General features: G+C 48.6%; 4 protein-coding genes across 10 annotated transcripts; all 4 read right to left on the bottom strand.

Annotated features, from left to right (window-relative positions):
• Positions 1-9,320: 9,320 nt before the first annotated feature.
• On the bottom strand, positions 9,321-21,276 carry LOC128845040 (uncharacterized). 5 transcript variants are annotated; one of them, XM_054043234.1, is made up of 8 exons: positions 21,183-21,276; positions 20,469-20,647; positions 19,594-19,717; positions 19,227-19,308; positions 18,542-18,642; positions 18,050-18,199; positions 11,952-12,121; positions 9,321-10,362 (listed from the first exon to the last, which is right to left on the bottom strand). In XM_054043234.1, the coding sequence occupies exons 4-8, from the start codon at positions 19,299-19,301 to the stop codon at positions 10,220-10,222; spliced, it is 639 nt and encodes a 212-aa protein (XP_053899209.1). In that variant the 5' UTR covers positions 19,302-19,308; positions 19,594-19,717; positions 20,469-20,647; positions 21,183-21,276; the 3' UTR covers positions 9,321-10,219. The 5 variants fall into 5 exon arrangements, with proteins under 5 accessions (XP_053899209.1, XP_053899207.1, XP_053899208.1 ...); XM_054043232.1 differs by lacking the exon at positions 19,594-19,717; XM_054043233.1 differs by lacking the exon at positions 19,594-19,717 and having other exon boundaries at positions 20,473-20,647.
• A 10,151-nt stretch (positions 21,277-31,427) lies between these two features.
• On the bottom strand, positions 31,428-37,635 carry RPL37A (ribosomal protein L37a). The gene is made up of 4 exons (XM_054044571.1): positions 37,546-37,635; positions 36,122-36,250; positions 33,524-33,606; positions 31,428-31,588 (listed from the first exon to the last, which is right to left on the bottom strand). The coding sequence occupies exons 1-4, from the start codon at positions 37,546-37,548 to the stop codon at positions 31,525-31,527; spliced, it is 279 nt and encodes a 92-aa protein (XP_053900546.1). The 5' UTR covers positions 37,549-37,635; the 3' UTR covers positions 31,428-31,524.
• Positions 37,636-57,945: 20,310 nt separating this feature from the next.
• LOC128845676 (serine/threonine-protein kinase pim-1-like) lies at positions 57,946-60,711 on the bottom strand. The gene is made up of 5 exons (XM_054044570.1): positions 60,081-60,711; positions 59,627-59,724; positions 59,346-59,396; positions 58,309-58,536; positions 57,946-58,061 (listed from the first exon to the last, which is right to left on the bottom strand). Exons 1-4 carry the CDS (start codon positions 60,160-60,162, stop codon positions 58,333-58,335), a joined length of 435 nt encoding a protein of 144 aa, XP_053900545.1. The 5' UTR covers positions 60,163-60,711; the 3' UTR covers positions 57,946-58,061; positions 58,309-58,332.
• A 15,645-nt stretch (positions 60,712-76,356) lies between these two features.
• SMARCAL1 (SWI/SNF related, matrix associated, actin dependent regulator of chromatin, subfamily a like 1) lies at positions 76,357-137,882 on the bottom strand. 3 transcript variants are annotated; one of them, XM_054044535.1, is made up of 17 exons: positions 137,804-137,882; positions 135,259-136,254; positions 132,136-132,186; positions 129,749-130,009; positions 128,136-128,186; positions 122,581-122,764; positions 120,190-120,340; positions 116,021-116,179; positions 113,961-114,026; positions 100,984-101,124; positions 91,472-91,690; positions 89,648-89,718; positions 85,406-85,508; positions 84,156-84,338; positions 82,238-82,338; positions 77,572-77,668; positions 76,357-76,666 (listed from the first exon to the last, which is right to left on the bottom strand). In XM_054044535.1, exons 2-17 carry the CDS (start codon positions 136,163-136,165, stop codon positions 76,457-76,459), a joined length of 2,955 nt encoding a protein of 984 aa, XP_053900510.1. In that variant the 5' UTR covers positions 136,166-136,254; positions 137,804-137,882; the 3' UTR covers positions 76,357-76,456. The 3 variants fall into 3 exon arrangements, with proteins under 3 accessions (XP_053900510.1, XP_053900512.1, XP_053900511.1); XM_054044537.1 differs by lacking the exon at positions 100,984-101,124; XM_054044536.1 differs by lacking the exon at positions 113,961-114,026.
• Between the last annotated feature and the right edge of the window lie 4,182 nt (positions 137,883-142,064).

The raw sequence follows: 142,064 nt of genomic DNA, 5'->3' as shown, positions 1-142,064 counted from the left end.
GGCCGCCCCTTCCTGCAGCTCCCATTGGCCAGGAACAGCAAACTGCAGCCACTGGGAGCTGCAGGTGGCCATGCAAATAAAACAAACTGTCTGGCAGCCCGCCAGTGGATTACCCTTATGGGCCGTGTGCAGTCTGCGGACCACAGGTTGCCCACCACTGTTATAAGCAATTTGGGGCAGAGACCATCTTATTCTGTATTTGTACAGCACCTCACACAACAGGGCCACGGTCCATGACTGGGGCAAATAGGCACTACCTCAATACAAATTATAAAATGGTTGAGGAGGATGACACACTTAAAAATCTCAATTTGCTAGGAGGAGTTGAATTATTTCTTTATTGTTGTTACACCATGTTTTGTATGCCTGTAATATGATTCTTTGTTGACCAGGGATAATATGGTTTCAGCTGTTTAAGATCTATGAATTCTCTATTGTTGATGCCTACGGTGTTTTTCCCACTTTTCCCCCCACCTAACTGGGATTCAGCCTACATGTGCAGTTTTTCTTTTTTCTGAGCATTTCCTTAAGAGGTTTATTCTTTATATCTCAAATTCAAAAACTGCTCATGCAAAATCATCACAACCAGCAGCCTCAGTGAAGATCAAATGGATCACAGAGACCAAACTGCCTTCTCTACAGATTACCTAAGTTCACATCCATTGCCAAGGTGTCTAAGCACCAATCTGCCCCATAACTAACCTTTCTAGCTCCAGGGTGAGGGATATCAGCCGGTGGTGGTTTGGAAGATAGCTATGCCTTGGAAAAATGAAGGCCTCTCTTTCTCCAGGGCTGGCAGCATAGCATTTTTGTCTGACACCTCTAACATAGTGTTTGTTTTGGGGACAGAGGTTCCCCTTTAATATAGTGCGTTCTCTGACTCCGCAGCCCTGAAATTGTTCCAATTCCGAACTGGAGCGCAAGAAGGTGACTAGCAGGTTGCTTGTTCCTGGAAGGGCAAGGGATACAGAATAAAATGTTCTTCTCCTAATAATATTAGATTTAATCAAAGGAATGGAGAAGGGTCATGGAGCAAATTCCTGAAATCAAAGTCATCTGTTATAAATAAATATTCCTTGGTGAGGCTGGAGGCCCCTTTGGAAAAGTCCAGAGTGAAAATATTTCATTTCATTGGACACAATAAAAATCCTTCCTGTTAACACAAAGGATATGAGAACAAGCCTTACCACACTATGGGTTCCCCCATCGGGGCTGATGCATTCTTTTTCTACTGCATGCAAAGGGCCAACAAGAGAGGACCCGGCCAACGTGAATGTCCCAAAGAGGGGAGACATTACTTAACATGGGCTACAATCTATTCTTTGGCTCATTTTCTGTCTTGTTCTATTTCTGTACAGAAGAGCTGCCTCCTTGGTGTTTTCACACCCCTTCCTCTTGCCTCAATTCTGCTAACTTGGTGAATAACTGAGCATGGACTCCACTCTACCAACCAGTTTAGTTACATCAATTAATGCTGCGCCTGTAGCCTCAGTGCTTAATTTGTTCCAGGGCTTGCCAGGGCTTAGCCCCGGCACCTCTAGGCTTGGCAGTTCATAGCCCGGCACCTCTGGGCTTGCCATGTCAATTATGAAAGTAAAAAAACTGCTTGAGCCCCAGAACTTCTTTCATTACAAATTAAGCACTGCATGCCCCCCCCCCCCCCCGCCCCCGCCACTGCCCTTTTGTTCATAAACATCACGTAGGTCTTTAGATCCAGCAGAAAGAGGATTGTGCTTTGCCACAGGTCCTGAGGATTATTTGGTTCCTGACTGGACATATTTTTCAAATGTGTGATATCACATAGGATAAACAGGGTGAATGGGTGTGCGCAGAACACGCCCAGGATCTAAGTTATAGGGCTCTGACATAAAAATCGCGGGCCAGCTCCTCAGCCGTTGTGAATCAGCATAGCTCCAGCTCAGGTTCTGGCCCTGTCTTTGTATAAAAATGATAAAGCAAGTCCAGCCCGAACCCTTAATGGCACTCTAGTGAAGGGGACCCAAGATGAGATCCAAAGCGCTTTAGACCAGCCCCACCCCCGTTAACAGCAGAGCTGTTAAAGATGAAAGCGGCTCCAATCGGCTCCACCGCCTGAAAATTAGAGGCATCCCTCAGGTCTCTGGCAAGTTGCCAGTCAAACTCTGAGCACATGTCAGAGTGAGGTGCATTGGCAGAGCTGGGTCAGGCTCAGGGTTAGACTAGCCGGAGGTGCAGCAGGCCAAGATTGAGGGGCACCGGCAGAGCTGGGGGAGGGCTATCGGGGGAATTCCAGAGGGCACTGTAGTTCAGGCATCAAAACTTTTTCCACCTCAAAAAAAGGGTCATTTTGAGCGTGAGTCAAGTTCTGAGTAAGGGCTGAGGTTGGCTGGAAAACCACTTGTATGCTACTGAGAAACATTGCGCTCCCAAAAGCAAGCTACTCTGGCCTATGGCTTCAGCACTGGAAGAAGGGTGGTCTGCGAGTACCAGATGCAAGACGGTGGCTTCCCCCTGCCTGCCCTAGCTCCCCGTTTGTGCAGTTGGAGGATCACCAGCACAGTTCAATTTTCATGCTGTAATTGTATTCGGTAGCACACAGAACGGGAGAAAGCTGTGGCTGACGTTGAGGCTTTTGAGATGTAAATTTGGATTAAGTGGCCATACTTATGGCTTCTTCATGGCTCAAGTCACGGCAGCCATTGAGTGCCCTCTCTGCCAATAATTAACCCAGAAGAGAAAAATGAAGCACATCAACTTTATTTACGTGCTAACTGGCCCTCCAATGGGGAGGACATTGGATCTGCCATTCCCAAACGCTGGTGATGGGACCGTACACCTCACCAGTGGCAGAGAGAAGGGAAGGCCAGAGTGAGTGATGAAAAGATTTTGGGCTTTCAGCAGTGTTGAACACTCACAATTCCAGCTGAACTCAATGGGAGCAACAGGTACTCAGCACCTCTGAAAATGAGTCCCATGAAGCTCCTGGGAATAACTTTCTCCGCCCCTAAAAGAGAAACCGGCTTCCTCCTTGGATGTGCTCAGCGTTCATATCAACACGGAACTGAAGGGGAGGGAGGCCAGTGTGGGTTCTTTGCTGTAGAAGAAGGAGAACACAGACTCTGTGCTGGGAAAGCCACACCAATGAGCTTGTTAACATTTAAAGAGACAGTTTGGCATGAGACCACACACTGATTCCTGCCAAGTATTCACAAGAGGAGAGTATATTTAGCAACCAGTGGAATGCCAAAGCCTTGTCAAGGGAAAACACTTCGAATACGTGGAATAGCAATCAGACATTTTCGAAGAAACAATTTTCATAATGCATCCATCCATCTAACCACTTGGGCACCTGAAGTATATCAGCAACTTAACTATACTTAAATCTCAAAGGTCAGGAGTTAATGATCAAATATATGGAGCAAGAATACATTACTGACGGTGACTGCCCATTTTCAAAGAGTTGTGGCCAGTTTTAGGTGTGTGATTCCCAGAAAAGTCAATGGGGCTAATGTCTCCACAGGACACTTGAAGACTCGGCCTAGGTATTCCTGTGCCACAGAGCAAGCTCCTAGGAAATGCCACTTTCCAATATGCTTTCAGGCTCTGTCTCTCCTTAGTGAAACATCCAGGCATCCTGAAAAGTGGGGAAGCCAGAAGGGAACACATACTGCAGCAAAGCATATCTGGTGGAAGTTATATGCCTCCTCCTACAATTCATTGTTAAACCATTCTCCGCTGGGGACTCGATAGCTCAGGAGACTAGACTGGAATACGGAGCATTTCACTGCAAGGGCACGGGCCATCCAGCCCGGACTGGTAGTGGCTGGAAGCTATTCCCATCTGAAGCCTGTTTGGTAACATGGGAAATCAGAAGGTGGATGATAGCTTAGTAGTTACCACATCTGACTTTGAATGACTTCCCCACTGGCCAACAATCTTAGCAGAAAACCAAGGCTTCACTAGGCCCTGGAGGCACAGCTCCTTCCCTCCTTAGAAAGCGGTCTATAAGTTTCCTGGGAGAGGGGAACCTGCCCCAGCCCTTCTAGGAGCACCGCTGGCGTGCAGGGAGGGAAGATTATTTTAAATGATCATCACTAGTGGTATCTTTGCCTCAGGTGCCACTCACCACCACGCAACATTGGGGACACAGCATGAAAACCCTGGGCACATGAAGGTCCCCTGTCCTTAGTGGGCTGCAGTTCTAAAGCAGAAGCTGCTGTGGGCCTGTGTGATCTGCTCCTATTTTTGATTAAGCCTGAGGAAGCGCCAGAAATCATCCATCCACCAAAGGAGGTGTGGCACCCTGGAAGGATGGATCAGGCAAGCAGCGGTGGAACGGTTGGTCATGCAGCAGGAAGATCGCGCAATAAGGCTTCAGGTATGGAATCAGGATGCTTGTTTATGTAAATAAGGAATCAGATATTAAAATATGCCAGTTAGGGCATTACACAATTTGCATAAACTCTCCAGATTTCAGCCTTCTCAGGTAAGAATAAGTTAGCACAAAACAAGCTCCCCAACTTGGGACTCTTCCCTCACCTAAAGGTATTTTCTTGCACTCTGTCTTCTAAGCAGACCCCTCAGAAGCCTTCCCCTGATTGCGGGTGCAGCAGAGCTGCTGTTAACCCCTTGTTTACCAGGCAATACCCCTGCACTCCCCTGGTCAGGACAGAGACCTGTTGGTGAGCAATGTTGGGAAGTTTGCCCTGCCGGTGCCCCTGCTCTACCCTTTCTGGGGCTTCCATCCCAGGGCTGTTCATCCAGCACCTGAAATATTTGAAAACAAAAACTGGCCTACCTGACTCCTACACACTTAAAGATGCAATGGTGTGTGATTCACTGCCCCAGACACGTGACCCACCCGGGCGCTTGTCCTGGATGTGCATGCCTGCAAGGGATTGTGTGGGCCAGCGTGTGTCTGTCATGTCACTGTGAGGTTGCTAGGAGTGCAACATGCATGGTAACAAGTGCCTGGGACAAACAGTGCCCCGAGGCTTTGTACTCTGATTCCCATTCAGTCGTTCAATATCTCCTTACAAGCTGCACATGCCATCACCGCAAGGCTGTACCAAGAACAGTCAAGAATGGATGAGCTGGAACAGGCAGAACGCATCTCATTTCACCGAATGAAGAAAATGCCTGAGTGCTGAAAAACAGAATCCTGACGGATTGTGATGGGACATGCCCCCAGCCCTCTGGTGGACAGGCTAACAAGCATTCCCAATTAGGCACGCCTGCAGAACATGCTCCACCTGGAAAAGTGGAGTTTAAAAGGATGAAACCGGCCACAGGGGGAAAGGATTTCTAGGAACAGGGAAACCGCCAGAGCCTGTGAGTGAGCTCCAGTCACAAGAGGAGCTCGGCCTGAGGCAGTTGCTAACCTTTTCCTTTATACCCCTCACTTGAAGCAGAGACACTATAACAGGAGTGGCCAACCTGAGCCTGAGAAGGAGCCAGAATTTACCAATGTACATTGCCAAAGAGCCACAGTAATACGTCAGCAGCCCCCCATCAGCTCCCCCACCCCACTCCCAGCACCTCCCACCCACCGGCAGCCCTGCCAATCAGTGCCTCCCCCTCTCTCCCCGCACCTCCAGATCAGCTGTTTCGTGGCATGCAGGAGGCTCTGGGGGGGGGGGGGCGGTGTGGAGGAGCGAGAGCACGGCAGGCTCAGGGGAGGGGGCGGGAAGGGGTGGAGTGGGGGCAGGGCCTGTAGCAGAGCCAGAGGTTGAGCAGTGAGCACCCCTTGGGACAATGGAAAGTTGGCACCTGTAGCTCCAGCCCTGGAGTCGGCGCCTATACAAGGAGCCGCATATTAACTTCTGAAGAGCCGCATGTGGCTCCGGAGCCACAGGTTGGCCACCCCTGCACTATAAACTTGGTATACGTGAAGGCCACGGAGGTCTGCTTCCAGCCATTGGCCTGTGGCGGGTCGGGGGCTAGAGACAAGGGGACTGTAACTCAGGCTCTGAAAAGACCCCAGGAGCGAGCTGAACTTCCGCTGGGAACCGCATGAGTGCCCAGGACTGGGAGCTCCTATAAGGGACTTAGGGGCAAGAGACTCAAAGATACTACGGCTCGAGCCCAAGCTGAGGGTCAGCCAACTACACAGCCCCAGTGAGCTGGTTCCACCTTCAGCTTCACAGCATCACTACCCTGACACACACACCACAGGCAATCACTGCACCTTGACGTTAGTTAACTGCTGCCCCTTGGGTTAGTGTGGCCGGTCGACAATGCCTTGTGGGAGGTAAAGGATCACAACCTGGCAGCTGTGCTGCCCTAACTTGTTCTCTTTCAAAGCAGTTCCAACGTGCGGCTTTTATTTAGCCAGATCTGCAGAATCCCGACATTCAAAGTCTGATTCTTTTCCCCCAGGGGGACAGCGGCCATTATTTCAAAAGCTGCATCGGTGCAACAAGGCGATAAGACTCCACTTACTTGAACGTAAGCTCTCGGGGGCAGGACCTGTCTGTGTCCGTACAGTCGTCAGCTCAGTGGGGTCTTGCTCCACGACTAGGGCTCCTGGGAGCTACAGCAATACAAATAATAAAACACTTTCCATCTAAAGTTCTCATTGCCCTTTTACAACATCAACGTATTAACCCTTGCACGGCCTTTTGGGGACCCAAGTGAACGGAGCTTAGAGCTGTGGCAGAGTTTAGCAAAGTACAACCCCTAATTCTTTCCAGTGTAATCCCTCAGATGGATGCTAAGAAGATTCCTACTTATAAAGGACTGAGATCCCTGGATGAAATAAAGCTCTGTGGTGGTCAATTAGCCAAATCCTGCAGTCCTTAAGGAGGCAAGTCTTCCAGTGAAGTCAGTGGATGTTTTGGTGGTGCAAAAAATATAGGGTTAGCTTCTTAACATGTAAGCAGAACTCTGCAAGGACTGCAAGTCATAACAGTGTGCTCAGACTCCTGGGTTTCCATACCTCTTTTTGAAACAAATGGCTGTTCTAATCTACAAAGCACCACAGCATTATAAGTTTTTTAAAAGGGAAACATACTGAGCTAAGAAACTAAATGGTAGATGTTCAGGCAAACAAAGTGCTATCGCTATACAGAAGGGAAGTTTAAAGATGTGGTGTTTAAACACTGGATTTCAGTAGAGCTGCAGTGCTCCCCAAGAGGCCGCTTGTAGTAGCGCAGACTAAAATTAATGCTCTAGCACCAGTAAGGATGAGAAAGTTAACACACACTCATCCTTCCTTTTTGAAAAAAAATATTTTTGCATTCATGAAGTGTGCTGGATTGGCGCACCTGCAGACTGAAATACAATTACCACCAATACAGAACTTTTCCGCTTCAAAGCTCTTGACAAACAGGACTAGACTCCTCTAAGCACAAAAAATGCAGTATGGCAAGTCTCCCACCACTGCTCACCCCATCCATGGGCCTCAACACCGCCCTGGAGGGACGCTTGTAAGGAGGCAGAGTTTAGTCTCCATCGCCCATTCAGTCTGGGCCACTCTGCTGGGGCTACCGATAACAGGCTCAATAGGGATGTTTGGATGGACCCAAGAGGGCACCAGGCAGGAAGCAGGTACGAGGAAGGACAGGAACTGGTCTGTAAAGCACATTAAGGTGGGCACTGTTGCTCTATCAGGGGAAAGGACAGTCATTCATTTCAAGTAAAGCAAAAACCAAAGCTCATTCTGTACTGTATTACTCTCCCACTCCTCCCTATCCCCAACAAGTAAAATATGCCATCTTCAAAGCATCAGGTTAACGAGAGAATGAATTGCCTTCTCCCAGAGAACGGCAGTTACATTATGGTACAGTAGGATCAGTGCAATCTCCCCAAGTCATTAAGTAAGCAAACAAAGGTTTCTTCCCTCCTATTAATATCAGAAATTAGTTCAAGTTGGGTTTTTATCAAAAACCCATAACTGATTCTACCTGATCTACATTCCCAATGTTATTTATGAAATTATAGACGACTGCAGCGTAATTTCCAATACCTACAGCTAACATAGCAATGATGCCATTTCTCACAACTTTATCACAAGGCTCATGCTATAGGCCTTGGCTACACGGGCGCTGTACAGCACTGCAACTTGCTGCGCTCAGGAGTGTGAAAACGCCCCCCCCCCCCGAGCGCAGCGAGTGCAGCGCTGTAAAGCACCAGTGTAATCAGCGCCTGCAGCGCTGTATGCTCCCTCGCAGCGCTGCTACTCCCCTCGGATAGGTGGAGTACTTACAGCGCTGCGAGAAAGCTCTCGCAGCGCGACTACACTCGTGAATCCCCAAGTATAGCCAAGGCCATAGGATGTGTTACTTAAAAGCCCCAGGTCTTGGAGACCAGTGATTAGATAAGAATCTCAGCTTTCATTTGAAACAAAAAGAAGAACATTTCTAGCCCTCAAGATATCAAAGAAAAGTTTGAAAAAGTGCACTCTGAAGGCTCAAAATCTGGATGGCGAAGGGTGAAAAAAAAAAAAAAAAACCCAACAGAATTTAGCATCTCATGATTGTGGGGGGTCTGGTGTGATTTCTGAACAGTCCATCATCTATTTATGACCAGCTGTATGCACTCACAGCTTGGGGGACAGTTGATTACTTTATAGGCAGGCTCTGCAGCCATCTCACCTCGGGCTGTGATTTAATCAAGTCTCATACTTAAAGCAGGGTTGGGGCTGGGGCAGCAGTTGCATTGCTAGGGAAAATCCATGTATTTCAAGGAGTGAGTGGTATCCTCTTCTTGGAGTTACAACATTGGGTCAATACTCAAGAATGTTATTGGGGAGGGGAGGCTTGAAACTGTGTATTATATGAGAGATGGATGCACAGTCCTGACCACAACTGGTCATTAGAGATCCCATGGCAGTTTCTACTACAGCAGGGATACGAAATCCCTGGGGCAGGACCATCTTTTTGCCCTGTGTTTGTACAGCAGCTAACACACTGTGGTCCTAGACTATGACTGAGGTTTATAGGCCCTACAATAATACAAATAATATGGCCAGGTCACTTCTTAATGTGAGCAATTACATTGTGCCTGCCTAAAGATTACCCTGTAGCTTCACTAAAAATAGTGATTTCACTTCCTGTTTATAAACCTGTTGTACAGTGTTCCTGGCTACTGTTAAACTGCTACCATATTCCATAGGGTGGCTGCTGTGATCCCTGCATAGCAATATGTGGAGTGCTCTGAGGTCCCTGATGGATGCTGCTGCATTTATATAGCATCCTCAGTGCACAGCGTCAGTCACCTTACTGAGCATCACCCATGCTGCTTATTGACGACAGGACAAAAGGTCATGGGCATGCAGGGCTTTTGAGCACTTTCAGGCAACAAAAGGATTGAATTAAAAAGAAGCTGCTTATGGAAGAAAGTTGACTTTATTTCGAAGTTCTGCAAAAACATGTCTCTGCTCAGAGCTTTCTAGAAATCCAGCCGCACTGCATTACAATTACACCTAGCCACCATTTTGTACATTGTCTCCCATGAGCTGACCAGCTTCCAGATCAGCAAATGGCTTCCGTCTCCAGTTGTGTTTCACATACACCTGATGATCTCCACAGATTGCCTGGAGATACCCTACTTTCAACATGGAGAAACTTCAAGGCAATCCAGTGGAAAGAATGGCGATAGGTCCGTGTGAAGTGGAATCAGACAGCAACAGAAGTGCATCAACGCAGTGGATATGGCCTATCTAAACAAGGAAATTAGACTACTAGCTGGAAAGGGAAATCTATTGCTGGATGGGAAGCAGCCACACAACCCAGGGTGAGCGGACATGGAAATGGCTGATGCCAGGAGAGTTTGGCTGAAATGGGCCCTTCTTAAACCATTGGTTTCCTTTAGTCTCTGCATCCCTGACACCAATGACAACAAACCATTGGACTAGTCTCAATATTTATGAAAATAAAACCCTGCATACATGAAACAGAGAGTAGCAGAATTCATCATACAGCAGGTTTTGCTTCATGTCCCCCATGCAGCATCCAGAGAAGACGAGACTGGGGAAGAACAATCAAATATTTTGCTGCTATGTCCTGGTGGACAGCTGGAAGGTGAATGAAGTGAAGTAAAATGAAATCAAATTGGGGAGCGGTCAGGCTGCTTAACCTGGTACAGGTACGCTCCAGATGGTGTCTCTTCCCATGCCTCCTACAAGAGGGGCTCAGCATACTGGTGGCCACACACCTCCTACTTGCCTACATCTTCTGCAAGTGGAATTCGGAACTTCAGGTCTGCTGATTAACACATATCCCCTGCTGGAGACAGAAGTTCACTTCTTCCTAGCGAGGAGGTTTAACACTCCCAGCTGTCTGATGCAGGCATCCAGCTGTCTGTCGGTTTCATTATCCCCCAAAGACTTCACATGAGCTTGCTCAGTACATTCCTTCTGCAAGCGAAGCAGCTCCTGATCAGCTGTGGAGATGAAAGCCAGTCATTAGGTCCTTCCTCGTTCAGACAAATTGGTAGGGGTAACTATCAGAGTAATTAGGGTAGGGGAATGTTCACTGAGGCAATCTGGGAGAGTGCACAGAGCTGGAAATCGTCATGGCTTGGGTACCCTTTCTGGCAAGAGGCTGAAGGACAACTGCCACAGCCACTCAAGGAATGGCAAGAGCTCCACACACACACCCCTACTGAGATTACAAAATAGCAACTCATGAAGGTGTGAGCTGAACCCCACGCAGCAGCCCTAATGATGTCACAGGAGGCTGCACACCAAGGGTAGCTGCTTTGATAGCAAGTATCTCGCTAGATGAACGAGCCCTAAATTGATAAGAAGACTGGATGCAGTGTCTTTTCCTCCCAGAAATGGCTTGATCTTTGGATTTTTCTCCGATGGCCACAAACAGCCTGTTCTACCTTCTAAATTGAAAAATTATTAGTAGCTAATGACTCTTGACATGCATATCCAAGACTCCCCAGGACACCTATGGGTCTCTGGGGCAAATCACAGATAGTGATTTAAACAGAGATGAAAATTCAATATAATTTCAGTCAGAAACTTGGGCGAGTGCCTATCTATTACTTTGCCTATGTGGAAAATGGTAAAACGTGATTAGCCATAAAGACTCTCATGGCTGACTTGTCCACTAAGAGCAAGACCTTTCATGAGAAGGGGTACAGAAAGCAGAGCCCTATGTGCTCAAAAGAGTCTTTCTGTGAGTTTGGTTGACCCATGGATCAATAAGCTCCTAGCTGGGAGGGTACAAGGTTGCCAGTCTTTTTAAAAATTGCTTTGCTGGGGACAGACCTTGACTTTTGGAGAAGACACCATCATGGCCAGATCGTGAACCACTGCTTTGTATATCCGACTCAGCCAACCTTGCACACCACACATCTCTGGCTTTGAAGAGGAGGTGACAAAGGTGTAGACTGCCATCAAGTTTAACACTCAAATGCAGAACTTCAATGGGCCTTCCAGTCTGGACCTGGCTAAGTCCACTATCTCAAGGAGATCCTGAAACCATTTTATTGTTATTCCAAAGTACATTGAGATCCTTGGAGGAATCACTTTCAAGTTCCATCAGGGAAGGATCCATACGGGATTCTTCTATAGAGGCTCAATATAGAAGATGATTAATCACACCCAAACTCCTCAGATCTTTGGGGAAGTTTTGATGTGGATCCAAACTCTGTGCATCTTTATTATTATCCACAGAAGTTAAGAAGGTAAGGGGACACTTCAAGTTTAAAAAAAAAAAAAAAAGGAGAATACTTAGATGTGTGATTAAGTGTTGTTACCAGCAATCTCCAAGAGTCCATTTGTGGGAGTCCTTCAGGCAGCAACAAGGGAGAGAAATTATTTTTTAAAAGAAAATGCTATTGTGAAACCACAGAAATTGACAGAGGGACTCAGGGATGGGCACCATGCTTGAACCTACTTTCAATTCATTTTTTGAAAGTGACTAGGTTTCAAGGTGACAGTGTCTGTTTCAGAAATGCCTAGAGTTCAAGACAGCACATCTGCTTTAATTTATCCAAGCAAAGGAAAAGTCAATTACCTGCATGGCTTTCTGCCTGTGCCTCGGAAAGCGTATTTTGGGTGGTCTCCAGTACCTTAGTCAGATGAATTTTCTCGCTTTTAAACATACGCTGTTTCTGATGGAGAGAGGTTATCATGGTTTCTGATTCAGCTATCAACTGTTCTAATTTGGCCGCATCTGGCTGCTCACTAAAAAGGTAACCAGAAATAGAATGATCTTAAATTGGCGCCTAAAGTCTCCATTGACCCTAGTATTTAAATTAGGCACTACAAAAATCCTAGTAGGAAAACAGAAACATAGGAATTGCCAGACTGGATCCTTCTAGCCCAGTATCCTGTCTCCAATAGGGGCCAGTCCAGATTCATCAGAGGAAGGTCTAAGAATCCCACAGTAGATTATGTGGGATAATCTGCCCCACATGTAGGTCTCATCCTGATCTGTCATAGTTAAGAGATTATCTCAAGCCCTTGAAGCATGTGGTCTAATGTCCCTTCCAGAAAATTTGTTATCAATAATTACAACTGTGGATATCCCAGATACCCATAAGTGTCCAATCAAAGTATCCAGCCTGTCTTTCAAGAGCAAAAGTCTCACTGTAAAGGTAAATCATAGGATTAGTGGAGCTGCAACTCCCCCAATAGGCCATTTGCAATACTGCAGCATAAAGTTCATGCCACAACAGCAACAAGAATAAGCTTAACAGCTCTAACAAAAGTTCCATTCATGTTCTTTTCCATTTTTTTCTGTGTGAATTTAATGCTTGTGAGACGTGATGGAAGACAGCCCCTACACACTGAATATCAACAACATGAAGCACTTGTATAGCACTTCCCACTTCAAAGCTCTTTACAAACATTAACTAGCTAAAGACTGAAGTCCTCTATGCAGCCATAGAGCCAGTACGTCTCACCCTCCTTACCTATAGGAGCCTCCTATAGGTGAGAGGAGATATTTCAGAAGAAGTTATTTTCATTCCAGTAGCATCATTGGAGTCTCCAGTCAGGGCTCAGGGCCCCATCGTGCTAGGGGCTGTACAAACAAATAGGAAAATGACAGTTCCTGAGTTGAAGAGCTTCTTGATTAATGATGAGATGCAACAGATGGATGAAACTAACAGGTGGCGGTGGTGGAGCAGCAACAATCTTTTTGTGCTGTGTTTGTACAGCACCTAGCACAATGGGGTCTTGGTTCATGCCTGGGGCCCTTAGGTGCTACAAGAACAATAATATGCTGGCTTTCATTCAGACTAGCTGTGCACACAACACAGTTTGCCACGTCTTGCTGTTACCAACTGGCAACATTCTGCAGGCATCACAGCAGACATGAGTCTCTAAGAGGGATGTGAAGGAGCATAAGAGAGTGACCTTTAGAATTTGGGGGGGAGGGTATGCAAGGGATAGCATGGGAGAAAGCACTGAGGTGCTTGTGGGAGAAGTTGACTAATGGGCCTGTCCTAGGAATGGGTTCTGAGATAAGCGGGACTGGGCAGGTGTCACTCATCTGAAGGGCAATTCCATGGATTGGAAGCAACTTTTAAAGGGATCATTTCACATACAGCTATGTTTTTCTAAAGCACTCCGGGAAGGCTTGCCATCGCCCATGTGAGTCAGATGTAGCATAGTTAAGTCAGCAAGGGAAAATTAAGAGGACTTCCAGTGGTTAGGGTGCTAGCCTGGGACTCAGAAATACCATGTTCAATTCCTATTTCGCCAAATTCCCTGTATGACCTTAGGCAAGTCACTTAGTCTCTCTGTGCCTCAGTTTCCTCCCTCCATCTGTAACATAGATATGACAGCACTTCAAAGGGAGGCTGTGAGGATAAATACAGTAAAGAGAAATGTTCAGATACTACACTAAAGGCAGTGGGAGCAGATAAATATCATAGACAGATTATTTATATTGCAGTAGTGCCTACAAGACCAGTCAAGATCAGGGTCAGACCTACTCACTGGACACACACACACACAAAGCCAGTCCCAACCTCACAGAGCTTACAATACAAGTACAATCACACTTTCATGTGAACAGCATCATGCCGGACATTTGGGGGTTTTATATATAGCCAGATTACATTAAAAGCACAGAGTGCCACACACTACACTAGGAATGTCTATCACTGAAGTGATCATCTGAATGTGCAATTTTACTCTAAAATATGAATGCAAAAATGGCACTGTGGGGCTCTGTGTGTATTGTTTCTAATGGACAGCAGATCAAATGCACTCAGTTTATAAGCTAAAGGATTTTTTTTCCTGTCAGCCCAACATACTCAGTCTGGGCTCTGACACTCATGGTTGGGTGGTTGTGAGGGGAGGGGTGGTTGGGGTCTTTCCACCCCAAACATCATGTCTGGTAAAAGAGGTTCTATAGGTCAAACTAGGCCATCGGTGACACCTATGCCACCCACTGCATTCAGTGTGGCTGCTCAGGTGTAATTAAGTGCAACTTTGTAAACAATTCTGATGATGAATAAGATGGAAGAATCCAGCTCTCCCTCTCCTAAGTGTGCTGACTTGGCAAAACTAAGAGGAGTTAAGACTTATTTTTGTCACTCATCTGAGGAAAGACAATTCTGTAAACACGCAAGGAGCGGACGTGAACAACGGGAATGTACCATTTGTACAGTCACTTTTCAGAAGACAGTAGGTCACAGGTTAGCTTTGATACCTGATTGGACAAGAGAGCTAAGAAGTATTAACCTAATGGGTTGAACCCTCAGCTGAACCGTCCTTATGTCTGGCACAGCTGGGGAGAGAGGATGGCAAGGTCGCACTAAACCATCTTTCCGTCTCCCAAATCACGGGTATACAAAATGGCCCCCAGCATAACTTAGAGCCTGCTCAAAATCATGCTGGCAGTAGCGCTCTCTTAGCGACCAGTGTGCAGACAGAGAAACCTGTGTTCCAGCCCTAGCTCTCCTACCACAGCCCACATCTCTGCACCCTGACATACCTCCTTCACGTGTTGGGGGAAGGTGGGAGAGAAGTGGGTTGTGTACAGCCAGCTGGCACCTCCTTTATGCCATTGGAAGATTCCCCTACACTGGGGGAATCCTTGTCTGACTCTTTAGGACAGCTTTCCTGCCACTTTGTGAGCAGGGCAAAGCTGATGCACTAGGAAACAAGGATCAAACGCAGCATCTTCTAAAAGTAATATAGGGAGCCAAAATGTTGTACAGCATATTTTGGAGGCAAGTTCCCTTACTTGAAATGGCAATCAACCCAGCAAGCAGACTCCCTCTGCATTTGAGGGAGAGTAAAGAGGAGGGATCTCCTGGTCTTAGATGAAAGTTTGTTACCATTGCTGCAAGTGGAATAGCACATCAGTGCTCTGTCTCAGACATTTCTAATGTGCCCATCACCGTATTATTTTGATATATGAATCTACAAAGAATCACTGAGGTCTAAGTGAATCTGATTGTTGCCATACATCAAGCTTCAAAACTGTTGAAGAATGGAAGATTTTTAAGGGACATTGCATTATTAGTAGTCACTTAGGGATCTAGGGCAAAATCAGTACTTGGTCCTGATAGTGAAGGCAGGGGGCTGGACTCGATGACTTTTCAAGGTCCCTTCCAGTTCTAGGAGATAGGACATCTCCATTTGCTTATGCTAACCCATGTGGACTTGCTGTGTTTATACTGTGGATAGTGAAAGACACACCTAGCCAAAGGAATCAAACCTAGTCCGGATCAAGGGACAGCTGGTATGTAATGCAGAAGGACAAGCAATAGGCCCCACAGAGTCCACCTCATAGAATCATAGAATATCAGGGTTGGAAGGGACCTCAGGAGGTCATCTAGTCCAACCCCCTGCTCGAAGCAGGACCAATTCCCAACTAAATCATCCCTGCCAGGGTTTTGTCAAGCCGGGCCTTAAAAACCTCCAAAAAAGGAGATTCGACCACCTCCCTAGGTAACGCATTCCAGTGTTTCACCACACTCCTAGTGAAATAGTGTTTCCTAATATCCAACCCAAACCTCCCCCATTGCAACTTGAGACCATTGCTCCTTGTTCTGTCATCTGCAACTACTAAGAACAGCCGAGCTCCATCCTCTTTGGAACCCCCCTTCAGGTAGTTGAAAGCAGCTATCAAATCCCCCCTCATTCTTCTCTTCTGAAGACTAAACAATCCCAGTTCCCTCAGCCTCTCCTCATAACTCATGTGCTCCAGACCCCTAATCATTTTTGTTGCCCTCCGCTGGACTCTTTCCAATTTTTCCACATCCTTCTTGTAGTGTGGGCCCCAAAACTGGACACAGTACTCCAGATGAGGCCTCACCAATGTCGAATAAAGGGGAACGATCATGTTCCTCGATCTGCTGGCAATGCCCCTACTTATACAGCCCAAAATGCCGTCAGCCTTCTTGGCAACAAGAGCACACTGTTGACTCATATCCAGCTTCTCGTCCACTGTGACCCCTAGGTCCTTTTCTGCAAAACTGCTACCTAGCCATTCGGTCCCTAGTCTGTAGCAGTGCATGGGATTCTTTTGTCCTAAGTGCAGGACTCTGCATTTGTCCTTGTTGAACCTCATCAGGTTTTTTTTTGGCCCAATCCTCTAATTTGTCTAGGTCCCTATGTATCCGATCCCTACCCTCTAGTGTATCTACCACGCCTCCCAGTTTAGTGTCATCTGCAAACTTGCTGAGAGTGCAGTCCACACCACCCTCCAGATCATTAATAAAGATATTAAACAAAACCGGCCCCAGGACCGACCCTTGGGGCACTCCGCTTGAAACCGGCTGCCAACTAGACATGGAGCCATTGATCACTACCCGTTGAGCCCGACGATCTAGCCAGCTTTCTGTCCACCTTACAGTCCATTCATCCAGCCCATACTTCTTTAACTTGGCGGCAAGAATACTGTGGGAGACCGTATCAAAGCTTTGCTAAAGTCAAGGAATAACACATCCACTGCTTTCCCCTCATCCACAGAGCCAGTTATCTCATCATAGAAGGCAATTAGGTTAGTCAGGCACGACTTCCCCTTGGTGAATCCATGCTGACTGTTCCTGATCACTTTCCTCTCCTCTAAGTGTTTCATAATTGATTCCTTGAGGACCTGCTCCATGATTTTTCCAGGGACTGAGGTGAGGCTGACTGGCCTGTAGTTCCCCGGATCCTCCTTCTTCCCTTTTTTTAAAGATGGGCACTACATTAGCCTTTTTCCAGTCATCCGGGACCTCCCCCAATCTCCATGAGTTTTCAAAAATAATGGCTAATGGTTCTGCAATCTCATCCACCAACTCCTTTAGCACCCTCGGATGCAGCGCATCCGGCCCCATGGACTTGTGCACGTCCAGTTTTTCTAAATAGTCCCGAACCACTTCTTTCTCCACAGAGGACTGGTCACCTTCTCCCCATACTGTACTGCCCAGTGCAGCAGTCTGGGAGCTGACCTTGTTCGTGAAGACAGAGGCAAAAAAATCATTGATTACATTAGCTTTTTCCACATCCTCGGTCACTAGGTTGCCTCCCTCATTCAGTAAGGGGCCCACACTTTCCTTGACTTTCTTCTTGTTGCTAATATACCTGAAGAAACCCTTCTCGTTATTCTTAACATCTCTTGCTAGTTGCAACTCCAAGTGTGATTTGGCCTTCCTGATTTCACTCCTGCATGCCTGAGCAATATTTTTATACTCCTCCCTCGTCATTTGTCCAATCTTCCACTTCTTGTAAGCTTTTTTCTTTTTTTTCTTGCTTGCACCTGGCAATGTCCCCTCTTTACCCAAGCAGAGAGCACATCACATACCTGCAGCTTCAACCCCATCCCATAATTGAATCAATCAGGTACATAAGGGGCAGCCCTTGGGCTCCTGGCAGTTCACCAGCCAGCCTACCCCTCTGATTATTCTCTATTACTCCCAGGAAACTAACTGCTCAAATGCTATTATTTGATTTCACATAATGAACAATCTTAAGCATACAGCGTATGTACAGTCTCTGTATCAATAATATAAACAGTTCTGTTGTGGTACATGTGCCTGTTTAATCAGTTTCTTTGAAGAGGCCATGGTAGCATCCTGCTAATTACCCCAAGATCATAATTAAAAGTATATTGCAAGCCATATATTTTTCTCAAACATCCTCTGCTCTAACCGGAAGGATCTATACCTGGTATCTTGAGCAATATCCTTTTTCAGCCTTTTCAGCTCAGCTGCAACAACTTGAAGTTGTTCTCGAGTCTTGAATTCCTCTTCCAATACTGGATGCAAATGCACAATCTGTGCTGCCAGTGACAGACAGTTGTCTCTTTCTGTGACGCTACAAAATGAGAGTACAAAAGCATTATTTCTCTTCCCAGTCACTGTTCTAGTGACTACAATTTGTGTTGGTTATATACAGCAGAAGTGCTTTATACAACATACCAGCATCAAAATTCAACCATTGAGTGGTCTGTAAAAAGCCCTTTCACGTTCATTTACAGAAAGTTTCCTGCCAACCAAAGACCTTGTGATACGGCAGTGACATTAAATCCACATACATAGGTTTCTGACTTAATAATGCAGTCTGCAAGTACTATTAAAATGTAGTCGTGATTAAAACATAAAGCTAAACACGATGCTAATTAATTAGTAATATTAAAAGATTTATTAGGAGACGTACTATTGTGCTCTTTCTGTCTCAAGTCTCATGATCTCATCCTTCTCTGTGCTCACTCTCACTTCGATTTCATGTACCTTACCCACCAGGAATGATAGCAACATCTGGAAAGGCAAAATAGGGAAAAGAATTCAAGTAAACACAAAACAAGCCAGACACCACGGTGAGATGGGAAGATTTATTTTTAAAACAGATGTAACACTGGTTGGGTTGTCAGCAGCAGGGACTGAACCTTCCAGCTTGGTTTCTGAAAGCCTCTAGTGCCCGAGATAGAAGAGCCAGCTCTGTTAGCCAAAGCTCTAGGAGGCTCATCAACCTCTACATGTGACCCAGCCACCACCAGAGGAGGGACAGAGCGCCACACTGAGTGCGTGTTAGTCCTGGGATGTTTTATTTCAATGAATATTTTTATGATAACATTAACTGTCATTAGACCAGGAGATGTCTATCTATTGGAGTTAGCACAGGCCTGCGAGCAAGGAACCATGAGACCACTAAGCAAACCCAGGTCACACCAACATTGCCAACAGGCAAGCTGGGGTGACACTAGTTTTTAAGCATACTCATCAGCCTGATGCTATTTCAACAGTCAAGAGCCTGTTTAAACCACTAAAAATAGATTTGTAATGAAAGCCCCCCACACACAGAGACGATAATGAAATACATCCCCTCATGCACAGAAGTTTACCTCTAGGTCCCCACTGCTTAGGTCAGAGAGCAAGTCATCTTCATCCAACGTTAAATAGGACTGTACCTTTTCCATCTTTGACCTTGTAAAAAGAGATGCATTCAATGGTGTGTAGGAGGAGCCCCTAATGACATTTCAGCCACTTCAATGAAAGGTACATTGGGCTGATTTCCCCTGGTTCCAAGGGAGCTCAAAACTCTGGGTCCTGGCAAATCATCCCTGCCAGAAATGACTTATCCCTGAAGCTCATGGAAAGAACTTCTGAAGAGCAGATTTTTTGGCTTTTGAAATTAACCAGATTACACCAAGAGTCAGATATTTAAAATAATTCCCATGGAAGGATACAACAAGAGTGGTCTTCACCCACAAGGATCCCACTTAGCCATGTCCTCAATGTACTCTGCATATTTTCCAGGTGTAAAGTCTACGTATTTTTGGCAAAGTGCATCATGTTTGTTCACCAGGTGGCATGGCCTCTCTTCACTCAGTTACTGTTATAAGAAAGTGTTGGTGTTCAAACCGGAAAAATAAATGAATAGAATCATAGAATATCAGGGTTGGAAGGGACCTCAGGAGGTCATTTAGTCCAACCCCCAGCTCAAAGCAGGACCAATCCCCAGACAGATTTTTGCCCCAGATCCCTAAATGGCCCCATCGATTCCTCAGCCTCTCTTTTGCAAGAGCAAAATCCCCTAAAATCAAGGAGTTTATTCCAGACTAAGGGAGAGAATTTGTCAGAAACCCTTGGTAAATAGTGGTGGCACATCACTGAGTAAACTAAGTCCATTCAGATAACACTGAGCTTTTAGGGCCTGCTCCTATTGAGATGACTCTAGACCAGGGGTCGGCAACCTTTCAGAAGTGAAGTGATGTGCCGAGTCTTCATTTATTCATTCTAATTTAAGGTTTCGCGTGCCAGTAATACGTTTTAACGTTTTTAGAAGGTCTCTTTCTATAAGTCTATAATATATAACTAAACTATTGTTGCATGTAAAGTAAATAAGGTTTTTAAAATGTTTAATAAGCTTCATTTAAACTTAAATTAAAATGCAGAGCCCCCCAGACCAGTGGCCAGGACCTGAGCAGTCTGAGTGCCACTGAAAATCAGCTCGTGTGCCGCCTTTGGCACGCGTGCCGTAGGTTGCCTACCCCGCTCTAGACTGTTGCTACTGATTTCAAGGGGAACAAAGCCTTTGTCAAGAACCTCTGTAGAAAACACATCATCGTCTCTCCTCTACAAACCTGCCTGTAAATCCTTCTTGAATCACCAGTAAAATGAGCAGGCCAGGCTCAACTTGGTCTCTAGTGGGCCACCATTAAATCCCTTCAAAATCTGTCAGCCAAGCAGCCCCTGTCTCACTGTGCCCCCGGCCGGACCAGAGCATGGGAAGAACTGCAGTGAGGAGCAGGCAAGTGGGATGCTAGAAAGAGGAATAAGTCAGTGGCAGGGAGGGACAGATGTTGGGGACCCCAGCCCACTCCACCAGCTGTAACCCATCTTCCTCCAGCAACTCCGAAGCTTCCCCTGCCTCAGCCACCCCCCCCAAACCCAGCTTCCCTTAGCTACTTCCTGCCCCCCCAAACCCCTCCATCCAGACCGGCCAACCCCCCCCCCCCCCATCTTCAGCCCCTCCACCCCAACCACCATTCTTTGGCCCCCTTTGCTATAGGCAGCCCTCCCCTGCCTTCCCCCCACACATGCCCCCCCAAGGCCCCAGCCCTCCCCCACTTCAGCCCCCCCTGCCCCAACCCCCCACTCCTCCCCCACTTCAGCCTCTCTGCCCCAGCCCTCTCCAGCTCCTCCACTTCAGCCCCCCCCAACCACCCCCACTTCAGCCCCTGCCCTCCCCCACTTCAGCCCCCCTGCCCCAACCCCCCCACTCCTCCCCCACTTCAGTCCCTGCCCCAACCGCCCTCCTTCGGCCCCCCCCTTGATGGCGCGCGGGCTGCACTGACCTCGCACTGCTGTCAATCATCACATGCAAATGATCACACGGGCTAATTTGCATATTCTCTCCCCTCCCCCACAGGAGCCGGCCGGGTCTGCCGCGCGCCGCCCCCTCTCCCGCTTTCAAACCCGCCGCTTGCGGTGAGCTCATCACCCTGCGCCGCAGCCGCAACCATCGAGCTGGGGCGCGGCTGCCGCTCTATGGTCCCCGGTCCGGTGGCACGCACGCCCCCTGCTGGGCGGAGGGCCAGCCACAGGCCGCCGGCTGAAACCCCAGCTCCAGGAGCCCTGCGACCCGGGGCGAGCGCGGCTCGCGGGCAGTGTCTAGCCCTGGCCATCGCCAGGAGCAGCCTGAAAACCCCAAACCTGGACGGCCCCACAGCCAGGTGGCCACTGCACAGAGTAACGGCCATGCTGGTCAGAGCAATGGCCCATCTGGCCCGGTAGCCTGCCCCCGACAGCGGCCGGGCAATGATCAGAGCAGGGCCATTTATGGGGCGTGATCCCTCCCCTGCCGTCCGCTCCCAGCACCTGGCAGTCAAAGGTTTAGTGACACCCAGCGCATGGGGTTGCATCCCTGCCCATCCTGGCTAATAGCCATTGATGGACCTATCCTAGGGCGACCAGACAGCAAGTGTGAAAAATCGGGGCAGGGGGTGGGGGGTAATAGGCGCCTATATAAGAAAAAGACCCCAAAATCGGGACTGTCCCTATAAAATTGGGACATGTGGTCACCCTAATCTTCCAGGAACTTATCTAGTTCTTTTTTTTTTTGAACCCAGATGTAGTTTTGGCCTTCACAACATCCCCTAGCAACGAGCGAGCGCCACAGGTTGTGTGAAGAAGTAGTTCCTTCTGTTTGTTTTAAACCTGCTGCCTATACATTTCCTTGGGTGACCCCTGGTTCTTGTGTTATGTGAAAAGGTAAATAACACTTCCTTATTCACTTTCTCCACACTGTGACTGAAGGTAGCCCTGTACTCACACAGCATTGTAATAATCCTTGTACAGAGTATGTCTTGTGAGGTATCAGTTGAAAACTCATAATTTGCTGCCCCTTGTCCTGGTAAAATCTGTGTGGCCAGATCGTATTTGAAGTTATAAGATTCCCCTGTATGGTGTTATTAACACGTTCCAAACTGAGGTTGGAAAACAGGTCTGTCCTAAATAAAGGAGTGTGTGCTCTGCTTAATTTGCATTTAAGCAGTAAACAGAGTCATCAAGCAGAAAGGGGAGATAAAGAAAGCTCAAACAGGTGAGGGAAAGCAGGGAACATCTTTCTCCATAGATCTTTTGTCTCCTAGTACCAGTTGGAAAAAATTTTCAACATTAGGACTGAACTAAATTCCTTGTAAGTTGTGCGGTTGCTCAGCAGGCTATCAAGTGCCACGCAGTTCTGGTGTCCCTCCCCCCACTGCCATGTGCTGCTCCTGCCCTCTGCCTTGGAGCTGCTCCCGGGAGCCTCCTGCTTGCTGTGCAAGGGGTGGGTAGGGTTACCATATTTCAGCAAGCAAAAAAGAGGACGGGAGGAGCCCCGCCCTAGCCCCGCCCCTGCCCCTCCCACTTCCCGCCCCCCCAGAACCCCCAACCCTCCCCCCGTTCCTTGTCCCCTGACTGCCCCCTCCTGGGACCCCTGCCCCTAACTGCCCCCCAGCACTCCACTCCCTATCTAAGCCTCCCTGCCTCTTGTCCCCTGACTGCCCCAACCCTTATCCACACCCCCACCCCCAGACAGACCCCTGGGACTCCCACGCCCCATCCAACCACTCCCCACCCCCTGACAGCCCCCCCCGAACTCCCAACCCATCTAAACCCCTCTGCTCCCTGTCCCCTGACTGCTCCGATCCCTCTCCGCACTCCTGCCCCCTGACAGCCCCCCCCAGAACTCCCAACCCATCTAAACCTCTCTGCTCCCTGTCCCCTGACTGCTCCGATCCCTCTCCCCACTCCTGCCCCCTGACAGCCCCCCCCCAGAACTCCCAGCCCATCTAAACCTCTCTGCTCCCTGTCCCCTTACTGCTCCGATCCCTCTCCCCACTCCTGCCCCCTGACAGCCCCCCCCAGAACTCCCAACCCATCTAAACCTCTCTGCTCCCTGTCCCCTGACTGCTCCGATCCCTCTCCCCACTCCTGCCCCCTGACAGCCCCCCCCCAGAACTCCCAGCCCATCTAAACCTCTCTGCTCCCTGTCCCCTGACTGCTCCGATCCCTCTCCCCACTCCTGCCCCCTGACAGCCCCCCCCCAGAACTCCCAGCTCCCCACCCCCCTGCTCCTTGTCCCCTGACTGCCCCTTCCTGGGACCCCTGCTCCTAACTGCCCTCCAGAACCCCACCCCTAAGCCTCCCTGTTCCTTGTCCCCTAACTGCCTCCTCCTAAGACCCCCCCCAACTGCCCCCCAGGACCCTACCCCCTACCTGTACCCTGACTGCCCAAAACTTTCTCCACCCCCCCCCCAAAAGCCCCCCCCCGTTTCTTGACTGCCCCCTCCAGAACCTTCCTGCCCCCGGTCCTCCTTACCCTGCTGCTCAGAACAGAGTGTTGGGCTCTGTGCGAGCCGAGCCGGACACCTGGCTGCGCTCCCCAGCACAACAAAACCCGGTCCCTGGCCCTGCACAACAAAACCCGGTCCCTGGCCCTGCACAGTGCTGCCGGACCGGGTTGCAGGAGAGGCCAACTCAGAATGCAGGGCGGCTCCGGCTCCTCTACAGCTGCTCAGGAGTCCAGCCCGGGATTTTTCTGCAGCCCTCCCAGCTGCTCGCTCTGCTGGGGGAGGGGGAAATCCCGGACATTGTGAGTGCTTTACAAATTCCCCCCGGACGCTATTTTTAGCGCGAAAAGGAGGACATGTCCGGGTAAATCCGGACGAATGGTAACCCTAGGGGTGGGGGGGAGAAGAGGGCACTGATGTCAGGGTGTCCCTCTCCCCTAGGGTTACCATTCGTCCGGATTTACCCGGACATGTCCTCCTTTTCGCGCTAAAAATAGCGTCCGGGGGGAATTTGTAAAGCACTCACAATGTCCGGGATTTCCCCCTCCCCCGGCAGAGCGAGCAGCTGGGAGGGCTGCAGAAAAATCCCGGGCTGGACTCCTGAGCAGCTGTAGAGGAGCCGGAGCCGCCCTGCATTCTGAGTTGGCCTCTCCTGCAACCCGGTCCGGCAGCACTGTGCAGGGCCAGGGACCGGGTTTTGTTGTGCAGGGCCAGGGACCGGGTTTTGTTGTGCTGGGGAGCGCAGCCACGTGTCCGGCTCCGCTGCACAGAGCCCAACACTCTGTTCTGAGCAGCAGGGTAAGGGGGACCGGGGGCAGGAAGGTTCTGGAGGGGGCAGTCAAGAAACGGGGGGGGCTTTTGGGGGGGGGGGTGGAGAAAGTTTTGGGCAGTCAGGGTACAGGTAGGGGGTAGGGTCCTGGGGGGCAGTTGGGGGGGGTCTTAGGAGGGGGCAGTTAGGGGACAAGGAACAGGGAGGCTTAGGGGTGGGGTTCTGGAGGGCAGTTAGGAGCAGGGGTCCCAGGAAGGGGCAGTCAGGGGACAAGGAGCAGGGGGGTGGGGAGCTGGGAGTTCTGGGGGGGGGCTGTCAGGGGGCAGGAGTGGGGAGAGGGATCGGAGCAGTCAGGGGACAGGGAGCAGAGAGGTTTAGATGGGCTGGGAGTTCTGGGGGGGGGCTGTCAGGGGGCAGGAGTGGGGAGAGGGATCGGAGCAGTCAGGGGACAGGGAGCAGAGAGGTTTAGATGGGTTGGGAGTTCTGGGGGGGGCTGTCAGGGGGCAGGAGTGGGGAGAGGGATCGAAGCAGTCAGGGGACAGGGAGCAGAGAGGTTTAGATGGGTTGGGAGTTCTGGGGGGGGCTGTCAGGGGGCAGGAGTGCGGAGAGGGATCGGAGCAGTCAGGGGACAGGGAGCAGAGGGGTTTAGATGGGTTGGGAGTTCGGGGGGGGCTGTCAGGGGGTGGGGAGTGGTTGGATGGGGCGTGGGAGTCCCAGGGGTCTGTCTGGGGGTGGGGGTGTGGATAAGGGTTGGGGCAGTCAGGGGACAAGAGGCAGGGAGGCTTAGATAGGGAGTGGAGTCCTGGGGGGCAGTTAGGGGCAGGGGTCCCAGGAGGGGGCAGTCAGGGGACAAGGAACGGGGGGAGGGTTGGGGGTTCTGGGGGGGCGGGAAGTGGGAGGGGCAGGGGCGGGGCTAGGGCGGGGCTCCTCCGGTCCTCTTTTTTGCTTGCTGAAATATGGTAACCCTACTCTCCCCCCACCCCTGTACCCCATCTCCACATACCAGGGATGGGTACATGACAGGGCTCAGGAGGGAGGGAGCTTGCTAGCAGCTGCTGCTGTGTCTGAACTTGCTGATCTATTTAAAAGGGCAGTGTACTTAAAGTGGAGTCAATGTACTTAAAGTGGCAACACATGTCTTTGTCACGCACACACAGTGTGTGTCTTTGTCACAACACACACACACAGTGTGTGTCTGTCTCTCACATGCACAGTGTGTGTCTCTGTCACACACACACCTCCCAACACACACTTATATTGTTGTTGTTACTTCTTGATACTTCTTTCAAAGTGAGTTATTTTAGTTTTTTGGCTGGTCTATGCATTTAATAATTTTTATTTCTCTCTTACACTTAAATTTAATTCTTTGAGTAGTGAGTTTTAAAATGCCTAACCTGTCCTGGCTGAAGTAATTATCCTTATGGTAACTTTTAAAATATATATATTATATCTAGGTTTTTGGTTTCTACTGGTGGTGCACATCCATCTCGATATGGTTCTCATAACAAAATTCATTCCACACACGGATACAAAAAAATTTGAGGGAACACTGGCTGACACTATAAAAAGGAGAGACAAACATGCCAAGGGATCCCCTCTTTCTCTTTCCCTGCCCATCACATGATTGGCACCAGAAGCAAAAAAGGAAGCATTCATTTAACTCAGGGAGAAAAGGTTCTGACCTAAGACATTTGGTCAGTAAAACTGCTGAAAGCATATGGAGAGAAATTTTGCTTGTATCTGAGATTGTTAAGTAAGGCATGACTTTACACCAAATAAGTAGCATTTTAACTTCATTTTCTTGTAACCATTTCTGATTTTTATGCCTCATTACTTGTACTCACTTAAAATCTATCCCCTTGTGGTCAATAAACTTGTTTTATTGTTATATCTAATCCAGTGTGATTAAATTGAAGTGTTTGGGAAACTCCATTTGGGGTGGCAAGTTGTGTGCATATTATTTCTTTTAAAGAAATAATGCACTTTATATAAACTTGTTTTGTCCAGAAGAGGGCTGGGCAGTACAGGACATACATTTCTGGGGGGAAATCTAAGATTGGGAGTGTGTTGGGGTCACTCTGCAGTATAACCAAGGCTGGTAAGAGCCAAGGTCTGACTGGCTGCAGCTTGTACACAGATATAGTTGGGAGTGACTTGCATGCTGGAGGTTGTCTGTGAGCAGTCCAAGCTGGAGGCTACAGCAGCAAAGCAGTGTAAAGGGAACCCCAGGTTAGAGGGCAGGAGGGACACAGCTACTCAATAATCTGGATTGTACCCTAGTATGTCATACACACCATTCATGATTGTATAGACTTCTATCACAGGGGTTTTCAACCTATGGTCCACAGACCCCTGCCTAAGGGGTCCATGAAAGATTGTCATTACCACAGAGCAGTGGTATCTGAGGATCTGCAGACTATGTCTAAGATTTCCAAAGGGGTCTGCACTTCCATTAAATTTTTTTTAGGGGTTCACAAATGAAAAAAGGTTGAAAATCACTGCTCTATCATATCCCCTCTATTCATCTCCTTTCCCATCTGAATAGTCCCAGTCTTTTTAATCTCTCCTCATATGGAAGCTGTTCCATACCTTTAATCATTTTTATTGCCCTTCTCTGTACCTTTTCCATTTCTAATATATTTTTTAAGATGGGGTGACTACAACTGCATGCAGTATTCAAGGTGTGGCCATACCATGGATTTATATAGTGGCATTAATGATATTCAATGTCATATGATCTATTCCTTTCCTAATGGTTCCTGTTGGGTTTTTTGACTGCCGCTGCACATTGAGTGGATGTTTTCAGAGAACTATTCACAATGGCTCCAAGATCTTTCTTGAGTGGTAACAGCTCATTTAGACCTCATTATTTTGTTAAGTATAGTTGGGATTATGTTTTCCAATATGCATTTCTTAGCATTTATCAACATAGAATTTCATCTGCCATTTGTTGCCCAGTCACCCAGTTTTGTGAGATCCCCTTGTAACTCTCCTCAGTCTGCTTTGGTCTTTAACTCTTTTGAGCAATTTTATATCATCTGCAAACTTTGCCTCCTCACTGTTCACTTTTTCCAGATTATTTATGAATATATTGAACAGTACTGGTCCCAGTACAGATCCCTCGGGGACACCGCTATTTACCTCTCTCCATTCTAAAAAGTGACCATTTATTTCTACCCTCTTTCCTGTCCTTTAACCAGTTCTGATCCAGGAGACGAGCTTCCCTCTTATGCCATGGCTGCTTAATTTGCTTAAGAGTCTTTGGTGAGGGACCTTGTAAGACTTTGTGAAAGTCCAAGTACACTAATATCAACTGGATTACCTATGTCCACGTATGTTGTCTCCCTCAAATAATTCTAATAGAGGGGTGAGGCATGATTTCCCTTTACAAAAGAACCATACATGTGTATAGTATCAGAGGGGTAGCCGTGTTAGTCTGAATCTGTAAAAAGCAACAGAGGGTCCTGGGGCACCTTTAAGACTAACAGAAGTATTGGGAGTATAAGCTTTCGTGGGTAAGAACCTCACTTCTTCAGATGCAACTTCTATATATGCGTATAGAAGTTCTCAGGATATTCAAAGCCAATCACATGATTTTTTCAAGATGTGATTTTGGAACAATTGGTATTGGCAATACTGGGAAAGAGGCATGAGAGCAGGGAATTCCCCGCTAATATTGAACTGAGCCTCAGTGGGCCAGATTTATTAAAGGGATGATTTCAAAGGGAGGTATCCATTCAGGTGCTTTTGAAAACTCCACTAGGCACCTCTTTACATCATTAGGCACCTAAATACCTTTACAATTTTGGCCCTATGACTAAGATCATACACACTTAGGAGTAATACAGCAACTGCACTGGCCAGGGGAAAGGGCAGCAGATGCAAGCAAGACACAACCAGGCATAGTGCCTAATCGTGCACCTTTGTAGTCAGTGGGAGCGCTGCCATCAACTTCAAGAGGCGCAGAATCAAACCCTCGGTTCTTGGCAAAGGGTTAGCTAGTTTCCTTCAGGGGTAGCAGTCTTTGTGCACTTAATTTTATGCTTATGAGCAGCAGTGCAAAGATTGACGGTTGCCCGCTTTGGCTGAATTTTGTCATCCTGCTGCTTGCTGAACAGCTGTCCTTGGAGAACAGAGCCCACGGCTTTTATGTACCTGAACCTTATTCAGTTAACACCCTCGGAACCAGCTGTGGGATCTCGCACCCATAGCATATAGCAGAATCAGAGGGGGTTAAGAGACAGGAGATGAGAATGATTAGAAGCCTGGAGAGACTTCCATCTGAGGAGCGTGAAAACACTGGGATTGTTTAGCTGACGGAACGTTAGGGATACACAAAATATTGCCTGATATAAAGATGATACGTCAGGCACTGCCATTCACCTTCCCATAATAGAAGCACCCAGGGGCGTTCAATGAAATTGAAAAAAACATGTCAATAATAAAAGGAAATACTTTTTACACAATGTATAATTAGCCTGTGGAACTCACTGACACAAGATATTGTTCAGGGCAAAAACACAGGAGTTGGAGGATTATATGTGTATATGACTAAGGAGAAGAGCTTATTACACTGGACAGGATAAAAGGATAAAACCCCTCCTATTTCAGGGCACAAACCAGGCACTAAGGCCCAGATCCTCAAAAGGTATGTAAGCACCTACCTCCCATTGAAATCAATAGATCAGCACCTATAGCTCTGTCTGGGAAGAAATTTCCCTATGGGCAGGCTATTCCATTGCTGCCTGCTGCAGTCTCTCTTGCTTCTTCCTCTGAAGCAGTTGGTACTGGCCACCCCCAGTGATGGGATTCTGGGCAAGATGGCCCTCCGTGCTGTTCCAGGGTGGCAATTCCTATGCTCTGTTGAAACAGATGGCCTTGTAGTTAAAGCACTGGACCAGGACTCAGAAGACCTGGGTTCAATTCCCAGCTCAGCCTATGGGACCTTTAGACTTTATCGCTGTACCTCAGAAATACATAGATAAGATGATGGGGTTTAAGAGTTACCTTGTTGTCAGAGAGCCCACAGCCGGGCCAAGCTGACAGACTCATCTAAGAATCTTTGCTAGGGTCTAAATGGTGACAGGGTTTGCATTTCTCAATGGGGGCATGAGCGGGGGGAGGGAAGAGTTCTGAGGCAGGTAAACAGCAGAAGAGGTTGTCTGATTCTGATGACAGCAGGCAGTATTGGGTGTTTCATAAAACAACTTTTTCTGAAGCTATCTTTCTATGAGATATGCTCTAGCTCCACAAAAAGTTACAGGCTTGATGCAGGAGTTACTGGGTGCCATTCTCTGGCCTGTTATGCAGAAGCTCAGCATACCTAATCATAATATATTTCTTCAGGCCTTAAAAATCTATTAAAAGTACAGTAGAACCTCAGAATTACAAACCACTCGGGAACGGAGGCTGTAACTCTGAAATGTTTGCAACTAAACAAAACAGTATGGTTGTGCTTTCGAAACTTTGTAACTGAACATTGACTCACTACAGCTTTGAAACTTTACTGTGCAGAAAATGCTTCTTTTAACCATCTTAATTTAAATGAAACAAGCACAGAAACAGTTTCCTCACCATGTCAAATCTTTTCTTTAAACTTTTTTTTATTCAACACAGTACTGTACTGGCTTTTTATTTATTTTTTTGGGGGGGTCGGGTCTCTGCTGCAGTCTGGTTGCGTACTTCCAGTTCCAAATGAGGTGTGTGTTTGACCAGTCAGTCTGTAACTCTGAGGTTCTACTGTATCTGAATTTAATTCTCCAAACCCTTGGGGCCCTGCCTCCATCTGGACCACTGCTCTTAAGGAGACTGGGGTCTCACAGACTCCTGAACTACAGCCCCAGCAGTCATGGTTACACAACGAAGTCTTTGGGACTAGGGTCACAAGGTAACCTCAAACTGGGAAATAAATACCTCTTCAAAATTACACAAAAACAGGACAGTGATTGTCCTGTGTGACTATAAGCACCTTGGTTTCATCAGATAATCATTTCCTTATTTGTATGTCCACCCAAATACAGAGAGATGGTGCAGGTATCCAGTCTATTAGTGGTGACTGAAAGATGGTTCAAACACATGTGCCAGCTGGTCCCAGGTACCAAAATGTTAAAGTCTGATCATCCAGAAAGAAATTATTTGGCAGCGACTCTTCTTGGCTCTAGAAACCGGAACTTTGTTTTCCTTGCCAGGAAGACGGATCTTTAAACTGACTTAGCATGAAACTTTTAGTATTTAATTTTCATTATAGCTATTTATATGATTTGGGAAGATTTGACTAACATTTTGCAGCTCACAGGGCCTACTGCCAACCAGGAATGGCAGCCCAAATAGAAAGGCACCAGAGGTGGCCAATACTGGAGACAGTCACACAGAAAAAGACGCAGCATGGGCAGTAGTAGCCAGTTGTCTGTGGTCAGTGGGATCCAGAACCAGAGTCAGAGAGTGTGGGAGGACAGCTGCTCTTCATGATTTCAATCCCTACTCCAACTCCAGAGGGAGTCTGTCAACAGGGCTGGTTCCCCCTCCATGCTACGGAATGTGTCCCCCCGCAAAAGCAGCAGCTGGGTTGGGGTGGAGACACAGAACCTACATTCAGATGTTCACGGCACTTGAGATCTGCCCCTTCTCGCCCCCCTCTCATTTAAGATTTCCCCCGAGACACAAGTTACTGATTACTGCTATGTCACAACTGCCATAGGACCCCATTAGAACCTGCCTAGGCTTTTCTTTAGAGCGCTTATAAAAAGACGGACAACCCACTGATTCGTTCAACTAATAGAACTGCAGCACGCAAATTAACTGCAGTGGAATGGTACTGATTGATTGAGCTACTTCTGATGTTACAGTGTCATTAAGAATGACCCGTCCATGACCATAACAAATAGATACAGCATTTGCTATCAGTGCCACCATAATAATAGAATCGACAGCTAAGCAGATTCACAACCATAGCGTGGCAGACCAGATATAATTTTGTACAGAAGAGGAAAAAAGGGTTCTGTTCCACTACACCCTTTTTATTGACAAAAGAATGGTAGAGATTTTCAGACTCTGGAGAAGGAAGGTATGAATCATGGGAACAGGTAGAAGCTTCTACTGGTCTTTCAATTCCTTCAGTCTTCTGATGGCAGATTTGACTGTCACTGCAGAGGTGGTGCTGGAAGAAAAACCATAGTGTCACTCCTACACTGAAGCAACCAGCAACGCTCATCAGTTGCACTCAATTTATCAGCTGAAGTGAAGCAGTTATAACTTAGTGCAAATCCACTTCAATATCTCATGACCCTGAGAACACAGATCTGAGTCTGAGCAGGTGTATGCAGTTGTGTGTCTTGTATCTCAACCTGAACTGTGCTGTAGTGACATCATACAGTAATTAAAGGATTATTGCATTTTAGCACCTGTGGTCCTAGCTCCCCCAAAGCACTAATAATTCTGAATTTGACGAGTCTGAGGTTAAATTTAAAAAACCCAAACATGTTCAGTTATGAAGTGTTAAAACACCCAAACAATCTGAATGCTGCCCTGCAGTGATGCCAAAAAAGGGAAAAAGAGAGAAACCTACTATTTTATTATAAGGCAGTGGTCGGTCCTCAAACTTTTTACCTTGCATCCCTCCCTTACCTCTGTCCACCCTCCTGCCCCCCCGGAGCCAAGGCTGCGGCTCTGGGAGAGGGGGATGATGACAAAGGTAAGGGCGCCAAGGCTGGAGCAACAGCAGGGGTCAGGTTGGCAGCCGGGGCCAGGAGCGCAGCCAGGTGGTGCTCCCTCCCCACCCCCCATGGGGCTGGCCCAGGCCCCAACCATGCCCCCCCAAACAGTCCTCTGCACCCCACTAGGGGGCACACCCCAGTTTGAGGACCTCAGTACTAAGGTCATGTCTACAAAAACGTTGTACCACTTGCACAGCTCTCTTTGTAGGGAAGAAGTATAAGCCATATGGGGAAAGCACCTTCACTGCATGGGTTGTGACAATTTACTATTTTGATTAATGGTGTGATTTTTCTACTAAAATAGTTAAATACTGGTACAAAACCCGTATGTAGACAAAGTCTTGATCATACAGTTGTTGGGGAACTCAGAATGCAGGCAGTATGCATAGCCCCTAGAAGGTTCCCAATTTAAAAATCCTGACTGAACAAATACCGTAAGGAAGGCAATCATGCTACATCATTGAGACAGTTGTATAAATGGTGGCAAACAATCAGTGAATAAAAGGCACTGTTCGTGAACATTTAGATCCTATTTATAACTGGTGTCAAACATACATATAGACCTCTACCCCGATATAACGCGACCCGATATAACATGAATTTGGATATAACGCGGTAAAGCAGTGCTCCAAGGGGGCGGGGCTGCGCATTCCGGCAGATCAACGCAAGTTCAATATAACGCGGTATAGATTTCACCTATAACACGGTAAAATGTTTTGGCTCCCGAGGACAGCGTTATATCGGGGTAGAGGTGTATGTACACACATACTGCAACATTCTCAATATTTAAAACTATTGCTCCCATGGCTGCAGATAATGAAGGGAAGGAAGGATGGTAGTGATATGAACACTATGCCAGAGACAGCCAAGCTGAAATTCTTAGGACCTCCAGATGAAAAGGAAAAAGTTCAAGGCTGGTATTAAGACTGGGGCAGAATTATGATTGCTAGGGGACCTTAAAAACTACTGTATGTATTTCCATACTTTCAGATATTTGCATTTCTTTTAAGTTTAAACTTATTTAAAAAATATTGGAAGCCCTGGAATTTCTATTAACTATGACTCAAAGAACTTTGTTTTGTTAAGACCAGAGGAGACTGTGAGGAACTCCAGGGGGACTTAACAAAAGTAGGGAAAGAGCAGCGCAACAGACAAGATTCAATAGTCACAAAAGCAAGCTAATTACACGATGAACAGAATAATATGAACTTTTCAAACTCTCAATTAACTTTAACCATGCAGGGAAAAAGCCGGGGTTCCACTGCAGCTAGCTCAAGGAAGAGACCTGCTTAAATAAGTGGCTGTCATCAGAAAAGCAACAAAAATGTTGAACTTTGCTTCAACTACCAGACAGAGCCAATTATTATTAATTTCCTTACTTATAGGTCCAGGCGCCACCAGCTACTGTCTTCATACAGGATCCACAATGCCAGATACCTACAGCTTTCCTCTTCATTTTGGTCTGTAACACAAAGTATTTATATACTTTCAGTTGAAGAAACCAAGAAATCTAGACATCTTTGCTCAGTAAAGACATGCGACCTTTCAGCCTTACTCCAAAAACAACACAATGGAAATAGGATTTAAATGTCAAGGTTTCACAACAACAACGTTTGCAACCAGGGCCAGAAGAAATATGAAGACATCAGACTTTCTACAGGTCTCGACAAAGGCCAAAGAACTTCGGTAATGGCATTAACTCGGGCAGATAGTTATCACTGTTGTAAATACTGTCTATGTAAAAAAACCCTTCAGCTGTTCTCCCTCCCTCCCCCCCTCCCCCAAAAGAATAAAACAGAGGAACTGAATTGGCTTTAGTTCCTATCTATAGCTAGTCATTTACTCTACAAGTTGTTTTAGCAAGCCGTTTTACTATTGTGTTCTGCTCATATGGTCGTAAAACCATTTTAGCTTAAACTGATATATTAGCCTAAGTACCTAAATCCATAGTGTAGGAAAGTGCTCCAGTATCAATCCAGCTCTGAATGGACATTTACAGTAGTGGCTTTTTATGATGTAGGTAACTGGAACCCTTTTGGAGTCTCAACAAAATAACCAAGGTTGAATGGGTCTGGGCTACTAAACTGCTCTCCCTTCAGGTGAAGGCTGAAACGTATTGGCGGGACAGCTCACAGAACTGCAGCCCATGCTGTATCTACTCAATGCCTTCAAAGCTATCAAACAGGCACATTTCATAAGCACTAAATTCACACAAAGAATGACCTCAGCTTTCAATTAGCTTTTAAAGTCCAACACTTAAGCTTGGATACCTATAGCTAAATACCTAAATCCGTAGTCAGCCATTGAAGGTAGAAATCATTAGTAAGTATGGGTGCTCAGCACACCTGAAAATGAGGTCACTTTAACTGTAGGCATCTGAATATTTTGGCTAAATTATTAGGGCAAAGAGTGAGTGGCCTTTCAAATTTCTGAGACCCAAATTCAATTTTTTTTGGGTCACATACAAGATCTACTCCAGGGGGGAATTCTATGCCATTGCACGTGCATAATTAATGAGCCGTGCAAATTTTTAATTTTTTGCACAGAAAAAAGCTTCTGCTGGAAAGTTGCTGCAGTTATGCCTTTTGCACACCAGAGGGCGTTTCGACAATAGAACAGAGCAGCAGCTCCTGGCAGCTAGGGAAAAGAAAGAGCCAGTCTTCTTCACAGTGCCTGTGGGGCCAGGTCAGGAGACATGGTGAGACAGACAGCGTGGGGCTGCTGGGGGGTGTCAGAGAGGGGCTCATAAGGGCTAGTTGGGGAGGACATATTGGGCCAAAGGCTGAATGGGTGAGGAGGCACAGGACCACAGGGGGAGGGAGGTGCAGGGCCACATGGGGATGGGGGAGTTGGACCACATATGGATAGGGGGTGGCTGAGTGGCGGCACAGAGACACATAGGGATGAGAGGAGGGGGGGGTATCTGAGTGGGTGTGGAGGGACACATGTGGGTGCAGAGACATGTGCCTGACTGAATGGGAAAGGCTAGGAGTCAGCCAGGGTCTGCATGGTGGAAGCTTCCTAACAATCTCTCCCAGCCCCCTGCAAAACACCTGTTCCATACTTTTCCCACCCATACTCAACAACCCTCCATGTTCACACCCAAGCTCCTTCCCAGCAATTACTTCCCTCTCCCTCAGCCCCTCCTTTACCCCAAATCCCCCAAGCCCTTGCACTGCTTCCGAGGGGTGCAGGAAATATGGCTCTGTATAGTAGTTTAAATGAATTATTACTCAGAGTTCTGTATTAATATGCCTAATAAGGGATCTTTTTGTCAAAAAAGATTTCCTGAATCTTTTTTGTTGTTTGCATTGTTACAGACATACTTGCTGACAGGTATTTTGAAATAAATGACCAAAAATAATTGGAACTAGTGTGATTATATTGTATTATTTTGACAAATAAAATATGCAGAATTTGAAAATAATGTGTGCAGAACTTTTCATTTTTTGTTGCAGAATTCCCACAGGCGTAAAGATCAATTAGATGGTTTCACTCCCTCCTCCCCAAAATATATAATGCACACAACTGGAAGTCTCACTCAAGAGATACATACTAGAAAAACTTGAGAATTATTGGGCAAAACAAATTAATATAATGTTTTAATAACCAGTGATACATGAAAAGTGTATATTTTTACCTTATGACCCTTTATTCGATGCCTAACATTTTCTGCCCATCAGCATCACTATTTAGTGTAGTGAAAAACAACTTGAGACCACATTAACTGAATTACCACCAAAATATGTAACTTAAAACATGGTGAATCTTATTTTGAGATAATATGAAAAGGTAGGAAAGGGATTTTGCAAGGTGTAATCTTACACCTCTGAAAGTTGTGGACAATTCAAACCATGCTTAGGCAGACCGTAATTAACCTGCTATATATTAAGAAGTAGAGAAATCTGAAGCAGTCCCATTTCTATTCACTGTAAGACTTTGAGAACTTGCTGGGGTGAATCAAAAAGGGCTCCTACCTTGCCACAGAAGGAGCAGGTATACTTGGCATGCTGGCTAATTTCAATTTTCTTTACCATTTTCCTGAGGGAAGCACCATAACGGGTACCATATTTTCCCACAATCCCAACTTTCTTGGTGCGCTTAGCCTGTCAGGATATAAATCACCACACACATTAGCTTAATTAAAACCAGAGACTGGTTAGCAGTTTACTTAGCAGCAGCCAAAGAATTAAAGCAAAGTTATCTGCACACTGCTTGAATCTATTTTCATCAATTATGTAACAGTATTTTTTAAAGTACAGTTTCCACCAAAATGCTGTCCAAAATAAAGTTGTACTGCACTGGAAATTCAAGCCTATATGAATTATTCCATAGCCACAGCTCCATGAGTCCTGCTCTGGTATGTAGTGTTTTTAGGATCACAAACGTGCAATGATTGCATACAGGCACATCAGTGTACCTGAATGCAGTCATAGACAGGATTGGGGCCTAAATGAGGATTGCATCATTGCATATCTACAGAGCCTTTCACCAGATATTCTCAGGATCACACTGACAATCAAATTAAGTCTTGCAAAAGTATTTTTATGCCTAAATCAGAAATAGGGAGAAAACTAGACAAAGATTAAATGACGTGCTCATATTCACATAGCAAGTGGGGGTTGACTAGCCTTGCCATCACCCATCATCCCACATTTAAACTTCAAGCCCTTGCCTATGCTTGAGGTCTCTTCTCCCTCTACACCTGTTCCTCATCAATGCAATCGTGCTAGCTTTGATTCCCACGTTATTTCCTTCTGCAACAGTCTTAAGTCATTTTTACTGCCCTGGGCTCAACATGTCCTCCCAAACTTTAGTACACCAGGGCCCAGGTTTTGTCCTTCAAATCTCTCCTGGAGACTGACCCTCTTTTCCTCTGCGAGGCCCACAAAACATGGGTAGAAATCAGAATACGGAGAGAGGAATGTGTTAGCTTCTCCCAGGGCTACCCGTTTCTGTCCCTCTTCCAGACCCTAAACCCCACAGATCCCACGGACTGGCACCCCGACTCCGGCAGAGGGGTGCCGCCCAGCAATGGGGCGGGGAGGAGGGGGCTGCAGGGAACGCCCCCAACACCCCCCCTCGGGCCTGCAGGAAAAGGAAAGCACCCGCTCCCCCTCCCCCCAGCTCTTACCTCCCAGACCCGCTCGGCCCAGGACCTGCTTCCGACACCAGGCCCGGGTCTCCCCCCTCCCCCCAAGGCCCCCGGCTCTGCCCCACCGCCCGCTCCCGCCCACAGTCAGCAGGCCCCAGCTGCCCCCCCAATACCCGGCGCCCCGGGGAGCGCAGGCCCCGCGGCACTAGCTCCGGCCTCCGCCTGCGCGGATGAGGCGGCCGGCAGGGCGGATGGCGGCGGATTGAGCCGTGAGAGAGAAGCCGGCGGCCCCTCAGCCACACTCACCATCTTCCTGCCGGGCCTGGACGCAAAGAAGGAGGTACTTCCTGCGCATGCGCGATAGCCTGGCCCTGGCCGGAAGGAAGGAGGGATCGGACCACAGAGAGGACGGGACTCGGAGTGGGACTGTCTGGGCTCGGGGGGGTGTGGGACTCTATCGTCGCCTTTGCGGCACTCTGCAGCAGAGATAGGGCTGTAGGTGTTGCGTGTAAGGGTTTAGCCCGAATGCCTGGGAGTGGGTGAGGGACGGTGGGGTCAGAAATGAGGGGTTCTGGGTGCGGGAGGGGGCTCCAGGCTGGTGCAGGGGGCTGGGGCGTGGGAGGGGTGCAGGCTCTGGGGTGGGGCCAGAAATGAGGGGTTCTGGGTGCGGGAGGGGGCTCAGAGCTGGTGCAGGGGGTTGGGATGTGGCCTCCTTCCACACAAGTGCGGGATTAGCTGTATGGTGTATGGATTTCCCCCCTCGGTATGTGTTAACCTGTGCAGCCAGCAGGTCTGATGGCTCAACTGGCTGCTCTGATCCATCAGATCCTGTTTATACAGGAGATTGGTTATATGCATGGCAGACAAGAGGATGGATGACAGGCTGTTAAGAAGGAACAAAAGGAAAAAGTGAACAGTAGAGTTCAAATAAGACCATTCAACAGGAGATGGGTTCATTCCATCAATGATGTTACATCATAAATAAATTTAGCCTAATTATACATCTATGATCTAAATCTAGGTGGAGTTAACAGTACAGGATATAACATTTACAGCAGGTATATTGGATGAAAAGATGTTTAAATATTTATCTTTCTTAGCCTAACAAAAGGTATGGGGGGGGAGGGGAAATCAGGATATGCAACTAGTACCACAGAAGTGAAGTTCTGCTTCCATGGTACCCTGCTGACAATCACAGGGTTCAATTGTTGCAAAGATACCCATGACACGCTTTCAGAGTTCCCTTCCCTCACAGACTTTGAGTCCCACACAAAGCATTCAGTCATTCTTTTTAGTCTTACACAGCTTAATTCTGTAAATCTGTCCAGCAATAACAGGGTTATCTAAAGCCTTCAAACTCACAAAATGGAATTTATTTGCAGCTTGAGTTGGAACGATCCATCATTTGGAAAATATTGTAGAAATGTATTCATGCAGGCATACAGCAAATATCCAGGCAGTAAAATTGATCTATATCACCATGGATTTTATTGGATTGGAGATTTAGCCACAGAATGCAGATTTCTGACTTCATATCCAAAGAACCCATAAAAAGAAAATGGATAGAGTGGTTAGCTGGTTTTATTTTTAAGAAAATCAAAGAACACAGTAAATACTAGAACAATAAAAAGGGAACAGCAAACGCAGTTTTAAGAGACAAAAAGTCAATGATAATTTATAACAACTCTTATGTTACCCCTCCCTCTTCCTTAAAACCAGATTTTTTTTTTAAACATTCTTTGCATCCCATTGATCATCAAATCTGTATGAAGGCAAACAGGCATAAGACCCTTGTGTCCCTCGCTCTGATCAAAAATGAGTGCCCGGGGCTCAGAAAGCATGCCACAAATAATTGGGAAATTAACATGGAATTTCTCTCCAACATAAAAATCAGTGATAAAAGAAAAACAATCCAATACCAGCGCTGTTGAGTTCTGTCAATACTCATAATAGGATAATCCTATTTGTTTTAATTAAGTAATGATCGTGATCTGGATCATCTCGTAAACTGGGTGCAAGCAAACAATGAATTTTCACCCCTGCTGGCCTCCCTCTTCTCCCCCCTCACCAACCCCCCCCCCCAAAAAAAAACAAAAACACAGGCCATATGTACAGGCTGGGGGACTCTATCCTAGAAGGAGTGACTCTGAAAAGGACTTGGGCATCCAGGTGGATAATCAAATGAGCAAGAGTTCCCAGTGCAAAGCTGTTGGCAAAAGGACTAATGTAATCCTTGGATGCGTAAAGAGGGGAATCTTCAAGTTGGAATCAGGATTATTTTACCTCAGTATTTGGCAGTAGAGCAACCATTGCAGGAATACTGTGTCCAGTTCTGGTTTCCACAGTTCAAGAAGGGTGTTGATACATTGGAGAGGGGTCAGAGAAGAGCCATGAGAATGATTAAAAGATTAGAAGACATGCCCTATCATGATAGACTCCAAGGGCTCAACCTGAGAGTTTAACAAAGAGAAGCCTAAGGGATGACTTAATCACAGTCTGTGTGTATTAGGGATGTAAATATTTTAAAAGGTATCCATTGAAACTATTAAAATATCAGTTAACAGTTTTGTTGGTGTCACTAGGCATAGCTACCAGGTAACTCGGGAGAGTGGAAGGCCAAAAGTGCCGACGAAGCTCTTCTGCTCTGGGCCTACGTGAACCACAGAACTCCATCTTGAGAACTCTCACCTACTTCTGTGCTAACGGCTGACATGCTGAAGCGGAAATGGAAGGGTCGGCTTTTCTAGCAGGCAGCTGCTGTAAACAGGCCTTGCAAGCCCAAAAGATAAGCAGACGAATGGGAACTTTTCTAATTGTAACTGCTCGAGAAAAGAAGAGAAAGAGAAGTAAGAGAGAGGAACAGAACAAAGGCTTGCACAGAAACTGCTTAAAATATAAAAGAGAAAATTAGTTTGTATTTGTGGCACTTGATTTGAGACACGCTGGTCTCCTAGTGCCATTTCAGAGCTCTGAAATAAACTTGGCTTGCTTTCTCTCCTCGGTGTCTTTATTGGTGCCAAGCGCACCGGGCAACGAACCCCTGTTTGCCATCTCGGGGCCCAGTTCTAGGCAAGCAACAGTTTTGGCGCCCAACGTGGGGCTCGAGGCTGAAATTTAGCCTTGCCCGGATCCCTCCTGGCGGCCGACGGATTACAGCGACGACCGACGCCCAGTGTGCACCGGTGACTTCATTGGGGGCCTTGGCGGAGACGTGGTTTGCTCGACCCCGGAGGGCACAATGGTGCAACGCACTCAGACAGTGGAGAAGCAGCCCCTTGTGTTACTTCGCATTCGTGCTCTCCCTAAGGATATGCATCCGAAGAAGTGGGCTGTAGTCCACGAAAGCTTATGCTCTAATAAATTTGTTAGTCTCTAAGGTGCCACAAGTACTCCTGTTCTTCTTTTTGCGGATACAGACTAACACGGCTGTTACTCTGAAACTTGTCCCTAAGGATAGGATAGGGCTTAGTCCCTTCGAGATTATGTTTGGAAGAGCATGGCCTATGAATGGTACCCCAGTTCTGGCAGGGGAATGGGAAGTGGGGTGTGGTTTCTTGTCTCAGTACATGTGCTCTCTGTCTGCTGCTCTTTCTTCTCTTCACAGGTACACCAAAGATCCACAGCTTCTTCTGCTGGATACTCCGGTCCACTCCCTGCAACCTGATGACTCTGTTCTCGTGCGGACCTGGAAGGACGAGCCTCTCCAAGAGAAGTGGAAGGGACCCCACACCGTCCTGCTTGTCACCCATACAGCGGCAAAGGTCGAAGGACACAAGAACTGGATTCATCACTCTCGACTGAAAGCAGTGCCCGCTCCTAAACAGTGGACTGTCCAACCTGCTAAGAAAGCTTCCAGCGACGATTTGGGACTTACGCTGTTATTCAAAAGACAGTAAGGGTCTCTGGGAATGCTTTGTGATCTCTCAGCATAAGCCCCGCGAGAACCCTGAGCATTGGTTTTATTTTCTTACAGAAGGCCGACCTGGTCTATGTATTTGGTCTTGTTATTTTTTGACTTGTTTAGTGTCAACAATTCTTATTATCTTCTGGGCATTTTGGGTTTGTGGTACTAATGCCTACAAATGGCTTCCTAATGGTTGGCATGGTAGCTGTTACAAAGGCTATCTTGCTCCTCCCCTCCGCGTTCTACCTAAGGCTCCCTCAGGTCGTCCCAGGTACTATCGGTCCTTGAGAGCTACCCTAGAACCCATCAGTGAAGGAGACAGGTTTGGAATGATATCCTTCCCTTCCTATGGGGTGGGACAGCTAACCCAACTCTACAGAAGACTGTCTAAATTTCTCACCCAGTTTGCCAGTGATACCCTAGCCATAGAGAAAAGTATACATTCTGAGCTTTACCAACTCCGATTATTATCCCTGCAGAATCGTCAGGCCCTAGATTATGTGTTAGCCTCACGGGGCGGGGTCTGTGCCCTTATTGGAGAAGAGTGTTGTACCTATGTCCCAGAGTTTTCACAGGACATTAACAAGCACATCTTGTCAGCTGAACGGGCCTTTAACCAGTGGAAGGCCCAGGAAAGAGAACCCACTATTTTGGATTCCCTTTGGGGTTGGATACCTGGTTTAGGGGAACTAGGAGGTATAGGGGGAAGCATTGTTCGCATCTTGCTCACAGGTGTGGTGATATGTTTTGTTCTTTTTCTTTTGCTCATTTGCTGTAAAGTGCTCATATGTAAGATTTGTACCTCCCATACCCCAGACGTTCCCATATACCCTCTCATTGATAATCCTGATTGCATGGAGCTTAATCGCATTTTGTCGTTAGAGTATGAGAAAACTCTGACAAAGGTTTGTTGAGTGTTCTCAAAGGAGGGATTGTTGGTGCCACTAGCCATAGCTACCAGGTAACTCGGGAGAGTGGAAGGCCAAAAGTGCCGATAAAGCTCTTCTGCTCTGGGCCTACCTGAACCACAGAACTCCATCTTGTGAACTCTCACCTACTTTCATGCTAATTGCCTTAATGCTGAAGCAGAATATGTAATGGTCAGCTTTTCTAGCACATGGCTGCAGTTTCACTCACACTAGCAGAAATAGTAGAGATAAAGAAGTGAGGGAAGGGAGGGGGTAGTTAGTTTGCAGGCATGTAAACCCAAGGTAACAGATATGCATAAGACTGGGAAAGTTTTCTCACAAGCTTATGTAGAGTTTATTGTAACTGTTGTCAGAAAGGGAGGAGTAAGGGGGAAAAGCCAGACAAAGAGATGTATGCAAACAGTTTGGAGTACAAAAGGTAAAATTTGTTTGTATTTGTGGCACTTGATTTGAGACGTGCTGGTCTCCTAGTACCATTTCAGAGCTCTGAAATAAACTTGGCTTGCTTTCTCCCCTCGGTGTCTTTATTGGTGCCAAGCACACCGGGCGACGAACCACTGTTGTCCCCTCGAGCCCTTTGGGCTGGCAACACTTATGTTGTCCATGAATGCCCCAGGAAGCCCTTGACTGGGCTGCAACAAAGCGTTATCAGGCCGTCTTATGTTGGATCAGTGCCACAGTGGTGTCGGTGCTTCAAGGAGCTCATCTCTCCTGTGATAGTAGGGTTACCATCTGCCCGGCATTTCCCGAACATGTCCGTCTTTCTTAGCATTAAATGGCCATCCGGGGGGGGGGGGGGAGCGGGGGATTTCTAATAAGGTAGAAATCTCCGGAATTTCCCCATTCCCCTCATGCAGAGTGCGGCGCGGCTGATTGGACGGCCGGGCCTGATTGAAAGCCACTCGCAGCCACTGGGGCCTCGAGCAGCCAGAGTCCCTCCCCCTCCCCTGCTCCCTCCTCCCCCCGCAGAGCAGCACCAGTGTTTGGCTGCACGTGGAGCTCGCAGCTCTGCCTCGGCCGGGTGGGTGGGGGGCAAGGGACAGGGAACGGGGGGGTTAGATTGGTCAGGAGTTCTGGGGGGGCTGTCGGGAGAAGGGGGTGTAGAGAGCGGTTGGGGCAGGCAAGGCACAGGGAATGGGGGGGTTAGATTGGTCAGAGGTTCTGGGGGGGCTGTCAGGAGAAGGGGGTGTAGAGAGCGGTTGGGGCAGGCAAGGGACAGGGAACGGGGGGGTTAGATTGGTCGGGGGTTCTGGGGGGGCTGTCAGGAGAAGGGGGTGTAGAGAGCGGTTGGGGCAGGCAAGGCACAGGGAATGGGCGGGTTAGATTGGTCAGAGGTTCTGGGGGGGCTGTCAGGAGAAGGGGGTGTAGAGAGCGGTTGGGGCAGGTAAGGGACAGGGAACGGGGGGGTTAGATTGGTCGGGGGTTCGGGTGGGGCTGTCAGGAGAAGGGGGTGTAGAGAGCGGTTGGGGCAGGCAAGGGACAGGGAACAGGGGGGGTTAGATTGGTCGGGGGTTCTGGGGGGGCTGTCAGGAGAAGGGGGTGTAGAGAGCGGTTGGGGCAGGCAAGGCACAGGGAATAGGGGGGTTAGATTGGTCGGGGGTTCTGGGGGGGCTGTCAGGAGAAGGGGGTGTAGAGAGCAGTTGGGGCAGGCAAGGGACAGGAAACGGGGGGGTTAGATTGGTCAGAGGTTCTGGGGGGGCTGTCAGGAGAAGGGGGTGTAGAGAGCGGTTGGGGCAGGCAAGGCACAGGGAACGGGGGGGGTTAGATTGGTCGGAGGTTCTGGGGGGGCTGTCGGGAGAAGGGGGTGTAGAGAGCGGTTGGGGCAGGTAAGGGATAGGGAACGGGGGGGGTTAGATTGGTCGGGGGTTCCGGGGGGGCTGTCGGGAGAAGGGGGTATAGAGAGCGGTTGGGGCAGGCAAGGCACAGGGAATGGGGGGTTAGATTGATCAGAGGTTCTGGGGGGGCTGTCAGGAGAAGTGGGTGTAGAGAGCGGTTGGGGCAGGTAAGGGACAGGGAACGGGGGGGTTAGATTGGTCGGAGGTTCTGGGGGGGCTGTCAGGAGAAGGGGTTGTAGAGAGCGGTTGGGACAGGCAAGGGACAGGGAACGGGGGGGTTAGATTGGTCGGAGGTTCTGGGGGGGCTGTCAGGAGAAGGGGTTGTAGAGAGCGGTTGGGACAGGCAAGGGACAGGGAACGGGGGGTTAGATTGGTCGGGGGTTCTGGGGGGGGCTGTCAGGAGAAGGGGGTGTAGAGAGCGGTTGGGGCAGGCAAGGCACAGGGAACAGGGGGGTTAGATTGGTCGGGGGTTCTGCGGGGGCTGTCAGGAGAAGGGGGTGTAGAGAGCGGTTGGGGCAGGCAAGGCACAGGGAACGGGGGGGTTAGATTGGTCAGAGGTTCTGGGGGGGCTGTCAGGAGAAGGGGGTGTAGAGAGCGGTTGGGGCAGGTAAGGGACAGGGAACGGGGGGGTTAGATTGGTCGGTGTTCTGGGGGGGCTGTCAGGAGAAGGGGGTGTAGAGAGCGGTTGGGGCAGGCAAGGGACAGGGAACGGGGGTTAGATTGGTCGGGGGTTCTGGGGGGGCTGTCAGGAGAAGGGGGTGTAGAGAGCGGTTGGGGCAAGTAAGGGACAGGGATCGGGGGGGTTAGATTGGTCGGGGGTTCTGGGGGGGCTGTCGGGAGAAGGGGGTGTAGAGAGCGGTTGGGGCAAGTAAGGGACAGGGAACGGGGGGGTTAGATTGGTCGGGGGTTCTGGGGGGGCTGTCGGGAGAAGGGGGTGTAGAGAGCGGTTGGGGCAGGCAAGGCACAGGGAATGGGGGGGTTAGATTGGTCAGGAGTTCTGGGGGGGCTGTCAGGAGAAGGGGGTGTAGAGAGCGGTTGGGGCAGGCAAGGCACAGGGAACGGGGGGGTTAGATTGGTCGGTGGTTCTGGGGGGGCTGTCAGGAGAAGGGGTTGTAGAGAGCGGTTGGGGCAGGCAAGGGACAGGGAACGGGGGGGTTAGATTGGTCGGAGGTTCTGGGGGGTCTGTCAGGAGAAGGGGGTGTAGAGAGCGGTTGGGGCAGGCCAGGGACAGGGAACGGGGGGGGTTAGATTGGTTGGGGGTTCGGGGGGGGCTGTCAGGAGAAGGGGGTGTAGAGAGCGGTTGGGGCAGGCAAGGCACAGGGAACGGGGGGTTAGATTGGTCGGGGGTTCTGGGGGGGCTGTCAGGAGAAGGGGGTGTAGAGAGCGGTTGGGGCAGGCAAGGGACAGGGAACAGGGGGGGTTAGATTGGTCAGGAGTTCTGGGGGGGCTGTCAGGAGACGGGGGTGTAGAGAGCGGTTGGGGCAGGCAAGGGACAGGGAATGGGGGGGTTAGATTGGTCGGGGGTTCTGGGGGGGCTGTCGGGAGAAGGGGGTGTAGAGAGCGGTTGGGGCAGGCAAGGCACAGGGAACGGGGGGGTTAGATTGGTCGGGGGTTCTGGGGGGGCTGTCGGGAGAAGGGGGTGTAGAGAGCGGTTGGGGCAGGCAAGGGACGGAACGGGGGGGGTTAGATTGGTCGGGGGTTCTGGGGGGGCTGTCGGGAGAAGGGGGTGTAGAGAGCGGTTGGGGCAGGCAAGCACAGGGAACGGGGGGGGTTAGATTGATCGGGAGTTCTGGGGGGGCTGTCAGGAGAAGGGGGTGTAGAGAGCGGTTGGGGCAGGCAAGGCACAGGGAACGGGGGGGTTAGATTGGTCGGAGGTTCTGGGGGGGCTGTCGGGAGAAGGGTTGTAGAGAGCGGTTGGGGCAGGCAAGGGACAGGGAACGGGGGGTTAGATTGGTCGGGGGTTCTGGGGGGGCTGTCGGGAGACGGGGGTGTAGAGAGCGGTTGGGGCAGGTAAGGGACAGGGAACGGGGGGGTTAGATTGGTCGGAGGTTCTGGGGGGGCTGTCGGGAGACGGGGGTGTAGAGAGCGGTTGGGGCAGGTAAGGGATAGGGAACGGGGGGCTTAGATTGGTTGGGGGTTCGGGTGGGGCTGTCAGGAGAAGGGGTTGTAGAGAGCGGTTGGGGCAGGCAAGGGACAGGGAACGGGGGGTTAGATTGGTTGGGGGTTCGGGTGGGGCTGTCAGGAGAAGGGGGTGTAGAGAGCGGTTGGGGCAGGCGGGGGACAGGGAACGGGGGGTTAGATTGGTCGGGGGTTCTGGGGGGGCTGTCAGGAGAAGGGGGTGTAGAGAGCGGTTGGGGCAGGCAAGGCACAGGGAATGGGGGGGTTAGATTGGTCAGAGGTTCTGGGGGGGCTGTCAGGAGAAGGGGGTGTAGAGAGCGGTTGGGGCAGGCAAGGCACAGGGAATGGGGGGGTTAGATTGGTCGGAGTTCTGGGGGGGCTGTCAGGAGAAGGGGGTGTAGAGAGCGGTTGGGGCAGGATGGGGACGGAACGGGGGGTTAGATTGGTCGGGGGTTCTGGGGGGGCTGTCAGGAGAAGGGGGTGTAGAGAGCGGTTGGGGCAGGCAAGGCACAGGGAACGGGGGGTTAGATTGGTCAGAGGTTCTGGGGGGGCTGTCAGGAGAAGGGGGTGTAGAGAGCGGTTGGGGCAGGTAAGGGACAGGGAACGGGGGGGTTAGATTGGTCAGAGGTTCTGGGGGGGCTGTCAGGAGAAGGGGGTGTAGAGAGCGGTTGGGGCAGGTAAGGGACAGGGAACGAGGGGGTTAGATTGGTCAGTGTTCTGGGGGGGCTGTCAGGAGAAGGGGTTGTAGAGAGCGGTTGGGACAGGCAAGGGACAGGGAACGGGGGGTTAGATTGGTCGGTGGTTCTGGGGGGGCTGTCAGGAGAAGGGGGTGTAGAGAGCAGTTGGGGCAGGTAAGGGACAGGGAACGAGGGGGTTAGATTGGTCGGTGTTCTGGGGGGGCTGTCAGGAGAAGGGGTTGTAGAGAGCGGTTGGGACAGGCAAGGGACAGGGAACGGGGGGTTAGATTGGTCGTAGGTTCTGGGGGGGCTGTCAGGAGAAGGGGGTGTAGAGAGCAGTTGGGGCAGGCAAGGGACAGGAAACGGGGGGGTTAGATTGGTCAGAGGTTCTGGGGGGGCTGTCAGGAGAAGGGGGTGTAGAGAGCGTTTGGGGCAGGCAAGGCACAGGGAACGGGGGGGTTAGATTGGTCAGAGGTTCTGGGGGGGCTGTCAGGACAAGAGGGTGTAGAGAGCGGTTGGGGCAGGTAAGGGACAGGGAACGGGGGGGTTAGATTGGTCGGTGTTCTGGGGGGGCTGTCAGGAGAAGGGGGTGTAGAGAGCGGTTGGGGCAGGCAAGGGACAGGGAACGGGGGGGTTAGATTGGTCGGGGGTTCTGGGGGGGCTGTCAGGAGAAGGGGGTGTAGAGAGCGGTTGGGGCAGGCAAGGGACAGGGAATGGGGGGGTTAGATTGGTCGGTGGTTCTGGGGGGGCTGTCAGGAGAAGGGGGTGTAGAGAGCGGTTGGGGCAGGTAAGGGACAGGGAACAGGGGGGTTAGATTGGTCGGGGGTTCTGGGGGGGCTGTCAGGAGAAGGGGGTGTAGAGAGCGGTTGGGGCAGGCAAGGCACAGGGAACGGCGGGGTTAGATTGGTCAGGGGTTCTGGGGGGTCTGTCAGGAGAAGGGGGTGTAGAGAGCGGTTGGGGCAGGCCAGGGACAGGGAACGGGGGGGGTTAGATTGGTTGGGGGTTCGGGGGGGGCTGTCAGGAGAAGGGGGTGTAGAGAGCGGTTGGGGCAGGCAAGGGACAGGGAACGGGGGGTTAGATTGGTCGGTGGTTCTGGGGGGGCTGTCGGGAGAAGGGGGTGTAGAGAGCGGTTGGGGCAGGCAAGGGACAGGGAACGGGGGGTTAGATTGGTTGGGGGTTCGGGTGGGGCTGTCAGGAGAAGGGGGTGTAGAGAGCGGTTGGGGCAGGCAAGGGACAGGGAACGGGGGGGTTAGATTGGTTGGGGGTTCGGGTGGGGCTGTCAGGAGAAGGGGTGTAGAGAGCGGTTGGGGCAGGCGGGGGACAGGGAACGGGGGGTTAGATTGGTCGGGGGTTCTGGGGGGGCTGTCAGGAGAAGGGGGTGTAGAGAGCGGTTGGGGCAGGCAAGGGACAGGGAACGGGGGGGTTAGATTGGTCGGGGGTTCCGGGGGGGGCTGTCAGGAGAAGGGGGTGTAGAGAGCGGTTGGGGCAGGCAAGGGACAGGGAACAGGGGGGGTTAGATTGGTCGGGAGTTCTAGGGGGGCTGTCGGGAGAAGGGGGTGTAGAGAGCGGTTGGGGCAGGCAAGGCACAGGGAACGGGGGGGTTAGATTGGTCGGTGGTTCTGGGGGGGCTGTCAGGAGAAGGGGGTGTAGAGAGCGGTTGGGGCAGGTAAGGGATAGGGAACGGGGGGGGGTTAGATTGGTCGGTGGTTCTGGGGGGGCTGTCAGGAGAAGGGGGTGTAGAGAGCGGTTGGGGCAGGTAAGGGATAGGGAACGGGGGGGGTTAGATTGGTCGGGGGTTCTGCGGGGGCTGTCAGGAGAAGGGGGTGTAGAGAGCGGTTGGGGCAGGTAAGGGACAGGGAACGGGGGGGTTAGATTGGTCGGTGTTCTGGGGGGGCTGTCAGGAGAAGGGGGTGTAGAGAGCGGTTGGGGCAGGCAAGGGACAGGGAACGGGGGTTAGATTGGTCGGGGGTTCTGGGGGGGCTGTCAGGAGAAGGGGGTGTAGAGAGCGGTTGGGGCAAGTAAGGGACAGGGAACGGGGGGGTTAGATTGGTCGGGGGTTCTGGGGGGGCTGTCGGGAGAAGGGGGTGTAGAGAGCGGTTGGGGCAGGCAAGGCACAGGGAATGGGGGGGTTAGATTGGTCAGGAGTTCTGGGGGGGCTGTCAGGAGAAGGGGGTGTAGAGAGCGGTTGGGGCAGGCAAGGCACAGGGAACGGGGGGGTTAGATTGTTCGGGGGTTCTGGGGGGGCTGTCAGGAGAAGGGGTTGTAGAGAGCGGTTGGGGCAGGCAAGGGACAGGGAACGGGGGGTTAGATTGGTCGGTAGTTCTGGGGGGGCTGTCAGGAGAAAGCGGTGTAGAGAGCGGTTGGGGCAGGCAAGGGACAGGGAACGGGGGGGGTTAGATTGGTCGGGGGTTCTGCGGGGGCTGTCGGGAGAAGGGGGTGTAGAGAGCGGTTGGGGCAGGCAAGCACAGGGAACGGGGGGGGTTAGATTGATCGGGAGTTCTGCGGGGGGCTGTCGGGAGAAGGGGGTGTAGAGAGCGGTTGGGGCAGGCAAGGCACAGGGAACGGGGGGTTAGATTGGTCGGGGGTTCTTGGGGGGCTGTCGGGAGAAGGGTTGTAGAGAGCGGTTGGGGCAGGCAAGGGACAGGGAACGGGGGGTTAGATTGGTCGGGGGTTCTTGGGGGGCTGTCAGGAGAAGTGGGTGTAGAGAGCGGTTGGGGCAGGTAAGGGACAGGGAACGGGGGGGTTAGATTGGTCGGAGGTTCTGGGGGGGCTGTCGGGAGAAGGGGGTGTAGAGAGCGGTTGGGGCAGGTAAGGGATAGGGAACGGGGGGCTTAGATTGGTTGGGGGTTCGGGTGGGGCTGTCAGGAGAAGGGGTTGTAGAGAGCGGTTGGGGCAGGCAAGGGACAGGGAACGGTGGGTTAGATTGGTTGGGGGTCGGGTGGGGCTGTCAGGAGAAGGGGGTGTAGAGAGCGGTTGGGGCAGGCGGGGGACAGGGAACGGGGGGTTAGATTGGTCGGGGGTTCTGGGGGGGCTGTCAGGAGAAGGGGGTGTAGAGAGCGGTTGGGGCAGGCAAGGCACAGGGAATGGGGGGGTTAGATTGGTCAGAGGTTCTGGGGGGGCTGTCAGGAGAAGGGGGTGTAGAGAGCGGTTGGGGCAGGCAAGGCACAGGGAATGGGGGGGTTAGATTGGTCAGAGTTCTGGGGGGGCTGTCAGGAGAAGGGGGTGTAGAGAGCGGTTGGGGCAGGATGGGGACGGAACGGGGGGTTAGATTGGTCGGGGGGTCTGGGGGGGGCTGTCAGGAGAAGGGGTTGTAGAGAGCGGTTGGGACAGGCAAGGGACAGGGAACGGGGGGTTAGATTGGTCGGTGGTTCTGGGGGGGCTGTCAGGAGAAGGGGATGTAGAGAGCGGTTGGGGCAGGTAAGGGACAGGGAACGAGGGGGTTAGATTGGTTGGTGTTCTGGGGGGCTGTCAGGAGAAGGGGTTGTAGAGAGCGGTTGGGACAGGCAAGGGACAGGGAACGGGGGGTTAGATTGGTCGTAGGTTCTGGGGGGGCTGTCAGGAGAAGGGGGTGTAGAGAGCAGTTGGGGCAGGCAAGGGACAGGAAACGGGGGGGTTAGATTGGTCAGAGGTTCTGGGGGGGCTGTCAGGAGAAGGGGGTGTAGAGAGCGTTTGGGGCAGGCAAGGCACAGGGAACGGGGGGGTTAGATTGGTCAGAGGTTCTGGGGGGGCTGTCAGGAGAAGGGGGTGTAGAGAGCGGTTGGGGCAAGTAAGGGACAGGGAACGGGGGGGTTAGATTGGTCGGTGTTCTGGGGGGGCTGTCAGGAGAAGGGGGTGTAGAGAGCGGTTGGGGCAGGCAAGGGACAGGGAACGGGGGGGTTAGATTGGTCAGGGGTTCTGGGGGGGCTGTCAGGAGAAGGGGGTGTAGAGAGCGGTTGGGGCAGGCAAGGGACAGGGAATGGGGGGGTTAGATTGGTCGGTGGTTCTGGGGGGGCTGTCAGGAGAAGGGGGTGTAGAGAGCGGTTGGGGCAGGTAAGGGACAGGGAACGGGGGGGTTAGATTGGTCGGTGTTCTGGGGGGGCTGTCAGGAGAAGGGGGTGTAGAGAGCGGTTGGGGCAGGCAAGGGACAGGGAACGGGGGTTAGATTGGTCGGGGGTTCTGGGGGGGCTGTCAGGAGAAGGGGGTGTAGAGAGCGGTTGGGGCAAGTAAGGGACAGGGAACGGGGGGGTTAGATTGGTCGGGGGTTCTGGGGGGGCTGTCGGGAGAAGGGGGTGTAGAGAGCGGTTGTGGCAGGCAAGGCACAGGGAACGGGGGGGTTAGATTGGTCGGGGGTTCTGGGGGGGCTGTCGGGAGAAGGGGGTGTAGAGAGCGGTTGGGGCAAGTAAGGGACAGGGAACGGGGGGGTTAGATTGGTCGGGAGTTCTGGGGGGGCTGTCGGGAGAAGGGGGTGTAGAGAGCGGTTGGGGCAGGCAAGGCACAGGGAATGGGGGGGTTAGATTGGTCAGGAGTTCTGGGGGGGCTGTCAGGAGAAGGGGGTGTAGAGAGCGGTTGGGGCAGGCAAGGCACAGGGAACGGGGGGGTTAGATTGTTCGGGGGTTCTGGGGGGGCTGTCAGGAGAAGGGGTTGTAGAGAGCGGTTGGGGCAGACAAGGGACAGGGAACGGGGGGTTAGATTGGTCGGTAGTTCTGGGGGGGCTGTCAGGAGAAAGCGGTGTAGAGAGCGGTTGGGGCAGGTAAGGGACAGGGAACGGGGGGGTTAGATTGGTCGGTGTTCTGGGGGGGCTGTCAGGAGAAGGGGGTGTAGAGAGCGGTTGGGGCAGGCAAGGGACAGGGAACGGGGGTTAGATTGGTCGGGGGTTCTGGGGGGGCTGTCAGGAGAAGGGGGTGTAGAGAGCGGTTGGGGCAAGTAAGGGACAGGGAACGGGGGGGTTAGATTGGTCGGGGGTTCTGGGGGGGCTGTCGGGAGAAGGGGGTGTAGAGAGCGGTTGTGGCAGGCAAGGCACAGGGAACGGGGGGGTTAGATTGGTCGGGGGTTCTGGGGGGGCTGTCGGGAGAAGGGGGTGTAGAGAGCGGTTGGGGCAAGTAAGGGACAGGGAACGGGGGGGTTAGATTGGTCGGGGGTTCTGGGGGGGCTGTCGGGAGAAGGGGGTGTAGAGAGCGGTTGGGGCAGGCAAGGCACAGGGAATGGGGGGGTTAGATTGGTCAGGAGTTCTGGGGGGGCTGTCAGGAGAAGGGGGTGTAGAGAGCGGTTGGGGCAGGCAAGGCACAGGGAACGGGGGGGTTAGATTGTTCGGGGGTTCTGGGGGGGCTGTCAGGAGAAGGGGTTGTAGAGAGCGGTTGGGGCAGGCAAGGGGCAGGGAACGGGGGGTTAGATTGGTCGGTAGTTCTGGGGGGGCTGTCAGGAGAAAGCGGTGTAGAGAGCGGTTGGGGCAGGCAAGGGACAGGGAACGGGGGGGGTTAGATTGGTCGGGGGTTCTGGGGGGGCTGTCGGGAGAAGGGGGTGTAGAGAGCGGTTGGGGCAGGCAAGCACAGGGAACGGGGGGGGTTAGATTGATCGGGAGTTCTGCGGGGGGCTGTCGGGAGAAGGGGGTGTAGAGAGCGGTTGGGGCAGGCAAGGCACAGGGAACGGGGGGTTAGATTGGTCGGGGGTTCTTGGGGGGCTGTCGGGAGAAGGGTTGTAGAGAGCGGTTGGGGCAGGCAAGGGACAGGGAACGGGGGGTTAGATTGGTCGGAGGTTCTGGGGGGGCTGTCGGGAGAAGGGGGTGTAGAGAGCGGTTGGGGCAGGTAAGGGATAGGGAACGGGGGGCTTAGATTGGTTGGGGGTTCGGGTGGGGCTGTCAGGAGAAGGGGTTGTAGAGAGCGGTTGGGGCAGGCCAGGGACAGGGAACGGTGGGTTAGATTGGTTGGGGGTCGGGTGGGGCTGTCAGGAGAAGGGGGTGTAGAGAGCGGTTGGGGCAGGCGGGGGACAGGGAACGGGGGGTTAGATTGGTCGGGGGTTCTGGGGGGGCTGTCAGGAGAAGGGGGTGTAGAGAGCGGTTGGGGCAGGCAAGGCACAGGGAATGGGGGGGTTAGATTGGTCAGAGGTTCTGGGGGGGCTGTCAGGAGAAGGGGGTGTAGAGAGCGGTTGGGGCAGGCAAGGCACAGGGAACGGGGGGGTTAGATTGGTCAGAGTTCTGGGGGGGCTGTCAGGAGAAGGGGGTGTAGAGAGCGGTTGGGGCAGGATGGGGACGGAACGGGGGGTTAGATTGGTCGGGGGGTCTGGGGGGGGCTGTCAGGAGAAGGGGTTGTAGAGAGCGGTTGGGACAGGCAAGGGACAGGGAACGGGGGGTTAGATTGGTCGGTGGTTCTGGGGGGGCTGTCAGGAGAAGGGGATGTAGAGAGCGGTTGGGGCAGGTAAGGGACAGGGAACGAGGGGGTTAGATTGGTCGGTGTTCTGGGGGGCTGTCAGGAGAAGGGGTTGTAGAGAGCGGTTGGGACAGGCAAGGGACAGGGAACGGGGGGTTAGATTGGTCGTAGGTTCTGGGGGGGCTGTCAGGAGAAGGGGGTGTAGAGAGCAGTTGGGGCAGGCAAGGGACAGGAAACGGGGGGGTTAGATTGGTCAGAGGTTCTGGGGGGGCTGTCAGGAGAAGGGGGTGTAGAGAGCGTTTGGGGCAGGCAAGGCACAGGGAACGGGGGGGTTAGATTGGTCAGAGGTTCTGGGGGGGCTGTCAGGAGAAGGGGGTGTAGAGAGCGGTTGGGGCAGGTAAGGGACAGGGAACGGGGGGGTTAGATTGGTCGGTGTTCTGGGGGGGCTGTCAGGAGAAGGGGGTGTAGAGAGCGGTTGGGGCAGGCAAGGGACAGGGAACGGGGGGGTTAGATTGGTCGGGGGTTCTGGGGGGGCTGTCAGGAGAAGGGGGTGTAGAGAGCGGTTGGGGCAGGCAAGGGACAGGGAATGGGGGGGTTAGATTGGTCGGTGGTTCTGGGGGGGCTGTCAGGAGAAGGGGGTGTAGAGAGCGGTTGGGGCAGGTAAGGGACAGGGAACAGGGGGGTTAGATTGGTCGGGGGTTCTGGGGGGGCTGTCAGGAGAACGGGGTGTAGAGAGCGGTTGGGGCAGGCAAGGCACAGGGAACGGGGGGGTTAGATTGGTCGGGAGTTCTGGGGGGGCTGTCAGGAGAAGGGGTTGTTGAGAGCGGTTGGGGCAGGCAGGGGACAGGGAACGGGGGGGTTAGATTGGTCAGCGGTTCTGGGGGGGCTGTCAGGAGAAGGGGGTGTAGAGAGTGGTTGCGGCAGGCAAGGGACAGGGAACAGGGGGGGTTAGATTGGTCGGGGGTTCTGGGGGGGCTGTCAGGAGAAGGGGGTGTAGAGAGCGGTTGGGGCAGGCAAGGGACAGGGAACGGCGGGGTTAGATTGGTCAGGGGTTCTGGGGGGTCTGTCAGGAGAAGGGGGTGTAGAGAGCGGTTGGGGCAGGCCAGGGACAGGGAACGGGGGGGGTTAGATTGGTTGGGGGTTCGGGGGGGGCTGTCAGGAGAAGGGGGTGTAGAGAGCGGTTGGGGCAGGCAAGGGACAGGGAACGGGGGGTTAGATTGGTCGGTGGTTCTGGGGGGGCTGTCGGGAGAAGGGGGTGTAGAGAGCGGTTGGGGCAGGCAAGGGACAGGGAACGGGGGGTTAGATTGGTTGGGGGTTCGGGTGGGGCTGTCAGGAGAAGGGGGTGTAGAGAGCGGTTGGGGCAGGCAAGGGACAGGGAACGGGGGGGTTAGATTGGTTGGGGGTTCGGGTGGGGCTGTCAGGAGAAGGGGTGTAGAGAGCGGTTGGGGCAGGCGGGGGACAGGGAACGGGGGGTTAGATTGGTCGGGGGTTCTGGGGGGGCTGTCAGGAGAAGGGGGTGTAGAGAGCGGTTGGGGCAGGCAAGGGACAGGGAACGGGGGGGTTAGATTGGTCGGGGGTTCCGGGGGGGGCTGTCAGGAGATGGGGGTGTAGAGAGCGGTTGGGGCAGGCAAGGGACAGGGAACAGGGGGGGTTAGATTGGTCGGGAGTTCTAGGGGGGCTGTCGGGAGAAGGGGGTGTAGAGAGCGGTTGGGGCAGGCAAGGGACAGGGAACAGGGGGGGTTAGATTGGTCGGGAGTTCTAGGGGGGCTGTCGGGAGAAGGGGGTGTAGAGAGCGGTTGGGGCAGGCAAGGCACAGGGAACGGGGGGGTTAGATTGGTCGGTGGTTCTGGGGGGGCTGTCAGGAGAAGGGGGTGTAGAGAGCGGTTGGGGCAGGTAAGGGATAGGGAACGGGGGGGGTTAGATTGGTCGGGGGTTCTGCGGGGGCTGTCAGGAGAAGGGGGTGTAGAGAGCGGTTGGGGCAGGCAAGGGACAGGGAATGTGGGGGTGAGATTGGTCGGGGTTCTGGGGGGGCTGTCGGGAGAAGGGGGTGTAGAGAGCGGTTGGGGCAGGCAAGGGACAGGGAACGGGGGGGTTAGATTGGTCGGGGGTTCTGGGGGGGCTGTCAGGTGAAGGGGGTGTAGAGAGCGGTTGGGGCAGGCAAGGGACAGGGAACAGGGTGGGTTAGATTGGTCGGGGGTTCTGGGGGGGCTGTCAGGAGAAGGGGGTGTAGAGAGCGGTTGGGGCAGGCAAGGCACAGGGAACAGGGGGGTTAGATTGGTCGAAGGTCCTGGGGGGGCTGTCAAGAGAAGGGGGTGTAGAGAGTGGTTGGGGCAGGCAGGGGACAGGGAAGAGGGGGTGGTTAGATTGGTCAGGGGTTCTGGGGGGGGGGCTGTCAGGAGAAGGGGGTGTAGAGAGCGGTTTGGGCAGGTAAGACACAGGGAACGGGGGGGTTAGATTGGTCGGGGGTTCTGGGGGGGCTATCAGGAGAAAGGGGGTGTAGAGAGCGATTGGGGCAGGCAGGGGACAGAAAACGGGGGGGTTAGATTGGTCGGGGGTTCTGGGGGGTGCATAACTTGAGCAGGTGCATAATTTTTGGATTCTTTTAAGGGAGGAAGCCAAATAGAGTCACGCCCCATCCTAAAGTGTAGGATCTAGGGCTGGCAGTAATGCATCCCTGCCCGATGTGGGGTCGGAAATCTCTTCATTGCCCGAACAGGCCAAGGAAGCACTACTGATTTCTTGGCCATGGAGACAAGTCCTCTCCCAGGCCCTTGTCCTAGGTGCTGGTCTCCAGCAGGGGGAAGCAGTCACCTTTTGCTGGCTCTAGGCCGGTGGATAGTTTGCTTTCTGCCAATATCTGGGCCAGGTGTCTTCTGTTTGGCCATAGTTTCTAACTGTTGGAGTAGCCCACTGCTACCTTCTGGTCTTTGTTTGTTTGTCTGCATCTTCCTCTGAAGCATCTGGCACTGACCACTGTTGGAGAAAGGCTCCTGGAATAGATGGAGCTTGGTTTTGATTCCATCTGGCAATTCCTATGTTCCCTTTGCTTTATAGGTTCCTGGTGAGCTGAGGAGTTATTCCTTTAGCAAAGCAGGGTCCCAAGGGGAAGAGCACATGGTCTCTCAGCCATTAGGTCAGTGGCATTGTAGCTAGGCATTACTAGGGTGACCAGATGTCCCGATTTTATAGGGACAGTCCTGATTTTGGGGCTTTTTCTTATATAGGCTCCTATTACCCCCCACCCCTTGTCCTGATTTTTTACACTTACTGTCTGGTCACCCTAGGCATTAGTTCCAGACGGTGCAAAGATATCGCAGCCGATCCATCCACCAGGTCTCCTCCCTTTTCTCTCTCGGAAGGAGGTAAGTTAGCCCTGACGTGCTCACTGAGTCTAACCTTTGAGAGGCTGCAAATGAAAGATGGAGATGGAATATAAAGGGCTACTTCCAGATGTCCCCATTCAAACAAACTTCTCTTGACACTGATGGGAGTTTGCTTGACTAAAGGCCCTTTGAGGTCAGTGGAATTGCTGGCATTCATAGCCTAGAAAACTGGCCAGAGCACCACAATGGGAGCTCTGCTGAGCACTAAGCTAACTTGGTCAACCTGGTCCAGATTGCAGGCCCTGTTGGGCTCTCGTGAATCTGGCCCTGAGCTCTTTGGAAAACGTGGTCTGTGGATTTCCAGGAGAGCTGTGGGCGCTCAGCCCCCCCCTGAGGAGTCAGCCTGCAGGCTTGGCATTGCACCTTTTCTTTTAATTTATTTTATTTTGCAATTTTTTTTTTTAAAACAAAGTTCTGTGGCAGTACAGAGCTGGCTCGAGGGGCCTGCAATCTAGAGCTGAGTGGTTACATTGCAGCAAAGAATTGATTCAACATATATTTGGTGATTTTAATGAAATAATAATAAAGACCTCACTCTAATCTAGCGCTTTTCATCTGTAGTTCTCCAAGTGCTTGGCAAAGCACAGTATCATTATCCCCATTTTACAGGTGGGGAAACTGAGGCACGGAGAGGGACGACGTGACTTGCCCAAGATCACCCAGCAGGTCAGTGGTAGAGGTGGGAATAGAACCCAAATCTCCTAAGTGCTCTATCCACCAGGTTGCACTGAGGACACCAACAGCTGTGAGACTGCTAGACTATGTTATTGAGATTAAAATAATAAGGAGGCTGATCCAAGGGTTTAGGCACCCTAATGTCATTAATTATTCGGTAAACACAATTAAATTTAATCTCACCACCATTAAAATCAGTTCCACGGGAACTCGAGCAATCAACCACCTGTCCCCTTCAGTGTTTCTAAAAGGGGACTAAGGTGGCCCCCCCTTTAAAGCTGGCAGGTCTCTCAATTCAGGAGCTCTGGAGCATGGCCTGTCATTGATTAAGGGGGCTGGGAGCCCTTCTCTGCACTCGAGTGTTGGGAGAGGTGGACCGTGGTGAAGAGCACATAGGATCATGGGGGACAGAACCAAGTTTTGGTTTAGCAGGAATCTTGGTGAGATAGGGTTACAGAGTGTGTGTGTGTGTGTGTGTGTGTGTGTGTGAGAGAGAAAGCGATGGGGCTACAGTGTGTGTGTGAGATGGGGTTACTGTGTGTGTGCATGTGTGTGCGTGAGTGCGAGATGGGGTTAGTGTGTGTGTGTGAGATGGGGTTACAGTGTGTGTGAGATGGGGGTTACAGTGTGTGTGTCAGAGAGAGATGGGGTTACAGTGTGTGTGTGTGTGTGTGTGTGTGTGTGTGTGTGTGTGTGTGTGTGTGTGTGTGAGAGAGAGAGAGAGATGGGGTTACAGAGTGTGCGTGTGCGCACACTGATCAACTCTCCTCCTTAGGCGTTCCACATGATGACCCTCCCCTCCCACCCCCGCCCCACGACGTTTTAACCTGATCCTTTTCTTTTCCAGCGCAGGCTTGAGTTCACTGCACTTAATCCCTAACACAAGCCCTGCCAACGTCTCTCCTACTTTGCCTTTCTACTCTGCGACGCTCCTTCGGTTTCCTTGGCCAGCGACGTTGCCTGTGGAGAAAACATGATGACCATCTTGTGCCCAGTGGGGTTCTGTGGCATAACTCCCAAGGCCGGGGCCACTGTAGCTGCTGTCTACATGATCCTAGTGACCAACAGCTACCTGATCTGTGAGGTTGGCCACTTGGAACGAGCAATGACGGACATGGCACAAATCAAGCCCTTCAACTTAACTGAAGTGGGGAAGATGCTACCGTATTGCTACTATACAGGCATCACGCTGGCTTTCATGACCTACCCGGTGTGTGTCTTCCTCATCTACTCAGTCCAGAAGCGGCTCTACGTGGGCATGTTCGCCTATGTCGCATGGATCACCTTCTATGACCTGGCTAACTGCATCATCGTGGCCCTGGCTTACCAGGTCTCCAAAGAAGCCTGGTTTTCCCTCAGCCCCCTGGAGTGGTTTGGGCTGGCCATCAGGATCCCCATGGATTGGTTCTGGCTCTCCTTCATTGTCACATATGCCCTGAGGATTATTGAAAGAAAAGGGCAAGAAAGGCTGTCACTCGGGATGAGGCGGAGCTCTAGGAACTTGTCAGAACCGCCCAGGTTTAGGTTGGGCTCCAACTACTAGGAAAGGCGTGTGAGGGGAGGTATTGGAGCAGTACGTTGGGCCCCATTTTCACGTGTTTCCTACTGATGGAGATGAGAGACCGTTACCTGAGTAATCTCCTTCCTCTGTTGTGTAATTCAGTGTTTCTCTTGCTGATGCTGCATTTTCCAGGCTCTGAGTTCGAGTCCTGAATAAATACCCCAAAAGCCCATGATTTATATTTGTTTTAGGTTTTATCCCTGGCTTTTATTTTGCATCAGGAAGCCACAGGGCATGGGAGTCAGCAGAACTGGGTCTATCCACAGTTCTGCTACCGAGTCACCAAATGACCTTGAGCGAGTCATGTCATCTCCCCCTACCTCAGTTTTCTCATCTGTAAAATGGAGAGAAAGATATTGTTGTATAGTATATATGTAAGGCACTGGAAGCTCGAGGGATGAAAAGCCTGACATAAGGCCAGATTTTGAAAGATATTTAGGCATTGTGGTGCTCAGTGTTGAAACACCTAACTGATTTAGGAGCCTCACTCTCATTTTCAAAAGGGATTTAGGTGCTTGGGACAGCTGTCAGTTATGATCAGGGTATCGTAAGAGCCCTGTAGCAGATGCTGCTGAGAGGATGCATTCAAGTAGACCATGCTGCATATCTTTGGCATCCAGCCTAACTAAATCATTGCATGGTTGCCATGTAAGAGTAAACAAATACCTGCCCTAGACACTTACCAGCTCTCCCCAGTCAGAAATCCAGTCCCGGGCCACGTGCTTGATGGCTACCTAGAACACAAACAGAACCAGACAGACAATCAGAATCAGGTCAGGCAACCCCAGAAAGAGGGGAGGCAAACAAGGACCAATGGAAGGGATGCAAGATGGTGGTTATGCCAGGGCAAAGCAAAGGAGATGTAACTGGGTAAGGGACGCAAAGGTGGAGATCAATAGAGCAGCGTGCATGGGGAGCCGGCTGCAGGGATGGGGGTGGGGGTCACTGTCCAGACTCTACTCACCGGGGCGCCGTCCGACAGGCGGGTGCCTGAGTAGACAGAACCAAAGCCCAGCAGTGGGCCCACCTGGTACAGCTTCTCCAGGGGCTCCTTGTCCTTCCCTGCAGGCAGAGAGGCACAAGACACCAGGATCAGAACCAGCTGTGTCCTCAAAAGACCCAGCCAACCCTCCAAACCACAGCAACCCCACATCCCTCCTCAGAACGACCTCCCTCCCCGAACTGAACCAGCCTCACATCCCTCCCCAGACCAAACTGGATCAGACCCCCCAAACCGGACCAGACCCACATCCCTCCCCCGAACCAAACCAGACTCCTCTCTGAACCTACCCCTCTCGAACCGAACCTCCCCAATGCCCAGCAGGACAGGACTCCTCCTGAACCGAACCCGGACCACTCTGGGGCACCCTACTCTGGAGCCACCCCCTGCTGTCGATCCGAACCGAACCGGGCCTCACCTGGCTGTAGCTTGGCCAGGTGCAGCTCCCCGCCAGACCTGGAGCACAGGTGGGCCAGCGAGTTGATCTTGGAGAGCAGCATCCCCGCCCCGTCCCCTTGCTCCAGGGCTGGGACCGGAACCGGCACCGCCCGAACCGAACCGGGCGCCAGTGGCTCGGCTCGGCTCGCAGCCCCGCCAGGTCGGAACCAAGGGGGTGGGGTCCGGGCTGGTGCGGGGGGGGCGGAGGCCGGGGGGAAGGGAGGGGACACGAATGGGAGCAAGAGGGGGGAGGGGTCAGGGGAAGGGGAGAATAAAGGCACGGGGCGGGAGCAGAGACTGAGGGGGATGAAACGGGGGGAAGAGGGTGCCGAGAGGATTCCTTCAATACTCTCAAAAGTGCTGTGAGGACCTGAGAAGGAAGGTGTTCTAGGTGGGCAAAATACTATTATTTGTGTAAAAATTCAAGAAGAGAATGGGTCTGATTCTAGATTTCCCTGCACCATGCGTGGTCACTTACACCAGGGCTAAGTGAGCAGAAAGTCAGTATAAACTGCTGGCAGGCTGCTTTGCTTGCATCGTTTGCCCACTGTGCGTGAGTCTGAATGATTTACACAAGGTGTAAGAAGAAGAACAGGAGTACTTGTGGCACCTTAGAGACTAACAAATTTATTAGAGCATAAGCTTTCGTGGACTACAGCCCACTTCTTCGGATGCATATAGAATGGAACATATAATGAGGAGATATATATACACACATACAGAGAGCATAAACAGGTGGGAGTTGTCTTACCAACTCTGAGAGGCCAATTAATTAAGAGAAAAAAAACTTAGATCTACAACCTATCCTGAAAGATGATCCTTTACTCTCACAGATCTTGGGAGACAGACCTGTCCTCGCTTACAGACAACCCCCCAACCTAAAGCAAATACTCACCAGCAACCACACATCACTGAACAAAACCACTAACCCAGGAACCTATCCTTGTAACAAACCCCGATGCCAACTCTGTCCACATATCTATTCAAGTGACATCATCATAGGACCTAATCACATCAGCCATACCATCAGGGGCTCGTTCACCTGCACATCTACCAATGTGATCTATGCCATCATGTGCCAGCAATGCCCCTCTGCCATGTACATTGGCCAAACCGGACAGTCTCTACGCAAAAGAATTAATGGACACAAATCTGACATCAGGAATCATAATACTCAAAAACCAGTGGGAGAACACTTTAACCTGTCTGGTCATTCAGTGACAGACCTGCGGGTGGCTATATTACAACAGAAAAACTTCAAAAACAGACTCCAAAGAGAGACTGCAGAGCTAGAATTGATATGCAAACTAGACACAATCAACTCAGGATTGAATAAGGACTGGGAATGGCTGAGCCATTACAAACATTGACTCTATCTCCCCTTGTAAGTACTCTCACACTTCTTATCACACTGTCTGTACTCGGCTAGCTTGATTATCACTTCAAAAGTTTTTTTTCTCTTAATTAATTGGCCTCTCAGAGTTGGTAAGACAACTCCCACCTGTTTATGCTCTCTGTATGTGTGTATATATATCTCCTCATTATATGTTCCATTCTATATGCATCCGAAGAAGTGGGCTGTAGTCCACGAAAGCTTATGCTCTAATAAATTTGTTAGTCTCTAAGGTGCCACAAGTACTCCTGTTCTTCTTTTTGCGGATACAGACTAACACGGCTGTTACTCTGAAACAAGGTGTGAGGTGAAGGAGAATGGCCCCCAGTGTTTCTCGTTAACATTCAAGTGAGGCGAGGAAGTGTCTTTTTTAAAGTTAGACAGAGATTCCTAGGACCAGATTTTCTAGGGCTCAGCAGACACGACTGGGGTCAGATTTTCAGAAGAGCCAAGCACTGAGCACATGAAAATCTGGCTCTTTGTTTCAGTGCCTAAACGGGACATGCTAACACCAGAGGGCAGTACAATTCTACAGCTGATAAGAAGCCAGGCCACCTACACCACCCTGTGTTATACACCTTACAGAGCCTCTCTTTTCTCCTGAACCAGCCACCCCCTAGGTGCCAGCAGGAGCCTCCCAGCTGGAAGTGGGCCAAAGACAAAGGCCAACTTTCGATTCTGAACAAGACTGAAAGTGAAGGGACAAGAATCAGTTCTCCCTCCTGTGCCCAGCCAAGCAGGGGAAGGAACTTAAAGCCAAGTGAAAGTTGAAAGTTAATTTTGTAGCTCCCAGCTGCAGCGAGATCAGCCCCTCCAAGGCAGGGGCAAAGTGGGGGGCACGCGTGCTGTCTCTTGAGTCCTATTAGAACAGAAAGGTTCAGAGTTTCATACTTCCATAGCCTTTAAAGTCAGAGTGGACCATTAGATTACCCAGTCCAGTGGTTCTCAAACTTTTGTACCAGTGACCCCTTTCAGATAGCAAGTCTCTGAGTGTGACCCCCCTTATAAATTAAAAACACTTTTTATATATATTTAACACCATTCTAAATGCTGGAGGCGAAGCAGGGTTTGGAATGGAGGCTGACAGCTTGCGACCCCCCATATAATAACCTCGCGACCTCCTGAGGGGACCCACAGTTTGAGAACCCCAGACCTAGTCTGACCTCCTCTATATCATGAGTTCACAAGTTTTTTCTTTCTGAGGCCCCCACAACATGCTATAAAAACTCCTCGGCCCACCTGTGCCACAGAGGTACAAAAATAAAAAAACGGAATATTATTTTTGTTTTATTTACTTGGTGTGAAACGCGTTGCTGGTGCTGACCCACAGGCTGGGTGGCCTGCTGAGGTGAGTAAAAGGGCGGAGGTAGCGCTCCCTCCCTCGATTCCCGCCGCCTGGGGCAGATCCCCTTGAAACCTGCTCATGGCTACCCAGGGGGCTTAGGGTGACCAGACGTCCCGATTTTATCGGGACCGTCCCGATATTTCCTTGTTTGTCCCGCGTCCCGACCGACATGCGGTCGGGACACTGGACAAACAAGGAAATGCCCCGGAGCCTGGAGCCCGGAAGTGCTCGCACCCCCCCCGCCCCGACTCCGCCCCCTCCTCCCCCGATTGGCTCCCTCCCCGAATCCCCGCCTCTTCCCCGGGCTCACCATTCCCCCTCCCTCCACAAGCGCTGGAGGGAGGCCCGGGAGACGCAGGGGAAGCGCGGGGCCGGGGTGAGGGAGAGTCCGGCCTGGCCCTGAGCAGGCAGGACTCAGTCGGGCGGTAGGGCGAGGAGGGGGGCGGCCCGCGGGGCCAGGCGGCGGCTGTTCTCCCCCCCGGGCAGCGGGACACGGGAGCAGCCGCTGCTGCAGCTCCCACTGCCGCGGGGGAGGAAGCGGCCATGGCGCTCCGCGGCTGCGGCGCCTCCGAACCCCCCGAGCCGGGGCCTTCTGCAGGGACCCAGCAGTGCGCACGCTGGGCCCAGCCCCTGGCCAGTCGCGTCTGGGCTGCTGCCCAGCTGGTGCTATCCCGCGGCGGCCCCGGGGCGGAGGCATCGGCCGCCCAGCCCCGTTCGTTCCCCTGCGGGACGGGGGGGCTGGGGCCTGCTGCCCCCACTCCGGGGCCGCCGCGCGATAGCACCAGCTGGGCAGCAGCCCAGACGCGACTGGCCAGGGGCTGGGCCCAGCGTACGCGCTGCTGGGTCCACGCAGCAGGCCCCGGCTCGGGGGGTTCGGGGGCGCCAGAGCCGCAGCCGCGGAGCGCCATGGCCGCTTCCTCCCCCGCCCTGGCAGTGGGAGCTGCAGCAGCGGCTGCTCCCGAGTCCCGCTGCCCAGGGGGGAGAACAGCCACCGCCTGGCCCCGCGGGCCGCCCCCCTCCTCGCCCTACCGCCCGACTGAGTCCTGCCTGCTCGGGGCCAGGCCGGGCTCTCACTCACCCCGGCCCCGCGCTTCCCCTGAGTCTCCCGGGCCTCCCTCCAGCGCTTGCGGAGGAAGGGTTTTTTTTTTTTTGGCCCCGCCCCCCCACGTCACCCCCCCTCCCCCCGCCCGCGTCCCGATATTTGTCTTGGGTTATCTGGTCACCCTAAGGGGGCTGCAGATCCCTAGTTGGGAATCACTGCCCAGAGAATTGCAGTTACTCTTGTACTGAGTCCAATAACTTGTGTTTGACTAAAGCATGTCTTCCAGAAGGCACCCAGGCCTGATTGGACAACATCAAGAGATGGAAAATCCACACCGTCCCTTGGCCGTTGGTGCCAATTGGTACCAGATGTGCCCATTACTTTGCGGTATGCTCATTTATTTGGGTTACTCCTCTGGGGAAGGGGATTCTGTAATCCTGTCAATGTACTGCTTGTGTCACTTGTGTTTACATATGGAGCTCTACTTCTCCCTTCTGCAAGTCCCCTCCCAATGGAGCTATCTTGCAGGACCTAGGGTCCCTAAGGCTGGGTTACTCCCACCCCAGAACTGGCTGAACACCCACACACCCACACTTACATTAACAGAGCAAGTCTGAGCGGACCGGGTCAATCAGCACTGTCAAGCTGATCCCTTATATGTCTCTGGACTCACTGGGCTGGAGGAAGCAGCACAAGCTGTCTCTCCTTATATGCCCCTGGGCTCCATGGACTGGGTCAAGCAGCACTTTCAAGCTGTTACCCTTCTGCGTCCCAAATTCAGCACGTCCCTATCCCCACTCCCCCAACACAATTGTACTGGCAGTAACCTACTCGATGAGCAAACCCTACAGTATTTTGGGCACTGCAGGGATCTTTAGCTTAGGTAAAAGAAGCATTGCTGTAGCGTGAATGGAGGAAGCTAAAAACACAAACGAGTAAAGTTCAGCGAGAGAGAGAGAAGCAACCAACTTAACCATAGAAGTTATTTATTGAATAATAGTGATAACTACACAAGGAGAGCTAAACCAACATAACATACATGATTAAAGGCTAATACCTAAGGTAGACAGGAAAACAGAGAGAGAGAGAGAGAGAGAGAGAGAGAGAAAGAAGGGGGTCTCTCCGCTCCCTGAAGCTTGAACTGGTCGGGGTTCCCAGATGATGATGGTAGCTGAGGGTCCTGAGGGCAAGAGGCAGGCAGAGTCCCCAGCACGATCAGTGAGGAGATGATGGAGTTCCAGTGGAACTGATGCATAGTTTGGATCTAAGCATCAGAACCCTGACTAGAGGGTGAGTAGGGATTTTTGTAGAGAAAATACAATGGTTGAAGGGAGAACACTAGATTTGTTTATAGGTAAGCTGATGACTCAAGGGTTTTCTTTAGACTAGACAATAGGAGCTGATTACTCTTGGCTATGGGTGGTGTTTTCTTCCAGGGAGTTCACAATACAAAAGTTTTTTTTTTTTTTTTTCTTCCTCTTAATTAATTGGCCTCTCAGAGTTGGTAAGACAACTCCCACCTGTTTATGCTCTCTGTATGCGTGTATATATATCTCCTCATTATATGTTCCATTCTATATGCATCCGAAGAAGTGGGCTGTAGTCCACGAAAGCTTATGCTCTAATAAATTTGTTAGTCTCTAAGGTGCCACAAGTACTCCTGTTCTTCTTTTTGCGGATACAGACTAACACGGCTGTTACTCTGAAATACAACTAGGCTGCTTCAGTATTTGGATATCAATTAAGGATTCATGACTAGAATTGGTCTGATAACTGCTGAGCTGGGTGTGTGTGCAGGCGTAGGTTCATTAGCATCTGGAGCAGAGATTCCCAGGATGCAGTGCTTCCCTGCTTGTTCTGGTCCCAGAATTCAGTGTGGTTCTCTGTTCTCCATTCTGGATGTAAATTTACATGTCTTCCTGTCCCATCTTTCATGCAGATGAGGCTAGGGGAGTTGTCTCTGCTCTCCATTCTGTATGCTAATGGAGATGTCTTAATCTTGTCACCCTTGTCAGGGAGGGTCTAGGTGTGTCTCCCAACGCCCTTCACTGCTCTCTGCAAGTTTTCTTCCTCTGATGGGTTTTGGTTTAAGCAGAGACTGGGGGGGAGGGGGGGTGTCTTTCTTGAGTCAGGCTGGATACTGCACCCTGGTTCCCCAGGAACACAGAGGTGTCTGGTATCAAGTCCCCCCATTGATGGGGTGCTTGCGCTGAGCGAGTATCCCCATCACATCCTTGCTCCGTGGCACCGGGTCTGATCTTCCATCCATTGCAGCCGCCGCCGCATCAGTGGTTGTATCCAATAAACCAGCAGAAGCAGACCAATTGCTAGTATAATTTGGAAACCAATGATCACCAGAATGGGGTGAAGCATGATATTCAAAAGACCTGCTGCACTGGGGCTCTACCCAAACAAAGTCCCCCACCAAGAGTGATGGCCTGTGTTTTTACCTTAATGGCAATGAGACCCATTTCCAGTGAAATGGGGGAAACCTCCTTGTAGAGCTCAGGATAGGCATTTAAATGTTGTACAGTTCATAAAGGCACAGAAAACTTAATATCACAACTAACAACGGTGGTTACATTATAGAAACAGTGATTAACATAAGGCACCAGGGGTTGGACCCAATGTCCATTAATTAATACAATATTACAATTTGTCCTTACACACACACACGCTTTACCAACATAGACAATAACAGACCCCTCTTCCTGGATAACATCTAAGGAACATTGAGACTTATTCCCAGGTTACCCATTCATCCCAACCCTTATGGCTAGTTCCAATCAAGGGAGCACATGCAGGTGCAATGTGAATTTAAACCAAATTGCTGGCATGAGCTTGTCACAATGTGTGCCCCTTTAATGGAACTACCCAGTCTGGGGGACCTTGCTGAGTCAGGTCATGTCCAGCTAAAGTCCAGTTCAGCAGTTCCCAGTTTATGAGGAACCGTGTGATATTCTTGCCTGCTGGTGTGATCAGAGACAGCTGCAGTTCCTCTCCGGGTACCGGAGGTGTCTGAGTTCCAATGACAATGATGACAGGTAGGGGCATGGTTGTTCCCCAAACAGCGGCGGAAACCAGGGCTATCCTGCACCTTCTGGCACCCAGGAGGCTGTCACTGGGTGTGTTTGAGGGTGTACGTCCTGTTTGAGACCACAACGGCTTACAGAAGAATGGGGTGGAGTCTGTCTAGCGCAACACTCTCAGATGCACTGGTACTTACGTTGTTGCCACTAGGCATAGCTACCAGGTAACTCGGGAGAGTGGAAGGCCAAAAGTGCCGACAAAGCTCTTCTGCTCTGGGCCTACGTGAACCACAGAACTCCATCTTGAGAACTCTCACCTACTTCTGTGCTAACGGCTGACATGCTGAAGCAGAAATGGAAGGGTCGGCTTTTCTAGCGGGCAGCTGCTGTAAACAGGCCTTGCAAACCCAAAAGATAAGCAGACGAATGGAAATTTTCTAATTGTAACTGCTCGAGAAAAGAAGAGAAAGAGAAGTAAGAGAGAGGAACAGAACAAAGGCTTGCACAGAAACTGCTTAAAATATAAAAGAGAAAATTAGTTTGTATTTGTGGCACTTGATTTGAGACACGCTGGTCTCCTAGTGCCATTTCAGAGCTCTGAAATAAACTTGGCTTGCTTTCTCTCCTCGGTGTCTTTATTGGTGCCAAGCGCACCGGGCAACGAACCCCTGTTTGCCATCTCGGGGCCCAGTTCTGGGCAGGCAACAGTTTAACTGTTTCATATTTTACATCCCTAGTTGGTACCCCATCACCACCCCCTTCTGCGCACTGTCATGGCGATGGGAGGTGGGAGGAGGGAGAGACCATCACATGATCTGGGAGTGTTAGGATGAAGGGGAGAACCTGTCACGTGGCCAGGAGGTGTCATGGCGACACCAGTCTCCCCTGTCATGTGACCCGGTTTCCCTCGGTGCATCACAGGACTTGGGCTAGTTCTGGTCACATCCCTCTTGCTGCCCAGCTCCCTGGCTGCCCCAAGGGCCAGGAGGCAGCGAGACCCCCCTAGTAGCGGCACCGGCAGTGCCACCCGCCCTCTTAGCCCGCCATGCCTGCACCTGGAGGCAGCAGCCAGGGGTGACCTGGGCCCTGAGCAGCTGCCCGCATGGTAGGAGTCTGGACGATGTCCAGGGGCTCGGTAGAGTCTCCGGGGCAGGGGGGTAGGGGTCTCGCAGGGGGCCGAGGCACAACGTGTTCTGTCCACCCCCGGTCACCACTGTTCCAGGCTCCCGAGCCATCACCGTCTGAGGGCAGCTCAGCTTGTCCTGTCCTCGGTGCTGCCGCTGAGGCGGGAGCGGGATGTGGATAGAGAAGAGGCAGCTTTGTTAATGCACACGGTGTGCTCGGACGGGGGGGCAGGGAGCGCAGCCAGCTTGAGAGAACGACAACGCAAGTAGGGATGGAAAATGTCACTAAATTATTTTACCAATCTGTTTTAAATGTTAACTGCAATATATTAACGGTAAGACCAATACATATCAGTTAACCGGTTAATATTTTACATCCCTAATCTGTACCTGCATGGGGAACACAAATTTGATAATAGGGGCTCTTCAATCTAGCAGACAAAAGGTATAACAAGATTCAATGGCTGAAGTTAGACAGTTTACCAAGGTTTGTGGTGGACTCTCCGTGACTGGAAGTTTTTCAATTGAGGTTGGATATTTTTCTAAAAGAGATGCTCTAGTTCAAACAGAAATTCAGAGAAGTCCTATGATCTGTGTCATGGAGGAAGTCAAACTAGAGGACCACAGCAGTCCCTTTATAATCTAAGAATCTATGTGATTTGGCTTTATAATCATCTATGATTCTATATAATCTGATTAGTTTGATGACAATATGCAAAACAGAATTCTTAAAAGTTTTTATATTCAAAGCCATCAACTATTCATCATTTCTGAAAGTACTTAGAGGGAAGAAAGTCTAGCCAAACTTCCACGAGGTCTGCTTTATTAATACACATGGCAAACTATTTGCCATGAATCACTGTATGTAGTAATAACAATAACTTTCCAGCATACACGAGAGCTGGAGCTTGGGACATCTGCCCTAACCCTCCAATGACATTTTCATAGAAGAGAAGGGCTTTTTTCCTCCTTTCATAAGAACCTTGTGCAATTTGACATTTTGTCCTAAAACCTGGACGATGTATGGACCCAAACGCATATTTAACACCCAACAAGAAATCAACAGGAGCCAGGAACAGAACGAATAGACTTAAAAGAGATATAGCAATAGGACCGGAGTTGGGATCTTGAAATGGCATTTCTTCTGAGGGGCCATGAAAGGAATGCAGATGTGTAGCAGCAGGCAAAGAGTAATAATGAGATGCTCTGAGTTTGTGGTAAAGTTCAAGTTACAAAGTAAAATGCACCGTTCCTGGGAGCAATTCCCAATGTCAGGTTTAGTCATTTCAATATTCTCTGCATTTAAACTCAGTAGAAAGATTTTTATTGTTTAAATACTTTTTCTTATATAGTGAGCTATTCCGGGGTATTTGTTACACTTTATTATTAGTTATATCACAGTTGCACCTAAATGCCCCAACCAGGATCAGGGCCCTGTTGTGCAGTACAGACAAGTGGCAAGAGACAGTCCTACCTGGAAGAGCTTACAGTCTAACTAGAAAAAAAAGACAAAACCAAGAGCAGGAGAAAGGAAATTATCCAATATTGTCCCCATTTTACAGATGAAGAATTGAGGACCAGAGTGATTAAGGGTCCCATTAAGTCAGTGGCTTTCCATGGGGATTTTCCATTGACCTCACTGGGTTTTGGACTAGACCCTAAGTGGCTTGTGCTAGGGGTCACCCAGGGAGCTGAATGCACATCCCTGCGACCTAGGACAGTACCATACCCATACAAACATCCTCCTCCTCCTTCAAAAAAGTCTCTCTTCTCCAATTCTTGCATTTTCCAGCTTTTTGCCTTTTTTCCTCTCTAGTTTGGTACATTGTGGTTTAGCAAATGGGGATTCCTCTTAAAATAAAAGGGAAGCAACTGGACACAACCAAGAACTGAGGCCTTGGACTTTCTGGAATGCCCTGCTGCTGGTCTCCAACCACAACCAGGCGTACCATCTGTGGGTATGTCTATATTTGGAACTTGCGGTGCAATTCCCGGCTTGAGGAGACGCACCCGCACTAGCTCTCATCGAGCGGGAGAGCTAAAAATAGAACGTAGCGATGGCAACATGAGCAGCGGGATGGGCTAATTGCCCTCATTGGAGATCTTAGGCATGTACTCAGTGGCTACACTCTATTTGTAACGCACTGGCCCATTGAGAGCTCGCACAGGTATTTCTCCTGGAGCTGGGATTCACACCCCAGCTCCCACTGTAGACAGACCGTTTCTGTTAACCTGGAGGGTAGAATAGGCTGTGTACCAGCAGTGAGTTCCCTTGACTTAATGGCTAAAAGCACTTTTCTCCAGGGCTAGATTTGCTTTTCTTTTTAATATAGAAAGGGTAAAGTGAATTTCAAGTGTTCCTGAAGAGTCTCAGCAACTCTGCAGAGATCAAGCTGAGATTTTATGAGTCCCATTACAGAGAGAGAGAGAATACCTGACGTCCTTTAATGGGATTGGAGATTTATCAGTGTGTAGATAAAAATAAATTGAGATTTTATGGGAGGCAGAATTCTCCAAAGACGCTTTCAGCAGATTTCTGAAAAATGCTATTTGCCGCTCCTCTGGCGTATGAGAAGAAGAGAATTGTTCTTCTGAGAAGACAAGATTTGTGCATGAAGAATCTCCCCATCCTTCTCACCACTTCCTGCAGCCTACTGAAAACAACCCTGTTTCAAATGGGGTCCTCTGGGCAAGCGCCTGGTATAAAGGGTTAGATGCAAGATGTTGAGAACAATTAGGGAGAGATGTCCACCAATGTAATCTAGTGGTGAGAGTAGCTAGGCTCAAACAGATGGCTGGGCAGTAGTCAGCGTCTCCTATAGTAGGAATGACATTTGACACTTTTGATCTGATGTCCACGGACTCTTCTCCCCTCTTGCTTGCCACCTGCAAACGTTTAAATCTACTTCCTACCAACTGAAAACCCTTTTTGCACAGTCATAAATGAATCCCTAAGACATTGTACCCCATTGTATATGAATCTTGTAGGCCATTTCCATGCTTATGTGATGGTATTTGCAGTAAATGATACAATAAAATCTTAATTAAGGAAAGCACTGTTATTGTCAATTTGTTCACTTGGCAGAAGTCTCAAGCAACATAATGCTTTTACTATTGTCTGGTAACCATCTGCAGCTAAGCACCCTGTCTAAACAGCAGTGTTAACCCCTGGGAGTGAGAGGCAAAGTGTAAGAACTGTGAGTGTGTGTTCCCCTCCACCTTCTTCACACATGGTAACTGGGAGATGTATCTAACTGGCATCTTGGCAAATTCATAAAATTGACCTCTATTCATTCTTACATAGCACACGGAATTATCAATTAAACATGCCCAGCCAATCCTGGGCATCTTCCAGTTCTAAAAAAGGAGGCTGAGAAGAAAGGAACAACTACACACTACCGCAATACAAATAAAGAAAGATAATTAGGCAAATATCGTGAGCCTGGATTCCTCGGGAGATTAGTAACGTGATAAAGAGCCCATCATCCCTAGATTGCATATTCAAGTTTGGCCCAGGGTGGTAGTAACCTATAGGTCTAATCATCGGATGGCTGCTCAGTGCCCTTGTGAAAGGAACCGGTTCCAATCGGTTGTCAGGGGTTATGCCCCAAACACCACTAGAAAGGAATGAAAGAACAGCACTGCACGCTGTCAGGGTGCGTCTATACTGGCCCATTTCAGGATCTGTAATTCACCACCATTGCAGCACAATAGCAATCGTGGAGGGTGCAAGCACAGAGTTGGGCTGGACATTTTTACCACCATCCCGTCTAACTCTAAATCGGAGCAGAGTTGGACCACGACAGTGGTAAAGACGCCCGAGAAGCCTCCACCACTGCTACAGAGGAGCTGCACTGGTGATGAATTACAGGTCCTAAAGGTGCCAATATAGTAGCACCCTTACGGGGACATAAAATGCCCATTAGAGGAGTGGTTGGTACATGGCCTATAAGCAAGTGTCCCTTACCAGAGCTAAAGCACTTACAGGTGATTTTCTTATTCACCAAAGAGATCCGAGCTGCAACTACTATAAATAATTTAAATAAATACGAATGCTTCCAATGTCTCGTATTTCTTAAGGTTTCAAGGCCCAGATGTGAGACAAGACTCCAAATCAAAGGAAAAGCAGGAGCACAGGGCACTTAGAGCACTGTGGAATAAATTTCTTTTCGCACAAGTGGCTTAGTCTGAAGTCTCAGTTTCCTGATTTGTTGTTTCTGCTGTAAACAAGTGAGAGCGCGCACACACTCTAAACCAGGTACAGTGGAGAGAGAACACAGGGAAAAATACTTAACAAGAGGCTGTGGCAAAGTGGCCTAACCCTCTGGTTTTAAATACCAGCCCCTTGGTAGTCATGGGTTCAAATCTTGGCAGGATCACATCAGCCCTTCACCATCCCAAGATTGATACATCGAGTTCTAAGCAATTTATTGTATGTGGGTCTTCAGGGTGAGATTTAACTGTTGTCTGCAGTAATTGCAAATAGACGGTCATTGCATGTTAGCCCAGGCAATTCTGAAAATCTGGGTTCAAGGTCCTGACTGCTCTGCACAGATGATAAAGGTCCTATGCACCTGTTGCCGATCTAGAGATCTGCCCCAGTGGTCAAAATTCCTCCTCTCACTTCTGCCGTGCTGTGCCCCAGACTGCTGCTAGACTGCCACCCTCACATCTCAGCAGTGGCTGCACGTCAGTGGTGAACTACGTATACAGTGTGTAAAGTTCTTCTTCGAGTGCTTGCTCATATCCATTCCATTAGGTGTGTGCGCGCTGCGTGCACGATCGTCGGAAGATTTTCTACCCTAGCAACACCGGCGGGTCGGCTGTGGAGCCCCCTAGAGTGGCACCTTCATGGCGCTGAATATATACCCCAGCCGACCCGGCGCCCCCTCAGTTCCTTCTTACCGCCCCTGACGGTCGTTGGAACTGTGGAGCGCGGCATAGCTGTTCTCCACTCTCCCTAGCTTAGTTAGTTATTCGCAGTTGTAGTTATAGTTATAGTTCTAGTGTTTGTAGTTTAATAGTTAAGTACCTTTAAAGTTGTTAGATTTGTTATTATAGTCCAGGGGACTAAGGGGGTCGTCTCCCCCTTTCTCCCCCGGCCGCGGGCCCGGGCTCATGCCCAAAGCTCCCGGCTTCAAGCAGTGCGCCTCCTGCGCCAAACCTATGCCCACGAGCGACCCGCACGACTCCTGTCTGAAGTGCCTGGGAGAGTCCCACCAAACAGATAAGTGCAAGATCTGTAAGGCCTTCAGACCAAGGACCAAGAAAGAGCGGGACTTTCGGCTCCGGCAACTCTTGATGGAGGCGGCACTTAGTCCGGACGCTCCATCTACAAGTCAGGCCCCGGCACCTAGCACCTCGGTGCGCAGTGCCCCGGCGGCACCGGCTATGACGACCACGCGAGTGGCGTCGGACAAGCCTCCCCGGCACCGGACCTCGTCGGCACCGCAAGCACAGCAAGTGCCTCGGCGCCAGTCATTATCCCCGGGGCATAAAAAAGCCCATAAGACGGGGACCTCCATGCCGAAGACGCCGGCTCCCCCAGTGCCGGGGGTAGAGCAGCGTCCGCCGGTGGAGCACCGGAAACAGGTGCCTCCAGCACCGTCGACTCCGGCGCCGAGGCCGTTGAGTCCGGTGCAGATAGCGTCTCCACCGAGGCCGGCGGTGATACAGTGCCTCCCGTCGACTCCAGAGACCTTCGAGGCGGCGAGAGACTTAATAGCTCTCACGGAGCCGGCACCGCCTCAACCACCGGCACCGACTGCACCGTTGACTCGCCCGGTCCAGTCGAGGGGGAAACCTGCCTTGATGCGCCCTCTATCGCAAGGGCTGGAACCTCGACACCGATCCAGGTCCCGAAGCAGGTCCCCACGCCGCTCGCAGTCCCGGCACCGAATATCGCCTCGGCACCGGTCGTACTCGCGGCCAAGATCTTCTTCGCGGCACCGCTCTACGTCTCGGCACCGCTATGATCGTCGGCACCGATCAACGTCGAGACGTAGTTCTCGGCACCGCTACGGTCGACGCTCGACGTCGAGAGGCCGCTCCCGGCACCGGGCATACTCCAGGTCCTCGTCGAGGTCCAGATCCGACTCCCGGCACCGACGAGGTCATCGGCACCGGTCGCGGTCCCGGCACCGATCGCCGGCACCGCGTAGAGATAGATCATCTCCGGACCGGCACCGTGCGGCACCGCAGCCCACGGGAATCGTCTCGACGCTCTCGGCACCGCCGTGGCCATCGAGATCGGTGTCCCGCTCCTCGGAGGACCTCTCGAGATCGGCATACCCCCCTCAGGGGCAAGCCGAGGAACAGGACTTGGGACATTGGCAGGACACGACAGAGGACCATTCTCATGGCCCATCTCACTGGTCGTTTTGGACCCCGTGGGCGTACCATCAGGCGCAAGGGGCTCCAATTGCTTCGACCTCTCGCTCCGGTCACTCCATCAGAAGGGCCCCGGAGTCCACCATTTCGCGGCCTCCGCCAGGGGGCATGGAGGCTTCTGTGTCTGCACCACCTGACGCCCTGGACCCAGGCGCAGGTGATGCTCCAGCCCAGGAACAGAGAGACCAAGACCAGCCCTTGGATCCTGTTCCACCGGAGGCATCTTCCTCTTCTTCTCCGGATGAGGCAGTGGCGGGCACATCGTGCACAGGCCCACCTCCAATAGATCTTCGGGCTCACCAGGATCTTCTGCGCAGGATGGCCCGTAATATGGACCTGCAGGCGGAGGAGATAGTGGAGGTGCACGACCCGATCGTGAATATCCTTGGAGCGGATGCCCCATCGAGGGTAGCGTTACCCCTGATCCGCACGATACAAATCAATGCGGATACGATATGGCAAACTCCTGCCTCTATCCCACCCACAGCGAGAGGGGTGGAAAGGAAGTACTTTGTCCCATCTAAGGACTATGGGTACTTGTATACCCACCCCCAACCGTGTTCACTGGTGGTGGAATCAGTGAACGCACGAGAGCGCCACGGCCAGCAGGCTGCAGCGCCTAAATCAAAAGAGGCTAAGCGGCTCGATTTGTTTGGCCGTAAGGTATACTCAGCCGGAGGGCTACAACTTAGAGCGGCAAACCAACAGGCGCTACTGAGCCGCTACAATTTCAACTCCTGGAACTCTATGGGAAAGTTTAAGGAGTTGATTCCCCAAGAGTCCAGGGAAGAGTTTGGGGCCATGGTAGAGGAGGGCAAGAAGGTGGCTCGGACCTCCTTGCAGGCCTCCTTGGACATAGCAGACTCAGCTGCGAGGACCCTGGCTTCGGGTATCGCTATGCGCAGGATCTCCTGGCTTCAAGTTTCGGGTTTGCCTCCGGAGCTGCAGCAAACCCTACAGGATCTGCCCTTTGAGGGACATGGATTGTTCTCGGACAAGACGGACTCTCGCCTGCAGAGCCTCAAGGACTCGAGAACAATCATGCGCTCCCTGGGGATGCATGTTGTGGGCCCTCAGCGCAGACCATTTAGGCCGCAGCCTCAGCGCTTCTACCCCCCCCCCCGCCTCGTCAGAGACAAGACTCGGCCCGGAGGCGAGGGCGAGGTGGTAGGAGAAGATGGGCTGGCCCTCAACCCGGTCAGAACCAAGCCACTGGTTTTAAATACTAGCCCCTTGGTAGTCATGGGTTCAAATCTTGGCAGGATCACATCAGCCCTTCACCATCCCAAGATTGATACATCGAGTTCTAAGCAATTTATTGTATGTGGGTCTTCAGGGTGAGATTTAACTGTTGTCTGCAGTAATTGCAAATAGATGGTCATTGCATGTTAGCCCAGGCAATTCTGAAAATCTGGGTTCAAGGTCCTGACTGCTCTGCACAGATGATAAAGGTCCTATGCACCTGTTGCCGATCTAGAGATCTGCCCCAGTGGTCAAAATTCCTCCTCTCACTTCTGCCGTGCTGTGCCCCAGACTGCTGCTAGACTGCCACCCTCACATCTCAGCAGTGGCTGCACGTCAGTGGTGAACTACGTATACAGTGTGTAAAGTTCTTTGGGGTGATAATATTTTGCATTTATATGGCACTCTGCCTGTTCAAGGCAGTCTGTAGCCATTCACTAGTTCATCCTTGTGACACTCCTGTGATGTAAACAGGTGAGTGTTATTTAAAATAAAACAGGTGTGCAAACTGAGGCCCAGAGGGACGTGCCTTGCCCAAGGCCACTGAGAGTCATTGGCAAAGACAGGATTAGAATTCAGGATCTGCTGACACCCAGCCCTCCTTTCGCTGACCCAGATGAGCACCTTGCCTTGTCCTTCCATCCTTTGGGGGGAAACGCTATAGAAGTAAGACACTGAATCTTCTCCCAAACCCATTCATGTATTTTATTTTTGGAAACTCAAACAATACAATGATTCTGCGTTGTTGTTTTTTTAAATAAAAATCTTTTAAGTGTCTCGTTCCTTTCTAGTTACTGTCTGTGAAAATAATCTTCAAGACGCTGTTTCTTACGTGGACTCGCTGAGCAGATGTCTGCTCCTGCATCCCGAGAGGCACTCCCGGAGTCAGACTCCTGGCAAGCGTCAGCCGCCTCCACGAGCAAAGCTTCGTCGAGGTCGTCTCCTTGCTCAGAGAAGGTCCTCTGGAAAAGGCTATAAATGGTCTGCTGCTTTGGGTCTCGCTGTGAAAATAGAGCAGAGAGGTTCTGCACACACAGGGTATTAACAAACAAGCCAAACAGACGGCAATTATAATTAGTTTACAGCTTCCGTTTCCCTCACGGCTCCCCTGACCAATGGAGAATGGAATTCCAGTGCGAGAGGTACCCGTGAGAGAACGGCAGGGACTCGGCCTGAACTCAGCTCTGCCGTTGTGCCCTCTGCAATGAAGCCACACGTCACCGTTTTCTCAGAGGTGGAGAGAGAGGAAGGGGTTGATTCACAAAATGTTGTGGCCCTTGCAGAGCAAGGAGAAGCTACTAGAGGGAGCTTTTCCCATGGAAACTTCTAGAAGAATTTCCTCATGGACATTCCCTCACAGGGAAGGCAAGGGGGCTGCTCCAACGGATCCTTATGATCCAGGGGAGCTGCAAGAGGCCAGTGTAATACACACACAGAGGTCCTGTGCTCCCTGGCCACGCTATCTAGGTCTCCCAGGGGATGGGGGTTCAGCAGAAAAGGTAATAGAGCCTGGAGCTGTATTTACATTGCCAGCACAAACTCGCAGAGTGAGAGTTGGGGGACAATATGGCTGCCACCCTCTGCCCTGACCCCATCCTTTTTCCCATGTGGTTCCCTACCACATGGAGAAACCTCCACAGGGCCTGAGGGGGTTAGAAAATGGTGCTGCAGAGGCACTGGAGTCTCCTTCCACACAACAAGATTGGGATCATTGCGTGGAGGGTCCACTGCCACGCGGCTCGGGGAGGAAGGTGGATGACCCAGCCTACTGCACTTAAGGCAGAACTGGCGTGAGCTCAGATCTCCTCTTCTGGTAACATGTCACTCTAGAGACATACAAAGTCCAAGTCAGTTTAACTCCTCCCAGGAATGACTCGGGCTAATGTCTCACATTCACATCACTGACCTTGTAGAAGTAATCAGTGGCTTCAGCTGTTTCAGAGAAACTGGCTTCAGAAAGACCGGCTTCCCCCAGCACTTTTATCTTCTCTTGAATCATAGGCCTATGGGAAGATAAGCACCAAATATTGCTAGAAAGGAAAGTGGTAGCATTTAAGATGTCACAGGCTCCTTTCTAGGCAGAGGAACACAGAATCATTTACCATGAGAGGCAGGGTGGGTGAGGGAATCTCTTTCATTGGACCAACTTTTACTGGTGAAAGAGACAAGCTTTCGAGCTTACATTCTTCTGAGTGTCACAGCTAAATACAAGGGAGTTAACCCGTGTTGCAAGAGACCATTTCCAAGGGGAAGTGGGCAGTTAACACCTCTGCGCGAGTTAGTGGGTTGCAGATTGTGGTAGGAGCCATAAATCCAGTGTCTTTATTAAGGCTGTGATTTTTGGTGTATAGCAGTTATCAATTGAAGCTCCCAGGCTTGTCCTTTGAAGGCGTTGTGCAGGTTTCCTTTAAGGCTGAGGACTGAGAGGTCAGATATGGAGTGATCGTCTTGTGAAGAAAAGTGCTTGCCCCGGGGTGATATGGCGTTTTTGCCTTTTATCATTGTCCTGTGCAAATTCATTTGAGAGCACAGGGATTGTCTGGTTTCACTCACATAGTTGCTATTGGGGCATTTTGTGCACTAGATGAAGTACACAACATGTTGGGATAGGCGTGTGTAGGACCCCTGGAGCTTGAAAGGTGTTGTGATGAAGTGGGAACGTTCTTAATGTTTTCTCTGAATACTGTGTGGCTGCCTCAGTTTCCCCTATGTCTTTCTTACGTATCTAGGTGGTGGGATAAGGGTGGGTGATTGTTGCAGAGCCCTAGAGGGCAGGGGTGATACGGTCTGCACAGAGAATACCCTGTCTCCTGGCAACTGATGGCCTGGGCCCCTCCCCTGCAAGGTGCCAACTGAAGATGTTGGAGAACAAAGAGATCAGGGGGCCTCCTGGCTCGGGGAAAGAGACAAAGGCCACAGGAGGGGCTGGAGGGAGTGTCAGTTTGGAGCTGGCTGGAAAATGGAAGGAGGCCCAGAACCGGGTTCTGGCCTCCCTACCCTGCAAGATGGACCTGAGTGAGGGGTCCTGTTTTCTGTATCTACAAGCTCTGTTTTAGACTGTGTTCCTATCATCTAATAACCCTTCTGCTTTACTGTCTGGCTGAGAGTCATGGTGAATTGCAGGAAGTGGGGGGTGCAGGGCCCTGACTCCCCCACACTCCGTGACAGGTGTGTGTCCGGGGTGTCTATCATTGTAGCAGTGGAGATATGTCTGCAGGTTTTGCATCTGTTGTTATGGCAGGTGCTGTTGCCATTATGAGTTGGCGTGTCCTGATCTGTGGGGAGAGAGCTTGCTTCAGGATGTGGTCCCCATTGAGGATGAGTTGTAATTGTTTAATGATGCCTTGTATGGGTTCCAGTGTGGGGTGGTAGGTGACACCTAGGGGTGTACAGTTGGAGGGTTCCCACCCTCCATACTGAAGCAGGTTCTTTTTGAGTGTTTTGAGTGGCCCATTCCATGACGTGATCTACTTTTCTGGTGGAGTATCCTTGCTTGGTAAAGGCGATTTTAAGCGTGTAAAGGTGTGCATCTCAGACTTTCTCCTTGGAGCAAATTCTGTGGCCACCGATTTCTTGGTATACTGGGGGTGATTATTACTGGTTCTGTGGGTTTCTTGTATCTAGTTGTCTGTAGGGTTCCATTGTTGAAGCTGATCCTGGTGTTCAGGAAATTGATGCTGATGTGGGAATGTTCTAGAGAGAGTTTGATGTATGGGTGTGACGCTCTGTGCCTCAGGGGAACACCTTGCACCCCCATGTTCATCCTTATAAAAGGATTGTGTGGGATCCAGTGCAAAGTTTGTGATGTTGGGTGTCTTTGGAAGACTCATGATGCACTGGGCATTGTTGTTGTGGTGATGTTATAGGAATTGTTGTTATACTAATGTTATAGGTTGTAATTTCATGTATATAGCTCTCCGAGCTCTGGTCAAGTGTAGTAGTAGTCTCTTGGTCTATCCAAGGCCGTGATCAAGTGTCTTGATGTTTTTGGTCTTTTGGCCTCGAGATGAAAACCTTGTCCTTGCTTCTGGAACCTTGAAGTGAAAAAATTCTTTAAGTTATGAGGCTGAAAATGTGTCCTCATGGCTTAAAACAAGCCCAGGCAAAACTCTCCAGGAGCAGAGGGCAGTTCACACCTCATCAGGGCATGTATGGGACAAACCCAGCCCAGCCTCACAGGAACAAAGGACACTGGCCTAGGCAGCAACAACAGATCTGTTGGACTCTTGAGTGAGTCACCCCCCCTCCCTTGGTCAGGTTGGGACTGCGATGAGGTAATGCGCACCTGACCCTGAAGGGGGGGGGCAAAGCCAAGAGGGAAGAAAAAACATGATAAACGTAGAAACGTTTGCCCTGCTCTTCCTCTCTCTTCCACCTCCATCTACAGACATCACACCAAGTGACTGAAGTGCTGATCGAAGGGGAGAGCCTGGCAAGGGCAACCAGGCAGCCTGTGGTGAGAAGCATCTAAGTTTATAAGGGCACTGAAAGTGTTAAGATCAGCTTAGAATGCGTTTTGCTTTTATTTCATTTGACCAAATCTGACTTGTGCTTTGACTTAAAATCACTTAAAATCTCTCTTTGTAGTTAATAAATCTGTTTATTTACTCTACCTGAAGCAATGCGTTTGGTTTGAAGCATGTCAGAGACTCCCCTTGTGATAAGAAGCCTGGTACATGCCAATTTCTTTGTTAAATTGATGAACTCATATAAGCTTGCAGCGTCCAGTGGGCATAACTGGGCACTGCAAGACGGAGGTTCCTAGGGTTGTGTCTGGGATCGGAGATATTGGCTAGTGTCATTCGGTTGCACAATCCAAGCAGCAGCTGGCCAAAAGTGCTCACTCACTCAACTGGGAGCAGAGGCTGTGTGTGAACAGCATGGGAGTGGGGTTCTCACAGCAGAGCAGGGTAAGGCTGGCTCCCAGAGTCGAGGATTGGAGTGACCTAGCAGATCACTGGTCCAGATAACACCAGGGGAACGTCACAATGGATGGTGGTGGTTGAACTTGTGATGGAAATATATGAGAGAGTTTAGGTCATCTGTCCAGAGGATGAAAACATCATTGATGTATCTCAGGTACATCATTGGTTTTATGGTGTCATTTACACGGGCCAATGAAAAACCACCGTCTTCGGAGTATTGACATGCACCAGCCCTTTCACCTTAGGATAGATCCCATGCTAGCAGAGCCAGTTCTAGTAACCAAAGTCAATTTCACTATGTTGCCTTCTGTTTGTATGCACACACCTAGAATGCTGTCTTAAGCTTTGGGTACCTCAGGACCAGAGATATTAAACAGAGGCATTCAGAAAAAAACCAGTCGAAAGGATTAGAGAGGCTAAATGGATGATCTGGATGTAAAGGTTGAGAGCTAAAGGTGTGCACTGTAATTAACTGACAAATAAGAGGCTGTGATTGCAGTCTACAAATATTTGGAAGGTGTAAAGTTCAAGGTGGGAAAGTGGTTCCACAGGGCGGTACTGGGAGCAACAGGTTCCATTCCCATCTCCAATTCCTGGGATTTGCAACACATGACAAGAAGCTATGAAGAAGTGAACCTCACCGAGCACAATTAATGACCCTTCATTAATAAAATGCCCTTATCTCTCCTGGAGTTGGCATGGACGGGAGGGAGGATGAAAGGATAAGTATGTCCTCTTCTGAAAAGCATATTTCCTTTCAGTCAAGCACTAGCAGTTGCATGGACCGCATTTTACAAATAAAAAGCAAAATTACTGTCATTAGCTTTCCTTTATATGTGGGCGACGTGTCAGTTTCCAGTTTCTCCTGATGCAAGGCCCTAATTATTTGCAATCATGATATTCTGGGAACTGTATAAGTTCACTTCAGCTCATTTGCTCTTTCAGATGAGGTAATGGAAAGATATAATTTCGGACCTTCAAAGTACCAGCTGGTGAATCATTTTCCTTCATCGATTGCAGGTCCCTTCCCTCACAGCACAGAGGATTTCCTAGATCCCTCCCCATCACATTATACTCCCACAGCCCTGCATCCCACCAACCTTCCCGCAAGCCAAAGAAGGATGGATTGAGTTCCCATTGGGGCACGTCAATGGTCAGACAGCTTTGCTGAAGAGCAACATGAGAGGCAGCAGAGCCCAAGAACTCACGACCTAGAGAGTTGTATGGGTCTTATCTCTGCTGAACACCCTAAGTCCTTGCTAACTTCACCTCTCAGGAGACGCTTGGAGCCTGTAATATTCCGTGTTGCAACCAAGCAGCCAAACTTCCTCTCCCTATTCCCAGCCTGTCAACATTTAGATACATTAAGCCCTCTCAAACATCTCAACAACCACTCTTTGCCTGATAAATAGGTCTATTTTACTGGCTTGTCACCTTCAGTTACAAGGCCAGACTGTTAACAAGACTTTGCCCTTCTAGAAAGCCCCACCCCAAAAGGCAAATATCACTCCTCTCAGTGCCGTGAGAGCATGTTACTGCCACCCCTATCGTACAGAGGAGGAATCAAGCACAGAGAGGTTAAGTATCATATCCCAAGTCACAAAGAGATAGATGAAGAGGTAAGGCGAAGTCCTTTCCACTCCCTACCATAAGTAGTCATCTGCTGTGCCTTTAGCCACCAGGTAATGAATGTTAACAGAACTGGTTTGTCCAATTCGATGTGCCCGATCTTCTGCTTGGATCAAAACCTGTATTTAAATAAACAGAGAAAGCACAATGAAACAGTGTAACACACAAGAATTTATAAAACCGGCCCCAGGAAATAGAGACCTATTTTTCCCGATGCTTAACTACTCCAATTTGTACCCTATTAACAGCAAGAGTCCCCAGCTGAGATCAGGGCGTAGCAGGCATAACCCTGCCCGCCCAGAATTTATAACCTAAACAGCCAAGCTGCACAATGGATGGGAGGATGGAAGGGGTATTTCCCCCTTTTACACATGAGGAACTGAGGCAGAGAGAGATGAATCAACTTGCCCCAGGTCACCCAGGAAACCTGTGGCAGAGCAGAGATCCGAGTTCAGGTCCTAGTCCCTGGCCAGCACCCGAACCCCAAAGATCTACCTTCCTCTCAGACATTTTCCCCTGATGTCCTCTAAACAACCAGCTGCTAAAAGAATTCCCTAGAGAAAGCTTCTCTGCTAAAATACTCCGTTTCCTGCATCACCAGAAGTGTGTGCGTGTGTGTGGGATTTGCAATTGACACTGTGAAAAAACAAATACCCATATCGTTTTTCCGAGGCATACGGGGGGCTGTTGGAATTCCAGTCCTGCCGGTAACGGATAATTCAAATGGCACACCGCATTCAGAGGGCCCTCAAACAGCTCCACAATTTGTATATATAAAGATCATTTACTGAAATGCTGCTGCCTTAGGGGAGGAATGCATCAACTGCTTAATGGTGCACAGCTGTGCTACTCTGCAGTTTAGAGCAAGAAGTGAAGTAGAATGAGACGTGGTGTGGCCCAGTGGATAGAGCATTGACTGGGATTCAGGAGACCTGGATTCTAGCTCCCAGCTTGGAAACTGGCCTGCTGGGTGATACTGGGCTAGCCACTTCGCTTCTCCGTGCTGGAGTTTCTCCATTTGCATATGGGGCTAATGATACTGATGACCTCCTTTGTAAAGTGCATCGAGATCTACCTGGTGAAGAGTGCTATGAGAATGAGGTATTATTATTATCCAACTCAAATGGCTGGTGTATAGTAGGCAGGCAGGATGGAATCTGGGCAGGGATCCAGGCTTAGTCCCCCGCCCTCTTGAAGGCGGCACGCTTGGATTTCGAATGACAAGCGGTCAGGCCCTTTATTTTACGTTGAAAATGAAAGACAGCACTTGCAGGCCTGCCTGTTCCCTTCCAACGCGGTGCTGGAACACTGGTTCAGTACTGACAGAGAATACTGCCACCTCATGAGTCACCAATCCAGTGGTTCAAGGAGATTTTAACTCTTACCAGTACGCATAGGTGACTCATGGGAGGGACACAAAGGGGGGCACTAGCTAAAGGAGAGGCAGGTGACCTTCCCACGTGACCCCTCCCTGCCAGTCCGGTCAGCTGGGGTTGCAGCAATTTAAAGGTTTTTGGGGGGCTGGGAGTGTAAAAGAGTAGTGAGAAAGGAAACAGAGAAATCCTGGATGATGCTCCCCCACCTCCAAAGGACCACCATAACACTATTCCATTTCCACCCCGCAACACTACAAACAGTCCCCTTTTTTGGCAATATGATTGATCAGTACGGTAATAAGAATAGTAACACCACCTAGCTCTTATATAGCACTTTTTTCAGTAGCTCCCAAAGCACTTTACAGCGGAGGTTAGCATCATTAGTCCCATTTTACAGATGGGAAAACTGAGGCACCGAGGGGGGAAGTGACTTTCCCAAGGTTACCCATCAGGTCAGTGGCAGAGCTAGGAATAGAACCCAGGTCTCTGGAGTCCCAGTACTGTGCTCTCTCCACTGGCGCACACTGCTTTAAGTTATGGTAGTAACGTAGGTTCCTTACGCCGGGGTTCCAGAACAACTCTGCAAACACCACCAAGTCGGCAGAAGAGAGGGTCAGCCCCATGTTGGCAGCAGTAAGGGATAAGACAGCCACAGAGTGCTTCTCGGAGAACTGGAACTTCTGGCACAGAGACTGACGCTCCGCTGAAGATGTGGAGCCATCAATGCGAATATATCCAACATGCTGAGAGGAGGGCGTGGAGAAAGATCATTAGCATGTCTTTATTTCATTTCCCCACCACCAAAACCCACTGAACTACTCCATAACATTTTATTTTAAATATATTGGCAGGGTAAAAAAAAATACTAAATTTTATTTCAGCGTTTTCTAATGCTGCTATTAGATTTGGGCATAAACACACAATAGGAACCAGCATCACCAGCCACCATCTCCTCCGATACCCTTCATCCAGGTCACTCTCATGCTTAGACACTGGGAAGGTGAGACTGCAGAGTCCGGGTCAGTGAAAAGGAGACGCAGATGAAAAGGCTCAGTGCAGAGCGAAGTATTGCGCACATATTGATGCTGCAGCTGCAAAGCTAACAATTTTCCAATGGTCTCCTCACCGAAGAGGAGCGGTGATAGGATGGGTACCTGATAAATGTCAGGGATGATGAGCAATTGCCCAGTACTTCCCTCAGAGATTTCTAAGTGAGAAATGTGCAAAACCACCTCCCATCTACCACTACCAGGTCTCACAGCCACCGCATGAGCTTTCAAAACCTGATAGAGCAGATGAAACGGGCATAGAAACGTGACCTCCACTCATCACTAGACACAGGAGAAAGATCACTATGCAGTTAGTAAGTAGACACAAGCCTCCATGCAATAGCCAGGCACAAAAATCAGAGCAACATGGACCCAAGAAACAAAGAGCATGCAGATATAGCTGGGGTGGGTTTGTCACTGCCTTCTCACCACCTTCTCCGAAGAGGCACGAAAAGCAGCAATGGCAACGTATGGAACTGAAACAGCACTTCTCAAAGCACTGTACACACATCCCTCCAGGTGGTGGTGAACACCAAGAAACATCTGCAGCAATAGCCCTCACATACACAAAATGTACATCCCACCGGGCAGTCTCATTCTGGAGACTCAGTTATCGTGGCCAGGGGGCACATTAGAGATACCTCAATTAGAGAATTGTGCGCGTCACTAACTTTCATAAAGTAGGTGACCTGCCAGAACTCTCCAGAGCTTTGAAGTTGGCTCAATAATAAAATTAATAGGAACCTGATTTAAGAACTTACTTTGTTCTCCAGTGCTTTGCTGATTGCATTCAGTACTATCTTGTGATGAGCAAACACCAGGAATTTGTCTCTCCCGCTTTCCAGTAATTCTAGGATGTATTCTCTGTATTAAAAACAAATAATCCAAGTTATATTATTGATATCTCTGTTGTCCCATGCACACATCACCCTCAAATCCTAAGCGATATTGTTGATCTATAGGCGGAAATCAGGAAACTAGCCAGCAAAAACCAGCATTTCAATAATTAATATCCACATATAAAAAAAGATCTAGGGACACATCACTCATTTTTCTGGACTCCTGGCCACTGAATGACAAATGTATCTATTTGTATTTGTATGTCACTGAGTCACACTTGATGAAACAGAGTGGCCCAACTTAAAGTCATTTCCATTTATCTGTCTATCCCATTCATTCATTCATTTGTATTTCTAACTCTAGGCATCTTGTGGAACACATTATGTTATCCAGAAGGCAATTACCCATAATACATTTATTTAATGCTGTTGTCACTCTAAAAAGGAAACTTCTCTGAAGAACAAATTTATCAGGACATCTTGAAACTTATTTTTCAATCCACTAAGACATGCAATAAGTTTCCTATGTAACAAGCGATTGTAAGTTGTTTACAAATTGTTGGGAACGGGTAAATCAAATTTCAGCTTCTAATGAGGACAGATGGCTCAACGAATTGGTGCTAAAATCAGGACTATGAAGTATTTCACCAAGTCACTATTTTCAACACAGCCCAGGCCAGCTATGACTAAAAAAAACTAAATGACTCCGTGGCAAGATGGACTTAAATTCTGCAGCCAAGTTGCTGAATTCTGTGACATTCTGGTGAATCTATAGGAAATTCTATTTTAGTTTAATATAATTCAAGAAAAGGTTTACACTGAAATGAAGCTGAAAATGAATAATACGATCAGCTGAATGACCTCTGTGGTATGATATTCAACTCATTTATTTTATATGCTGTCCTGACATTTTCAGTTTAACATGCAACAGATTTTTGTATGGACAATACACTGCTGCACTGGAGAAGTTGTTGGGGGGAAGTTGAACATTTTGGCACCCGAGATGTTGTGGGAGGCATACTGAGATGGTAGGATAAGGACATTAGCTTGAGCTACTTCTGAATATTAGCTAGGTGGCTCTGCTAAACCAGCAATTCATACGGCTAGCATTTACATTTTAATCTTTACAATTTCATAGGTGGCACTGCCTAAAGATGAATGGGGCAGTTCCCACCTCTCAGTGCTATTTTTTCCAGACCTCTGCAGACGCAGGGAAACACTGTATGGTTGTATATTCAGTTCACGTGTACAGTTCACGTGGTTTTCTTCGCCAACATAAAAGAAAGAAACACTTTTTTAAAAACAAAAGCAGAGCTTCTGGGCAGCAGTTCTGGATTCTGCAACAAATTCTGTGGCTGTGAAGTCAGGAGGGAGAGAACTTGTTCACCTTAGCCTCTAAGGATAGAACCAGAAACAATGGGTTTAAACTGCAGCAAGGGAGGTCTAGATTGGACATTAGGAAAAAGTTCCTAACTGTCAGGGTGGTTAAACACTGGAACAAATTGCCTAGGGAGGTTGTGGAATCTCCGTCTCTGGAGATATTTAAGAGTAGGTTAGATAAATGTCTGTCAGGGATGGTCTAGACAGTATTTGGTCCTGCCATGCGGGCAGGGGACTGGACTCGATGACCTCTCGGGGTCCCTTCCAGTCCTATAATCTATGAATCTATGGATCTATGAATCTATGAAGTCGTGCAGTACACATGACTCTGGTCATTCCAATAGGATAGTCAGTTGGCTATGAGAAATAAAAATCAGTGGCAAATTATACATGTCCCCATAAAAAACCAACAAAACCAACATCCTATCTGATCTGTTGAGAGCAAAAAAAGCTAGGGATGAAAGGGCCTCCAGCCCAAGTCGAAGGGATTACCTCTCCAGAGGAAAGAGTTAAAAGTCCATTCCTGGGGGAAGCGTACATTGTTACCATGATCCCACATGGGCTCTGTGGAACATTCGAGACCTTCAGGGCTGTCAACATGGCACCTCTAGTGAGCCCTATAAAACTAAAGACTAAATTTGGTTGACAAATAGGTTGGCTCAATGCTTTCTGCAGCTAGGCTGCAGTGTTAGTTTTTTAAAATTCTCTTGACACTGATGATTGCATTGATTTGTTCCTTTTAAACTAAAGAAGTGCCCGAACCAGAGGACTTGATCTTAACCCCAAACACTGGGTAGCTTTAGATAGGGAACTAAACATCCCGGATGTGATTGCAGAGCCATTGGCCATTATCTTTGAAAACTCACGGCGATCAGGGGAGGTTTCGGATGACTGGGAAAAGGGCAATGTAGTGCCCATCTTTAAAAAAGGGAAGAAGGGGGATCCGGGGAACTATAGACCAGTCCAGTCCCTGGAAAACTCATGGAGCAGGTCCTCATGGAATCAATTCTGAAGCACTTAGGGGAAAGGAAAGTGATCAGGAAAATCAGCATGGAGTCACCAAGGGCAAGTCATGCCTGACTAACCTAACTGCCTTCTATGATGAGATAACTGGGTCTGTGGATGAGGGGAAAGCAGTGAACGTGTTATTCCTGGACTTTAGCAAAGCTTTTGATATGGTCTCCCACAGTATTCTTGCCAGCAAGTTAAAAAAGTATGGGCTGGATGAATGGACTGTAAGGTGGATAGAAAGCTGGCTAGATCGTCGGGCTCAAGGGGTAGTGATCAATGGCTCCATGTCTAGTTGGCAGCCGGTTTCAAGCGGAGTGCCCCAAGGGTTGGTCCTGGGGCCGGTTTTGTTCAATATCTTCATTAATGATCTGGAGGATGGCGTGGACTGCACTCTCAGCAAGTTTGCAGATGACACTAAACTGGGAGGAGTGGTAGATATGCTGGAGGGTAGGGATCGGATACAGAAGGACCTAGACAAATTAGAGGATTGGGCCAAAAAAAATCTGATGAGGTTCAACAAGGACAAGTGCAGAGTCCTGCACTTAGGACAAAAGAATCCCATGCACTGCTACAGACTAGGGACCGAGTGGCTAGGCAGCAGTTCTGCAGGAAAGGACCTAGGGGTTACAGTGGACGAGAAGCTGGATATGAGTCAACAGTGTGCCCTTGTTGCCAAGAAGGCTAATGGCATTTTGGGCTGTATACGTAGGAGCATTGCCAATAGATCGAGGGACGTGATCATTCCCCTCTATTCGACATTGGTGAGGCCTCATCTGGAGTACTGTGTCCAGTTTTGGGCCCCACACTACAAGAAGCATGTGGAAAAATTGGAAAGAGTCCAGAGGAGGGCAACAAAAATGATTAGGGGGCTGAAGCACATGACTTATGAGGAGAGGCTGAGGGAACTGGGATTATTTAGTCTGCGGAAGAGAAGGGGGGGGGGGGATTTGAGCTGCTTTCAACTACCTGAAAGGGGGCTCCAAAGAGGATGGATCTAGACTGTTCTCAGTGGTACCAGATGACAGAACAAGGAGTAATGGTCTCAAATTGCAGTGGGGGAGGTTTAAGTTGGATATTAGGGAAAACTTTTTCACTAGGAGGGTGGTGAAGCACTGGAATGGGTTACCTAGGGAGCTGGTGGAATCTCCTTCCTTAGAGGTTTTTAAGGTCAGGCTTGACAAAGCCCTGGCTGGGATGATTTAGTTGGGGGTTGGTCCTGCTTTGAGCAGGGGGTTGGACTAGATACCTCCTGAGGTCCCTTCCAATCCTGATATTCTATGATTCTAGGATCCCAATTTGGGCCCATCTGGAATTAAATCAGAAGACTGGGCAGGTATAGAGCCCTTGGAAGAAGAGAATGTTGTGTGTTGTAATTAATTTGGTTAGCTGCACTTGATTTTGCTGGAATCTTATCCCAAAGGCTCACTTTCTCTCTTCTCATTAGTCAAATACATTTTGATAGATCAGAATGAGGCACTGGATTAACCTCTGAGGATAGGACAAGAGGCTATGGTCTTAAATTTCAGCAAAGGCAGTTTAGGTTGGACATTAGGAAAAACTTCCTAACTGTCAGGGTGGTGAAGCACTGGAATAAATTGCCTAGGGAGGTTGTGGAATCTCCATCATTGGAGATTTTTAAGAGCAGGTTAGACAAACACCTGTCAGGGATGGTCTAGATAATACTTAGTCCTGTCTTGAGCGCAGGGGACTGGACTAGAAGACCTCTTGAGGTCCCTTCTGATCCTATGATTCTATGACTGTCACACAACTTACATGACTGAACGGATTTTGGCTTCCGCGGTTCTGTTATAGAAGAGGAATAGAGCTTCCTTCTCCTGTTGTTTCTGTGAAGAGGAGAACAAACCTGAATGTCAGTTTCAAATCTGCCTTCCCTCCTGGGTGCCAGCCGCTCCAGCATATCTGCAGCTGCCATTGGGCATTGTGCTGGGGAAAAGCAGACTCTCCCTAAACACTGGTATTTACAAAACATAGTACACGGATGGGGAAATCTTTCACCATGTGCTACCAAAATTCTGCCCCTGCCACCTACCCCAGTGGCACTGCACCAGTTCTACGCTGACTGGGGACCACCCAAGAGTGGGGAGAAGTAGATTTGCCCCCAGCAGAAATTTAAAGTTTGGAAAACTGAAGGAATACTCTCACGTGAATTGTATTTTTCATTTCCCCCCCTCCCCCCAAGAGATGCTGTGTGTAGAGGGCTTTGTCTGCACTACAAGCATAGCCATATTTAAGCACTGTTGTGGCCAAATCACATCATAATTTGCTTTTTTCTTACTGGTGCGGACAGAAAAATGTGTTATAACCATAATAGAGAACCAAGTTTTAGACAGATCTCTCTACCAGCTGGGTCCAGTGATTAGAGTACTTGCGAGACCCCTGCTCTGCCACAGCCTCTCTGTGTGACCTTGAGCAAGTCATTTCAGGTACATCTACGGCAGAGCTGAAGGTGTAATTTCGAGTAACTAGTTTTGATCGAGTTAGAATGCTAAAAAATGGCAGCAGGGTTGCTGCAGCACAAGCAATGGTACAGACTAGCTGCCAGAGTACAGTCCCAGTAGAAACCCTAGCTACATACCCAGGATGGCTAGCCCATCCCGCTGCTCACAGCGCTGCTACTGTTAGTGCAGGAGGTTGATCAGAGCTAGCACAGGTAAATTACATCTCCAGCTCCAGTGTAGACATAACACGACTCTCTCTAGGCCTCAGGCTAAGTCTACACTACAGGGGGGGTCGACCTAAGATACACCACTTCAGCTACGTGAATAGCGTAGCTGAAGTTGCGCATTTTAGGTCGACTTATCTGGCTGTGAGGACGGCGGCGAGTCGACCGCTGCCACGCCGCTGTCGACTCCGCTTCCGCCTCTTGCCGCGGTGGATTTCCGGAGTCGACGGAAGAGCCAACGGGGATCGATTTTATTGCGTCTTCACTAGACGCGATAAGTCGATCCCCAATAGATCGATTGCTACCCGCCGATCCGGCGGGTAGTGAAGACGTGCCCTCAGAGTCCCAACTGTAAAATGGGAATAGCAGCAGCGGTGTGGTGAGGGTAAACTGAAGTTTGTCAGAAGCTTAGATACGAAGATAAGCACCATAGAAAAGTCTATAAAATAAACAGCACAGATCTCTAACACGGTTGTAATCTGCATTTTCTGTCCACAGAGGCACAAAAATAGTTGGCCACAACTGAGATTCGCAACCCTGCCGATTACATTTGTAAGGTAAGTGGGACTTACGAGGCAAGACAGGAGAGTAAATACAGAGGCGTGAAAGATAGTAAATAGAGTGAAGAGGAGATAAAAGGCGAATGACAGGGGAAATGAAAGAGTGATATGCAGCATGACAAGAAGATGAAACGGCTGAAACTAAAAAAAGAGAAAGCTGACCTGTTATGATTATTGATGTTGTGCATTCTTGGATACCCAAGAGAACCATTAAAAACAGTTCCCTTGATAACGTCTGCTGTACATTTCGATGCTGATCTAAGAATCTGGCAATTGCTCTCCACTGATTTTTTTTTTTTTTAAGTGAGCACCTGAAATACCAACAGTCCATCATGTTAACAGTTTCTGACTCACACTTTTGTATCCTTTGGCCATCTCCTTTGCAGTGGCGGCCAGCTCAGCCTTGGTCTTTGCATTCATGCCTTCAGGAGCCACCACTACCATTTTGCGCTGCTTTGCGGGAAGCTGGGAGAGCACATCTGATTTCAAGCGGCGGATCATGACAGATTCTTCAAGCAAAAGCTTCAGTTCTCCTAGGTTGGAAGATCTGGAGTAGTCCCAGCCCCATGGCATCTGGGGAAGAGCAAAGCATGATCATCAGCAACAAAAGTCCCAGGAGCCTTTAAGTCATTCTCGGTCCAGGGGATCTGGGGAACAAACTTCCACAGGAGAACAGGCGAATCCAGACTCTGCCTGTCTTCAGGAAATGCTGCAAAGCCTTCCTCCTTTGCAAAAGCCTTTTCACGGTAAGAATGACACTCCTAACACGGATAGGCCCGTTTACCCTCCAGTTCTTACCACAAAAGCCTACTGCAAGCAGCCTATGGCCCCTGAAAATACCAGAGACTCCATGAAGTCCATTAGGGACATTGCTATTGCTATTGATTTTACATGGAAGGTGCTCAGATACTAATGAAGGATAAATGGTTGAGAGGGACCCGTGGGGGAGGGGCTAGAGGGAGGCGGCTCCGTGCACAGAGACCCACTGCCCTCCTGTCCCCAAGGGGCGCACAGAGACGGGCCAGCAGCAACGCAGCAGAGCTAAGGTGGCTCCCTGCCCGCTCTGCTTCCCTCCCTCTGCGCCGCTTCGCTCCCGGAAGCATGTCCCTGCTGCCCCCGGGTGTGTGTGTGTATGTGTGTGGGGGGTGCACGTCTCCACGCGCTGCCCCTGCCCTGAGTGCTGACTCCGCAGTTCCCACTGACCGGGAATGGTGGCCAATGGGAGCAGCGCCTGCGGGCAGCGACATGCAGAGACTCTCTGGCCCCCTCTCGCACCCCAACCCCCTGCCCCAGCCCAGAGCCCGCATCCAGCATCCAGACTTCCTCCCAGAGCCCACCCCCTGCACCCCAACCCCCTGCCCCAATCAAAGTACCTCACTGTATTTTCATTTACTTCCCATTACTTATAATATAGGAGGAGAAAGAAAGAAAAAAAAAGAATGAACAATGGGAGGGAGATAAGAGAATGTTCTTTTTCTTGGCAGGGTCCCGGGGGTGGCGGGGAGGGGCGAAAACGAAGCTGCGCACCAGGGCCCCACTAACTCTAAATCCGCCACCGCTCACCAGGCCAGAAATCCAGACTGAGCAGCCACCAGAGGTGCAACGTCTTTCACTAGGCTAGTGCATCTCAACTCTGTGTGCATCACTGATGGTAGTAGAGGTTGGGGGGCAGAAGCCGAGGGGAAGGGAGGAGGAAGGTTTTGGGGACCTCCAGCTGTGGGGGAAGGGCTTGTGCTATTGTTTCACAGTTGTTGAAATCCCTTAAGTCCCCCCATCCCCTTTCAGCCCGTTGTTCTGTACCCATTCCCTTGCCTAATATGCTTTTATATAAATGGTTACAAAACTCCTCAGTGTGTAATTGGGTTTTGGTGTCAGGGGCTTCCGGACCCAAGCAAAGTGGGCCAATGCCCGACTCAAACAGGAATACATGCAGGCTTGCTACCTTAGGACACCTACCAGCAGCTGTGTCCAGTATGGGGGGGGGGGGGGGGGTTAGGGGTGGCACAATTGTTTTTCCTCCTAATTCCAGACCCTCAGTGTGTAAGTTGTCTTGCACACCCACTGAATGCTGAATCAGCACATCTCCCCACTTTGCCTGTCTCCCGCTCAGCTTACACCCGATGTGTGCCGTACACCACCGTGCCTATTTCTGCTACTGCCAAGTCTGGCTCTGAGGCCTCCATGTAGCTTGCAGGAAGCAGGCGCAGCTACATTTGGTCACGTCTCCGCATAAATCAGCTCGTTCTCCAGGCACCTAGCATTCATGGCATCCATTCTGCCACCGCATCTTGCCTTAACGCTCCCTTTAGTTCCTTCTCCCAGAAGCAGCTACCACTATGCCTAGCATATCCTCCCACTACAGGAAGGAAGGAACAAGCTGTATTCAGAACATCAAGCTCATCTCTGCTGTGACCTTTGTCCTGTCACTCCCCCTCCCACCCCGCCATCTTTATCAGCAACCTTCACCATATAAAATGTAATTTACATTGCAGGATCCTCGGCGTGGGGTCCTGTCTCTTTATTTGTCTGTAAAGCTGCATGTACTCCCATTGTTGTTATTTTTAGTACAGTGCAAACACCAACAATAATGTAAAATGCAATTACCTGCTTCTCCGGGGGCGGGGTGTGTGTGAAGGTGAAAGAGTTAATGTTTGAGAAGTGATCAGAAGATGTAAAGCTCTCAGTGCAATCATCAGTATTTCTTCCCACACTGGAGCACGGTGTATTTGGAAATGTGATTTTGAAGACGGCTTTGAATGTGCTTTCCTGAATGTCACACCATATTGTTCTCTTATCTGCTTCAGCAGAGAACAACGAAGTTGACAACCAACACCATTAAAATTGATATATTCTCCAACTAAAATGCCTCAGAACGTTTTCCCTTTTTCAGGCTACATAAGCAAAGGGTTTTTTAACTTACTTCAGAGCTTATAGTCTTTCGTTCTGGGATCAGCCTTCATGCCCTTCTTTGAAGCATGTTAATCGCTACAACGTTTAATTTTACATAATGTGGTGACCAAAATTGAATAGAACGTTATAAATGGAATTTCAACAGAAAGTTGCTTTATCTCACCAGAACTCCCATACAATTCTGCTCTGCTGTTCTAGCACTGGGACGGATTTATTACAGGGACAGCGAGCAGAGACTTCTGTTGCAATTTCACAAATGGAACCATATTCTACTAGTTACTTATTTACTTTCCATTTAAAAAATATTGAAAGTTGTTTGTGCAAAATCATGACTGTGATCGGCACCGATTCTCACTCTCCCTAGAGGTCTCTAGAGAGGAACCAAGGAGTCAACTCAAGGTCTGAATCCTTATCTTCAAGATGCTCAATGGCCCAGGCCCGGCATCTCTAAAAGAGTCTAAAGCTCAGGAATGAAGGTCCACTCCAGCTTCCTCAGGGGTTGGTCTATGAACATAAGAACGGCTGTACCGGGTCAGACCAAAGGTCCATCTAGCCCAGTATCCTGTCTTCTGACAGTGGCCAATGCCAGGTGCCCCACAGGGAATAGACAGAACAGGTAACCATCAAGTGATCCATTCCCCTGTCGCTCATTCCCAGCTTCTGGCAAACAGAGGTTAGCGATACCATCCCTGTCCATCCTGGCTAATAGCCATTGATGGACCTATCCTCCATGAACTTATCTAGTTCTTTTTTGAACCCAGTTATAGTCTTGGCCTTCACAGCATCCTCTGGCAAGGAGTTCCACAGATTGACTGTGCATTGTGTGAAAAAATACTTCCTTTTGTTTTAAATCTGCTGCCTATTAATTTCATTTGATGACCCCTAATTCTTATGTTATGAGAAGGAGTAAATAACACTTCCTTATTTACTTTCTCCACACCTGTCATGATTTTATAGACCTCTATCATATCCCATCCTTTGTCCTCTCTTCTCAAGCTGAAAGTCCCAGTCTTTTTTTTTTTTTTTTTTTTTTTTTTTTTTGCAGATGGGGCGGCCATATCTGCATGCAGTATTCAGGATGTGGGCGTACCATGGATTTATACAGAGGCAACATAATATTTTCTGTCTTATGATTAATAATAATATAAATTTGTTATTCAGTCAATTATTACTGTAGCACCCAGGAGCCCCAGTCATGGACCCCAATGTGCTAGGTGCTGTACAAACGGAACAGAAAGATAGTCCCTGACCCAACACGCTTACAATCTAAGGAACTAAGGACTATCACAAACCCCACAACTTCCGTCCCAAGTATCAGGCACACTTCTTTAACTTACCCTCTCTAAACACACACTGAGACCAGCATGTTCATTTAAAAAACAAAAACAAAAACAACAAACAACTCCCTCCCACTACAGAGAAAAGTAAAACCCTACCAAAATAAAACACTCCACACACAATTCTCCCCCAGGTAAAGGGGGGGGGGGGGGAGGAACAGAGAGAGAACACGAACCACATCTGACAGATGTAGGTCACATTGCTTACTACATCACAGATACTATGATGATAGAAGGGAGGTATAAGATTTGGGATGGGATGGGATGGAATCAGATGGGCCATAGACACTGAAGTCCTTTATGGCATCTGGAGGTGGATGACGCTGCTTACGGTAGAAGCACATGGGTAGGAAAGAAAAGGATGCTGCTGTAATCATGACGCACTACCACTGATCGCATTGTATCAACTCTGTTGACAGTTAGCCAATGAAGATGCCAATGTTACATGACTGATTTCAATGGTGTTATGTCAGTATCAAATGAAGCCCCTAAACTATGTAACTTTATCGCTATATCATATCTATACATGAATTTTAATAACTAATCCTAGCAGTGAGTTCTGATGGCTCATTTCTAGAAAACTGAAAATTGAAAAAAAGTCATTCTAAAAAAATATAGTTAACATGAGAACGTGATAGTAATATGTTTAATAGGACATGGTGTATAAAACTAGTCTATTACTAGAATTATTAAAACATACTTTGATGTCTTCTACTGAAAGACAGAGGAAAAAATGAATAGAAGTTTATCCTGCCAACACACACATCTGGCTTTGGTCCATAATATCCCAGAACAAATGCATCAACTGTGAATTTCTTATCAAAGTGTTAAAGCATCTCACTCAAGTCAGTAAATTTATTACAGTGTTAACAGAAGCTGCCAAACCCTTACAAATTCAGAGCACATGCTGATCTAGACATTATTTAATTTTTTTTATTTGTTATTTGCCAACTTCAACCAGTTTGAAAAATGGCTTCACAGCTTCTACTTCAAGAAACTGAGTTGAGTTGAGCTTGTAAATAAAACAGGTGACATTTCATTTGTTGCAGTTTTAAAAGCAAGGAATTGGATCGTGAACCAATAAAACTCTTGTTTTACATCTTTTCTTATTGCATCTGCCAGAGATTTGTAGGTTTCTGCCATGAAAGTAAATCAATTCTTTTTAAATGCTGAATTGCCAGGATTTTATTTTAAATTAAATGGTTCAGGTTTGTCAATTTTTGTTTAATGTAATGATTACAACAGGATTTATTAATAACAGCAACTCATTTATATAGCACCTTTCATTCCAATGGCTTTCAAGACACTTTTCAAACTCTCTCTCACTCCGTTTAATTCCACTCACTGCCACAGCCCTAGTTGCCTCTGCGGTTTTAAGAAGCACCTGTTTCAACAGTGCACAGCAATGCTACCCCAGCCGCTTAGGACAGCAAGTAAACTCCACCACTACTTCCAGTTCAAACTGAAAAGAGGAATTTTAAGGAGGCAGAATGGTTACCAAAATTGAAATCTGGCCAGGACACCAGGCCAAAAACCTTGACTATTGTGAGGAATGCAAAATGGCCAGGACCTTGGTTGTGTCTCAGCTAAAAAGGCCATACCCGCAGCCGCCCAGCACCCCAGTGCTATACTGAGAGACTGGCTCAGTCCTGACCTGCAACATCTGGCTAGTTTCCTTTGAGGTTTCTCATCCAAGTACTAACTAGGCCTGCCCGTGCTGAACTTGTGAGGTCCAAAGAGCACGTAGCTTAAGGGAGGCGTGGCTACGAGCCGTGTATTAAGTTCAACTCTCACAGACAAAACACTCCCATTAAAAGTAGGTCATAGCCCTCAAACTGATCTGTTCTTAATTTGCCCTGCTGTGCTCTGGGATCAGAGCACACTGAAGGGAAGGGCCCCTTCTGGTCAGGCACACTGTGCGGGTGGAGGGCAATTCAACTCAGAACAACCAAAACCCTGCATCCTCAGAGGCTTCTCTTCCTGATTTTGGCCTCTGCCTCCTTTCCTCAGCACCTTCTGAATTATTCTCACTACAGAGATTTACACCAAAGCCAGCCTGACACCAAGAGAAACTGTCATTTTATAGCAGATCGACAAACTTCCCCCAGGTTTCCTGCCTGTCCCCCACCGCCTTCATGGACTACTTATGGTCCTAACGTGCAGAAATCTCATTCGCTTCCCTCACATCTCATCTACGTTGCTTTCCAGTTACAAAGCCCCCCTGGTTCTTTGCAGAATCGCTGACCGAATTCTTTCCAGGTTCACTGCAGTCACCGCTATCATTCACCAGCATTAACGACAGCACAACCTGCCTCAAGTGACTGGTCTAAAGAAGCAGCAATGCTCAGCTGCCTAGTAAAGGTGGGTCTTTCACAATGAAACAAAATTGTAATGGAAACCTTGGGGATGCTTGGCAGCGGCCGTTTAAAGCAGGGAGTTGAAATTGATGGTGACCCTTCCTGCTGGTTTTACGGTAGGTTGCAAGCTCATTTCTACAGTGGTTCAAGCACTGACCTTTACGAGACCCAGTTTAATACTTCCCTGCTGCTGAACGCCTAGTGGGTACGTGAGGAGCTCTCTTTTATTTCCGTCAACTCAGTGTTCTTCGTCCAACTCAACGTCCAACCTGAGATCCATATGGCTTGCAGCTGAAGCAATAGTTAGTCATGTGGACCCCTACCCCAAAGGTCTATGAAATACCAAACCTATTTAGTCCTACACACTACCATTCAGCCTCTTGCACTGCAGAAAGCCAGAGAGATTAGGCCACGTCTTGTTCCCCCCCAGGAAGTGCTACCAACACTGCTCAGACAGGAAGAATTAAGGGAGCTGCATTAAAGATATGCTGAATGCACAGTGCCCCTCAGAATGAGCTCCACATTGTAACCCAAGAACCCCTTAATGCCAAGAATCCCAATTCTGGTATGTACATTCTGGCTCACCAAAGACTGTCACATGAGGTCTTAAATAAAAGCCGAGTTTACATTGGTCATTAACATTGGTGTGAATGGTATGCTCAGATACTACACTAGGGGTTATGTCACTATACTGAAAATATGGCTTGAAAGTCAAGGCAGACGTGAAAAACAGATTTACCTCCAGAGAGGAGTAAGAAATGTGTCTCTCGGTCCAGATTTAAATTAAGCATAAACTAACACACTGGATGCCCATTTACATACGAAGTCAGATATTAACAAAGGAGATGTTAAGTCAACAGGGAAGCGGCATACAGAAAAACCAAGCCACAGGTGGTTATCCTGTCGCTGAGGACAGACAGTGAACTTTGGGGGTATATGTAGGATGCAAAGAAAGCACCCCCTCATCACTTAAATGGGCAGTGTGTTCACGTTTATGAAAATGGGATCTGAGCTTATCTTGATTGAAAACACTGCAAAAGACTTTGGGTGAGAAACTTCTTCACACAGGAGGTTAACCTGATCGTTGAGCTTAGTCCCTAAAAAGCGTTCTGCTAGGATTTTGTTTTATATGTAGCCATTTGTTTCCAATATCCTCACTCATTCTCTCCAGAATCTCTACACTTTGATAATAAACTTATTCTTGTTTTCACTATCAATATATTTCAGTGCTAAGTAAAGTGCAGGTCCTGAGCTGAATCTTACAAGCTAGCATGTACACCGTCTCTTCAGGGACAGCAGACCTGGTATTTTTGAGGGTAGCCAGCATTAGGGGTGGATACCACAGGGGAATGATTCAAGGGGACTGGGGCGCACCTACTCTTAACCTACAAGGCAAAGGAAGGGTTGTCCTAAGCCCAGAGGAGAGTGCTTGGGTGGCTGAAAAGCTGGCAGTGTCAGGGCGCCGATGCCAAGCTATCACAAGAAAAAGACTTCCTCTCGCTAAATGTAACAAAATGACTCAGTCCTGGGTACCCTGAGAACCGTCACCCATGTGTCGAGGGATCCTACTGTGGCTGGGGAAATGGGAGGTTTCCATTCTCTGCCAGGTATGCTGCACTTTGCTAACACTAATGCAGGGATCTTACAGAACCCAGCAGCTAGGCTCGCTATCCTGACTCCCCATGCAGTGTGACCTTAAGTTAAATCAACAGTGTCAATACATTACCACTGAAGCCAATGGGCTAGTCAAATGAAGGGCACTTGTGCATCCCTACTGGCACCGAGCTAGCCCCAAAGAGAGAGTAGGCGCTTTGATTATTAGACACACAGCTCCAAATGTATGATCAGGATATGGGGACTCAGTAGCCACTTTGGATGGAATTTAGGTACAAAGCTCTCCGGTGAGGACCCGCTAAGTGCTAGGTACTCCAAAGAGTGACAAAATACCAAACCATGTCAAGTAAAACAAAGATGGTTAATATTATGGCTTTTAGGGATGACATTTAGCACCCACCCGGGTTATCTTCTACTGCTCCTGCAGTGGTTTGATCTCCACAAACCCTTATGGAAAGGAAGAAGCTATTATCTCCATTTTATAGAAGCCGCAGCACAGAGACGTTAAGTGACTTGACCAGGGCTCCACAGGGGGTCCATGTAAAAGCCTGGATTAGAACTCGGGCGTTCCTGGCGCCCAGTCCTGCGTTCACGCCACTAAACCATGATTCCCTATACCAAGGGCTAAGTATCACAAATCTTTATTTTGGGGGACGCAAAGAGTTAACATGAAAGATGCGCTGGCCTAGAAGCCTTCTGTAGCTCAGCTCAATTCACTTTCTTATTCTGCTTCAGGATTTAGCAGTGGCATTGGATCCCCTCTCTGCGCCTAAAAGACCAGTTAAAAAAATTATCAGGTTCTGGTCGTCTCATGAGCCAAAGAAATCATCAGGGCTACTCCAAAGACCAGCGCCACCAGCACACAGCAGCCCTGAACCTTATGAATCCAGGCACCAGAGAATTCCCCTTGTATAGCGAGTGGCATAGAGCTGCGGTAGCGGGCCCTACTCCACACCCCTCCTTGCTGCCAGCATGGCTATGTCTGATTGAGCCATGGCTGCTGTGACGGCCCTTGGGAGCCAGTGGCAGCTGGCATAAATTTAGGCAGCTTTTAGGCGATTCTAACACATGCCAGGCCCCTGCCCGGCAGCCAGGCGGTCCCAAGATCAGGTGGCTCATAGTCTCCATTGCTCCTCTGCCTCTGGGCTTAGCAAAAGCAGGGCTCCAATGTTCAAACAGCAAAGTTCTTCAGGCTGTTAAAAACTAGCATCAACATACACGGGACTAGAAATTGGTTTCCAGGTGGTCAGCCCAAACCTGCAGCCGCTCCTCACAGTCAGACGCCACAGGGTCAGATCCTCTCCTAGCAGACTCACCTACTGCTGTGTCGCCTTTTGGTCTTTTAAGCCAGGGTCTCACTAAGGCAGATTTTAATTGAGTAGCTTTGCTTCACCCCAGCCCAAGTACACAGTTTACACGCAGCACAAAATGCTTCACAGTGTGACAGCTTTCAAAACACTGCTGTGAGCAAGAGAAGAGACTCGGCCTAAAATTACAGGCCGAGGCTACACACAGCAGGAGCAGAAGTGGGGTGAGGGTCTCCACTTTGGCAAAGAAATAAGTACCCTGCCAGATCTGTACAGCTGTTTGTGATCACATGAACATGCACATCCTAGGCTAGCATTTCACAGATAATACACTCCAATACCTTCTTGGCATCACAGTAGCGGAGTCCGAAGGAATGGAACTGAGGGAAGAAGGTTGGCCTGACAGCCACAATCTGCGTATAAAGCTCCGCGGGGCGCGACATGGCAGGGGTTCCCGATAGCAAGATCGCTCTTTTGGCAGCCTGCAAAAACAAAATTGAACACGATTATTATACAGATAAAAAACACAAGCAGAGTTTAGGAAATCACTTCAGCAGCTTGTGCGAACCATAAATCTCACCCACCAAATAAAGGTCAAGTTTCAACTCTCCTAAGGAAGGAGTGCATCGTCTTCAAAAAACTCCTGGCCTTTGCTATGTCAAGATGCTCCGAGGACAAGGGCTCCGATCTCCACAGAGGGGAGTACAACGCACTGCCAGTCATGGCTTCAGAGATAAAGGAAAGTCTATTTTTATTACGGCAGGTTGACAACTGGCATTTGCCCCTATGCATGTTCAAAGCTTGTACCTGGCTCAACATTCCAATCAGCATCAGATCTCACAGAAAGGCTTCACACACACCTCTAAGGCACATCCTCGCCTCCAGAATAAATTCTGTTGCAACAAGCCTGCCGCAGCAAGCCATAAATATACCCTGTCCTGCACACACAAAAGGGAGGCAGGGAGACAAGAAAAGTTTCAGACTGAACAAAAAAACCAAACAAACAAAAAACTGTAAGAGGCAAATTATACTGCCTGACTCAGGGCTAGAAGAGGCCAACCTGCCAATCTTGGTGGCTCTATAAACAGCCGGTTAGATGCCAAAACCTAATAGCTAATAAACAACAGTCATGCAGGAAAATTGCATGCAATAAATCAAATGGGAAAAGTCAGCAGTTACAAAATAAAAAAAGATTCACCACAAAAAAGAATTGCAACGGGAAGAGAAATCCTATTTTATAAACAAAATCCTCAAGTTGCACTCTTGCCCTCTTACCTCCAATAACATATAATCCCCTTATTACAAGAGAACTATGAATTTCCACTGCTATAATTTCACATACAATAGTTAAATTACACATGCCTTGTAATTTCCTGCATGCTTTAATGCAGGATCATTAAAATAACAAAGATTCTTGAATGACATCTATACCGACAGCTCATTCACACCGATATGAAAAAGAAAATGAAATTCTTTTATCCTTTTAGCGAGATCTACCAGTCGCCCAAATCTATTCACTAGACTGACTCATTCACTCGCCGACCAAGTCTGGAGGAAGAAGGTTCACTTATCAGTTACCGGAAATTAATTCAGCAGTTCTTTGTCAGATATTTATAGGCTGAAGTCAAAATAGGTGGGATTTTTTTCCCTATTAAGCAGATCCAAGCCGGAGATGTGGTCATAGCTAAGGTCAGAAAAGTCTCACTAACATAAAAAGCAGGTTTCTTATAAAGTGAACAGACAGAAGAGATGCCAGCTCAGTTGACTTCTGGGAGGGGGGGGCCTAACCGCACCTGGGACAGAAGGCCAGCCACTTCAATTGAGGGAGGGGGCACAGAGCACATGTGATTCAGTGGGACAACAAATGATAAAACAGAGACAGGAGTAGAGGTCAAAGGTTCAAAACGAGAGTACCAGCTGGTGACACTAAGCAGAGAACCCCTGACAAAGGAGTCAGTGGACGCACCCCAGAGGAACTCTGCCCAGAGACACGAGACAAGAACCAAAAGTAGGCCCCAATCACAGAGAACCTCCCCATTGAGCTTCCCTCTCCCGGACTGATGGATGACCAACTTGACCAGTGCCAGCAGGAGGCTGACAAGGTCACGTGCAACCACACCCTAAGCAGGAGGTTCTGAAGGAGCTGAAAGAGGGGCTGCAACATGTCACACTGGGGGCAGGCAAGTGCCAGGGTCTCCTGCTCACTGCAGAAAGGGCAGGCATGGGGGCATCCGTGAACTGTGCCAGCCATGTGCCCGTACTCATAGCTCCATGAAGGAGCCGCCAACTAAATATCCCCGGAAGACCACGGGTGGAGTAAAGGCTGCCCTGCTAGGGGTCCTTGCCCATGTCAGAAGATGCCAGGTTGATAGCCCTGCAGACTTATCTTTGCATAAAACTGGTACAGCACGGACAGTGGCAATACAACCTTCTCCACTATGCCCCACCTTGGACCTCCTAGGGTTAGAGGGGAGTTCAGTCTCCCTGCTCAATCACTCCTTACCTTTTTCTCACCAAGGACTTCTAAACAAGGCACCGGTTAGTGCAAATGCTGCAGTTTGTTAATCCCAGAGCACTAGGGTGCTCGGCACAGTACAAAACACAGGAAAACTGGGTAGTCCCTGACCTAAGACATATTAATTGTTTTTGGGATGTAGACACCTGCTCGCTAGGAACTGAACTAAGACCAATCGGCCCGTTTCAAATAAGCTACTGAAGAGCTGAAGCAGATGGCAACAACTTTCAGTCACTACTGACACAAGCTGGATTCCATGCGATATAAAATTAGCAACAGATGTGAAAGGCTTTTATCTTCCACATTGCCATTCTGGCCTCCTCTTCCCGGATTCTACATTTTACCCTGTGACAAGGGGCAGAGGGAAGACCAGGTCCCCAGTAAGCAAGGGGTTAAGTCTGGTTTCTGTTCCCTCTCCCCCTGCACAGGTGCAGAGAGGGAGAGCTACAAAAAGGACTGCTACAGAGCCCAGAGGGGAGAAAGTCAAGAGCCGGGTGAACATCTGGCTAGATGGGGGTTTTCTTCATTTGTTTTGCTTGTGGTGACTGTTTTAAACTGATGTGATGGAAATTTGTTCCTGCTAAGTCCTTGTTGATCACTGCTTAGGTTATGTCTACTCTACAGCTTATGTCGGCAGAACTTATGTTGCTCGGGGGGTGTGAATAAACCACCGCCAAGTGACGTAAGTTGCACTGATGTGGACAGCGCTATGTCGGCGGGAGAGTTTCTTCCGCTGACGTCGCTTCTGCCACTCGCGAAGGTGGTTTTATTATGCGGATGGGAGAGCTTTCTCTCATCAGCATAAAGCGCCTTCATCAGACACACAGCAGCTGTGCCACTGCACGTGTAAACATACCCTAAGTCTTATTTCCTGAGAAATTTCCTATGTGTTAGCGGTGGGATTTCAGACCCAGGAAGAGTAATCTACCAACCTGGAGCAGCAGAAGCTGGTAAAACGACTGGTGGAGCAGAAGTGCAAAATAAGACAGCAATGACCAGCAAGGATTTTCTAGCAGGAGCAAATCTTTATAACCAGTTGAAACAAGTCACCATAAAGAGCAGCAGAGATAAAACGCCACTCAGCACCTGGATCCTAACCTTCCAGACTGGCATTCTCCTCCCCACACTGTCAGTTGCCATTCTTGTAGCTCCGTCCTTGGGAAACTGTGCAAGGGAAGCCAGACTTGGTGCCTTGTTCATTGGGAACCTGCACCCTGTCCTGCAGCCCTCATCTGTCCAATCAGGTAGTCATAAGCCTATAATAATAATAATAATAATAATAATATCTAGCTCTTATCTAGCCTCTCATCTGTAGATCTCACAGTACTTTACAAAGGACGCCCACATGTGATGAGAAGAGTTCCACAGGCTTGGCAACATTTCCAAAAGGACTAATTTCTGAAGTGTTTCCCACCCCCCACCAGGTACTCAGCTTAGAGGTCAAAGCCAAGCGCCCAATTGCTTCCAAGTGCAGAAAAGGGGAGGTTATGCCACAAAGAAATAAATTGAACATGCAAAGAGCCTCATTTGCATACAATGGCTCTCAGTAGGTTAAATGAATTTCACGGCATGAGCCCTACCACACACTAACAGGCGGATACTTTTTTCCTTCATAAATGCTGGTGCTGGATGTACAGTTACTGAAGTCCCCAGTTCTTGCTTACTCTGTCGTTTCAAACTGATTAACATATAAAGAATATTACCCTGATACAAATGAAGAATCTGATGAGAATTTTAATGCAGAAGACAGAATCGCTTGAGAGAGATGAGACTTGTTGAAGGGGAAAGATACTGACAGTGGCTGAAGCTGCTTCTGAGAACAGGTTTCTATTCTGCGATCAGACAGTTCTCTGGATTGGGCCCAGGTTGCATCAGGATTAGTCTGAAGTCAGAATCCCACAAATATAAATATTGCAAGTGATTTTTTTTTTTTTCCTAGAAGGTATGACAGATACCAAAATAAAGAGAATTTTTTTTTTTTTTTAATGGCAGTGGTTGAATTTGGCTGTGGTAGGATGGGAAGATGGGGGGAAATCACAAGCTCTTGAGATCAGAACTGAAGAACTAGCATAAGCCTGGAGGGACAAGGTCTTCTGTGATTCGAAAACAAGGTTCTCTCTCTCTGGGCCCCTGAGATTGAAGATTCCTGCAGACAGAAGGGTGACGATTTTTAATTTATTCTATCCCCGTGGATTCAGAATGCCTACGGGAAAGGAGCTAACTCTTCCACATTGGAAAGAGAGCTTTTTTGCTCTCCATCACATTCGAGTTTCAGCACTGGCTAATATACTCTGACCTATTTCTCTTTCTAAACATTTCTTTTGAAATGAGCGCACACACAGAGTACTGGAGCTGCAGGCTACATGGAGCTTCAGGACTTCCATAATACCAACACAGGCCCCCATCCTGCAGCCATCTGAAAACGTGCACCACTTTACTCACGTGAGTGAGATCAGTGTGCCTACTCACGAGAGTAAAGCTACACATGTGCTCATAAGAACGGCTATACTGGGTCAGACCAAAGGTCCATCCAGCCCAGTATCCTGTCTGCCGACAGTGGCCAATGCCAGGTGCCCAGAGGGAGTAAACCTAACAGGTAATGATCAAGTGATCTCTCTCCTGCCACCCATCTCCACCCTCTGACAAACAGAGGCTAGGGACACCATTCCTTACCCATTCAGGCTAATAGCCATTAATGGACTTAATCTCTATGAATTTATCTAGTTCTCTTTTAAACCCTGTTATAGTCCTAGCCTTCACAACCTCCTCAGGCAAGGAGTTCCACAGGTTGACTGTGCGCTGTGTGAAGAACTTCCTTTTGTTTTAAACCTGCTGCCCATTAATTTCATTTGGTGGCCCCTAGTTTTTATATTATGGGAACAAGTAAATAACTTTTCCTTATTCACTTTCTCCACACCACTCATGATTTTATAGACCTCTATCATATCCCCCCTTAGTCTCCTCTTTTCCAAGCTGAAAAGTCCTAGCCTCTTTAATCTCTCCTCATATGGGACCCGTTCCAAACCCCTAATAATTTTAGTTGCCCTTCTCTGAACTGTTTCTAATGCCAGTATATCTTTTTTTGAGATGAGGAGACCACATCTGTACGCAGTATTCAAGATGTGGACGTACCATGGATTTATATAAGGGAAATAAGATATTTTGTGTCTTATTCTCGATCCCTTTTTTAATGATTCCCAACATCCTGTTTACTTTTTTGACTGCCGCTGCACACTGTGTGGACGTCTTCAGAGAACTATCCACGATGACTCCAAGATCTCTTTCCTGATTAGATGTAGCTAAATTAGCCCCCATCATATTGTATGTATAGTTGGGGTTATTTTTTCCAATGTGCATTACTTTACATTTGTCCACATTAAGTTTCATTTGCCATTTTGTTGCCCAATCACTTAGTTTTGTAAGATCTTTTTGAAGTTCTTCACAGTCTGCTTTGGTCTTAACTATCTTGAGCAATTTGTATCATTTGCAAACTTTGCCACCTCACTGTTTATCCCTTTCTCCAGATCATTTATGAATAAGTTGAATAGGATTGGTCCCAGGACTGACCCTTGGGGAACACTACTAGTTACCCCTCTCCATTCTGAAAATTTACCACTTATTCCTACCCTTTGTTCCTTGTCTTTTAACCAGTTCTCAATCCATGAAAGGATTCTCTTATTTCATGACAACTTAATTTACATAAGAGCCTTTGGTGAGGAACCTTTGTCAAAGGCTTCCTGGAAATCTAAGTACACTATGCCCACTGGATCCCCCTTGGCCACATGTTTGTTGACCCCTTCAAAGAACTCTAATAGATTTGTAAAACATGATTTCCCTTTACAGAAACCATGTTGACTTTTGCCCAACAATTTATGTTCTTCTATGTGTCTGACAATTTTATTCTTTACTATTGTTTCAATTAATTTGCCCGGTACTGATGTTAGACTTACCGGTCTGTAATTGCTGGGATCACCTCTAGAGCCCTTTTTAAATATTGGCATTACATTAGCTATCTTCCAGTCACTGGGTACAGAAGCTGATTTAAAACCATACAAACCATAGTTAATAGTTCCGCAATTTCACATTTGAGTTCTTTCAGAACTCTTGGGTGACTGCCATCTGGTCCCGGTGACTTGTTACTGTTAAGTTTATCAATTAATTCCAAAACCTCCTCTAATGACACTTCAATCTGTGACAATTCCTCAGATTTGTCACCTACAAAGGATGGCTCAGGTTTAGGAATCTCCCTAACATCCTCAGCCGTGAAGACTGAAGCAAAGAATCCATTTAGTTTCTCCGCAATGACTTTGTTGTCTTTAAGTGTTCCTTTTGCTCAACTTTGCAGGATCAAGGTCACGAGGAAGGAAGTGGAAGCAGACATCCATTTTACACCATAGGAATCTTTGGCTAGATACAATTTTTTTTAAGTCTTATTTCTCAGTCTCTGAGTTCTTCACTGATGACACACCGTGATGCTTCTGAAACCCATTCATGTTCCATTGAGACCTTCCCCGATTCCCACTGCCTTGTGATATCACATGCAATTACAGAAGAACAAAGAACATGTAACATTTTGACTTGTGGGAGGAAGTGGACTCGTTTTCAGCAGGTGTCCCCAGGAGAACCCTCCGTGGACGAAGTGGAGAAGTTTCAGTCTCTCCCAGCACTTTAAAAAGCAACAGAGGGTCCTGTGGCACCTTTGAGACTAACAGAAGTATTGGAGCATAAGCTTTCGTGGGTAAGAACCTCACTTCTTCAGATGCAAGACGCACTTCTGTTAGTCTCAAAGGTGCCAGAGGACCCTCTGTTGCTTTTTACAGATTCAGACTAACACGGCTACCCCTCTGATACTTCCCAGCACTTTGTTTGCTATCCGTTGTACATTTCCCCTCTATCTTTATAGTTTTAGACAATTTGATAGTATATGTATTACCTCTCCAACGCTTATCAGCTACATGGGCAGTCTAGGCCAGTGGGAGCCCCATGAAGAAAGAGGCTGGGGCAGAGGACAGCTGATACTGGGGGTGGGCCTATACGGATATGTCTACACTGCAGCTGAAAGCAAGACTCCCAGCCAGAGTAGACAGACTCACTCCAGCTAGTGCGCTAAAAATTAGTCTGGACATTGCTGCAGGGGAAAGGGCTTGGGCTAGCCACCCGAGCTTGGACCCTGGGGTCAGGTGGGCTTGGACTCAGGTGATATATCCTAAGATCACTGGCAGCAAGGTGGTGGATAGACACAGCTAGCCTAGCTCTTGACTGTCTCACCTCTTGGGTAGTGGGAGTTAAAAGCCAGCCCTGACAGAGGTGAACTCAGGACAGCTTACCCAGTGTCTCAAGCCTCGCAGCAAGAGGAGACCTTTTGGTATACATGGAAATAGAGGATTTAGCCCCTTTAAAACAGGGAATCTGGAGCTGTCTGGCCATAAAAAGCTCACAGCATTCACCAGTACCATCAGAGATGACTGTGCTGTGGACAGGCCTCATGCAATTCCCAGTGCAGATTGGTCATGGTCCAAGTCATGCTTGAGCTTGAAAGTGGGGTACACAGGTACTGTGCCACATGCCAAGAGATTAATCAGTGGGGGTTCAACCCAGCCTCCATAACCTGAAAACATTCCAGAGGACTGGAAAAGGGCAAATATAATGCCAATTTATAAAAAGGGGATAAGGTCAACCCGGGGCATTACAGACCAGAGAGCTTAACTTCAGTATCCGGAAAGATAATGGAGCAAATAATTAAGCAATCAATTTGCAAACATCTAGAAGATAATGAGGTGAAAAGTAACAGTCAGCATGGATTTGTCAAGAACAAATCATGTCAAACCAACCTAACAGATTTCTTTGACAGGGTAGCCTTGTGGATGTGGTGGGGGGGGGGGGGGGCGGTAGATGTGGTATATCTTGACTTAGGTGAGGCTTTTGATATGATCTCACACAACCTTCTCATAAACAAACTAAGGAACTGCAAGCTAGATGGAGCTACTATAAGGTGTGTGCATACCTGGTTGACAAACCATTCCCCGAGAATAGTTATGAGTAGTTCACAGTCAAGCTGGAAGGGCATATCGAGTATCAGTTCTGGGTCCGGTTCTGTTCAATATCCTCATCAATGATTTAGATAATGGCATAGACTAGAGTACACTTATAAAGTTTGCGGATGATACCAAGCTGGGAGGGGTTGCAAGTGCTTTGGAGGAAAGGATTAAAATTCAAAATGATCTGGACAAACTGAAGAAATAGTCTGAAGTAAATAGGATGAAATTCAATAAGGACAAATGCAACATACTCCACTTAGGACAGAACAATCAGTTGCACACATACAAAATGGGACATGACTGCCTAGGAAGGAGTACTGCAGAAAGGGATCTGGGGCTCATACTGGATCACAAGCTAAATATGAGTCAACAGTGTAACATTGTTGCAGAAAAAGCAAATATTCTGGGATGTATTAAGAGGAATGCTGTAAGCAAGACATGAGAAGTAATTCTGTCTCTCTACTGCATGCTGATTAGGCCTCAACTGGAGTATTGTGTCCAGTTCTGGGTGCCACATTTCAGGAAATAAGTAGCCAAATTGGAGAGAGTCCAGAGAAGAGCAACAAAAATGATTAAAAGTCTAGAAAACATGACCTATTAGGAAGATTGAAAAAATTGGGTTTGTTTAGTCTGGAAAAGAGAAGACAGAGAGGATATGATAATAGTTTTCAAGTACATAAAAAGTTGTTAGAAGGAGGAAGAAGAAAAATTGTTCTCCTTAACATCTGGAGGAGAAGACAAGAAGCAACGGCCTTAAATTGCAGCACAGACAGTATAAGTTGGACATTAGGAAAATCTTCCTAAGTGTCAGGGTGCTTAAGCACTGGAATAAATTGCCTAGGGAGGTTGTGGAATCTCCATCATTGGAGATTTTTAAGAGCAGGTTAGACAAACACCTGTCAGGGATGGTCTAGATAATATTTAGTCCTGCCATGAGTGCAGGAAACTGGACTAGATGACCTCTCGAGGTCCATTCCAGTCCTACAATTCTATAATTCTATGTATCCCACTTGCTTAAAGTACTAAATCAAAACGCCGTCTGCACGGCTTCAGGAGGCCCACTTTCTCCAGCCAAACGGTGGGGAACTAAACCCCTCCCTACCCATCCCCGGCAAAATCGGTCTTATAGGACTCTGGTGTACAATACAGAAGACCAAGACACGTAGTTATTTATATGAATGATTATTTACCAATCCACGACAGTGAGATTTCAGTCACATGTTTTATACATGGGTAGAGTGGAAAACTCGATACATCACTGTCCTGTGCTGGCGCCATGGCAACATTTACGCCAGAGCAGAAGATGATGAGTTATACGGTAAAAATAGCACTTGATGTTGAAAAATGATCAATGACCTCAAGATATTAAAGATTAAAACAAATCCACAGCGAAGTATTTCAGAAGCAGATATTCAGCCCTGTTGCTAGCAAGGTAATTTTCAAATTCATACTAAAAACTTAAAATCTTCTTTATTGATTTAATCTGATTATTGTGCCGTTTTGTCTAAACCACCGTAACAATTTCTAAATTTTACTGGCCACTGTAATATGGAAGCTACAGCACCAGATTCTAGTACGCTAAAAAGGACCTATTAAATACCCACGGAAGGGACGCTATCAGCCTCAGAAACATTTCAATTTAAATCTGGCCATGGCAGTTATGGGCATATAAATATTTATAGCAAATAAGAAGCAGAGATCACATTTCTTAGAGGTTTTTTTCCTCTCCCATAAATCAGCTGAAATCTAAGCATTCATGATTTGGAAGACGTCCATCTACTTGTTATTCGAGAAAGTGGCTTCAAGACCCAGAATGAGATTCTGTGCTGTCTCTCCAAGAGGCACAGTGCAGAACTCACAGCCAAGGGAACAAAGTCAGATTTAGGCACTCACGACCCTGAGGGGGCTAGAGAGGCCCACAGCATAACTAAAGAGTTGTTATACTGTGAGTTGGGAGTGAGGGTGATTCCCAGCTTGAGACATACCTGTGCTAGCTCTGAACCAGTGGGCTAAAAATCGAGTGGTGGGATGGGCTAGCTTTCTTGAGCACATGCCCATCCACGATTATAGAAAGGTGCTCAGGGCGGCTAGCCCCTCCCACGGTTGGCCGCTAACTCTATTTTTAGCAACAAGCTCAATCAGAGCTAGTACAGGTATGTCTCCTCAAGCTGGTTTTCACACACACCTCAAAATGTAGCTATACTCTGAGGCTTTTGGGGGGAGGTTGCTGATTTAAACTATGCCAGCATACTTAACGCAGCAAAACGTATGAGCACACAAAGGCTTCAGACAGTTCTAGGGGCCTCTCTATAGTAGCGTCCCAGGGCTTCCCATTGTCTCCACAGCATGGTGTCAGCAGCAGGGCTGCAATACACAGCATTCCCATATTCAACTCCCCCACCGGCACGCCCCTACACCAAGGCTTGTGAGACTGTGTCAGGACCCCTCTTCTGCAGTTCCTTCACCAGACCACTTCACACTGCTCTGATCCTTTTACATGGTGTAAACAGGCAGGAACAGAAGTGAGACCCTCACCCCAGGTCTTAAAACGTTTAAAGATAAATAATAAATGTGTATTTATCTAACCCTTTTATCCAGCCATCACGAAGCACTTAAATATTTAGAATCCTGAGGTTTTAGCCATTTTGGTGTTTATTTGATGCATATTAGGATTACAGCTGCAAAAAGGTTAACATTTAACCAAAGAACCTCACTTTTTTGTTCCTTTAAGTGAGAAAATATTTAATATTTGCACCATAAATCAAAAGATTAGAGCAGCAGGATTTGAAATGATCAAAATGGCATTCACGTGGACATCGGATAGAAAGTTGTTTGACATATTTTGGCCTTCATTTCCTTGCTTATTGCCATTTTCAGTTGAAAGCTGAACACTACAGAAATCAGTATACTTTCAAAGGACTGAAATTCACAATGTTGGAAATCTCAGCTCTCCATTAGGTGTGATCAGTGATTTATCAGTGTAAAACTGTAAACTCTAAATAGGTTAATAAAGGACACTGGTCTCCTTTTAAAGTGGCCTATCTTTGGTTCTTTACCTTGTATCATGCAACAAGCAAATAAGTTTTGAAAGCTGATCCTCACACAGTTCAAAATAGGAAAGACGATACTTTTCTGGGACCTGAGCCATCTGGTGAAATCATAACCCATCTGTAGTCCACCCAGGACTTCATAATTGTAAGCCGTGACAGAACTCAAATCCATCCAACAGCACAGGGCCCTGTCACTTGAGTTAAAGGAGACTCTCCTTTTGTTGTAAGAGAATCAGGCGTGCTCTCTCTCATACACACTCAGTTGAGCAAGTCTGATGCTCCAGCCAGCATAGGGGAAGGGTGTGCACACACAAGTTGGTGTTGTCCATTACATAAAAGTGCTACAACAGGAAAAGTGCCCTGATTTACTTATTGCAATTTGCACAGAAAGTTGCACCATGTGCTCAACTTCCAATTGAAGTCTCAAAACCAATGGAAAACAGGATTTTGACCTTTTTTCAATCTACATATTCATGGAGAACAGCATAATTAGAAAAACAAGAAAAAACCTTCAGCGTGTGAACTCATCATTACAAATCTCCACAATACAAGGTTAGTCAACACTACCATCGGCAAAAACTCAGCGTAGGTCTCCTATCCCCATAGATTAATTCAACTACTGCCAACCACTGTGCCTAGGACAGATACCCAGCCCCTTCTCTGCTACAGACTTGGAAGTGCCTTTGTTCCACTGGCACAGTGGTCTGTCAGTGATGAGACAGCAGGTGCCAGGAATGCAACACTGAGTGTAGGTTAGGTTCTACATCCCAGGTACGTTGGGAAAACCTGAAGTAGTTAAAAGGCTTTATAATGAAAATCTGGTACGTGCATGTATCTATCTGTATTATATACTGTAGTAGTACAACCAGGGGGAGGGATAGCTCAGTGGTTTGAGCATTGACCTGCTAAACCCAGGGTTGTGAGTTCAATCCTTGAGGGCCATTTAGGGATCTGGGACAAAAATCTGTCTGGGGATTGGACTAGATGACCTCCTGAGGTCCCTTCCAACCCTGGTATTCTATGAATCTATGAAACCTTTCTGAACAAATGTACCTGTTTAGCAAAAACTGGGGCTGTACCAGTCAGTTCTTGCCACTTCTCCATTCAATTATATAAATTCTACCAGCAATGGAGCTTTGGCTGCTCCAAACACCAGTTGCACAAACAGATGGGAAGCAAGCAGTGTTGGGACATAGGGCTCTAGCACAAAGCCAGGGAAGGAGGAGCCTAGAATAACAATATTGGAGTATAGCAGTACTTAAGAGCCCCAAGTTATTGCATGTAATAAATGTTAAGTGCTTACATGGTGCTTGCTACATTAAATACACAGTGCAGATGTTAATACATTCTTACTACACCCCGGGATGAAATATTGTTATCCCCATTTTACAGATGGGGAAATTGAGACAAGGTCACATAGCAAGTCAAGTGGTAATACTGGGATTAGAAATTGGGAGCTCCTGCGCTCTTTCCATTAGACCCTTCTGCCAGTCATGTGCATGCAAACATGCAGTTGAGATCTGGGGACAAATTCTGCGCTCAGTTACACTAGTGTAAGCCCAAAAGTAACTGCCTTGGGATCAAAGAAGTTACTTGGATTTACCCTGCCCCATAACAGAATTTGGCTGTTCGTTCCTACATCAGGTATACAAAACCAATACCGCTAGGAGTCTCTAGGAGGAAATTGACGAGAGCTTGGAATACGGAATACACACCTTAAGAAGAGGCATTGCAGCTTGGCATCGCGCAGTTTTTGTGTTTTTTAGGAAATGAGATTCATCCTGAAACAAAACAGGCAAGAAAATGAATAGAGCTAAGCCCTGAGTCATAGCCTGACTCTGGGATAAAGAATAAATTCCGAGCATCCTATGCTGCAAAATACTTCAAGCCTATCGTCCCTAAGCAGGTTTCAATCTCTGGGCTGGCCAACATCATATTCCGAATGTGAAACCATCATGAAGGGGGTAGGACTGTCTGAACATTAACAGGAAGGGGAAACAAACATTAAGACACGAATCTTATGAATGATCATAGCCAAGCAAGTAAGTGGAGAGAAGAAATGAAAAGAGGCAAAGAATTTCCACCACTGATCTTCATTTGCTACTGTGTGTCCTTTCTTTAAATGCAAAACTCATGGGGAGCCCCACGCAGTGCCGCCTCCCCAAAATGAAGGGGTTAATGAAAAGCATCAGAAGTGCAGAAATCTAATTAGGAACCAACTGTTTTGCTGTTAGGGCTCTCCAGGTGGATAATAACCTCCCGGCTGAGAGACATCACTCGCAGAATAGGCTACATTTCCTTCATTGTAGTTAGGCAGAACTTAAAGACGCTGAGGAAATTGGCACCCTCTAAGGGTATGTTCTCATCTTGATGTGTGTGGATGAGTGAGCAGCCATGCGTGGAGAAGACGAAACACCACTTAGCCTCCAAGGCACAGCTTTCTCAATCCTGGTTAGCAATAAGGTAATGTTATTATGACAGCGGCAAGCAGAGGAGGACTGGAAATAAAAAAGCAGGGAGGCTAAACACTCAGTGGGGCCATTTTGATCTACAGGACATATACAGGATTTGAATCTGCACACACACGTGCATGAATAAAAGATCTGCAAATTTAGTGCAGATTAGAGCAATCAGTCCGGTACCTTTTAGAGTCATAGATGCTCTACCCTCAAACAATGTGAGCTTCCTCCATCCTGACACGGTGTCTCAGCCTGGACCCTTGCGAAATCAACAGAGGGGAGAGAAAAGTTCAGTCTCCAGCACCCAGTCTGTTCTCATCCTTTCTGCTGACACCGCCACTAACAGTAGTCATGGTACTTTTTGTGACAGAAACATCTGCTCATTGGAAACCAGGCTGAGAACACTAAACTCATTTCACATAAGATAACAGACATCAAAGTGTAATGACTTTTTGGTTGCCATTGATCTAAGCTGGATTTGAAACAATATGGGTTCTAAAAGGGTCCCATTAAACATATACACATATATTTATTTATTTTAATTAACTGGAATAGAGCTGAAGTCTACCTAAGGGTTTTCTATAATGGTTGTCCCTATATAATCTGTATTTTTCAGACACCAGAGCCATCCATGAAAGTAAAGAGGGCATAGAAATTGCGCACACACACACACAAAAAGCAAAACACACACTTGCAATGAAACAGTCCGACTGAAGTATGTAGGATCAATCTTGATTTTGACTACGCTGCATTTTGATGCTTTAGACCACTCGGAACATTATTTCAAGAGGGTTTTTTTGGTTTACTGGCTATGCGGATAATGTAGCCAATGGTAAAATTCTACGAAAACCAGTCAAAGGCATGGCCCTTCCTCAAAACACGTTGACTATGGCATTCTTTGGGCAAAACACAATCCCATTGATCTGCCAACAGAGCATTTCTGGAACTCTGTTCTCCAGCCACTGGAAACATCTATCTTCCCTTACAGTCAATGGCAGCTGCTCACATCCAGCAGGGAAGAAACAGGGTGTCAGGAGCTGGAGAGGAGGATAAGGAGTACAGAGCAGGGGAGCAGCAAACCTTATCTGAAAAGATTTCAGGAACCCTCCCTCTATATATATCTACATGTACTAGTGACCGCTGGAGATTGCCCTGGAGCCAATACATGGTTGAATATATAAGGATAGACAACTTGCTGTGTAGAGCATCCAGTCACTACAAAGTTTCACTCTCTCCAAACGCCTGTTAACAACCCAGGAGAACCCAGCATGTATGTGCCTCCTAATCCCATTTAAATAACTAGGGGTGCTACTTACAATAATGACAACTTGGAAAGTGTCTTTGAGCTGCTTATCCATCTTGCTGAGGAGGTCGAAACTGATTATGTTTATCAGTTTTGCTGACAGGTTGTCTTTGCCTGTCAGTATGACATTGGTGCTCTCTGGGCTCAGGGAGGGAAGCCACCTATGAAATGCCTGAGAAAGGAGAAGAAGTGATTAATAGGCTGGTGAACCTCTCTACTGTCTTTCCTCTGAGGATCCCAAAGACCTTCCCAAGCTATAATGGAGCCTCATAACCACATCTTTGGAAATAACCAGTTTGTGCTTCAGTTTTACCCAACTTGACAATGGGTCTAATAATGTTTAAGTGACTTGCCCAGGACCACGCAGTGAGTAACTGGAAGAGCAGGCATCAGCAGTGGAATCCCATGCTCTGGGCACTACACTACACTCCCTCCACTAGGAAGATTTAACCCTCTTTCTCTTTGCTTCTTACTCAGCAAGAACTCTGGCTGTGACCAGAAATGAACACGATTGTCTACCAATGTTGCTAGTTGTGTCCAAAAGCCAGAGCACAACTAGAGTGGCATGGCCACTGTTAGCAGAGAGATTCACTGTTATTCCGCCCACACCAATAGTAAACATGAAGCTCTGAAAGCCACCCACTTATAAGCAGCAAATATTTTACAGGGCAGGAAAGTTTACAAAACTTTGCACCATGATACAGATGAAGAACAATTTATCCGGGTCTTTTAAAGGTCTTTTTTCCCTTCTAAGAACAAGTCTAACAGAGCAACTGACTGCTGCTCTATGGTGGCAACTGAATTACTTGTGCTCACATTTCATTATGAAAACCAGCAGATAAATATTCAAGAAGGGGCCACTGATTTTGGATCCCCAATTTGAGACCGATTTTTTTTTTTCAGGTGCCGAGCAATGAAAGTTCCCATTTATTTCAATTATTTCAGCCTCCCTGCAGCATTCAGTGCTGTTGGTCATGAGATACCGTTGCCTCTCCTGAAAGAAGTGGCAGAGGTCTGGGCGATGCGCTAACATGGTTTGAGTCCTTCCTGCAGGGATGTAGCCAAAGAGTAACAATGGGAAAATCATATCTCCGCCACTAGACCTCTCACTTGTGCAGTCCCACAAGGATCAATTCTCTCACTGGTCCTATTACACAGCTACCTAAAACCACTGTGTGAACTGGGCAGATGACACGGATTCCAGTGCCAGCAGTAAGAGAAGGACACAGTTCTACCTATCTTCACCACATACAACCACACCACCACCACGAGAGCCTAGTGCTTGGATGAGATCAGCCCACAGATGAAGAGCGGCGGCCTGAAGCTGAACCCGAGCAAGACAGGGGTGATGCTGATGGGCAGGGGAAAGCATAGTAAAGAGTCTGCAGGCACAGGGCAGTCTCCTTTGGTTGACGGTTCACAAACACACAATTGGTTAATTCAGTCTGTGGCTTAGAAGGCTCCTGGATTCCTCGCAGACAATGAGCACTCTCATAGCAGCATCCATGAGTAATGCTTTTTACCATCTCTGGTTGGCTAGGAGACTCTGTCCCAACCTGGCCTCAGTTATTTACACCTTCATCGCCTCTCAGCTGGACTACAGCGATGTGACAGATTCGGGCACGAAGCTTTCGGCGCTCTGGAAGTTGCAACTACCACAGAACACTGCAGCTGTCTCCACAGCAACACCAGCTTCTGCACGCATATCAAACCTGCTCCCCGTTCTTACACTAGTTTCCCCATAGAATATCGACTCAAGTTCAAGGTCTCAGTCCTTACTTCAAGGCACTCAGTGGGCTGAATCCCATCTAAAAGAGCCTAAAGCTCCGGAATGAAGACCATGGTCAATCACTGCACTTCTCTGGCACAGTGGAACTCTCTACAATAAAGGGTAAAGCTTTCTCGGGGGTTGGTCTAAGACTATGGAATAAACTCCCCCAGGAACTAAGGACTATCACAAAACTCACCACCTTCCACTCAAAGTGCAAGATGAATTTTTTTGACCAAGCCTTCTCTAACATATACACATAGTTACATGGATTTTTTTGTTTGTTTTTTTAAATCTACACTAATAAAACGCTCCACTGCACACACTTCTCCCCTTGAGGAAAGGATGAGAGAACAAAAGCCACGTAACATGTTAATACATGACTGGAAGGTGCTCAGATACCACGGTGACGCGTGTGGATATAAGAGCCCATCCAGAACAAGATTAGAGTTGCAAATGCTTAGCCCTTCTGAAAATCAGGACCAAAGACATTCCAAGCTGGGCACCCAAAAATTGAGATATCCTAAATCAATAGCCACTTTTTAAAACGTTGGGCCAGATCTCCACCAGCCTCTGAAGGATACCGCCGCTGCCTCCTCCTCCGTATCCCAAATAGAAGTAATTTTACTCCCTCATTCACCAGGTAAAAATCTAGATACGTCTTCTGTAGCTCGGCTGACTGCCCAGTGCTTTGTTATACCATTGGCAGGGGAAAAAGAGAACAAATAGTTGTGGTACTAAGGTCCCACCACGCAACAAAATCCAACCAATTTACTCTACAGGCAACAGCATAGTGAACTACTGAAAAAAGAACCCCACCAAGTCAGGCATAAACCTTATTAGCCTAAGGGCCTGAGCGCTTCTACTCTTCACTTTCTCCCAGCATTAATGAACATTTCACAGTTAAGGAAAGTATGCCTCAAAATCATCTTGCTAGCACAAGCTGTTTAATTGCACAGTAATTGCCCCCCGAGGACAGACCCTGCAGCCCTGCTTTCTTTCAATTATGTGTATATCCAATCCCTGAGAGCGCCCATCTCCAGGTCCTGACCAATGTTCCCTCTAATTTTTTCCACCCATGTGTGGAATAACTTTCGTTATGTGCACCGAGGTAATTTGTGCGGATGTGTGCCGCCAGTAGAAACAAAAAAACCTAGATACAATAAATATTTTTAAAAAGTTACCATAGGGATAATTACTCCAGCCAGGACAGGTTAGGCATTTTAGAACTCACTACTCAAAGAATTAAATTTAAGTGTAAAAGAGAAATAAAAATTATGAAATGCATAGACCAGACAAAAAACGAAAATAGCACACTTTGAAAGAATAAAACTACAGAGAATATATGTGCATTGCAGGAAGTACCAAGAAGAAAAAAACAACAACAATACGTGTGTGTGTGTGTGTGTGTGTGTGAGAGAGTGTGAGAGAGAGAGACTTTGTGTGCATGTGAGTAACAGAGACAGATTGTGTGAGCTGGCTGCTGGGGAACTCTCAGAGACCTTGCACTGTCTCTTTAAGGCACTCACTCACTGGACTTCAGACCGCAGCAGCTCTCTCCTGCTCCGAGTCCTGAGCCTTGTCCCCTCTTCCCTGCTCTGTGGAGACGAGGTACAGGGCGGTGGGGTGGGAGGGAAAACGGGGACGACGATGACACCCTGACATCCGCACCCCGCTCCCTCCCACTCTGCGCAGCCAGCAGAAGGGTCCCAGAAGCAGCTACAGGAGCAACATGGCTGCAAAGCAGCAGGGGCACCTGAACACACGCTGCCGGATGTGCGCGGCACTTGAATCACTGCTGGGAAGCCACGTGACCACGCAGCTTAGAGGGAAAGGATATCAAAGAATTTTGAGGGTTTTTTGTAGATTAAAGCTTATGGGCCAAATTTTGCCCTGAAAAAGGCTTGCTGGGGTCAGTGGGAATTGCAGAACATATAGGGCAGAATTTCCGCATCTGCAATTCTGTAGCGGCTGAGACACTGATAGAACCCATCTTGGTAGGTTTCAAAAGAAGCGGACAATTGCTTGGATACCAATGGTGTCTTGGGCATTAGTGAAATTAAGATGCTTAACGACAGTGATTCTGGTTCACATGCACAAGGTTAAACCAACTGCCATATATGGGGTCAGAGAGGAATTTTTCCTTAAGGCCATTTTGTCAAAGTTCTTTTTCCTAACCTTCCTCTGGAACACAGAATGAGGATCATCCATTAGACTCAGGCAAGCATGTGTCATATGATCAGCTTTTTGCAATTACAGGGGATAAGGGAACCTCATCTCTTCCTATTTTCCCCCTTATTTTTCTAACTGGAGGGCAGTTTTGCCATCCCTCATAGAATCCATAGGAAGAACAAACAAACAAAAACAAAAAACTACAGATGAGCCCCCAAAAGCTCTATTTAAACATACAGTACCTCTGCCCAGGTAAATCTCACTGAGGAAGGTGTTACCACCAGCAACGGCCACTCCTTTCGGTAATATGCAGCAATACAGATAGCCTGGATAGTCTTCCCCAAGCCCATGTCATCTGCAAGAAGCAAACGGCCTTCTCTGGAGATGGCAAAACTGAAAGAACACAAGGCAGAAGGGTTACTACTTTCCCCATCTTCCCAGCCAAGGTTAGCACCATCCCTCCCCAGTCTGAGAAGCTCATTGCCAAAGAAGAGGGAAGGGAAACAGCAGACGGTTTCCTTTGCAGCCCCTTTGGTTTTATTTTTAAAGTACTTTATAGTGGCGACCTGACAATCCGGCAGACAGAAGCCCTCTGTTTAGCCCCTCAACTAGCACAGTGCAGACAATGGCAGCACAAGCTTCCCCGTGCAGTCCTGCCAAGATGCCTCAACCTGATTGGCAAGGACCATCTCCAGGACGAGCAGATAGTCCAGTCTCCCCGGTCTGTGCAACCCTTGGTCTCTCTCTCCTGAGATGACAAAGGGGGGCAGTTAGTCCCAACTGTTGTGCTGACTTTTGTGAGCTCAACATTTGTGCAGGGGGAATTGGACTGACCAATTCATTCCACCCAGCTCCTGAAAAACTCAGCTTGACTCACGCTGAGGTTTCTCCTTCTTAAGCATCATCATCACCAGCAGAAAAGGTTCTGCAGTCCAAATGAGACCTCCAGCAACATCTGTGCAGCCACATTGCCTTCTAATTCTACCTCCAATTACAGCCAGGCAGTCCCATTGTCTCTAGTGGATTTCCACAGGTTTAACTGACTGGAACTTAGTAAGCAATGTAACTGAGGGTGCAGAAAGGGGAATGAAATCCCGCTCACACAGTCTAGCTGTGCTGGGTCTGCAGGTGTAAGAAACTGATTTTAGTCACTAAAATCAGTAGACAGGGCTCTGAATACACACAGACAGGTTTTTTTACATCAATGCTTTTCACTTTGGAATTGCACTTTTATGGAACCACTGAGATCACTTTGACCGTGAGACTGGCCGCAGTGGGTCAGACCAACAATCCATGAACTGGGCAATTTAGTAAGCGATCCACCCCCTGTAATCCAGTCCCCGCTTCTGGGTCTCAGAGGCTTAGGAACACCCAGAGCATAGGGTTGCATCCCTGACCATCTTGGCTAACAACAAAAGAATTCATTTAGCTTCTCTTCAATGACCTTGTCTTCCTTGAGTACACCTTTAGCACCTCGCTCATCCAGTGGACCCACTGACTGTTTGGCAGGCTGCCTGCTGCTGATGTACTTAAACTTTTTTTTTTTGATGTTAGTTTGTGTGTCTTTTGCTATTTCTTCTTCAAATTCTTTTTTTTTGCCTGCCTAATTATTGGGCCCCAAATGATTAAGATGTTCATTTTATTCCACCATTGTACCATTGCTCGAACCAAAAATTAAGATGAAGCCTTGTTCTTAGGCCATTCGATTGTACTAGGTATTACAGAAGGCTCTGAACTGCAAATTCTCCATTCAGTGTGTATGGGTCACTTCCATTGGTATGAATGAGACTGAGCAACAAATATGCAATCTTAGGATGTACAGATGCCAGGGTGCTGCAGTACTGTGACAAAACCGACTGGTCAGAGAAACCATTTCAGTCCTGCTTCTGAATTACTTTGATTTTGCTGGGGTTGAACCAGACCATTAGAGATGTTTGAATCTGCTCTTTCCAGGATACTACTAAATACTCACCTACTCTTCCAGAGTTTACCCTGATCAGACTAGAAAAACATTAGCATGGGAATATTAGTAATATCCGGGGCTGGGGATTTAGCTGTGACATTTTGCTGCTTGACACTGCTAATAAATAGTGACCAAAAATGAGAAAAAAAATTTTAAAGTTGCTTCCTCCACATATAATCAGTTGTTTTAAATCTTCCTTGGATTCAGTTTTGCTCCCCTACACATGTGTACAGCTTGTAAGAAAGAACAAAAGAAAGAAAGAAAACATCAGCTAATGCACTTGGATACATAAGCTGAATTTACGAGAAAAGCAAATGATGCATGTGCACATACTCAGCCCAGAGAGGCACATCAAAGATGTGCCGAAGGGACAGATTTACATGACTTGGAAATATTTCACACTATCATGTGCCCTGGTAAATGTGATTTCCTCCCCAAGTCATCCTGAGAAATTCTGGATACATACTGGGTAGACATGTGTAATGGGCTTCATTACCCTTCTATTTAAAGACGAATGGAGTCTGTACCAAAGCCCAGCACCCCTTGGGTGAAATTTGGATCCAAACCCATCTCTGATGGGTCACGGAAAAAAATGCAAACACCACGCTGACGGGAAATGCCAAACCATAAACACAGACCTAGCTCTTCACGGCATAAAAATGGGACCTACTTCACGCCTTCTCTCTGAAAGGGCATGAGGCTCATCACAATTTTGGAATCCACCGCTGAAAGGTCAGCTTCAGGAATGTCTGAGACACGCCAGGCGGGCTCGTCAAACTGAGGAGCAAAGGCTTGTATTACTGGCTTGGGCAGCGGTTCCACCTCTACCGACGGAAGGTGCTGTACAGCTTCCACTGAAAAGAACAAATGGCAGCCTGTTAGCTGAATGGGGATCACATATGGAATATACACTAGTGCCGGGGGACATTTTGGCCCCACCAGCATTATAATACTACGCTTGTCCTGAAACAGCTCAAGAAAGCCTTGCCTGATCCAACAGGCATGGCCCAACTATGTTACCTAAAATCTGTTTTTGAACCCCGGGCTGTTAGCTGCTCACACATGCAGATATAGTTGCCAAGCACAGCGCTGCTTGGGCCTGTTTTCCCAGGACAACTGCTGCTAGCACAGGTCCCCCGTCCAGTGTGAACAGGAAGTTTTTAATAATTTATTTTAACAGCCAGGGCACAGATTACCCCACAGGCAACCTACAACACCTTGTTCAAATCCTTATTTGTATTACTGAATAACAGAGTCCCCCTAAGCACTGTAGAAATGAGGTTTTGATCTCGTGTTGCTTCAGAACTCTGAAGTAGCAGACCCCCGAGGCCTCCCTCTGCAGAGAGTTCCTCCTCAATTATCTGAGCGGAACGGATTTGAACTGCTGTTATCTGAACAGGGTCACATCCCCAGCCTAAACTCTCTCCTTGTCAATGTATCCCGGCATAAAAGCTGCATATAATTGGATTGCGTCTGCCCTCCATCGTGCGTCACTCATCTGAACTTCTCTGGGGCAGGAACGGTCTTCAGGCTGTAGATGTTTGTACAGCCCCAAGCACAATGGTTATCTGACTGGGGCCTCTGGGTACTACCACACTGGATGTATTAAATAATAATTAATAAATAGTAATCCTGTTTCAAAGAAGATAGGGCTTGATTTAATAAAGGATGGGTGGTTCTAGGTGGGTTTCAGGATTGGGAGAGAGATTTTGCCAATTTTACACTTTTTGAACTTGCCCACGACTTTGTTTTGTAACCACTTCACAGAAGACGTTACAACTACATTAGGCTAGGACCAGGCTTCGAAGCCTAGTTCAAGCAACATCCCAAGGCTTTTAAAATCATTCTTTAATGCATGGACATACCGTATCTTTAGGGAAGCTGTACCGGATTTTACTCTCTGCTATGAAACTATCACTAAACATCAGAACATTTATATCCTTCATCCATACATCAATTTGCAATGATATGCCACACAACCCTTTATCCAATGCTGTACCAAGCTCCCACATATCCCTGGTGCAAAAAATCTGGGGTTTAATCTTTTGAAGCCACAAGTTGGGGGTCAAAATTTCATTGCATTCAATTTTCAGACACCCTTGTTTCACACCCCTCCATTCCCTCTCCCTCATAAAAGCCAAGTGAAAATCTTTTTACTCCACGAGAAAATGATTAAGAATTAATAATATTAACACAATTAATTAACACAATAACATTAACACAATTTCCTGGTTCTAGCACACATTTTAAACTGATTTTTCTTCACAATTTTCTTTTTTGACTACTTAGAGGAATCAAAACACATTTCTGCATTATACTAAACACACGCGTGCATAGCCACACACAACGCTATACCAAGCATGCGTGCAATGCACACAAAGCCCCCATTATTGCTGGAAGCACCTCTTTATTTTTAAACCACTAAAATAGGAAATTGGGGGACTACAGAACACTTCCAGCTGTACAAACATACGGAGCTACTTAAATTTGTGCTCACTGATTTTATGTATTACAACTGTGTGGGCACCAAATATGCCTCCAGACTGCAGATTTTTATTTTAGTTTCAGTTCTCTCTAGAGCAGAGCAGCAGACTGGATTCTTGCTACACAAGTAAAAAATCCTTATTTGAAAGGATTTCAGTTTGTGCTTGTGTGATGGTCGGAATTTCCTCAGCTCTCCAGTTTGCTCTATACTCTTTCAATGGCTGGAAATCTCTCCCCCTAAGGATATCAAAAGCCTGTTATTATACTCACAAAACTTATTTACTGCGTTACTATAATTGCTACAATTTCCTACGTGATCATTCTGACGCTATTGTTCTGCAGAAAAGCTAGAAAAATCATTAGGATGCGTCTGCAGCCAGTGTGATTCATCCAAGAGTCATTTTTTACTGAAGTGACCTTTTACCTAAAGATGACTGAGTAACTGGGCAAATAGATATTAACCCCTCGGAACAGTTTCTGACAAAAGGAAATCATTGCAGAAGATAAGGCACAGGCACCGAGCCATATTTTATTTTTTTGCTGGGTAAGTGAAGAGGGACAGAGCTTCTCGACAGCATATAAGAGGGCTGCAAACCCCTCACAAGTGTTCTCCTAGGACACCACCCACAGGGGCCTTTATCATAGAATATCAGGGTTGGAAGGGACCTCAGGGGGTCATCTAGTTCAACCCCCTGCTCAAAGCAGGGCCAATCCCCAACTAAATCATCCCAGCCAGGGCTTTGTAAGCCTGACCTTAAAAACATCTAAGGAAGTAGATTCCACCACCTCCATAGGTAACCCATTCCAGTGCTTCACCACCCTCCTAGTGAAAAAGTTTTCCCTAATATCCAACTTAAACTTCCCCCACTGCAACTTGAAACCATTACTCCTTGTTCTGTCATCTGGTTCCACTGAGAACAGTCTAGATCCATCCTCTTTGGAACCCCCTTTCAGGTAATTGACAGCAGCTATCAAATCCCCCCTCATTCTTCTCTTCTGCAGACTAAATAATCCCAGTTCCCTCAGCCTCTCCTCATAAGTCATGTGCTCTAGCCCCCTAATCATTTTTGTTGCCCTCCGCTGGACTCTTTCCAATTTGTCCACATCCTTCTTGTAGTGTGGGGCCCAAAACTGGACACAGTACTCCAGATGAGGCCTCACCAATGCCGAATAGAGGGGAATGATCACGTCCCTCGATCTGCTGGCAATGCCCCTACTTATACAGCCCAAAATGCCATTAGCCTTCTTGGCAACAAGGGCACACTGTTGACTCATATCCAGCTTCTCATCCACTGTAACCCCTAGGTCCTTTTCTGCAGAACTGCTGCCTAGCCACTCAGTCCCTAGTCTGTAGCAGTGCATGGGATTCTTTTGTCCTAAGTGCAGGACTCTGCACTTGTCCTTGTTGAACCTCATCAGGTTTCTTTTGGACCAATCCTCTAATTTGTCTAGGTCCCTCTGTATCCTATCCCTACCCTCCAGCATATCTACCGCTCCTCCCAGTTTAGTGTCATCTGCAAACTTGCTGAGGGTGTAATCCACGCCATCCTCCAGATCATTAATGAAGATATTGAACAAAACCGTCCCCAGGACCGACCCTTGGGGCACTCCGCTTGATACCGGCTGCCAAGTAGACATGGAGCCATTGATCACTACCCGTTGAGCCCGACGATCTAGCCAGCTTTCTATCCACCTTGTAGTTCATTTATCCAGCCAATACTTTCCTTGGACCTGGCCCTGCAAGACACTGAATGCTTCTTCCAAGGTGGTGCAAGCAAGCCCTCAGCCCTCAACAAAGCCAGATGACTGAAAAGACTGAGCAAACTCAGCATCGAGCAGGAACTGCTCGTCACCTGACAAGATCAGGACCTTCGCACAAGCCAATCCTGCAAGATGCCGGGCATCCTGAACTAGCCTCCATTGCGTAACTCCGTTCTCCCGTCCTGTTAGAGTCTTTACACTGTAGTTTCAGAATGAAGGCTTGCTCACCCAAAAATCTTTTGCCTCTTCACCACCATAAAGCAGCCTCTCCTCTAATGCTACATCCAGCATCCTGGCTTCCAGTTCCTTGATTACTATCAGTATTTCTAACGCACTCCTCACTAGAGTACACAGGCACTCAATTATTAAAAATGTTCCATTAACCCATAGTAATGGTGTACAGTACTGGAGTAGCACTAAACTGCAGGATTTTGGACCATGACTGCACAATCTCCACAACAGTGTTATAGCACCATTATAGGGCACCTTGCCATTTCCTTCTAAAGCTTATCCTGCTCTAACTGCAGCCTTATATTTCAGTAAGTATAAGGGCCCACAGCAAGCAGAATGGAATGATAAGTAATAATTACAACACTGAGTGCTTATGCACTGCTTTTCATCTTCAAAGTACTTTCCAGACATTAACGAAACACACACAACTAAGAAGCAGACATGCTGGGAGCGCACTGCTGTGAGAGAGCTATTTGCAAAGCGTATCCATCTTTTAAAAGAAATACAATTTTACACCCTGCTGCGTGGGTCAGAATTTTTTCAACACCACACATGGGTGCAAAGGGAGAGGAGCCTGCATGTCTGATTGTGCCCAGAAGTGAATGTTATGGCTACAGACTACGCCTGGAGCGTACTTATAAGTGGAAGAATGATGCTCTTTCACTCAATATATTTTACTCAAAAAATGTACAAAACCACCTTGACAGTCAGCACCCAGACTATGGTTCTGATACTGGCAGTTAGAAAAATCATCAGTTCACTTATAAACTGAACAAACTCAGAAGGTGAAAAATCACCAGCACGATATTCTCCACAGTACTTAAGTCCTGCAATGGGCTACTTGCAGGAGTGTGGGCAGAGCACTCATGCCTGCACATCCCTTGTTCACCACGGTTTGGGGGTGACTGCGTGCCAGCTGCAGAACAGGCCAGCACGAGGGAGGAGGGTGGGGAACTAGGGACAGGCCAGGGTAGAAGACACTAAGGGTATTTCTACACAGCAAATAGACACCCATGGCTGGCCTGTGCTAGTCGACTTGGGCTATGGGGCTGTTTCTTTGCTGTGTAGACTTCTGGGCTTGGGCTGGTGGCCGAGCTCTAGGACCCTGTGGAGTGAGAGGGTTCCAGAGCTTGGGCTCCAGCCTGAACCCAGAAGTCCACAGACCAACACGGGCATGGGCAAGCCGCGGATTTTTCTTTGCTGTGGAGACATACCCTAGGAGTCCAACTGTACAGATCTAGTGACCCAGAATTCTGCAGAGATGGACATGAAGGGCCAGCAGCCCCTGTTGCAGCTTGGGGAATTAGTGAGGAAAGCCATTCTCTCTCCATTGTTTAATTCACTCTAGAACTGAGAGCAAGTTACTGTAGGACACTCCCCCCCAGACCCCCCATTATTAATTCACTTTCATAATTATCATCACACACAGTAAAAATATATGAAATAAAAACAACAGAAATTCTACTCCTGGCAGAGATCACATCTTCATATGTCTTTGTGCAGCACCTCGAACAATGGGGCCCTGAATGGGCCTCCAGCAGGCTACCATAATTATTACTAATATACACACATTACAACCAGGTTTCCGAGTCTGTGTAACCCACACAAAAAATCTATTTGATAGGGCAATAGGACAGCCAGCCCGGGAGTTCGTTACCACTTCAATCCCCGCTTATCCCCAGAAATGGAGTTAGAATTCGATCACCGTCCCAAGAGAACAGAGCCCACTAGGAAAATGCAGCTTCTCACTTAGCCTTGGATAGTCCTCCAGTAGGAAACTCCATTTTCTGGTCTTCATGTCTGTAAGGGTCACAATAATAAAATAATCAAATGTTGTCAGAAAGGATGTTTAAAAAAACCACCACCACCTGACTCTTCCATAAACAAGCAGCGACGGGAGCATTCAATATTCTCTCCATTTCACAACCGCTTTGAAACTGTTTCCACCTTGGCCAGTCTTTTTTTTTTTTTTTTAAACCTTCCTATCCCATGCTAACCAAATGGTTTTGAGGAAGGGAGGGAATGTTCTCAGCCGAGTACATGGGCAATGAGACCCCAGCTGACTTTCAGAGAGTAATAGCTAGTTGCAGGACTGCCTCATTCATGCATACCCGAAGTGCAGCGCTAGGGCCGAACTCGGCCGGCTGTTCTGACAGCAGTTGCGTCTTCCTGGAAGTCAAGGGTGAGTAAAAAGCTGATCCACTGCAAGCAAAAAGAATGATGCAGCAGACTAGGCACAGGCTGATGGGTCAAGAGGCCTGGGTTCGCTTCCCCGCTCTGGCTTTTTGGCTGCCCCAAGCAACAAAAAGAACAAAAAACCTGCGGCGCGGACAGAGTGCGGGTGCAAGGGGACCGGCTGGGGGAGAGGGCGGGAGAGAGAGAGAGAGAGAGACAGACAGAGAAGGGGGCGGCCAGGGCTACAGCAAAGGCGCTGCCACGCGGCCCCTCCCGCCGCGCCGCCTCCTGCCGCCAGGGCTCCGCTCCGGTCGGCGGGGACGGAAGGAAGAGGACTGCCCTGCAGGGCGCTCCGGTCCTCTGCGCTGCCGCCCCCTACAGGGTGGCCGGAGCGGAACAACAACAACAACAAAAAAGCGGCCGTGCTGCCCTAGGATTGGGCAGAATGCCGCCTCCAACAATCTGCCGCCTGGTGCCTGGAGCCGGCCCTGCACTGGCCTGCCGTGATACTGGGCAAGTCACTTCACCTCTTTGTCCTTCAGTTTGCCTGTCTGTAAAGTGAGGATGGGGATATTTAACTCCCTTTATAGTTCTGAGAGTGCTATTAGAACGCCTCCTAAACATTAGCATGGCTGCTGGTGAACTCAACCAATTCTAGTTCATTCTCTGGGAAGAACATGCACATTTCCACATTGACTTGTTCTGTCATTTTTGATGATGAAAACTACATATTAGGTGGGGAGATGCAAAGGTTGGGCACCACTGGTCAAATTCAGCACATCCAGCATCAAAATATGGTCTCTGGAATTTGTCTAAAGCAACAGAGGGTCCTGTGGCACCTTTAAGACTAACAGAAGGTGCCACAGGACCCTCTGTTGCTTTTTACAGATTCAGACTAACACGGCTACCCCTCTGATACTGGAATTTGTCTCTGAACAAAATGAGGAGTCAGTCATGCTGCCACAGAGCAAAGCAATGGGCACAATGTTTAAGTAGCCCAACATTATTACAACAGATACCAAAACCCTCCCTGACACAGATCCTCTCCTTTCAGCCTGTCCAGAGCAGAGTTGCTCTTGTATACCATCCCTCATCTTTCAATCCAAAAGCACTTCATAAGCGTTAGTGAAGATAGCTAGCACCAACACCACCACTACATTAATGCAGCAATTAAACCAGAGACTCACCGTAATTCCTGGAATTCATCTGTTTAAACACTTCGATAATTTCTGCAGCATACCCAATCTCAACCTCAAACCGGGAGCGCGAGATCAGAACACACTTCCCCCTGACGGTGGCAGAGGGTTTCTTCCAGCCGCTGAATGTCTTTAAGAAGGATTTCAAGCTGGGCCCGCTGCTGACAGATTGAGAACACAGGGCTGGGCCAGTTGCATCCATCTCTTCAAATGGTACCAAAGTCACTGAGGAAAGCGGCTTCACTGCTTCCACTAGGGGGAAAAATAATGGCTTTATGGGAAAGAATAAATGAAAAATTGGGCAGACCATGAAAACTTCGATTCCCCGAGGGACAGAAAGAGCAGGAGCCAAACTGAACCCAGACAAAAGGTGCAGGATGTTTTAGGATGAGGAGGGAAAGGAGATCAGCAGAGCAGGCCACGCTCCTCTAAAAGGGGACAGCTGGCCCTGTTTCCTGTAGAGCAAGGATCAGGGAGCTGAGGTGAGGTGCAACAGCAGGGCGAACCCACTCTCCCACTTCAGAGCAGACAATGAGAACAGAAGAGAAGCAGAGCTGGCAATGAAGAGATAGAGAATCCAACAGCGAAGCTGCGCCAGCCCTGCCCAGGTGCCCTCTTAGCCACCAGGGGTGTGATCTGAAATCTCTCTGCCTCCTGTGTAATGTCACTACCTGACTTAAGGGGCAAAATTTCCTTAAGTACCATTAAATTAAATTCTTAATAGAGGATCACTGAGCATGCTCAGAAGCCACATTATTACAGCGCGTTCCCCCCAGCCCCATCTTACAAACTCAGAGGCCATTCCTTCGTGAGTTAAGCAATACGACAACAGTAAAGCTTCCTTTGCCGACATTCTGAGCTATTGACGAGCTCCAAAAGCCTTAAGGTTTGGGGGCTTTTTTAAGCTGGAAAAGTAGATTTCGCCCCTGTCTCCCCTCCCCCCACCATAATTCCAAAGAGACAAAACGGATTTTCATCCAATTTACAAAAAAAAAAAAAAAAAAAAAAAAAAAAAAAAAAAAAGCAAGCCACCTCCAAACTGAAGCCAAGCATGTGAAATTTCATCCCAAAAAGAGAATTTCAGAAGACGCATCGGACAATTAAAGCCTGTATGGAAACTTTCATTTTTATCTGATTCTTTATATCTAATATAGCTACAACCCGCCCCTGCTTTAAAGAAATTGGGGGGGGGGGGGAAGAACCTCTCTATTTGTTCATTTTGTTTCCCCTATTTGATTGGGTCTTTCACAAACAATAAAAGACGGAATTTTTTTTTTTTAAAGTACAGGAAAGTGTAATTGTAAAACCACAGAAACTGGCAGGGGGAAGGTACAGAACCTGCCACTATTTTTTGAACTATTCTTTAAAAAACTGCCTAGATTTCAAGTCGAAAGAGTCCATTTACCTATAGTGTATGAAACACTCGGGATTGTCTTTGGTAACCATCTACTGATGGGGATACCAGCAGCTGCTTTTCACCAGGTGCCTTCTACCATAAGCTCATGCTTCAGGATAATTTGACAAGACATTTTAAAAAAAGATGATGTGCTATTTTAAAATGGTCTATTTAGACAGTAAGCTGGGCAGGGCTAGGACCCTGCTTACGCGGTATAAGATACAGAAGAGAGGCACCGGTCAGCGCTTAAATATACAGCAATCTGCATGGGAGGTTAAAATTAGGCCTGAAGGGTGGACTTTTCCAAATCATTGGCCTAAATCTGCTCCCATTGAAATCAACAGCAGTTTTACCATTGACTTCAAGGAAAGCAAAGTTGGATCAAGACTGCGTGCTTTTGAAAAGCCCACCTGAAATGCATGGCTGCAACCATCTCAAATCTTCCTCAGTCCACAATGAAGAAAACCATCCCCTATTATTCCAAATTCTGAGGCAACCACAATGGCAACCTCACAAAGCCAAGAAGATCATGCCATTTCACTTCCCACACTCCCAATAAACAGCTTCATGAAACCTACATTTAGTTTGCTGTTTAAAAAGATGGCATCAGAGTAAATCATTCATCAAAGTATTAGCCAGCCTGCACTTCTGGAATGTTTTCACTTTCTCTGCATGAACCCATATGAACTACTTGCATGAACTCAACCATATACTGTGGTTTGTTCGCCCCTGAAACATGCAGTTAGTGAATGGAGAAAGCATATACTTAGCATTTAGATTACACCTGGAAACCCAGTTAATTCTAAATAACTTCAGAGATTCACAGCAGACCCTCAAAAGCCCCATGCCTGAAGAATGGGTTTTCTGTTTGAACAGTGCTGCCCCGTCGTTACTCCAAGCAATAACACAGCCAACAATAATCTTGCAAAGATGACAGAGAGACTTTGATCCTGCATATCACTCCGTAGGTCTGCTCACTTACTGAGACTTCTGTAGTCTTCTAAACTAAAATTCCAAATCTTCGTAGCAGGATCTGAAATTGGACAGAATTTGAGTCATTTGGGAATAGAAACAAACTGTGCTGTTAAAGGCTTAGTAATTAAAGAGAATCTGGTCTGTTTATACAGACACTTCACACGTACCTGTCAGAAACACTGTGCATTGTTATTACGACTGCAGGGCAGTTGGAAATACAGAAAGACTTAGCAGTAGGATAGCAAAACAAACATCCACACAAATATGAGAGGGGTGTGGAAGTAAACCACAGCACTGACTGAAAAGGACAAAGGATTTTGCAAATAAGGGTGGGTACAAATATTTGTGCGCACCCTTGGACTTTAAGGAGGAGAACCTAAAGGACACTAGGGGTACATCTTCACTTACCGGAGGGTCCGGCGGCAGGCAATCAATGTTCTGGGATCGATTTATCGTGTCTGGTTAAGACGCGATAAATCGATCCCGGAAGTGCTCGCCGTCGACGCTGGTACTCCAGCTCGCCGAGAGGAGTACGCGGCATCGACGGGGGAGCCTCCCTGCCGCGTCTGGACCCGCGGTAAGTTCGGACTAAGGTACTTCGAATTCAGCTACGTTATTAACGTAGCTGAATTTGCGTACCTTAGTCTGAAGTGGGGACCAGGCCTTAGACGGCTGGAGACCATAGGGTTAGACTGGTGCTGATTACAGACTTGAGTTAAGGGACAATATGGGCACAAGAACATATGGATGTACATGGCCCATCAATAAGTTTAGGCTTCAAATTAGGCAGTGTCTACACCGAGCACCTTACATCGACATAGCTGTGCGGCAACAGCCGTGTTGCTGTATGGTACGCAGCGTAGCCACGCTTTGTCGGCAGGAGAGAGGTCTCCTGCTGACAAAGTGCTGTCCACACTGGCGCTTTTCGTTGGTAACACTTTTGTCAGTCGGGGGGGGGGGGGGGGGGGGGCATTTTTTTCACACCCCGATTGACAAAAGTTTTACTGACGAAAGTGCAGTGTAGACATAGCCTTAGATCGAGGTGGGCAAACTTTTTGGCCCGAGGGCCACATCTGGGTATGGAAATTGTATGGTGGGCCATGAATACTCACAAAATTGGGGGTTGGGGTGCAGGAGGGGGTGAGGGCTCCAGCTGGGGGTGTGGGCTCTGGGGTGGGGCCACAAATGAGGAGTTCAGGGTGCGGGAGTGGGCTGAGGGTTGGGGTGCCGGGGGGAGACACTGAGCGCTCCGGCTGGGGATGCAGGCTTTGGGGTGGGGCTGAGGATGAGGTGTTGGGGGTGCAGGAGGGTGCTCCGGGCTGGGACCGAGGGGTTTGGAGGGCAGGAGAGGGATCAGGGCTTGAGCAAGGGGTTGGGGCATGGGCAAGGATCGCGGGTGCTGGCTGTAGGCAGCGCTTACCTCAAGCAGCTCCCAGAAGTTCCTACGTGGAGACACGGACAGGCGACTCTGCACGCTGCCCTGTTCGCAGGCGCTGCCCCTTCAGCTCCCATTGGCCGGGAACCACGGCCAATGAGAAATGCAGGGATGGCGCTTGGGGTGGGGGCAGCGTGTGGAGCCCCCTAGCTGTCCCTATGTGGGGGGACATACCGCTATTTCGGGGAACCGTGCGGAGTGGGGCAAGCCCCAGACCCCGTTCCCTGGCAGGAGCTCAAGGACCAGATTAAAATGTCTGGAGGGCCGGATGCGACTCCCGGGCCGTAGTTTGCCCACCTCTGCCTTAGATGCAGGTTTCTAACCATCAGAGGAATGAAGTTCTGTAACAGCTTTCCAAAGGGACTAGTGGGGGCAAAAAACTAACTTGTTTCAAGACTGAGCTTGATAACTTTATGGAGGGGGGATGGTATAATGACGTTGCCTACAATGGCATATGGTCCATGAGTGACAGCTATTAGCAAATATCTCCAGTGGCCAGAGATGTGGCACTAGATGGGGAGGGCTCTGAATTACTATAGTGAATGTTTTCCCAGGTGTCTGGCTGGTGAGTCTCACATGCTCAGGGCTAACTGATTGCCATATTTGGGATTGGGAAGCAATTTTCACCAAGTGAGATTGGCAGAAACCCTAGGGGATTTTCGCCTTCCACTGCAGCACAGGGCATGAGTCACTTACTGGTTTGAACTAGAGTGAATGGTAGATTCTCTGTAACTTGAAGTCTTTAAATTGAGATTTGAGGTCCTTAGTACTTCGGTCAGAAGTTATGGGCCTATTTCAAGAGAGGGTGGGTGAAGTTTTGTGGTCTGTGATGTGCAGAAGGTCAGACTAGATTATCATGATGGTCCTTTCTGGCCTTAAAGACTATGAGTCAATCAACTGTCCAACAGCAACTGAAACTAAACTGACCATTTCTCCAATACCAATTTCCAAAATACTGTTTTCCCCCTCAAAGATTCTGACTAAAACTGGTAGGAATTTTTTTTGTCAAAATAGTTTTCTGTCAAAAAGTACCATTTTGACAAAAATATTTTTTCCACAATCATAACAAATTAAATGAAATTTCATTTTGAAACAAATGGAAAAACATTTTGAAATGATGTTTTGACATTTTTGGAATGAAAAGCTTTGATTTTTTTTTTGTTTCAAAGTGACTTTTCATTTCAAAATGTACTTTAATATATTTTTTTTAAAAGGTCAAAATCAACACATTTCAAATGTACTGAAATTAAACATTTTGATTTACTCAATTTATTTTAAAAAATTTCATTTTGTGAAAAATTAAAAAAATTCCCCAATCAGGATAATTTTTCCAAAAGCTCAAAATTTTTTGCAAGGTGGAAAAATCCAGTTTCCAACCAGCTCTAGTTCTGACCGCCTGAAGTCACAAAATATCTCAGGACACTTTTCATACAAGCAGCGGGGGGTTAATGGAGATTATCTGGGCTAAATTCCAGGCTGAGTTATTTACGCCCTGAATTCTTCTGCAGTTTCAACTGCCTTACGTTTCACATCCCCCCTAAAAACTATATACAACATCATTGCCATATTCCACCCCTGCAAATAGATGGGTGAGGCGATTTCTGTACAGTTCCTTAAAGAGACTGATATACTGATTTTTCTTAAGAACAACAGGGGCATAAACCAACCTTAAGAAATTGTTCTATGTTTTCTTACCATAACTTTTGCTAGGTATGCTCTTAAACACAGCGACAAGTTCTGCATTGTAGCCTACTTCAACCCGGAATCGGTCTTCTCTGTGCTTCACGCACCTTCCTTTGATAACACTGGGTACTTTTCTATGACAGGATACTTCCAAGGTAGAGCCCACACCACCAGCACTGGCCACCTTTTGCATCTTACCCTCCTTCAACGGAGTGGGTGGCCGCATAGTGCCACAGAACTGTGAGATGCTATCCTTTTTCGGGAAGGGCCCACAGGTTGGTTTCCCTGCATTTGTTGGCATTTCAGAATCACTCAAGGTAGCACTGCTCGGTGATGGCATGTATTTCATGTCAACATGTCCACTGGCAGATCTGTTCAGACTTTGTAAACCTTTAACATCATTAGGATGCTCATTAGCAGTTAATCTAGGATGAGAAGGTTCTGTAGGTTTTTTGAATGCTGGGTGGTCCTTGGGTTGCTCAGAACCTGAATAATGTTGATGGGAATAACTCAAAGAATTCTGGAGTATCGGGAGGGACTGTTTAGTGCTGCACATTTGACTCCACGAATCTTGGTTTGAGCCCTCTGAACAATTCTCCTGTTGCAAGCCACATGGACCAGCCATCTGCTGGGGTGCGCTAAAGTGATTATATCCTTTATGAACATAGCTCTTCTGCACCACATGGCTATTGGGAGTCTGCTGGTGTAGGCTAATGAACCTAACATGATTGTCTTCTTGTTTCACACACTGATGCTCCACGTTTCTTCGATAGCTTGGATTCTGCAGGTTGGATGGTTGGCTAGTGAGCCCACCAGGTCCTCCTCGCTGGGCTGCTAGTCTCTCTGCTCTCCTAGCCAAGGCCTTCTGTCTGTTCTCCTCAATTTTTCTTTTCTGTTCTTCCGTAAGGCCAGATGACATCTTCCACAATTGAAATGATAGTCCTGAAACCTGTGTGTTGAATATTAGCGAGGAATCCAACTGGTCCTTTTACAGGACTGGAGGCGAACCTTTAAAACAAAAACAAACAAACAAACAAACAAACAAAACACCCACAAAACAAAGATGTCTGGTAAATTTTAACCACATGCCTGGAAGGCATTTGTTTTTTATTGATGAAATGGTACCACTGGTACCTAGACACCAGAGTGACTGGTGCTGTACAAATACCTAAAACCAAAATGGGGCAACAACATGGACTCAAGGCTAGACTTAAGCCATATGCAAAGTGGCCAACCATAAAGACACTCCCCTTTGGGGTCCCTGCACCCTAGACCTCCTTGCTAAAGCACCGAAGGGGAAAAAAAAAAAAAAGAACAACAAAACCACCCCCAATCACTCCAACTGCCAAAGTCTTCACTCAACCCCTCCAAGATTTGGGCACACCCTGGAAATCCAACTCAGCCCCTGCACACAACCTCCCATAGGGCTCTGAACAACATAGGGCCAGCCCTACGTGGATGCAATCAGAAAAAATGACTGAAAAAAATCTCTTATCCGTTCAACTAGCCTGTAAATCAAGGGCCTTGACTCCTAAGGAAAATAAAAAGCATTGTCTGACCACACTTCATCCTTCCAGCTCCACCTCTTGCAACACGTGGCAAACACAAACCGAGCCCCAGAATCCATGGCGCAAGGCAAGGGGTCACCTTCTGCCTTGGGAAATGTACACTTCCAGCACCAATGGCATTCCCATAGCTACAGGTAGCAATTCAGCCCCTTCCTCTGGAAAATTCAAGGGTTAGGGCTCATTCACCCCACCCTCTCCCAGATACTGGGGCTCACCCCTCCACTGCAGGGGTTCACTCCCACACCCCTCCCAGATGCTGGGGCTCACCCCCCTCCCCTCCCAGCTAGTAGGGCTCACCCCCCTCCTAGATACTGGGGCTCACCCTGTCCGCCCCTCCCAGCTACTGGGGCTCATCTCCCCTCCTAGGTACTGGAGCTCAGCCCCCCCTCATCCCTCCCAGCTACTGGGGCTCACCCCCTCCTAGGTACTGGGGTTCACCCCCATCCCCCCCAGCTACTGGGGCTCACCCTGCCCACCACCCCCAGCTACTGGGGCTCACCCCCTCCTAGGTACTGGGGTTCACCCCCATCCCCCCCAGCTACTGGGGTTCACCCTGCCCACCACCCCCAGCTACTGGGGCTCACCCCCTCCTAGGTACTGGGGTTCACCCCCATCCCCCCCAGCTACTGGGGCTCACCCTGCCCGCCACCCCCAGCTACTGGGGCTCACCCCCTCCTAGGTACTGGGGTTCACCCCCATCCCCCCCAGCTACTGGGGTTCACCCTGCCCACCACCCCCAGCTACTGGGGCTCACCCCCTCCTAGGTACTGGGGTTCACCCCCATCCCCCCCAGCTACTGGGGCTCACCCTGCCCACCACCCCCAGCTACCGGGGCTCCCCCTGCCCGCCACCCCCCCCTAGGTACTGGGGCTCCCCGCCCCTGAGGCTCAGGCCCAGCCGTCCCGGAGCCGGCCTCCCGCGAGGCCCCCGGCGTTACGTGCCCGAGGGAAGCCACACGCCCCTCCCCACGGCGGCCGCAGCCCCGGTACCTGCGCGTCCCTCCGGGCCGCTCCAGCCCGGTCCCAACGCAGGCCGAGGCGCGGAGCCCCCGCCAGGGGAGCGCATCTGTCCGGACTACAACTCCCAGCAGGCATCGCCCCACCGCGAGGGGGGGAATTAGCCGGCGGAGAGCGCGCTGCATGCAGGGAATTGTAGTCCCATTGCACCATGGGAGATGTAGTCTCCCAAGGCCCACATCCCTAGTGGTAGTCTAGTGAGTAGGTTACACTTTGGGCGGGGGAGAGGCAGCAGGACTCCTGGGTTCTCCACCTGGCTCTGCCGTTGACCGAGTGGCCAAGTGACATCATCTCCCTCCATGCCTCAGTTTCCCCCATAGAATATAATTAATAATAGCATGACTCGTGTGTAGTTGCTAATACCCGTATGGGATCTGCCTTCCTCACCCTGTGAATTGTGTGTAATGTCCACCCCACCACACCCTAGTGCAAATATAAGAGTAATATATTACCTCCCCCGCCTTGTCTCTTAGATCGTAACAACATTTTCCGGGGGGAAGGAAAAGCAATCAGCGGGTCGCAAGGCTTTGGAATATTGTTACAATCTAAGGCAGTGGTCTCCAAAGTGGGGTGCACGCACCCCAGGGGGTGCACAAGAGGATCCTTTGGGGTGCCCGGCAGGAGGGGCGCCACTGGAGCAGTGCCCCTTCGGCAGTTCGGGCGGCCTTTTTTTTTTTTTTTTTTTCCGGCAGTTTGGGCAGGCGTCCAGGTGCCTTTTTTTTTTTTTTTTTGCTTAGGGCAGCAAAAATGGTAGAGCTGGCCCTGCGGCACGGCAGGGAGTGTGTGCTCAACAAATGTTTACTGATAGGGGTGCGCGATCAAAAAAGTTTGGAGACCACTAATCTAAGAGACAAGGTGGGGGAGGCAATATCTTTTATTGGACCAGCTTCTGTTGGTGAGAGAGACAAGCTTTCAAGCTACACACAGAGTTTTGCTCAGGTTTTTTTCGGGAGCACACCCCCAGCTCTCTGGCAGCCAGCCTCACCCGAGACCTCACCCGAAGACCTGACGGAGAGCTCTGTATAGCTCGAAGCTTGTCTCTTTCACCAACAGAAGTTGGTCCAGTAAAAGATGTTACCTCACCCACCTTGTCTCTCTCATATGCTAGGACCAACACAGCTAGGACAACACTGCAAATTACTATCTAAATCTCCCCCACTCCTGGCACACCCTGACCCTTCAAGGTCAAGCACCCTCTGTCAAACTCTCAAAACACACTGTCATAAATGAAGGGGGAGGGGGAATAGCTTCCTTTTATGGACACCCAGCCAGCCAGTTAGCTATAAAATCCCTCTTAGTAGCTGTTCTCTACTTGCTTTACCTGTCAAGGGTTAAAAAGTTTTGTTGCTATGCATAGGTCAAAGGAAGTGAATGGGCATCTGGCCAAAAGAGCCAATGGGAAGGCTAGAACTTTTTAAAATTGAAACAAAGACTCCCCTTTTGTCTGTCTGTTGTTATTCTCTGGGGAGAGGCAAACAGAGCAGAGATTATTCTGTAAGAAGCTTGGGGCCAGGTATGAAAAAATCATCAGAATCATACCTAGAAACTACTCATTTACAACCCCAGATATGTAGGTAGATCAGGAAAAGTCTAGGAAGACGCAATTAGGTTTATCTCTTCTTTTTTTTATGGCTTGTGGACTCCTCTGTGCTAACCCCATGTGCTTTTTGTTTTGCTTGTAACCTTTAAGCTGGACCTCAAGAAAGTTATTCTTGATGCTTAATTCTTGTAAGTGGTTGTTTTTTTAATCTAGCAATAGCCTGAGTTTTCAGATGTATTTTCTTTCTTTTTGTTTTTAATAAAATTCACCTTTTTTAAAAGCAGGATTGAATTTTTGTGTCCTAAGAGGTTTGTGCACATGTTGTTTAATTAGCTGGTGGCAAGAGCTGATTTCCTTTGGTTTTCTTTTTTAGCTGTCACCTTGGGAGTTTATTACAAGCCTGGAATGGCCAGTGTTAATTTTTAAAATTCTTGAGCTCAAAGTGTGGAATCAGCCCACACACACACACACACACAAACACACACTATTGTATATGGTGTTAGCACTGTGATCCCGGACACATTTTTAACTCTTACTTTTATAGCACTGAGGCTATAGTTGAGGCTGAATGACATATTTGCCAACATGCCTGGTAAGGAGAGAGAACAGTATAGGAATGGGGGAAGGGAAGAAGAAGGACACAGAAAGAAACCCACACTGGAGAAAAGAAAGTATAAGGGAGTCTGTATCCCAGCGTGAAGTGCTGAAGCAGTTCAAAGAGGAATTAATTCAGGGAAGTCCCATGGACTGAGCTATGCAGGAGGGCAGACCAGATGATCACAATGGTCCCTTCTAATCCTAGAACCATGGAAAGCAAATGTCAGGAAGTTGGAAAAACATTGGCTGTTGAATAAAGGATCCCCGGTGTGAAAAAGTAGAGAAACATTGTTTCACCGTATTCGTTATACATGAGAATCCAGCGAAGCAGTTCCTGTTGGAGGACTTAACTTCTTCAGATGCATAGAGTGAAAGTTACAGATGCGGGCATTATATACTGACACATGGAGAGCCATGTCAGTATATAATACCTGCATCTGTAACTTTCACTCTATGCATCCGAAGAAGTGAGGTTTTTACCCACGAAAGCTTATGCCCAAATAAATCTGTTAGTCTTTAAGGTGCCACCAGACTCCTTGTTGTTTTTGTAGATACAGGTAACACGGCTGCCCCCTGATACTTATTGGAGGACTGGATTGAGTGGGGATAGCCTATGTTGTGTCCTCTTAGCAGGACTAATGTGGGCATATAACATGGGAACTACACTAAATGGAATCTCAGCCCTTTCCCACTTTGCCCACTGCCTCTGTCCGACAATGCTGAGCTTGGGGTCCATGATCCACCATGTTTCCACGTGCAGTTTTCTCCCACCTGGCAGGCCCATAGGATGGGGGCAGGGAAGCCAGCTGGCAGTTTTATAAATTATTATCTATTCATTCATCCCGCTACTCGTAATTAAACCTTAAATTACTTCTTGATTAAAAAGCAGCGGCCATCAATAGTCAGGAGCTCATCAGCCTGAAAAAAGCAGGGAACTCAACAACAATAAGGTGCAACGTGACAAATAACACAAGCCATAGGAGTTCCCTCATCCATTTGGCAGTGTGTATACACACACACACACACACACACACACACACACACACACACACACACACTCCTCTGCACAAACATAAATGCACTACACACTATGTGCTATCCCTTAGATAACACACACGGAATATATGTGTACACACACAACCCCACGATGACTCACTATTCTGCATGCACATCTTTACGCATAATAGATGAACCCAAGCTGCAAAATTTGGATCCGGATCCAGCTTCTGAATTCTCTAAGTTTGGGTCTATTTGGGTCCAGGGTTTTGTCTTGGCCTGCTATCGAAAGAGGGAACAGATGCAAAATTTGGATCTGGTTCCAGTTTCCGAACTCTTTCCCCAGGGTTTTGTCTGTCTGTTTTGTGGTGGGGAAGGATGCTCAGAGCTAGGGACTTGGTTCTAGCCCATCTATAATTACTGCGCCCCCAGCTGTGTGCTGGCAGATTCCGGGTGGCAATACTGCAGAGGAAGAAAGAGGCAAATGACAGAAACTTTTTTTGTGTCATGCAGCTCAAGCCTTAGACCTTTTTATTGCCCTAAGCAAGCAGGGCCGGCTCTAGCGTTTTTGCCGCCCCAAGCACACACACACATGCAAAAAAAAAAAAAAAAAAAAAGCCGTGATCGTGATCGGCGGCAATTCGGCAGCAGAGGGAGGGAGTGACGGCCCCCCCTGCCAAATTGCCTCCGAAGGGCCGGAAGTGCCGCCCACCTCTTCATTGGCCGCCCCAAGCACCTGCTTGCTAGGCTGGTGCCTGGAGCCGGCCCTGTAAGCAAGGATAGCTCCCAGTACCACATATGGGCCAGAACGAGAGCAGAGCCTGAGAGTACCCAGCCACCTTGGCATTTCATGTGGCTACTTGTTTCCAGTTCCCTAGTGAGGGGCACTTAAGGTTGTGTCAGTGGTGGAAAGAGGCCTTGGGAAAGGGGAAAGAAGCCCTATTTGGGGGGAGGAGGATCTCTCGGACCTCCTAGGGTGATGTCGACTTGAGACACGAGTGTCATTTGCAGAAATGGTCAGATCCAGACAGGAGCATTTGCTTGGGGTTGCAGTGTCGAGCAGAAATACAGTCAAACGTTAAGACATTTACTCTGTATGAT

Source organism: Malaclemys terrapin, chromosome 11 (genome assembly GCF_027887155.1).
Source record: "Malaclemys terrapin pileata isolate rMalTer1 chromosome 11, rMalTer1.hap1, whole genome shotgun sequence".
Lineage (NCBI taxonomy): Eukaryota > Metazoa > Chordata > Testudines > Emydidae > Malaclemys > Malaclemys terrapin.
Note: the sequence above shows the minus strand (reverse complement) of the source record. Positions and strands in the feature narration are given on the sequence as shown.

Coding starts and splice junctions, on each gene's coding strand:
- LOC128845040 (XM_054043230.1), bottom strand. CDS start 21,235: ATGCAAATTAGCCCGTGTGATCATTTGCATGTGATGATTGACAGCAGT. Junction 18,643..19,226: donor TAAGCAGTGGGGACCTAGAG/GTAAACTTCTGT, acceptor TTGCCTTTCCAG/ATGTTGCTATCATTCCTGGT. Junction 18,200..18,541: donor GAGACAGAAAGAGCACAATA/GTACGTCTCCTA, acceptor CTCATTTTGTAG/CGTCACAGAAAGAGACAACT.
- RPL37A (XM_054044571.1), bottom strand. Junction 33,607..36,121: donor CCTGCTCCTTCTGTGGCAAG/GTAGGAGCCCTT, acceptor TTTGTGTTACAG/ACCAAAATGAAGAGGAAAGC. Junction 31,589..33,523: donor GGTGGCGCCTGGACCTATAA/GTAAGGAAATTA, acceptor TTTTTCTTCCAG/CACCACCTCTGCAGTGACAG.
- LOC128845676 (XM_054044570.1), bottom strand. CDS start 60,162: ATGCTGCTCTCCAAGATCAACTCGCTGGCCCACCTGTGCTCCAGGTCT. Junction 59,397..59,626: donor GCCTGTCGGACGGCGCCCCG/GTGAGTAGAGTC, acceptor TTTGTGTTCTAG/GTAGCCATCAAGCACGTGGC. Junction 58,537..59,345: donor TTTCTGACTGGGGAGAGCTG/GTAAGTGTCTAG, acceptor AATAATCCTCAG/GGCATATGTGACAATGAAGG.
- SMARCAL1 (XM_054044535.1), bottom strand. CDS start 136,165: ATGTCATCTGGCCTTACGGAAGAACAGAAAAGAAAAATTGAGGAGAAC. Junction 116,180..120,189: donor TGAGATTTACCTGGGCAGAG/GTACTGTATGTT, acceptor CTCCTTTCTCAG/GCATTTCATAGGTGGCTTCC. Junction 77,669..82,237: donor ACAGCAGATGACTACTTATG/GTAGGGAGTGGA, acceptor ATCTTCCCATAG/GCCTATGATTCAAGAGAAGA.